This window comes from Anomaloglossus baeobatrachus, chromosome 5 (genome assembly GCF_048569485.1).
Source record: "Anomaloglossus baeobatrachus isolate aAnoBae1 chromosome 5, aAnoBae1.hap1, whole genome shotgun sequence".
NCBI classification, from domain to species: domain Eukaryota; kingdom Metazoa; phylum Chordata; class Amphibia; order Anura; family Aromobatidae; genus Anomaloglossus; species Anomaloglossus baeobatrachus.
The window spans coordinates 262,432,835-262,577,013 of NC_134357.1; the positions used below are offsets into that span (position 1 = coordinate 262,432,835).

The 144,179-nt window shown below is 51.3% G+C and overlaps 1 protein-coding gene across 1 annotated transcript; it reads left to right on the top strand.

Annotated features, from left to right (window-relative positions):
* Window positions 1-390: 390 nt before the first annotated feature.
* LOC142309946 (struthiocalcin-2-like) lies at window positions 391-75,938 on the top strand. The gene is made up of 6 exons (XM_075347419.1): window positions 391-420; window positions 4,257-4,325; window positions 4,412-4,650; window positions 64,021-64,158; window positions 73,154-73,262; window positions 75,720-75,938. The coding sequence occupies exons 2-6, from the start codon at window positions 4,265-4,267 to the stop codon at window positions 75,800-75,802; spliced, it is 630 nt and encodes a 209-aa protein (XP_075203534.1). The 5' UTR covers window positions 391-420; window positions 4,257-4,264; the 3' UTR covers window positions 75,803-75,938.
* Window positions 75,939-144,179: the final 68,241 nt, after the last annotated feature.

Here is a 144,179-nt window from a genome sequence, read left to right on the forward strand (position 1 = left end):
TCTCATTGATACTTTTTCAAGTGTTTTACAAAGTAGATCTGCCTTAAACAGATGTCGTGTGCGAAAACTCAGTTTTACGTTGTCACTAAGGGGCGCGACCACTTAAAGTGCCTAGGGCAGCACGAAGGCAAAATACAGCCCTGGATGTCTCACATTTTTTTATTTGCACGGCAGGTAAGGCGGAAAATCACAGTAATCCCATCACCTTTTTTTATATTTGTGACAACTTGGTGAAGGGTGATATCTCACAGTGTTGTTTGCAGTATGGGTGTGTAAACCTGCTGCTATTCTCGTTTTCACCATAACAAAGCAAATAAAATGAATGCCATTGCTAACATTTTATTGGACTTAGACATATTTACAGCAATATATAAAGTATCTGCACACTCCTAAGGGAAATTAGAAGAGCAGGACATCCAGGTTGGTATCTTCTCTTTGAGCTGTGTCCTCATATTGCTGTTGATTTGTTTGTCTTTAGACTTTCCACTGTGGATAATACATTTTTATTACAAGGATCTCCTGATAAGAATTTCATCACAAGACATTGCAGTGCACTTTGGTGGCATTGGTCAACTGTCTTATGTATTAGTGGGACTTCCGACTCAACTATTTTGGATCTTAACATGCCTGATCCTTTGTTCCTGGATAGATAATCCTGAGGAGTTTGCTAGAAAAAGGGACAAGTTCCCGATTGCTGGTGGTCCAACGAATCCCAATAACCTGGAGCTCTGAAGGGTTGAACAATACCATTCCATTCATTTTTGCAGGAGTGACCAGCCAAACGCTGAGCTCAGCTCAGCTCTCTCCAGTGGTCCCATTGAGAATGAATTAGCAGTAGTGCACATGATTGACCACCACTCTATTTACATGAGGCTTTTCAGAGCCCTGGATCTTGGGATTGGCGGGTGTCCCAGTACCCTAACCCCAGCAATTTGGAAGTTATCCACTATGGATAAAGAGATTATTTCCAAACCAGTAAGTCATAATAGAATTGTTAGCAAAGTTTAGTGATTTCCAACGATAAATACATTGTATACAGTCGGATAGTCTGGCTTTGAAATAATGGAGAAGCAATAGACTTATGTGCCGCCCCGGCGCAGACCGGGGTGCTCGGATCCGGGGTGGTCGTGGCTCAAGGGGTCCGGACCCGGGCTCGGCACTCACTCCGATCCTTGAAAGGGGATTATTTACAGGGGAGAAGTTCGTGATGCCACCTGCGGGTTGCGGTAATGGGAGTACCGCCGCTGCTGAAAGCAGTACTGGGGCAGATGGTGGGGGACAGCAAGGTGTCAGTCCCTCTGCAGGTAGGGAAGGCCCCGGCCTCAGGGGTTTTTGGTGAGATGTATGGGAGCGCAGGGTGCATGGGACCAGGTTACTCACTGCAGGTAGTCGTGGTGCAGGATGAGGATTATAAAGCAGACACTCACACTGAAGATAAACCGAAGACTCTGTGCATCACAGTCTCTACGGAGGAGCCCGTCCAGGTGTCTGCTTCCACCGGTGTCACTGGGTAATCCGGAGCCGCCTCCATGCACAAGTTAGTTCTCTGCGTGGCCCCTCAGCTTGAAGCTGTTGAGGCCCCGCTTACTATGTTTTTAGTGTAGCTCTTGAGGGCTGGCACTTGGGATTTTAGTGGGCCGTGTTACTGGAAAGTCCTATTCCCTGCGGGGTGCTGACGCCTTCAATATCTGAGCGCCTAGGGAAGTTCATAAAGAGACTCTTCCTCCCAGGTTAATTATCAGGACGATGAACTGCTCCTGACCTAGGGTCCTGTACCCCGTCGTGCTCGGTACCGGTCAGTTCTTTTGGATTTCTGATGCCGACAGTCCTCCTAGACTATGTCCGTTGTACCCTTCCAATGTCGCTGCCACCGGTCCCCGACTCCTCTGATCCCGGACCACCGTCTGCGACCCGATTTCGGTCTAGCTCCCCGGGAGCTACTACTCCCCAGCTCCTCACTCTTTGAGGGCTCTCACTCGACTCCCTCTTCCTCCCTCCCAGCCATATACCTGACCACTACGTGGGTGGCCTTATTCCGCTTAACCAACCCACTGGTGTGTCTGACAGGTCATGATGTGTGGTGTGATTGGGATTTGTGCTGATGTTAGTGACACCGGTTTCTTAGGAACCTGGAACCATGGGGGGTAGATAATGCACCCTTGGTAAGGATTGCAGTACCCTGTGGCACCCTGATATACTCAGGGGCGCCACACTTAGACAACAAAATATCAAAATGGTCAAATTATTTTTTTTGTCAAATGCAAATGTTGGTGGGGCCTATAACTTGCGTTCCTCTACTAAGAATACATTTTAGGTAGGTTATACTAGTGTTGGATGAGGGCTTGGTTTATTAAAGTAATTTGCTTTCGAGACCCAGCCTCAAACTAAATTGGCCACCACAAAGCTATAAAGATCAACTGGATGTCAAGATGTAATAATTTACATAGAGTTTTGCACACATGATTTTTATTTTTTTATGTACAGCTTATCCAAAAATTACAAACACTCAACATTTTTTATGGGCACATTGTAAAATCATAATAACTAATTAAGATTTTAAGCGATATATGTCTACAGCCCATAATACTGATTGACAGCATCACTAAAATAGAGTGATAATTACAATCTTAGTAATCTCTTTAAGTGGCTGTACAGTGGGTTTTTTTATGTTTTTTCTTCATATTTTTGTCACAAAATCTGAAGGGCTTCCTGATAACAGCAAAGTGAATGAGAATGCAGAAGGCTCTTGTATATGCTTATTTTGGATTTGCAGATTCGATACAGATTTAATTCTGCAGCGTGTCTATTCTTTCAGTGTTTTTTCTGCAGAATTCACCCATATTAGACCTCTTTCACATGTCAGTGATTGTGATACGTATATTGTTTTTTCACATACCAGAATAACAGACATACACAGACCCATTAAAATCAATGGGTCTGCGCACACATCAGTGATTTTTCACTGACCATGTTTCCGTGCAACATACATGCGTGTACGTATGCTCTGCATGGAGACACATCCATTTTTTTCTGGCATCACTGATGACCCATGGACTACACTATGGTGTAATCTGTGAAACACGTGCCAGCAAAGTCACAGACGTACATTTAAAATAAAAAGCTTTTTAAAATCACCTTCTCCAGTACTGCTATCTCCGGCCGCTGCTGTCTCCTGCTTCCAAGCTGGCTCATTATTCTCATGAATATGCAGTTATGCACTGCACAGCTGAGTAGCTGCAGGAGAGCAGGAGATATCAGCATATCAGTGTATTATCGCAGATAGCACGCAGAGATCACACATGGGCCATAATCACAGCACATGGAGGGACATACGTACCTTTAACATGTCAGTGAAAAACGTGTGTGTTTTTCACTGTCGTGTGAAGAGGGCTTAAATAAGTGGAGAAAAATCTGCACAAAAAACGGATGTGTCAAAAATGGGTGTATTTTACTCTGTATTTTTCCTGCCAAGAGTTGCAGAAATGTCTTTACATACCCTAAAGGGCCATTTACATGCTGTGACATCGCTAACAATATATCGTCGGGGTCACGTCGTTAGTGACACACATCCGGCACCATTAGCGACATTGCAGCGTGTGACACCAAGGAGCAATGTTCAACGATTGCAAAAACGTCAAAAATCGGCGATCGTTGACACGTCGCTCCTTTACCAAATATCGTTGCTGCTGCAGGTACGATGTTGGATGTGGAATGGAGGCGGTTCGCCGGTCACAGCGACGTCGCTAGGCAGGTAAGTGTGACGGGTCCGGGCGATGTTGTGCGACACGGGCAGCGATTTGCCCGTGTCGCACAACCGATGGGGGCGGGAACGCACACGCTAGGGATATCGGTACCGATATCGCAGCGTGTAAAGCGGCCTTAACTCCAAAATTAGTTTACATCACAAAATTGGTCAACGTCACACTGGAACATATTGGGCCACCGAGAGGAAATTATTGTTTTCACTCAAATTTACATAGAACATGTAAATTAGATTACCATAAACATGATCTAATAGGCTATTTGTGAATAAACCCATTACAAATAGATCCTAGTGACAAGCGATTGGCTTCAGAGCTGTCTTTTCCTGCACTTTTGGGGCTTGTGGTGTCAGACCTCAAATCTCTAAAACCCTGGTGGGCCAGTCTGGCCTTACATCGGGTACATATATATTTTTTAAATAGTTTGACTATATATGTTTGTATATATTTTTACTACATGCATCAATCAAATGTAACTGCATTACATTTCTACAGGACTAACAATGTCCAGAATGCTGTCGCTATCACTGTTACTGCCATTGCTGTTTCTTCAAGGTTCTCTAGGTAAGTCTTCTACTTTGTAGTCAATAGCTTAACAAAGAAGAAATAGGATTAAGAAGCCTAATAACCTAGCATACCTTTCTATATAGGTTTTTTATTTGGGAAACCGGACAACTCAAGATCATCTGGAATCAATCTTCCATTCCTCAACATTGGGTTTGGCTCACATGAGCACCATAAACACAGTGGTGAACAAAGTGATTCATCAGTATCAGATGACCTTAACCCAATGTATTTCTGCCAAGGTCCTTGTAAAGATGGCTGGATCTCCTATCAGGGTTATTGTCATTTGTATGTGGCTTGGGAACTTAGCTGGAAGGATGCAGAGGTAAGACGAAATCATTGTCAAGAATATGAATAATTTACTACTGTTATAAAGGCTACCTAACTGGTTATACATGATGAACATTGATATAACATGACCCCGGCTAAGTTATTCCCTTAAATTTTAAAGCCAAAGGCAATAAACTTCTAGATGTTTATGAATTTCCTCTAGTCAGTAGTTTCAGAGTCTCTAAGCTTACGCATAGTAAATAGTGATGAGTGAATAGTAACTATTGTGTTCGGATTATTTGTAACGAATGCCAAAGTGCTACTCCGGTATTCGTCACGAATAACGAACCTAATGCAAGTCAGTGGGGAACCCAAGCATTTTTCTTGCCGTGATGATTACTGAAATATTCGGTAAGCATTAACCAAACACGAATAGTTATAATTCGCCTATCACTAGTAGTAAAGTGATTTAGTAGAATACTGTATTTTTCGTTTTATAAGACACTTTGGATTATAAGACAAATCCAAAATTTAGAGATAAAAAGGTAAAAAAAAGGGTGTGGGGCCGTCTTATACTCCGGTAGTGTTTTACCAGAGGGAGGGGCAGCAGCAGTGGTAGTGCAGCGTCACAGGAGGCAGGGGCGGTGCTGGAGTAGGGCGATGCTGCAGGCGCTGCGGTGGAGGCTGTGCTAGCTGCGGTGGGGGCTGTGGTGGCTGCTGTGCTGACTGTGGGCACCATGCTGTCTGTGTAGAGCAGGGTGGTGTGGCAGGTGTCACAGATGCTCTGTGAGAGGTGTGGGCTTCAAAGACATGGCACCCGGAGTCGGCGCGTGCACCGATTGAGCTGTTGGCTCAATGACAAGCCGAAATCTCATCTGCGCACGCACCACCTCCGGGTGCCATTTTCTTTAGGTCTGCTGCTGGGAGATCAATAGGCTGGAGGCAGCGCATGCGCAGATGGGATCTTGAGCCGAAAGCTCCATCGGTGTATGCACCGACTTCGGGAGCCATTACTTGACGCCCACACTGCCGACAGAGCTCTCACCTGCCGCACCGCCATGCTCCACGCAGTCCCCACCACAGCCAGCACAGCCCATTCTCCACCATCCTCGGTAAGCTACATTCGCATTATAAGATGCACCCCTTTTTTTCCTCCCAGTTTTTGAGAGGAAAAGTGCATTTTATAATCTGAAAATTACGGCGGTATAGCTTAGGAAAGTATACTATTACTCTTCTGTATGATCTACCCATTTATATGAAACACTCTGCCACTTGTACTTTTTCAACAGTCAACTTTTGATCCTTTTTATTATACTTTTTGAAACGCTGAATGGAGAAAATTTACAGTAATTCTGGATTTTGTTTTTTTACTGCTACGTTATTTGGTATAATTGAAATTACAAGTTTATTCTGAGAATAGATGTGATCATGACCATACCAACTTAAATATGGATTTCATCAATACTATTTTTCATTCTTACAACTTTTTTTTCACTTTTTCTTCAATTTTTTGGGCAACAGAAGACATGGAAAATTAATAAAATAATTTATGGCTCACCATGTAGTAAGATTAACATCTTAACTTAATTCTATGCAGATTGATAAGATTGTTTTATAATATTACACACACAAAAATTCCTTTATTTTTTTGGTTGTCATATTCTGAGATCTATCATTTTTTACATAGTTTAGTCAATGTCTGATGGCATGTTTTTATTTTTTCAGTACAATTTATAGTTTTTATTGGCATCAATTGGGATATATATGACTTTTGATCACTTTTAAATAATAAAATGTATATTGTTTTTCTTCCTAAAATGAACTGCTTTTTTTCTTACTTTTTTAGACTTAAAACATTTTTTACAACATTAATTAGCCCTACAAAAGACTTGAACATGCAATCCTTAGATTCTGTAGATAGTACATTGCATTACTTATAGTACAGTGTAGTGTATATTCCGTGTCTGTCAGTGTAAGGCTATGTGCGCACGTGTGCGCTCTGCACCGCACCGAAAATGTGCGCTTCAGAGCGCAGCTGAAAAGCTGCGTTCTGAAGCGCATGGTGCCGGCAGATTCGTGCGCTCTGCCTGCTGCCTCTCCCTATAGACAACATGCAGAACGCACGAAAGAAGTGACATGTCACTTCTTAGAACGCAGCGATTCGGCAAGCAGCCGAATCGCTGCATTCTAACATGCCACGTGCGCACGGCTCCTGCACAATCTCCATAGATTGTGCAGGGGACGCAGGACGTATGCAGTTACGCTGCGGTGCAGAACGCAGCGTAACTGCATGTAATACGCACACGTGTGCACATACCCTAAGGCTACAGTCATATGTAGCACTCACAGGGCAAGGGGTTAACTGTTACTCGTCGCCGGGCTGGTGATGTCGGGTCTGGGGATGTCACGGGTGGCCCTGCCCGGCTTCGTGGCCCCGAGGCGTACAATAAAAGGTAGAATGATGGTGGATGTAATGATGGGGATAGTTTGTCTCATGACGCCACCTGTGGTACGCGGCCAGGGCTTAGCCGCCGCTGCTGGTGATGTCCTCCGGGGCTGATGGTGTCATAGCAAAGATGGTTCTACTCCCCACAGGCGGAGCAGTCCCTGGGGAGGATGATGAGAGTTGTAGTCATGGCTGGCGACAAAGTGCAGGGTGCTGGCAATAAGAGGCAGAGTCAGCTGCTGCGGTTCCAGGTCATTTTACTCACAGTTCCAATGTAGCCTCAGGGTACCGGTCTCTGCCGTGATGGCCCCAGACGATCCCAGGTAGTTCGGAAGTAACTCCCGGTGTTCCCACTGTGTGTCCTTTCTGGTCAGAGTCCCTCCAATCCCGTGGATGTAATGTGGAATGAGCTGCGGGTGTTTCCTGCACTTGCTGCAGACCCTAGAATCCCTGGTAGCTGTAGAGAACCTGGGCTGAGCAGCCTGCTCCAAGCCACGGGTCTTGCAGTGCTCCCAGAAGTGTGAAGGTAGAGAGAATATGCCTGGACTGAAGTCCCGACTGTGCTCCTCACCCCAAGCTGTGCCCGGGGCTAACTAACTATATGTGGGGATGCTCCTTCCTTTTCCCCAAGTGGTGCCCGCCCCCCAGATGGTTGTTCTAGTAACCAGGAAAGTTCCATTCTTCGTGATGGCCACCCCACTATCTACCCCAAGTCAGCCCCTGGTGGGAAGGCACCTAACTGTGTGTGGTTTGTGAATGTGAGAAACACCAGCAATTAACCTCTTCCTTAAGGCCCAGTCACACTAAACAACTTACCAGCGATCCCAACAACGATACAGCCTGATAGGGATCGCTGGTAAGTTGCTAGGAGGTCGCTGGTGAGATGTCACACTAAGCGACGCTCCAGCGATCCCACCAGCAACCTGACCTGGCAGGGATCGCTGGAGCGTCGCTACACGTGGAAGCATGCTGCGCTTGGTAACTAAGGTAAATATCGGGTAACCAACCCGATATTTACCTTGGTTACCAGCGCACACAGCTTAGCGCTGGCTCCCTGCACACCTAGCCACAGTACACATGGGGTTAATTACACGATGTGTACTGCAGCTACATGTGCAGAGAGCAGGGAGCCGCGCACACTGCTTAGCGCTGGCTCCCTGCTCTCCTAGCTACAGTACACATGGGGTTAATTACCCGATGTGTACTTGTTACGCCCGGGTGGTGGATCCTCTGGGCCGTGCACCAGACTCCCCCAGTGAAGCAACACAGAGCTAACCCCTATACAGGGACTGTCCGGTCACCCCACCAGAGGGCCTAGGTGCACGGTTGCCGGAGCACTAAGCGGGATAAGGTCAGAGTCCTTTCCGGAAGCTGGAATGAGGAAGTCCCTGGGGACAAAGAGTTCCTGGTGCCAGGTGTGATGACGGTGCCCGGGTACCGGTGGCAGGTAGAAACGTCAGACGTGAGCAGAGTCCAACCGGTAGAGGAGGCTGAGGTCACCAGGTGAAGCCGAGAGTAGAAGGCAGGTTCAGACTGGAGAAGATGGTGGCGTCTCAGCTGACAGTCCTCGTAGGACCACTCGGACAGGTTATGGTCAGGACCAGGTTTGCTTGGTAGAACTGGTTCTGTGGAAGACATAAAGTGAGAACGAGACACAGCAAAGGGGACCTGAACTCCTAGCTACAGAACTCGTAGAACAGGCGATGCCCTAGAGGCAGGAAGCTCCTAATATACCTGACCCTGACTGATGCAATATCCTGTTTAGGAGTGCTGGGTCTTTAAGAGGAGGTCAGTGACCGCGCCCGCGCCCTAATGCGCATGCGCGATGCCCGGGTGCCGGAGGCCAGAGCAGGGATCGGAGCCGAGGATGCAGGGGAGACAGACAGGGTGTCCTGGGTCGCAGAGGAGCGCCGGGAACGGGAGCCCGGGTGCCTGGAGGGTGCCGAGGAGGACGTGTGGCTGGAGGCAGGGGACCCGGGGACCGGAGCGGTGAGTGGGGAACGGCGTCGGGGCCCGGGGAGCGTGACAGTACCCCCCCCCACGCCCCTCTCCCCGCAACCGGGACAAGAAGGCACGAATCAGAGGAGTACCCACGTTCTCCCGGGGTTCCCAGGACCTATCTTCGGGACCGTAACCCTCCCAGTCGACCAGGAAGTACTGCCTACCCCTGACGGTCTTCATGGCCACGATATCTCTTACCGCATAGATGTCATCCTCAGCAATGGGTGCAGGATGAATACCGGTGTCAGCGGAGAAAGGACCAAGGACCACAGGTTTCAGCAAGGAAACGTGGAAGGAGTTGGGTATCCGCATAGTGGTTGGAAGCTGCAGCTTATAGGACACCTCATTAATCTTCCTGATGACCTTGAAGGGACCGATGTACCGCGGACCCAGCTTGTACGATGGTATCTTGAGTCGGACATACTTGGAGGCAAGCCAGACCAGGTCCCCGGGAGAGAAGCGAGGAGGGTCAAGGCGTCTTTTGTCAGCGTGCATTTTCATCTGTGCAGCAGCGTGTCCCAGGGAGGTCTTGACAGAGGACCATATAGCGGAGAAGTCTCTGGCTAGGATGTCTGCAGCAGGTACATCGGAAGCAGGAGATACAGGCAACGGCACGGAAGGCTGGAGACCATAGACAACATGGAAGGGGGAGCTGGAGGTGGACTCGCTGACCCGGTGGTTATGTGAGAACTCAGCCCAAGGAAGAAGTGTAGACCAGTTGTCCTGATGTACATTGACGTAGTGGCGTAGGAAGGAGGTCATGATCTGGTTGACGCGTTCCACTTGGCCGTTTGACTGAGGGAGGTAGGCAGAGGAGAAGTCCAGAGACACCCCCAGATGTTCGCAGAGGGCTCTCCAGAAGCGTGATGTGAACTGGGTTCCTCTGTCGGACACGATATGTGCAGGAAAGCCGTGCAAGCGGAAGATGTGCTGTATGTAGGCGTCAGCGAGCTCTTGAGCAGAGGGAAATCCGGCCATAGGAACGAAATGAGCCATTTTTGAAAATCGATCCACCACGACCCAGATGACCGTATGGCCGGAGGACAAGGGCAAGTCCGTGACGAAGTCCATGGCAATGTGTTGCCACGGAACTGAAGGGATCGGTAGAGGCAGAAGACGACCATAGGGCAGGTGCTTAGGCGTCTTGTTCCGGGCACAGGAGGAACAGGCAGAAACAAAGGCGGTGATAGCCTTACGAAGGGATGGCCACCAATAGTGGCGGACGATAGCGTCCCAGGTTTTCTTCTGACCGGCGTGTCCGGCCACTTTCGAGGAATGTCCCCATTGGAGGACCTTGAGTCTGTCTGTCTCCATGACGTAGGTCTTCCCGGGGGGGGATAGAGAGGCCAGAGAGACGGGAGCCACCGGGAGGAACTTACTCAGGTAGACAATGGGCTGGGTAGGTTCTTCCTCTTGCTCCACCGGGACGAAGGATCGGGATAGGGCATCCGCCCGCACATTCTTGTCCGCGGACCGGAAGTGGAGCTAGAAGTCAAACCGGGCAAAGAACAGAGACCACCGGGCTTGTCGTGGGTTCAGTCTTTGAGCAGACCGCAGGTATTCCAAGTTCTTGTGATCAGTGTAAATGATCACCGGGTAAACTGCTCCCTCTAAGAGATAGCGCCATTCCTCCAACACCATTTTGACGGCCAGGAGCTCTCGATCAAATATGGTGTAATTACGTTCAGGCGCCGAGAAGGTCTTGGAAAAGAATCCACAGGTGAACAACTTCCCGGTGGATGACTTCTGCAGAAGCACGGCCCCGGCCCCAGCGGAGGAGGCATCCACCTCCAGGGTGAATTGACGGTTCAACTCTGGTCGATGAAGAACGGGAGAGAAGGCAAAGGACCGCTTCAGGGAGCAGAAGGCGGCATCGGTCTCCGGTGACCAGACCTTTGGGTTGGCCCCCTTCTTGGTCAAGGCGGAGAGAGGCGCTGTTAGAGCCGAGAAGTGAGGGATGAACTGCCGGTAGTAGTTAGCAAAGCCGAGGAAGCGTTGAATGGCTTTCAGTCCAGAAGGAGGAGGCCAGTCGAGGATAGCAGAGACCTTCTTAGGGTCCATCTGTAGATCAGTGTCGGATATCACGTAGCCCAGAAAGGGAAGAGATGATTGGTCGAACACACACTTCTCGTATTTGGCGTATAGGCGGTTCTCCCTCAGCCTCTGTAACACAAGTTGCACGTTTTCTCTGTGGGTCTGGAGATCCGGTGAATAGACTAAGATGTCGTCCAGGTATACGACTACACAGATGTAGAGAAGGTCCCTGAACACGTCGTTCACCAGCTCCTGGAAGACAGCCGGAGCGTTGCAAAGTCCAAAGGGCATCACACAATACTCATAGTGCCCATCCCGGGTGTTGAAGGCGGTCTGTAACTCGTCCCCGAAGCGAATGCGGACCAGGTTGTAGGCTCCACGGAGATCTAATTTGGTGAAGATACGGGCCCCTCTGAGTCGATCAAAGAGTTCAGGTATCAGAGGCAGGGGATATTTGTTCTTCACGGTGATCTGGTTCAGGCCCCGGTAGTCGATGCAGGGCCGTAAGTCGCCTTCCTTTTTCTTGACGAAGAAGAAGCCAGCTCCAGCCGGGGAGGAGGATCTCCGAATAAATCCCCGTGCCAGGTTCTTGGTGATGTAGTCAGACATGGCCCGTGTCTCCGCAAGGGACAAAGGGTATATCCGTCCCCGAGGGGGAGTGGTTCCTGGCAGGAGGTCGATGGCACAGTCGTAGGGTCGATGTGGAGGTAAGACCTCCGACTCCTTTTTGTCGAACACATCCGCGAAGGACCAGTAGGCGGGCGGTAGGCCAGGTAGGGATTCCGGGGCCGGAGGATGACGGACGGGCTGGACTGACTGGAGGTAGTTCTCATGACAAGATGAGCCCCAGCGGATGATTTCTCCAGTACGCCAGCTGACCGTGGGTTAATGTATCCGTAACCAGGGTAATCCCAGCAAAAGCGGATGAGACATGCGCGGAAGAACATAGAAGGCAATGTCTTCGGTGTGTAGCACACCGATACGCAGTTTCACAGGTTTGGTGACAAATAGGACGGTGTCAGAAAGGGGTTCCCCATCCACAGAGGCTATCACAAGGGGTGTCTTCAGCGGGGTGACAGGTACCTGGTACTGGTCTACCGTGGCCTGGTGGATGAAGTTGCCTGCTGCCCCGGAATCGAGATATGCCTCTGCCGTGAAGCGAGTCTCCTCTGTTGTCACCTGAACAGTCCATGTAACGGGGTCTGAGAGCTTCCCGGTACCTAGGGTGGCCTCTCCTACCAACCCTAGGCTTTGGGGTTTCCCGGTTTCTCTGGACAGACACGCACCAAGTGTGCGCCGTCTCCGCAGTAGAAGCAGAGGCCCTTGGTGAGTCGTTCCGCTCAGCGTTGCTCGGATGACCGCAGCCGGTCAACTTGCATGGGCTCATGAGTGGAGGAGCCAGAGAGTGCAGGCGAAGAAGCGGTAGACTTCAGAGAAGGAGCAGGATACCGTACTGGGCGTTTCTCACGGGACATCTCTTTGGAGCGTTCCTGAAAGCGGAGGTCTATCCGGGTTGCGAGGGTGATCAGAGCATCCAAGGCGGGAAGGACATCGCGACCAGCCAGCTCATCCTTAATATGACCGGTAAGCCCCTCCCAGAAGGCTGCGGTCAGGGCTTCGTTGTTCCACCCTAGTTCAGAGGCTAGGGTGTGAAACCGGATGGCATACTGTCCCACTGTCGAAGTCCCTTGGCGTAGCCTGAGTAGCGAGGCAGCCGACGCGGAGGCGCGTCCTGGTTCATCAAAGGTGGCCCGGAAGGCATGCAGGAAGTCACGGATGTTGTTGGTTACGAGATCTTCCTTCTCCCACAAGGGATTCATCCACGCCAATGCCTCGCCCTCCAGGTGGGACATTATGAAGGCTACCTTGGCCTGGTCAGAAGCGAAGAGGCGCGGCAGCAGTTTGAAGTGGAGAGAGCACTGGTTCAAGAAACCCCTGCAGGTCTTGGGATCCCCGGCGTACTGGGGCGGAGAAGCCAGTCGGAGTCTTGAGGTCTCGGTGGCGGCTCCTGCGGAGGTCATGGACGTGGCTGGGGTTGATAGGGACGTGGCGGTTGCTTGCAGCGTGTTCAGGCGGGTGTCTACTGACGTCATGAAGGCCAGCATGCGGGATTGGGTTTCGCGTTGACGGACCAGCTCCTGCTGCAATCCGGCCAACTGAGCCGCTAAAGCTTCGGCGGGATCCATGGCCTGTTCTATCTGTTACGCCCGGGTGGTGGATCCTCTGGGCCGTTCACCGGACTCCCCCAGTGAAGCAACACAGAGCTAACCCCTATACAGGGACTGTCCGGTCACCCCACCAGAGGGCCTAGGTGCACGGTTGCCGGAGCACTAAGCGGGATAAGGTCAGAGTCCTTTCCGGAAGCTGGAATGAGGAAGTCCCTGGGGACAAAGAGTTCCTGGTGCCAGGTGTGATGACGGTGCCCGGGTACCGGTGGCAGGTAGAGACGTCAGACGTGAGCAGAGTCCAACCGGTAGAGGAGGCTGAGGTCACCAGGTGAAGCCGAGGGTAGAAGGCAGGTTCAGACTGGAGAAGATGGTGTCATCTCAGCTGACAGTCCCCGTAGGACCACTCGGACAGGTTATGGTCAGGACCAGGTTTGCTTGGTAGAACTGGTTCTGTGGATGACATAAAGTGAGAACGAGACACAGCAAATGGGACCTGAACTCCTAGCTACAGAACTCGTAGAACAGGCGACGCCCTAGAGGCAGGAAACTCCTAATATACCTGACCCTGACTGATGCAATATCCTGTTTAGGAGTGCTGGGTCTTTAAGAGGAGGTTAGTGACCGCGCGCGCGCCCTAATGCGCATGCGCGATGCCCGGGTGCCAGAGGCCAGAGCAGGGAGCGGTGCCGAGGATGCAGGGGAGACAGACAGGGTGTCCTGGGTCGCAGAGGAGCGCTGGGAACGGGAGCCCGGGAGCCTGGAGGGTGCCGAGGAGGACGTGTGGCTGGAGGCAGGGGACCCGGGGACCGGAGCGGTGAGTGGGGAACGGCGTCGGGGCCCGGGGAGCGTGACAGTACTGCAGCTACATATGCAGAGAGCAGGAGCCGGCACTGACAGCTGAGAGCGTCGGACTCTGGTAACGAAGGTAAATATCGGGTAACCAAGGTAAGGGCCTCTTGGTTACCCGATGTTTACTGTGGTTACCAGCGTCCGCAGAAGCCGGCTCCTGCTGCCTGCACATTTAGTTGTTGCTCTGTCGCTGTCACACACAGCGATGTGTGCTTCACAGCGGGAGAGCAACAACTAAAAAATGGCCCAGGACATTCAGGAACAACCAGCGACCTCACAGCAGGGGCCAGGTTGTTGCTGGATGTCACACTAAGTAACATCGCTAGCAAGTTGTGCATCAGCAGCGATGTTGCTAGCGATGTTGCTTAGTGTGACGGTACCTTTACCCGGGATGACTACTGCACCTTAAGTGAGGTGCAGTACCCTTTGGCGACTGAAGCCTCAGGGGTGCCACATTCCCCCACGGCAAATGACAGCACTCCCGGGCTGCAACCAAACAAAATTAGTACACCAAAAGTTTGTTATGCATATATGCATATAAAGAAACATATAACAATTTTGCCTTTATGGGAGGCACCGGTATTTCAAACATATCAGATCAGCAGAATAATCAATTGCAACATGCAAACAACAATTCTTGGCATAGAAAAACTCCTTCTTGGCTGCTGGTGGTGTTGGGGTTACCCGGGGCACAGCTGTGCACTCGGGTGAAGTCTCAGAGCTCTCAGCTGAGTTTGTGCCTGCACGTCTGTGTGAGCAGACCTGTCTGTCTTCTCGCACAGATGTAGCAGAGCTGAAGATGCTCGCCCGCCTTTGGACTATGTCAGAGTTTTTTTTTGGGTAATAAAGATGGAGTCCTTAATGTCTTCTGTTTTATTTCTAATAAAATAATTTTTTCTCTGTGTTGTTGTTTTATTTTACTGTTAAAATAACAGACAATCACAGATGCTGTCACAGAGTGGGCGTTTGTGATTGGATGTTGGAGTAAACTGAAGCCAGCCCATACATTCTAGTATCTAGAATGTATTGGCAGATTCCAGGTTACTCCAACAGCCAATCACAAATGGCCATTCTGCGTGACAGCGTCCGTGATTGGCTGTTAAGTCCCTCACACATATAGTAGTGTAAAAATAAACAATTTTAAAAAATTACATTGCACTCTATGATATTTTTGATTCTCAGCACAGATAAAGAGGATGCTATGAGCCGCCATCCCCATCTGCTTGGCTTTACCTTGGCTAGCAATCAAAATACAAGGAAGCCTATTAATTTTTTTTTAATTATTTAAAAAAATAATTTAAAAAAAATGCATGGGCTCCCACCATATTTTGATCTCCAGTCAGGTAAAGCCAGGCAGCTGGGGTTTGGATTCTCAATGTGGTAAGGCCCAAGCCTCCCGAGCTGAAAACCACAGCCCGCAGTCACCCCTGGAAATGGCACATTGTTTCTTAGAGCCATTTCCAGGCGCTTTAACCGGCTCATCCAGCATACCTAATGGTGGTGGCATGCTGGGTAATAAAGGGGTTAATACCAGTTTTGTATTCTCAGCTGGTACTATGCCCAAAATTCATGGTGTCACGCCAAATTAGACATGATCACCATGAATTTTTAGTAAATAGTAAAAAGAAAAACACAACACATAGAATTTTTTTTTTATTAGAGATAAAAAACCCACCCCAAACATTTAGAGACTCCATCTTTATTTAAAAAAAAAATCCTTAGACCAACGTAGTGAACAGGGAGAGCAATGTCAGCTCTGCTTCATTGCTCTGTACAGACAAGCGTCTATACAGAGTCAGATATGATTTCTTTTCCTGAGGAAGGAGACGGATGTCTCTGAAACATGTAGGAACTGTCCAATAAAAAGGAAATCTTTTAATTTACACGCATCAGTGGTTTTTAGCGCGGCATAAACCCGGTCTTCTCTTCTACCTGTGTTATACAGAGTGAGAAGCAGGGAGAGCAATGTCAGCTCTGCTTCATCGCTCTGTACAGACAAGATTCTATAGAGAGCGAGAAACAAGGAGAGCAATGTCAGCTCTGCTTCATCGCTCTGTACAGACAAGCGTCTATAGAGAGCGAGAAACAGGGAGAGCAATGTCAGCTCTGCTTCATCGCTCATCGCTCTGTACAAACAAGCGTCTATACAGAGCGAGACGCAGTGAGAGCAATGTCAGCTCTGCTTCATCGCTCTGTACAGACAAGCGTCTACACATAGTGAGAAGCAGGCAGAGCAATGTCAGTGCTGCTTCACTGTTCTGTGAATACCACCGGAAGTTAATGATCGGACCTGGAAGCAGTAGCGGCCGGGAGACAGCGGCTGAGCGGGTCTGGGGGACGCGTCACGAGACTGGTAAGTGTAATGACAATGTTTGTTATTAATTATATTCTTTATTTTACAGCCCCCCGCCCCATCCCATAACTGTAAAGTCCAAGCTCGGGGTTCAGACGCAAGTTGTCATTATCTTCGGCCCCGAACTGGAACTTTATAAAACGTTCGGCGAGGCTCCTGATCCCAAACATTGGGGGAGTTTGCCCATCACTAGTCTCTTGTGTTTAATATCAAATGTTAAGGCTCAGCTGGTGTGGTGGGTTCATGAAGCCACAAATCTGGGGCATACACAGAATGAGGGAAAATGGCATAGCTGGCTGGGTTTACCGGATGACAAGTGGCACAGAGAGGACCTGGACAACAAGCTATGGTGGAAGGCAGGCAGACGAGTGAAGTAGGTTACAATGAAAGTCACAGGGCCATGACAGCCGAGGATATGAAAGCAACAGTAAAAACTGGAAGGTGCATACTCAAAAACAAATGGCAACTGAACAAAACCATTGACTGGTTATGTTACTCAGGCACAGATGTGTAGCACCCATGGGGCAGGGGTTGAATGTACTCATCGCCGAGCCGGTGATGTCGGGTTTGGGATGTCACAGGTGGCCCTGCCTGGCTTCGTGGCCCCGAGGTGTACGATAAAAGGGAGGAGGATGGAGGATGGGATGATGGTGGGATAATAGAGGTTGAGGAGGTTGGGAGTTGTAATTGTCTTGTGATGCCACCTGTGGTATGCGGCCAGGGATTAGCCGCTGCTGCAGGTGATGTCCTCCGGAGCTGGTGGTGTTGCAGCAAGGATAGTTCTGCACCCCATAGGTGGAGTGGGACCCCGGGGAGGATGATGAGGGACTGTAATGGCCATTAGCGCCGAAGTGCAAGACGCCGGCATCGGCAATAAGAGGCTGAGTCAGCTGCTGCGGTTCCAGGTCTTTTTACTCACAGTTCAAGTGCTGCCCTCAGGATACCGGTCTCTGCCGTCATTGGGCCCCAGCTGATCCAGGATCCTTTGGAGGTCAGAACTGGTACAATAGTCTGTGGGCCCTTCCTTCTAGTGCTTTTAAGGATGGATCCCTGTGGCCTGAAGCTACTTGGGGACCCCGGTTCTTGTAGTGTTAGCTCCCGTCCCGGGTGCAGGTGACGCGGGTCCATGGTGGGGCCTGACCTTGATCACGACTCTGGACCCTATGTGCCACTGTGCTCCGGGATCTTGTGGTGGCCAGAGGGACATACAATACCCCTGTCCTGCAGATTCTGGTTATATAACGTAAAGTATGTTCCACCCTAGGGCTCTGCACCCTGAACTGAGCCGGTCCCGAGAGAGCAATGAAGCTCTCTCCTCGTCGACCGTATTGTCTCCTATGTCCCACAGGAGCTACCAAAAAACCCATCCGCTCCTCTCCTCTCTTGCTGGAGAACTCCCACTGCTGTGTCAACTCCTAACTCCCCCTGGTGGCCACTCCTCCCACGGTTCCCTGTCACTAGTGAGTGGCAGCCCCCCATGTTTGGTGACTATCTTAAGACCTGACCCTGACTGTATGTATGAGTTTGTGTGTTGTGGAACCGGTACCGACCTCCACTGGACCCAGGATAAGTACCGCACCTTAAGTGAGGTGCAGTACCCTGTGGCGACTGAAGCCTCAAGGGCGCCACAGATGTATGTCTAAGTGGGCTGTAAAACACTGTTGGAGATAATGTCACAGAGGAACTATGGGTTACCTTATCAACCCCCCATGGAATATAGCAAAGCATGGTGAGCACATGGGAAGGGAGCAAAGTGCGATACAGAACATGAGACAGATGCAGAAAAGTAGTTTTAGTATATGTTACTTTTGGGTTCAGAAGTAAAAGAATCACTTGATTTCTGTTGGTCCAATTGTATATATGTGATTAATTGGAAAGTTGAGCATATACCACTGTGAATCATGATGTCTCTATAGTATTAAGCAGTAAGAAGTCTCAAGCGCTATGAAGATGAAGTTGACTATAATACAAGGCTATGTACCCAATTTGTATCACCTAAGATGATCCCTCATCATGTAGATACCTGATAGATTTTCCTTTCAATGCCCATTCAATTCTTGTATGATTTTTTTTCTAACCACTAATCATTTACCATGTGTAAAGACTTACACATAAGATATATTGTACACTGTGTGCAGAATTATTAGGCAAATGAGTATTTTGATCACATGATACTTGTAATACATGTTGTCCTACTCCAAGCTGTATAGGGTTGAGAGCCAACTACCAATTAAATAAATGAGGTGATGTGCATCTCTGTAATGAGGAGGGGTGTGATGTAATGACATCAGCACCCTATATAAGGTGTGCTTAATTATTAGGCAACTTCCTTTCCTTTGGCAAAATGGGTCAAAAGAGAGATTTGACGGGCTCTGAAAAGTCCAAAATTGTGAGATGTCTTGCAGAGGGATGCAGCAGTCTTGAAATTGACAAACATTTGAAGCGTGATCACCAAACAATCAAGCGTTTCATAGCAAATAGCCAACAGAGTCGCAAGAAGGGTGTTGGACAAAAAAGGCGCAAAATAACTGCCCATGAATTGAGGAAAATCAAGCGTGAAGCTGCCAAGATTCCATTTGCCACCAGTTTGGTCATATTTCAGAGCTGCAACGTTACTGGAGTATCAAAAAGGATAACATGTGCCTTACTCAGGGACATGGCCAAGGTAAGGAAGGCTGAAAAACGACCACCTTTGAACAAGAAACATAAGATAAAACGTCAAGACTGGGCCAAGAAATATCTTAAGACTGATTTTTCAAAGGTTTTATGGACTGATGAAATGAGAGTGACTCTTGATGGGCCAGATGGATGGGCCAGAGGCTGGATCAGTAAAGGGCAGAGAGCTCCACTTCGAATCAGACGCCAGCAAGGTGGAGGTTGGGTACTGGTATGGGCTGGTACCATCAAAGATGAACTTGTGGGACCTTTTTGGATTGAGGATGGAGTGCAACTCAACTCCCAGACCTACTGCCAGTTTCTGGAAGACAACTTCTTCAAGCAGTGGTACAGGAAGAAGTCGGTATCGTTCAAGAAAAACATGATTTTCATGCAGGACAATGCTCGCTCACATGCATCCAACTACTCCACAGCGTGGCTGGCCAGTAAAGGTCTAAAAGATGAAAAAATAATGACATGGCCCCCTTGTTCTCCTGATCTGAACCCCATAGAGAACCTGTGGTCCCTCATAAAATATGAGATTTACAGGGAGGGAAACAGTACACCTCTCGGAACAGTGTCTGGGAGGCTGTGGTGGCTGCTGCACGCAATGTTGATCGTAAACAGATCACGCAACTGACAGAATCTATGGATGGTAGGCTGTTGAGTGTCATCATAAAGAAAGGTGGCTATATTGGTCACTAATTTTTTGGGTTTTGTTTTTGCATGTCAGAAATGTTTATTTCTAAATTTTGTGCAGTTATATTGGTTTACCTGGTGAAAATAAACAAGTGAGATGGAAATATGTTTGTTTTTTATTAAGTTGCCTAATAATTCTGCAGAGTAATAGTTACCTGCACAAACATATATCCTCCTAAGATAGCCAAATCTAAAAAAAAACACTTCAACTTCCAAAATTATGAAGCTTTGATATTTATGAGTCTTTTGGGTTGATTGAGAACATAGTTGTTGATCAATAATAATAAAATCCTCTAAAATACAACTTGCCTAAGAATTCTGCACACTGTGTATGTGTAGCACCCCACGGGGCAGGCGGTCATCTTACTCGTTGCCGAGTCGTTTCGGGTCGGGTCAGGCATTGTCACGGGGTGGCCTTGCCTGGTTCCGTTGCCCCGAGTAAATGGTGGGGGAAGGAAAAGTTTGTCGTGACGCTACCTGTGGTATGTGGCCAGTGGTAGCCGCCGCTGCTGGATTCTTTTCCGGGGCAGGTGTTAAGGCAGCTGGGATGGTATCGCTCCCCACAGGCGGAGTGGGCACCAGGTGGATGATGAGGGTAGTAATGGCCGTTGGCGCCTAAGTGCTGGGCGCCGGCGCCGGTAAGGACGAACCAACACAGTCTCGGCGGGTTCAGGGTATAGTTTACTCACAACTTCAGCTGCCAGCCCGCTCGTACTGGTCACTGCCGTGATGGGCTCTGATCAATGCCAGATCCGGTAAGAGGGCCACCACTGGTGTTTTGAGAGAGAGGAGTTAGAGTCCTATTTCTAGGGTGTCGTCCTCCACAGTTAGGTACCCTGGCTGAGATCCCGCTCCAAGCCCCAGGGCCCAGTAAGGTCCAAGTTTTGCCAGAACTATGGTCCTAAGGGGTCTGTTTATAATAATAATAATAATATAATAAGTTTTATTTCTATAGCGCCAACATATTCCGCAGCGCTTTACAATTAAGAGGGGACATGTACAGACAATATGACACAATACAAAATAACAAAATTAAGATACCAGGAGGAGTGAGGGCCCTGCTCGTAAGCTTACAGTCTATGAGGAAATAGGGGAGACACAAAAGGTGAATGGGGGGGAGTGATGTGCGTGTGTTGTGCCTATTTCTCCTCCAAGTGGAACCCGCCCCCCAGGTGGCTGGCTTCAGTGACCGGGAAGTCCATGTTCGTATGGCCACCCCCCTGCCTACCCTGAGCCAACCCACTCTGTGTGAAGGCTCCTGAGCTGTGTGTAGTGTATGTGAATGTGGAACACCGGTGATTAACCCCCCCTCCAACCCACCCCCCTTACTTGAGATAGATACCGCACCCTAATTGGGGTGCAGTACCCTGTGGCGACCAGAGTCTCAGGGGCGCCACATATGCTTGTCAAACATTTTTGGCCACCAACTGCCTTCCCTGTCACCTTTTGTCAGGGTAGGCACCTGGGGGTCACAAGGTTCTTCAAAGGGCCTATTTAAATTAGATTACTGGCAAATGTGGCAAATGCCACCTAAACCTGCAGAGTCCACAACTATTATTCCAAAATATATGGGCTTTTGAAGTCCATATGCGAACAACGAAGCCTCTCCTAAAGACCACAACATTATCAATACCAGATTTTCTGTTCTATTTTATTTATTAATTTTATGCATGTTGTTAGGTTGACCTTACGGTCACAGCTGTTGCCAGCGATGTCCGAATGCAGAGAGGGTACCGGTGACCCCCCCTCTGCTACTCCGTCTCAATGAAAACAAGCGGACGCCGTTATACACATAAGACTGGAGATGTGCGGCTCCGAATAGAAAGTGTATTGGTATTGTTTACATTACAAAGTTATACAAAGTTGATTAGGGCGTAACTATGCAACATACATATTCATTAAAGGCGTGAATTACATATTCCCAGCAAGAGAAATTAATATGATGACTTATACTCCAATAACAAGATGTTTTTCAGTCGTCTCTAAGTCAAAACATTCTGCGTCCTTGAGGTTGGTCTCACAGTTTATTACGCAAATAAGTCTGGTTCGGTCTTGCCAGGGAGAATGAATTTCTATTATTTTCAGGTCAGTGAAAAAGGTTAACTCTTTCCTCACAATCCCCCCTATTGGCGTGATTGATGGACAGGGGGCCATCGAGAAGCTGTGGACTATAGAGAGAGCAGGCTAGCCTACAGATACTTTCTGAGCCGCGGGTTTGCTCAGGGAGTGTCGTCTCACATCCGTCATCCAGGACTGCCTGCATGCCTCTCGATAGGAGTCTCATCATGATACGCCAAGGTGATTTCTAGAGGAAAGAGTAGAGAAGAGAAAAAAGGCATATTAGTGATTTCATATGGGTGCTGAATAATCATTGTATCTACATTGTTTCAAGCAGCAGGAAAACAAAGCCATTAGCAACTTGAACACTACATAAGCAACTAGTAAACAGAGTAACACTTGGAACACTGATAGTCTGTTGTAACAGCCTCCCCATTGAAACACTTTATTTCTTGGGACTGGTATGGCTAAGTATGGCATGGAAGAGGCTGTCACAGGTGCGTGTGTACATATCCAGCAGTCTGTGATCTCAAGTTTTTCAGCTAACACTTCATGATGGGTCTCAAATGAATTCTGCCGTGGTGTAGAAGGCCCCAAAAAGGTAGTACACATAGAAACACTTATCAGCAGTATTAGGCCTTCTTGCAGTGGCTGGCATGGACCCATGTCGATCTCCCCTCAAGTTTGAGGGAGGTTGGAGTGGTCAGCTGGACAGTCAAAGGCCCTTCGAATCGTGGCTCAAGGGTCTTTCTCACGTGCTTCTTTAGGTAGACCCGGTCACCAGGCTTTAGAGAGTGGGTTCCTGGAATGGCATCAGGATCAGGTAGAGAAGAGTAGACCCTTTGGTGGGTTTCAGTTAGTCTCTTCTGCAGGGAAACAACATAAGACGTTAGGCTATCACATTGCAGGTGTAACTCCTGTGGGAAGTAGCATCCTAATCTGGGTGCACTACCAAAGAGTATTTCAAAGGGTGAGAGCCTGTGCTTTCCCTGCGGGGTGGTCCTTACAGAGTAAAGAGCTATGGGGAGACATTCTGTCCATGGTCTACCAGTCTCCTCCACTGCCTTGGCTAGTTTGAGCTTTAGAGTTCCATTTAACCTTTCCACTTTCCCTGATGACTGTGGGTGGTAAGGCGTGTGTAAGGCTGACTGAATGCCTAACAGGGCACAGGTGTTCTGGAAAACTTGTCCAGTGAAATGAGTACCTCGGTCTGACTCTGACTTCAGGGAGTCCAAACCGAGGCACCAGCTCACAGGCCAATTTATTTGCTGTAATTCGGGCCATGGCTGAGCTTACAGGATAGGCTTCTGGCCATCCTGAGAAGAGGTCTACACAGACAAGTACAAACTCGTAGATGCCATGTTTTGGCAACTGTATATAGTCTATTTGTACTCTTTGAAATGGGGCAAACGTCTTTGGCATGTGTCTTTGCGGGGTTTTAGTTAGCTGGCCTGGATTGTGTTGTTGACAGATGTGACAAGCTTTTATTCTCTGGGAGGCGTATTGTCTGAAGCCGGGGGCTACCCAATATGGTTGCATCTGGTTCATGATTGAGTTTGTGCTACCGTGTGTGGGGTAGTGGAGTACTTGGAAAATGGCAGGGAACCAACTGCGTGGCAGGACGGGAAGTCCGTTTAGGCGCCAAATCCCCTCCACCTTTTCTGCCCCCTTGGCCCGCCATCCGGCCTTTTCTTCCTCAGAGGCGTTTTCTTGTGTCTCAAAGAGGTTCTGCATTTCTTCCTCCGTCGTTGACACTGTTTACGTCTCCTTCAAAGGGAGTAAGGCGGCTTGTTTTGCTGTTTGATCGGCCAAGCGATTTCTCCTTGCCTCGGGTGTTTGAGCCTTGGTGTGGGCAGCAACCTTTATGATTGCTAGCTGTTTTGGTATCAAGGCTACTTCCATTAGTTTCTTCACTGAGGCTCCATGCCTGATGGGATTTCCTGTTGCTGTGAGGAATCCTCTTGTATGCCAGATAGTGCCAAAATCGTGCACAATGCCGTGTGCATAAGCTGAGTCCATGTAGATGTTCGCTGTTCGTTCTTCCAGAAACTCAATTGCCCAGATGAGGGCAAGAAGTTCTGCTTCTTGAGCAGATATGCGTGGAGGTAGCGGTTGTTTGGCTAAGACTGCATATAGAGTCACTACTGCAAATCCGGTGTGGAACTTGCCTGCTTCATCAGCGTATCTGCTACCATCCACAAAAAGTTCAAAGTCTGGATTTGTAAGCGGTGTTGCCTGTATATTGTGCAGGGGCTTTGCCTCATGTTCAATGAGTTCCTGACAATCATGATCAAATGGTGCGCTGGTACGTTTGTCACTCTCTTCTGTCCTCTCTTCTGTCCTCTCTTCTGTCACCCTGTTAGGGCCAGGTGGACGGGCAGACCCAGGAGGTGGATCCACTGGGCCGTACACCTTAATGAAGGCAAGGAGTCCGGTAGCCGAGCACTACGGGTAGCAGGACAGTCCGTGCAAAAGCGTGGAATGGAGAAGTCCCTGGGACCACGGAGTCACTGATGGTAGTCCGTGTGACGGAGCTCAGGTTCGGAGGCCAAGATGTTGTCAGGCAGAGTCCGGAACCGATGGAGCAAGAGGACGGGTCACCACAGGGATCAGAGATGGTACGGACTGACGAGATGGCAGATAGTCAGCGTTCGGGGATCGGCAGGACCGGATGGCGAGGCAGGAGCGGCTCTAGAAGAGAGAGAGGTGAGTATATCACAGAGACAAGGAGACCTGACTCCTAGCTTAGGAAACACGAAGAACAGGCCCCGCCCACTTGGACATTAAACCCCTTTATACCCTGTACCTGCGTGTTCAATTTCCTGTCAGTGGACGCTGGCCCTTTAAGAAAGGGTCAATGACCGCGCGCCCTAGTGCGCATGCGCGCGGCCCGGGTGCCAGAAGCCAGAGGAGGGAGTGGTGAGGAGGAAGCAGGAGAGCCAGGCTGGGGCTGGGTTGCCATCGGACGCCGGGAGCGGGGACCGGGCTGCCTGGGGACCGCAGGCGACGGGGCAGGAAGGCCGTGGAGCAGGGGACCAGGAAGCCTGGCACGGGAGCGGCGGAGCGCGGCAGGGGAGCCGGTAAGCAAGGCAGGGGAGCCAGTAAGCAAGGCAGGGGAGCCGGGGAGCATGGAAGAGGAGCCGGGGAGCGTGACAGGGGACCCGGGGAGCGTGACAGGGGACCCGGGGAGCGTGACAGTACCCCCTCTCCCACGCCCCCCTCCCCGCAACCGGGACAGGAAGGCACGTATCAGGGGAGTACCCACATTCTCCCGGGGTTCCCAGGACCTATCCTCAGGACCATACCCTGCCCAGTCCACCAGGAAGAACTGTCGGCCCCGTACGGTTTTCATGGCCACGATATCCCTTACCGCATAAATGTCATCATCTGCAATAGGAGGAGGAGCAGAACTGGCAGCAGCGGAGAAGGGACCAAGGACAACCGGCTTGAGCAGGGAGACGTGGAAGGAGTTGGGTATCCTCATCGTGGCCGGGAGCTGCAGCTTGTAGGAGACCTCATTTATCTTGCTGATGACCTTAAACGGCCCGATGTAGCGAGGACCCAGCTTGTAGGATGGCAGCTTCAATCGGACGTACTTGGAAGCAAGCGAGACCAGATCTCCTGGAGAGAAACACGGAGGATCCAGACGCCTCTTGTCTGCGTGTCTCTTCATCCGCAGGGAAGCACGTCCAAGGGACGCCTTGACAGAGTCCCAAATAGTTGCAAAGTCACGGACTACAGCATCAGCAGCAGGGACATCCAAGGAAGAGGATACAGGCAATGGGACGGAAGGCTGAAGTCCGTAAACAACATGGAAGGGAGAGCTGGAGGAGGACTCACTGACGTGGTGGTTATGGGAGAATTCAGCCCAAGGAAGAAGCGTGGACCAGTCGTCATGATGGGCGTTGACGTAGTGACGTAAGAAGGAGGTCAAGATCTGATTGACTCGTTCCACTTGGCCATTCGACTGAGGATGGTAGGCTGAAGAAAAGTCCAGAGTCACTCCTAGATGTTTGCAGAGAGCCCTCCAGAAGCGGGAGGTGAACTGAGTCCCTCTGTCGGACACAATGTGTGATGGAAAGCCATGCAACCGGAAGATGTGTTGTATGTAGGCGTCAGCGAGTTCCTGGGCTGAGGGCAGTCCGGCCATAGGGACGAAATGAGCCATTTTGGAGAACCGATCCACCACGACCCAAATGACTGTGTGTCCGGAGGACAGAGGCAAGTCCGTAATGAAGTCCATTGCTATGTGTTGCCACGGAACTGAGGGTATAGGCAGAGGCAGAAGACGGCCATAAGGCAGATGTTTGGGCGTCTTGTTCCTGGCACAAGAGGAGCAGGCTGAAACAAAAGAAGTGACGTCCGTACGAAGGGATGGCCACCAGTAATGACGTACAATCGTACTCCATGTTTTCTTCTGACCAGCATGGCCGGCTGTTTTCGAGGCGTGGCCCCAGTGCAACACTTTTTGCCTGTCAGTCTCAGAGACATAGGTCTTCCCAGGCGGTATCTGGGCCAGGGTGACAGGAGCCACCGGAATGATTTTACTTGGGCAGATGATGGGCTGGGATGTCTCCTCCTCCTGCTCCAAGGGCATGAATGACCTGGACAAGGCATCTGCACGTACGTTTTTGTCCGCAGGTCGGAAATGGAGCTGGAAATCGAACCTGGCAAAGAACAAGGACCACCTGGCTTGCCGTGGGTTCAGTCGCTGAGCGGACCGCAGGTATTCCAGGTTCTTGTGGTCCGTGTAGATGATCACGGGGTACACTGCTCCCTCCAGAAGGTAGCGCCATTCCTCCAGAGCCAATTTGACTGCCAATAGTTCTCGGTCACCAATGGTGTAGTTGCGTTCAGGCGCTGAGAAGCTCTTGGAGAAGAAACCGCAAGTCACCATCTTCCCGGAGGAGGATTTCTGCATGAGCACTGCTCCGGCTCCCGAGGAGGAGGCATCCACCTCCAAGGTGAACGGTCGGTTTAACTCCGGACGGTGGAGCACAGGGGAAGAAGCAAATGCCTGTTTCAGGGAGCCAAACGCGGCGTCGGCCGCAGGTGACCAGTCCTTTGGATTAGCCCCCTTCTTGGTCAAGGCGGAGAGAGGTGCAGTCAGAGCAGAGAAGTGAGGGATGAACTGACGGTAATAGTTTGCGAATCTCAGAAAGCGTTGGATTGCCTTCAGTCCAGAAGGAGGGGGCCAGTTGAGAATGGAAGAGACCTTCTCCGGATCCATCTGCAGTCCGGTATCGGAGATTACGTAACCCAGGAAGGGAAGAGAAGACTGCTCAAAGACACACTTCTCGTACTTGGCGTACAGACGATTTTCCCTCAGTCTTTGTAGAACCAGCTGCACGTTCTCTCTGTGGGTCTGGAGGTCCGGAGAAAAGACCAGGATGTCATCAAGATACACCACCACACAGATGTAGAGAAGGTCCCGGAACACGTCGTTCACCAATTCCTGAAAGACTGCTGGTGCGTTACACAGGCCGAAGGGCATCACACAGTATTCATAGTGCCCATCGCGAGTATTGAACGCGGTCTTCCATTCGTCCCCAGAGCGGATGCGGACCAGGTTGTAGGCACCCCGAAGATCCAACTTGGTAAACACACGAGCTCCTCTAAGCCGATCAAACAATTCGGGGATGAGCGGCAGGGGGTATTTGTTTTTCACGGTGATTTGGTTTAATCCCCGGTAGTCAATGCATGGGCGTAGATCGCCCTCTTTCTTCTTAACGAAGAAGAAGCCTGCTCCAGCAGGAGAGGAGGATCTCCGAATGAATCCCCTTGCCAGGTTCTCTGTGATGTAGGTAGACATGGCTCTGGTTTCGGCAGGAGACAGCGGATATATCCGTCCTCGAGGTGGTGTAGTTCCCGGGAGCAGGTCGATGGCACAATCGTAAGGACGATGTGGCGGCAGTATCTCTGACTCCTTTTTGTCAAAGACGTCCGCGAAGGACCAATAGGCCGAGGGCAGTCCCGGTAGGGACTCTGGAACCGGAGGTCGTCGGATGGGTTGTATGGTCTTCAGACAGTTCTCGTGGCAAGAGGAGCCCCATCGGGTGATTTCACCAGTACCCCAGCTGACTGAGGGTTCGTGTGTCCGCAACCAGGGGAGTCCCAGCAAGATTTGATGAGACATGTGTGGGAGGACATAGAGAGCGATGTTCTCGGTGTGCAGGGCACCGATACGCAGTTCCACCGGCTTGGTGATCCACGAGATGGTGTCAGAGAGGGGTCTCCCATCCACAGAGGCAATCACGAGGGGTTTGTCGAGTGGAGTAACAGGCACCTGGTACTTGTCCACGGTGGCCTGCTGGATGAAATTGCCTGCTGCCCCGGAATCGAGGTACGCCTCGGCCGTGAACCGCGTCTCTCCCGTTGTCACTTGAACAGTCCACGTAACCAGGTCTGAGAGAATCCCAGCACCTAGGGTGGCCTCTCCTACCAACCCTAGGCTTTGGAGTTTCCCGGCCTCTCTGGACAGGAGCGTAGAAGGTGTGTGCCCTCTCCGCAGTAGAAGCAGAGACCCTTGGCGAGTCGTTCTGCTCGGCGTTGTTCAGACTGCCGCAAACGGTCGATCTGCATGGGCTCGTGGACGGAGACACCAGATGACGTTGACTGAAGTACGGCGGGCTTCTGCGGAGGAGAGGAATGCCTTATCGAACGTCTCTCACGGGACACCTCTTTGGATCGTTCCTGAAAACGAAGATCCACCCGAGTCGCTAGGGCAATCAGGGCATCCAAGGTGGACGGCACGTCACGACCAGCCAGCTCATCCTTGATACGACCCGAGAGACCTTCCCAGAAGGCGGCGGTTAGAGCCTCATTATTCCACCCGAGTTCCGAAGCCAAGGTGCGAAAACAGATAGCATACTGCCCCACCGTCATGGTGCCCTGACGTAGCCTGAGGAGAGATGAGGCAGACGCAGAGGCGCGTCCGGGCTCGTCAAAGGTGCCACGAAATGCCTGCAGGAACTCCTGGATGTTGGTGGTCACCGGATCCTCCTTCTCCCACAAGGGGTTCATCCAGGCCAGCGCCTCACCCTCTAGATGGGACATCATGAACGCGACCTTGGCTTGGTCAGAGGCAAAAAGGTGCGGCAGCAGCTTGAAATGGAGAGAGCATTGGTTGATGAAACCTCTGCAGGTCTTGGGATCTCCGGCGTACCGAGGTGGTGAGGCCAAACGAAGTCTGGAAGCATCCGAGGAGGCTGCCACGGGAGCTGGGGCCGTGGATTGTACAGTGGAAGCTCGAGATGCCGAAGATGTGACCGACGCTTGCAGCGTGTTCAGGCGGGCGTCCACAGAAGTCATGAAGTTCAGCATGCGGGTCTGGGTCTCACGCTGGCATGTGAGTTCCTCCTGCAAGGCCGCTAGTGCTTCGGCGGGATCCATGGCCTGTTCTTACTGTTAGGGCCAGGTGGACGGGCAGACCCAGGAGGTGGATCCACTGGGCCGAACACCTTAATGAAGGCAAGGAGTCCGGTAGCCGAGCACTACGGGTAGCAGGACAGTCAGTGCAAAAGCGTGGAATGGAGAAGTCCCTGGGACCACGGAGTCACTGATGGTAGTCCGTGTGACGGAGCTCAGGTTCGGAGGCCAAGATGTTGTCAGGCAGAGTCCGGAACCGATGGAGCGAGAGGACGGGTCACCACAGGGATCAGAGATGGTACGGACTGACGAGATGGCAGATAGTCAGCGTTCGGGGATCGGCAGGACCGGATGGCGAGGCAGGAGCGGCTCTAGAAGAGAGAGAGGTGAGTATATCACAGAGACAAGGAGACCTGACTCCTAGCTTAGGAAACACGAAGAACAGGCCCCGCCCACTTGGACATTAAACCCCTTTATACCCTGTACCTGCGTGTTCAATTTCCTGTCAGTGGACGCTGGCCCTTTAAGAAAGGGTCAATGACCGCGCGCGCGCGCCCTAATGCGCATGCGCGCGGCCCGGGTGCCAGAAGCCAGAGGAGGGAGCGGTGAGGAGGAAGCAGGAGAGCCGGGCTGGGGCTGGGTTGCCATCGGACGCCGGGAGCGGGGACCGGGCTGCCTGGGGACCGAAGGCGACGGGGCAGGAAGGCCGTGGAGCAGGGGACCAGGAAGCCTGGCACGGGAGCGGCGGAGCGCGGCAGGGGAGCCGGTAAGCAAGGCAGGGGAGCCGGTAAGCAAGGCAGGGGAGCCGGGGAGCATGGAAGAGGAGCCGGGGAGCGTGACAGGGGACCCGGGGAGCGTGACAGGGGACCCGGGGAGCGTGACACCCCCCTTCTAAACTTGTAAAGATCAGCAGATCAGCAAGGTTTAGACTTGTAACTCGAGCAAATGAGATGTTTGGGGGTAGCAACAGCGTGCACTGGAGTCTGACTTGTCTTGCCATGGAGAGGTGTTTCAACTGCACTTGATTGAGAACAGCATAGATGTAATGGCTGGTAAGGATGGTAGTCGGGAAATCGAGTCAGATTTCAGATGCTTTCTTCAGTATGTTTGAAACTGCTGTAACAGCACGGACACAGGTTGGTGCTGCTTTTGTGACATTGTCACGTTGAGAGGAGTAGTACCCGATTATGTGATGTTTGTCCGTCTTCTGGGTGAGTACTCCTACGGAAAATCCTTGAAGCTCTGCTACAAACAGATTAAAGGTGAGATCATAGTTTGGTAGTGCCAGAGCAGGTGCATCAATCACTAGTTCCTTGAGCTTTTGAAAGTTTTGTCGAGCTTCTTCTGTAAGGGAGAAAGGAACATTCTTTGTGCAATCATACAGCGGTTGCATGAGTAGTGACGCATTGGGAATCCACCGTCTGCATTTATCTCTGCTTGCTTTGCATCTTACTTCTGCCAGAAAGGTAAGCATTCCTCTTCACTAGGGCAGCACAGTAGTAAATCATCCACGTACTGGTAGATGTACTGCGAGAGGTAGCGGGAGGTGGGATTGTCTCAGCTGCGGTGGCGTAATTCCAGGCTTGACTGAAACTTTTACTGTGGGCACGGGTAGTTTGCCGAGGTCAGTTTTTGATGTGGACCAGAGTTTTGCAGGAACTTGTAGAAGTATTGGATCCGTGTTTACTTCATGTGTAACTTCAGATTCTGGTTGAATTTCTATCATCTGGAGGGTGCACAGGACTTCTTCTGGGATATCTTCTGGAATTTGCAGGATAGCAGATCCATCTTCATTGTAGACAATCTGAGCTTGTAGTCTTGATAGTAGATCTTCTCCCACTAGGGCATCTCCACCCAGGGGGGAAACTAAGAATTTAGACACGAACATGTGTGGTCCCAGTTTCACCTTCAGTGGATGTGTTATTGGGATTATCTGGGCTTGTCCATCAAATCCAGATACTACAGTAGCTTCAGATGAGATGGATCCTTCAGGCACTAGGTTCCTGGGGTTCAGGAGCGTGAGGCTCCTGAGTCCACCAAAGCTCTTATTTCCTTGTTGCCAATGTGAAGGGGGACGTGTATAAATGGACCTCTGGCATCCCTATCCCGTGCTGCCGCAAGTCAGGCAGTCTTCTCCTCCTGACTCTCGGGTTGGTTTTGAGTGTCCCTCTTCTTCTTTCTACAGTCTCTGGTCACATGTCCTCTGACTCCCACAATAGTAGCAGGTCGGTGCCTTCCTTCTTGTACCTTCTGGCTGACCGTCCACTGCTGCTATGACAACTTTCTTGTTGCTCCTTTTATCCTTTGCGTCGGTTTCTAAGCCACTTGCTTTGTTGACTAGAAGATCTATGTCTTCCATGTTTCTCCATTCTGGGCAGCACGCTTTCAATCTTTCTGCCAGAGGTGCATGTATTCCATCCATGAAGGATCTTACCATCAGGCGACGTATTGCACCCGCTTGTAAGTCCAGCCCTTCATCTGCGAATGACTGCATCAATCTGTAGTAAAATGAGCTGACATTCTCCACAGGACCTTGATGCACTGGTCCCATTGTGCCCTTAGTTCTTTGCTCCTGGGCGCAGAAGAGATTGAGTCTTATCATGAAATCTTGGCCCGATTCCACATTACGGGTATTGTCCGGAACATGTCCTGTCAGGTGGGCAGTGAGTTTGGCATACAGTTCGGGAGACATTTTAACTCTACACAAACCTTCCATGTCCAACCAAGTGCTTCTGTAGGAGACCTGTATTTGGTTCAGGTAACGTGAAAAACTGACTGGGTTTCTAGTCGGGTCTGGAGCATTTTGCAGGAAAGCCATCTGCTCGGCTGGAGTCCAGGGTACGTAGTCATCATACGTACGAGGAACTGCATCTCTAGGAGCATCTGGGTTTTGTGGATTAACAGGTGGTCTTATCAGGACTCTTCTTTCCACTACGGGATAAAGAGGCACTGGTGCTGTGGCTTGTAGCTTGTGCTGTGGGGCTCCACAGGCTAGGCATGTTTCACTCCAGTCCGGATTTTGTTGGCCACAGTTTGTGCAGGTCCATTCCGGGGATCCTGCTATTTTTGGAGTTGTTCCAGGAGTAGCTGACAGGTACGGAGGAGGCTGCTGTTGATCCTTATTAGCCTTCTTCCCCGCTTCTTCCCATGTGTCTGATTCTTCATGATATATCCAACCTTGATCGTGGGCTGTTTTTGCCATGTCAGAAAGAGTTCTGACTAGTTCAGTCCATGATTTATCTGCTATCACTCCTGCTCTAGTAGCTCTTATTGTGTCCCATTTGTTGGGGTCCAATTGATCCTTCCCCTTCAATCCAAATGTCTTAAAAACTTCCTTGGACTGACTGGCTGTTCTTTTGCCATGATAACACGTAATGAGATGTTGCAGGGTGCATCCAGCTCTTCTGTCTTTTGATATTCCTTGCCCCATTCTTCTTCCTCTCTCTTCTTCAGCTTTTAGACCCTTGAACGTCCTTTGGACTAAACCTACCTATCCTGGAGATACTCAGAGACTAACTCCTTTTGTATTCCTACCTAAGGTAAGGTCTAGAACCACCTTTCCTGGAGATACTCAGAGACTAACTCCTTTTTTATTCCTACTGAAAGGTGGTGTCCTAACTTCAGAGGGGGCTGAGAATGTTGAATGGCGCTGGGTTACCGTTCTTGTACCAAAGGTACACTCTATATCAGATGGCAATGGCAAACAGGGCTATTCCCACTAACACTAGGGCAGTGAATATCACATCCATTGGACAGAGCAGGTACACTATTCCCTTTCAGCACTCACTGATGTATGGGATCTATGACAACCAGCAAAGACAACAGCACAGAAGCAAAGCACAGGAGAGCAGACACGCGACACACGGAGAGGCAGAGAAACACAGAGAAACAAACAACCAAACAAAGCACAGAAAACATCAGCTGGCAAGGCTCTCTCAGAGTTCAGTAGAAACCCGCCAATAACCCAGTATCTACTCACAGTGTACCATTTTGCGCGTTGAGGAGAGGGGAGATCAGATGTGGGGAGCATAAAGAGAAGAATAAGGTTCAACTCTTACCTGGCCAGGTGTTTCTGGTCCCCACGTCTGGTCACCTCCTCCTCGGCTTGGCAAGACAATCCACTGCGTCCTGGGATTACAAACACGGGTCCCTGCTTTTCGGGCGCCAGATAATGTTAGGTTGACCTAACGGTCACAGCTGTTGCCAGCGATGTCCGAATGCAGAGAGGGTACCGGTAACCCCCCCTCTGCTACTCCGTCTCAATGAAAACAAGCGGACGCTGTTATACACATAAGACTGGAGATGTGCGGCTCCGAATATAAAGTGTATTGGTATTGTTTACATTACAAAGTTATACAAAGTTGATTAGGGCGTAACTATGCAACATACATATTCATTAAAGGCGTGAATTACATATTCCCAGCAAGAGAAATTAATATGATGACTTATACTCCAATAACAAGATGTTTTTCAGTCGTCTCTAAGTCAAAACATTCTGCGTCCTTGAGGTTGGTCTCACAGTTTATTACGCAAATAAGTCTGGTTCGGTCTTGCCAGGGAGAATGAATTTCTATTATTTTCAGGTCAGTGAAAAAGGTTAACTCTTTCCTCACAATGTTGTCGTTTTCTTTGAGAAGACCATCCATCTAGAAGATGTAATTTTGGGAGGTCACCTCAGAGACACTTGACTGCTGTTATTCAGAGCTGAACAAGACCTAGGGTCTAGGTTTATAAAAATGTATATCTTATGTCCTTCATATTTCTAGGCCTATATTAGTCAGCCTTGGAAATGTTATCTTCATAAAAAGTAAACATGGATTATCTGGTTTATTTATTACTGGTTTCTAAACCAAACAGTTGTATTTGCAATCTAGGTGGTAAGAAAAGCTCTTTGCAAAGGCTTATCTGTACTTCATCTTTGATCATTCTCTGCTATCACAAGAAGGGTATTCCTTGTAGATATAGCAGAACTTTTGATGTATTTATGGATAAACACATTGATGACAAAAGTCTCATATTCCCATAATAGTCTTTACAATATTTAAAAGGTGAATCTGAATGCAACAAATGGTACTCTGTACGTACCTTAATCCATGTACACTTCTTTTCCTATGGATTACGGTGTCTATATTTGAAGATTTAAATGAGGCTACAGTGGAACCTCGCTTAACGAGTAACCCACTTAACGGGAATTTCGCTTAACAAGCAAAGCTTTCTGTAAATTTGTAACTCGGTTTACGAGAAAGCTTTGCTATACGAGCAAAATCCTCACCGCACAGACTTCTGGTTCCGTACATCCACCGCGCTCTGACCCGCTCTTGCAGTCCACACAAACACGCACAAAACACACACAAATACACACAAACACACACGCACGCACGCACACACATACAGTATTATGCTCACCTTACCTTCCATTCCATCGCCGGTCTCATGGTTCTTGTAGTTCCTTGGTACATTGCGACGAGGGAGGAATCCTCACGGCGAACTACAGGACCAAGGAGGCCGGCGATAGAACTGAAGGTAAGGTGAGCATAATATGTGTACCTTCAGTTCCATCGCCGGTCTCCTGGGTCCTGTAGTTCGCCGCTCCAGGCTGTGTATCGGCAGGCTGCGCGGCAAGCCAGGAAGTTCCCCTGTTACCGCTACTCAAAGGCAGCGCGCTGACCAATCAGAGTCAAGCGCCTCCTGCCTTTGACGTCAGCGCTCTGGGTGCGGAAGTTCCTCCCTCGTCGTCATGGTTACCTGATGCACAGCCCGTACTGGTGAACAGCAAGTCCCAGGAGACCGGCGATGGAACGGAAGGTAAGGTGAGCATAATACCGTATGTGCGTGTGTGCTTGTGAGTTTGTGTGAGTTTGTGTGTGATTGTACGTGTTTGTGCATGTGTGGAATGGCACAATAGGGGACCAGGATGTCCATTTAACAAGTTGTGGAACGAATTGTCTGCATTACAATGATTTCCTATGGGAAATCTTGCTTTGCTGAACGAGTAAAGGTGGCTTTACACACTGCAACATCGCAAACGACATCGCTGTAACGTCACCGGTTTTGTGACGTAATAGCGACCTCCCCAGCGACATTGCAGTGTGTGAAACACATCAGCGACCTGGCCCCTGCTGTGAAGTTGCTGATCGCTACAAATCGTTCAGGACCATTCTTTGGTCCTTTGTTTCCCGCTGTGCAGCATGATCGCTAGAAAGTTTCAGTGTGTAAAGGGGACTTAAATGTGCAGGCAGCAGGAGCCGACTTCTGCGGACACTGGTAACCACGGTAAACATCGGGTAACCAAGAAGCCCTGTCCTTGGTTACCCGATATTTACCTTCGTTACCAGCCTCCACTGCTCTCACTGTCAGTGCCGGCTCCTGCTCCTTGCACGTGTAGCAGAGTACACATCAGGTAATTAACCCCATGTGTGCTGTAACTAGGAGAGCAGGGAGCCAGCGCTAAGCAGTTTGCGCTGCTCCCTGCTCTCTGCACGTGTAGCTACATCACACATCGGGTAATTAACCCGATGTGTACTGTAGCTAGGAGAGCAGGGAGCTAGCGCTAAGCGGTGTGCGCTGCTCCCTGCTCTCTGCACGTGTAGCTACAGCACACATCGGGTAATTAACCCGATGTGTACTGTAGCTAGGAGAGCAGGGAGCCAGTGCTAAGCAGTGTGCGCTGCTCCCTGCTCTCTGCACGTGTAGCTGCGTGCGCTGGTAACCAAGGTAAATATCGGGTTGGTTACCCGATATTTACCTTAGTTACCAAACGCAGCATCGCTTCAGTGCGTCGCTGCTGGCTGGGGGCTGGTCACTGGTTGCTGGTGACAGCTCACCAGCAACCCGTGTAGCGATGCTCCAGCGATCCCTGCCAGGTCAGGTTGCTGGTGGGATCGCTGGAGCGTCTGACTGTGTGACCTCTCACCAGCAACCTCCTAGCAACTTACCAGCGATCCCTATCAGGTTGTATCGTTGTTGGGATCGCTGGTAAGTTGTTTAGTGTAAAGGGGCCTTAACTTGGTTAACAAGCACAGTCCCAGAATGAATTGTTCTCGTTAACCAAGGTTCCACTGTATATTGATTGGTGACTCCCTTCTGTTCACAGTGTAATACATGGGGAATCCACAATGCACGCTACCATAATAAACAAAGATACATCAGTAATCAATTATACAACCATGAAAAAATGTAAAGACACACTATGTGTTTCTTAGAATTGTCAAGAAATCTCTGGCATCAACTGAGAGAAGACTCTTCTTAGGCTATGTTCACACAGGACTTTTTGGTAAGTTTTTTTCCTGACCAAAACCTGATCTTGTGGCAGGAAATCTCCTTTGAGTTATCTGCGTTTTTGGTACGTTTTTCATGCATTTTTAGTGCCATTTTTGCTGCAGATTTGGTGCGGATTTGCTGCTTTTTTTCTACAAAATGGGTTGTATCAATGAAAAAACGCAGCAAATCTGCAGCAAAGAATTGACATTCTCATTCTTTAAAAACCTGACCAAAAACGCAGGAATTTGACAAAACAGTCAGAAAAAAAACCTGATGTGTTCGTGTAAGGGTGCAAGAGATTTCAGAAATCTCATAGACTTTGCTGGGACTGTAAAAAGCAGTGTTTTATTAGCATGGATTTGCATAAAACCAAGGCATATCTGCAGCTAAAAAACGCAGAAAAAAATTACCAAAAAAAGCCCTGTGTGAACATAGCCTTACTCCTCCTCGTGGAATGCTTTCATCAGTACAACATATGCGGGGGCGTCTTGCTTAAATTGTTTATCATAACCTCCACCACTAACATCTTAATGGGATATAAGGTGGCCATTTGCATTACACTAACGCAACCCACCATTATTGACAGGACAGTCCCACCATCTAATGTATGATTGGCAAAAAACATAATTAGGCATGTTAAATTTGCTATGACTTAGCGGGGCGTTGGTGTCTCTCCCTGAATCATTTAAAGATACTCTTGTGTCCTGTTTTATTTTTTGGATTTTATAGAATTGAAATAGTGAGCTGATTTTTAATTATTGATGCTAGACTGTCTCTTTGTGAACTGTTGAATTTCACATTTGCATAATACTGTGGCATAAATCTTGGTGGTTACACAATAATGGGACAACAATATTGTGACAGGGAATTTGGCTAAATTTGTTGAGCTTGGTAGTTACACTGTTTGACAGTGGCACAGAGCTTGGTAGTTACAGTACTTGACAGTGGCACAGAGCTTGGTAGTTACAGTACTTGACAGTGGCACAGAGCTTGGTAGTTACAGTACTTGACAGTGAGTACATAATACCAAAAGACACGACCAATCCCGTGCCATTTTTTGAATATGGATAGAGCCATATACAGATTAATAGTTAAACAAAGAAAGAAAAATGCTGTACAACGACTCAATTGCAAAAACACTTGAATTTTATTCATATAGAAAAATTAATAACAAATAGAAAATACGATAAAAAGTAGAGACAGATGGTTAATGCCAACAGGTGGCGCTCACACCACAACATACGGTAGGCAAAAGCACATGTGCGAAGATTAATGTCTAAGTGTACACAACCTAAGGCACACCTATAGAAAAGGTGGCCCAAGGTGGGACACAATGCAAGAAGATAGAGGTGCTAAATGCAGCTAATTCAAGACACCAAGGAATCCAAATACATAGTGACTAAAATATATCCCTAAATCAGCTGCAGTACTATTACCATACCTGGAGATGTGGTGGGAACCCTAAGCCCCGACCTATAGGTTTCGTTAGTGATTCTTCTTCCGGGGAATTATTGATGCTAGACTGTCTCTTTGTGAACTGTTGAATTTCACATTTGCATAATACTGTGGCATAAATCTTGGTGGTTACACAATAATGGGACAACAATATTGTGACAGGGAATTTGGCTAAATTTGTTGAGCTTGGTAGTTACACTGTTTGACAGTGGCACAGAGCTTGGTAGTTACAGTACTTGACAGTGGCACAGAGCTTGGTAGTTACAGTACTTGACAGTGGCACAGAGCTTGGTAGTTACAGTACTTGACAGTGGCACAGAGCTTGGTAGTTACAGTACTTGACAGTGAGTACATAATACCAAAAGACACGACCAATCCCGTGCCATTTTTTGAATATGGATAGAGCCATATACAGATTAATAGTTAAACAAAGAAAGAAAAATGCTGTACAACGACTCAATTGCAAAAACACTTGAATTTTATTCATATAGAAAAATTAATAACAAATAGAAAATACGATAAAAAGTAGAGACAGATGGTTAATGCCAACAGGTGGCGCTCACACCACAACATACGGTAGGCAAAAGCACATGTGCGAAGATTAATGTCTAAGTGTACACAACCTAAGGCACACCTATAGAAAAGGTGGCCCAAGGTGGGACACAATGCAAGAAGATAGAGGTGCTAAATGCAGCTAATTCAAGACACCAAGGAATCCAAATACATAGTGACTAAAATATATCCCTAAATCAGCTGCAGTACTATTACCATACCTGGAGATGTGGTGGGAACCCTAAGCCCCGACCTATAGGTTTCGTTAGTGATTCTTCTTCCGGGGAATTATTGATGCTAGACTGTCTCTTTGTGAACTGTTGAATTTCACATTTGCATAATACTGTGGCATAAATCTTGGTGGTTACACAATAATGGGACAACAATATTGTGACAGGGAATTTGGCTAAATTTGTTGAGCTTGGTAGTTACACTGTTTGACAGTGGCACAGAGCTTGGTAGTTACAGTACTTGACAGTGGCACAGAGCTTGGTAGTTACAGTACTTGACAGTGGCACAGAGCTTGGTAGTTACAGTACTTGACAGTGGCACAGAGCTTGGTAGTTACAGTACTTGACAGTGGCACAGAGCTTGGTAGTTACAGTACTTGACAGTGAGTACATAATACCAAAAGACACGACCAATCCCGTGCCATTTTTTGAATATGGATAGAGCCATATACAGATTAATAGTTAAACAAAGAAAGAAAAATGCTGTACAACGACTCAATTGCAAAAACACTTGAATTTTATTCATATAGAAAAATTAATAACAAATAGAAAATACGATAAAAAGTAGAGACAGATGGTTAATGCCAACAGGTGGCGCTCACACCACAACATACGGTAGGCAAAAGCACATGTGCGAAGATTAATGTCTAAGTGTACACAACCTAAGGCACACCTATAGAAAAGGTGGCCCAAGGTGGGACACAATGCAAGAAGATAGAGGTGCTAAATGCAGCTAATTCAAGACACCAAGGAATCCAAATACATAGTGACTAAAATATATCCCTAAATCAGCTGCAGTACTATTACCATACCTGGAGATGTGGTGGGAACCCTAAGCCCCGACCTATAGGTTTCGTTAGTGATTCTTCTTCCGGGGAATTATTGATGCTAGACTGTCTCTTTGTGAACTGTTGAATTTCACATTTGCATAATACTGTGGCATAAATCTTGGTGGTTACACAATAATGGGACAACAATATTGTGACAGGGAATTTGGCTAAATTTGTTGAGCTTGGTAGTTACACTGTTTGACAGTGGCACAGAGCTTGGTAGTTACAGTACTTGACAGTGGCACAGAGCTTGGTAGTTACAGTACTTGACAGTGGCACAGAGCTTGGTAGTTACAGTACTTGACAGTGGCACAGAGCTTGGTAGTTACAGTACTTGACAGTGGCACAGAGCTTGGTAGTTACAGTACTTGACAGTGAGTACATAATACCAAAAGACACGACCAATCCCGTGCCATTTTTTGAATATGGATAGAGCCATATACAGATTAATAGTTAAACAAAGAAAGAAAAATGCTGTACAACGACTCAATTGCAAAAACACTTGAATTTTATTCATATAGAAAAATTAATAACAAATAGAAAATACGATAAAAAGTAGAGACAGATGGTTAATGCCAACAGGTGGCGCTCACACCACAACATACGGTAGGCAAAAGCACATGTGCGAAGATTAATGTCTAAGTGTACACAACCTAAGGCACACCTATAGAAAAGGTGGCCCAAGGTGGGACACAATGCAAGAAGATAGAGGTGCTAAATGCAGCTAATTCAAGACACCAAGGAATCCAAATACATAGTGACTAAAATATATCCCTAAATCAGCTGCAGTACTATTACCATACCTGGAGATGTGGTGGGAACCCTAAGCCCCGACCTATAGGTTTCGTTAGTGATTCTTCTTCCGGGGAATTATTGATGCTAGACTGTCTCTTTGTGAACTGTTGAATTTCACATTTGCATAATACTGTGGCATAAATCTTGGTGGTTACACAATAATGGGACAACAATATTGTGACAGGGAATTTGGCTAAATTTGTTGAGCTTGGTAGTTACACTGTTTGACAGTGGCACAGAGCTTGGTAGTTACAGTACTTGACAGTGGCACAGAGCTTGGTAGTTACAGTACTTGACAGTGGCACAGAGCTTGGTAGTTACAGTACTTGACAGTGGCACAGAGCTTGGTAGTTACAGTACTTGACAGTGGCACAGAGCTTGGTAGTTACAGTACTTGACAGTGGCACAGAGCCAGTGGCACAGAGTTTGATAGTTACCCTACTTGACTGTGGCACAGAGGTTGCTAGTTTCAACGTTAACAAGAACAGTCTATTGTTATTCATAAAGTCGGCAGTGGTCACTGGCAGCAAACACAGCTCAGCAACTTTGGGTTGTAAGGCTATGTGCCCACGCTAGAATGTCCCTGCGGATTTTTTTGCCTGAAAATCCGCGACTTTCGCGGCAAATCCGCACCCGCGGATTTGCCGCGGATTTACCGCGGATTTGCCGCGGATTTTGATGCGGATTTTTTTTTTTTTTCCCCATTCAAAGCCAAAAATCCGCACCAAATCTGCACCAAACAATTGACATGCTGCAGATTTTTCCGGATCAAAATCCGCGGCAAATCCGCCGCGGAAAAATCCACAGCATGGGCACAGCATTTCCAAAATGCCATTGAAATGGCTTGGAAGTGCTGCTGCTGCAGATTTTCGGCAAATCCGCGGTAAATCCGCGGCAAAATCCGCGGTAAATCCGCGGTAAATCCTGTAGCGTGGGCACATAGCCTTAATATGGAACACCATGTGGAAGATTGCACCCATACAGGGCACAACTGAACTTGGAGACACGGTGTCAGATAGGCTGATGAAGTCATAGAAATTAATAATTCTTTTCTAAAGAGGTTAAAACAAATAAAAAGTAAAAGGTAACTTGTAAAAGAATGAATCAGTACTCAACCTCTGTAAGGCTATGTGCGCACGTTGCGTATTTTCATGCAGTTACGCTGCGATGTGCACCGCAGCGTAACTGCATGCGTCCTGCGTCCCCAGCACAATCTATGTAGATTGTGCATGAGACGCGCGCACGTGGCGTATTAGAGCGCAGCGCTCCGGCTGCCGCCCAAAGCTCTGCGTTCTAAGAAGTGACATGTCATTTCTTTCATGTGCTTTGCATGCTGTCTATAGGGAGAGGCAGCATTCAGAGCGCAGGAATTCTAACACTGAAAATCACTTCCAATCTTAAGTGGAACAAACAAAGATATATTTTACTTGAATCTTAAGTGGAAAACTAGTGCTTAGCTTGTCTGAGCAGTCCAACGCTATGACTAACAAAGGTAGCACTTGCACTCCGTTCTTCTGCTTTTGTTAGTTCCAGGCTCCTAGTACCTTTAACTGTGGATCAGTAGACATGGGCAAAAAACAAAACAAATAAAGGAGCGCACATAGGGTAAGTAATTACTGCTAACCAAGGAGAGCCACATAAATTAGGAGTACTCATCTTGAGAGATTGTGCCAAATGAGTGGGTCGCCGATGGGTAGCTATGACAGCAGAGGTCTGCTGAAGACGTCTGTTCTCATTACAGCACTAATTTGTCCCCCCGTCACCAGGTTTAAAAGGAGACTGTGATTTTTACTAAATGTATCTTTGGCATTGCTGTATATGGCACAAGTGGTTAAACGATTGCAGCTTCAATTTCCCTAAGGAGACCATTAAGAACAGTAAAAAGTAAAAAATAAGTTTGAAAAAAGTAAATAAAAATGTAACAGTTCAAATCACCCCATCTTTTGCCCCATTAACAATAAAGATAATAATAATAATAATAATAATAATAATAATAATATACACATACAGCAGCAACCAAAAGTTTTGAATTTTTTTTTTAAAGTGTGATTACTGCTGTCTGGTTGTTGTGATACCATTTTCCTGGTGATGAATTGAAAGTGCATGAAGTTGTCATCATGCAAGACCTCAATTTTAACTAAAATACTTTTGAATATAGGAATGGCCATTTAATTATAGAAAACTGACTGCCAAAAGTTTTGCATCTACTATTTATTGATCACAACAAAGAGTAATTCATTGTTTACAGTGCCATAACTACCGTATTTATGTATTTTGTAGCATAACCTCTTACTTTAATTACTGCACCACACTGATGGGACATTGAAGCCACTGGAGTATTTAAGACATTTTGAGGGATCTTGCTCCATTCCATTTACAAATCTGCAAACAATTAATCTTTATTGCTATGGGTACAGGCCCCATCTCATTGACCTAACTAATCCCAAAGGTATTCTAAACTGGACTAAATTGGAGGTGTGCTTAGGATCATTGTCTTGCTGGAAGTTCCAGCCCCTGCCTACTTTGCTTTAAGCATGTGGCAGAATTACATTCTCCAGAATATCCTTGTTCATGATAGCATTCATATTTCCATCAATTCTTTGCAAAGGGCCAATGGCAGATGCAGGAAGAAGCCCCAAACCATGACATTGCCACCACCATGTTTCACTGTAGGTGTTTGGTACATTACATCATTACGTTATCCAATTAGGTGGTGTATATAGTGCTTGCCATCACTACCAAACAGATTGAACTTGGATTCATCTGACAACAACACCTTCGACTAATCTGTATGGGAGCTAATGATCGGACACAGACGCTGTATTCCACTATGGTGAAGGTCCTGCTTTATTCCTTATTTTCTTTCTTTTGCAGCCCTTTCTAACATCATTTTATAACAAATAAGTTTGAGTCTTTAGACTTATATGAGGTTTGGTGTCCGGGGTTAAATTCGAGATCAGAGTTTTGCTGCCAAAACCGATTTTTGTTTGTGCTGGTTTAGCGAACATGGCTACCCACAGGTTCGCTCATCACTAGTATTCACCCCTTTTGCTATGAAGCCCAGGGGCGTAACTACCGCGGTCGCAGGGGTCGCAATTGCGACCGGGCCCGCAGGTTAGGGGCCCGCGCTGCAGATCAGCAGCAGCTCCTGTCAGTGAGAGGAGCTGGGCTGTTCCTGCATTTTCAGTAGAAGCGGCCGGGCAGCGTGAGCTCTGCCCCCTCCAGTCTCTGCATGGGATTACACTGTGGTGCCGACCTCTGCAGGAGACATATCAGGTGAGGGCAGCAGTGCGGTCTGACCGGCATGTTTGTGAGGCAGCACTCCGTACTTCTCAGTCCCAGCAGCTCAGGCATGGCAGTATAATATATACTCTGCCTCCCTTCCATCGCTCTGAGCAGTCACTGACAGCGTCCGATCGTTTATTTACTGATGTGCGACCATGTGGAGAGGGGTGAGCTGTATATATGGCAGGAAAGTTTATCTGACCTTCTTTACATTCTGTTATCTTACTGTAAACCGTTCAGGTGCTGCTTTGGACACTTTGAGATTTGGTGGTGGCGGGAGGGAGGTGGGATGAGGCTGATCAGGTGATTGGGGCCATCGCACAGAATCAGTCACACTGTGAGCAGTGGGGAAGTGCTTGCAGCAGTTTGATGAAAGCAGCACAGCCAGGTCCTGTATCTAAATCCAGCTAAATTACTGTGCACTGCTCTGCTACATACACAGATGACCTTGTGCACACGTCGCTTTTTTCATGCGTTTTTCCTTGCTTTTTTAATTGATAAAAGCAAGGAAAAATGATCTCAGCAAAGTCTGAGAATCCTGACTTGCTGTGCCCACGCTGTTTCTTGCAGTTTTTGTTGCTGAAAATAGAAGCAGCGTGTCAGTTGTTTCTGCATTTTTCCTGCTTTTTCACCAATTGACTTCAATGGAGTCAGTGAAAAATGCAGGAAAAAACGCATGTGTAATGCCCACATTGAATTTGCGTGTGTTGACGTCACTGGGGCTCCCTGCAGCCATTTCCTTATCTCAGTCTTTACTGCAGGACATTGCTTCTGGGAAGTCCGGTGATATCACAAGGTGAATCGAGTTCATGCCTGCGGATCACCGGGGTGTCCTGCAGATCCGCCGCCATGAACTCAGTTCACCTTGTGATGTCACCAGGGTTTCCTGCACCTAGGCCTTGTGGTCTTTACCACGGGACCTTGTTGCAGGGAACTCTGGTGACGTAGGTGCCCTGGTTTGGGGGCGATCCATGCCTCAGTAAACCGGGGTCATCATGGTGATGACCCAGGGTTGCCATGGCAGTGATCAGGTCCCTGTGATTGCACTACAGGGACCTGATCGCCAGGGAGGGTAAGCGATGCCTCTCCCTGCCTTCTGAATGCAGCAATTGCATTGATTGCAGCATTTAGAGGGTTCAACTGCCGAGAGCGGCACGGGTACTCCTCCTGGCAGCGAGAGCCAGGTCCTGGCGACCACGGGGGTACAGCGCTTGAACCCCCATGATCGCCATGACTAAAAAACGCTCAAAAAGAGGTAGGTGAAAAAACACGCAAACGCAATAAAAAATGCTTGTTTTTTTTCAGTTGCTTTTTTCGTTCCAAACATGCGTTTTTATGTGCAGATTTTCTGCACATAAAAACGCAAAGTGGGCACATAGCCTGAAGTAGATTTGATGCAGTATGTCCTGGGAGGGTGCTTTATCTTTACAATACGTGAGCTGACTTCAGCAATCAATAGTTGGTGGATGGAGTGAGGAAAGCAGGTAGGGGAGTAACAATCACAAACGTAGAGATTGTTACCAGGCCCAAAGGTACAGGGCACACAGTGGCTGGCAGCTGACGTTCATACCATAACTGGGGGCAGCGCATGGTAGTACGGTCATGCTCTATAGCACGCACTCTGATGTCAGCTGCAAGCCACTCCGCACTCGCTACAGAGGACACTTGGTGATGTGGGAGCAGAGGCAAGATGAGTAGAATTTTTTTTAAATTATTTATATTTTTTTAATTATTCATTAGAGACAGTCCCAGACCATATATACCAGGATGGGGGACATATATACCAGGATGAGGAACATATACTATATATCAGGATGGGAGACATATTAGGATGGGCCCAGGATGTGCAACATTTTTACTAGGATCGGCCCAGGATTGGATAAATATATACCAGCATGGGGACGTTATGTACCATGTATACCAGGATGGGGAACATGTATACCAGGATGGGGACATATATACCAGTATGGGGGACATATGTACCAGGATTGGGAACATTACTGCATAGTGAAGGGGGGGAAGGGGCAATTAATATGCCTTTATAGGATTTAGAACGCTACAGGTGCCCATTCATCTGACCAACGTCCGGAGGGGGGCCCAGGTCCAACTTTCGCACCGGGGCCCATCGCACTCTAGTTACGCCACTGATGAAGCCCCTAAAAATTTCTGGTGCAAGCAACTACCTTCATTAATCACATGATTAGTGAAAAGAAGTCAACCTGTCTGTAATCTTACGGTCGAACACATGATCTGTCAGTATATACTCACCTTTTCTTAAAGGCCACAAAGCCTGCAACACCATTAGGCACCACTAACCAAACAACACTGTGAAGACCAAGGAGATTTCCAAACAAGTCAGAGACAAAGCTGTTTACAAGTACAAGTCAAGGTTGGGTTCTAAAAAATATCCAAATCTCTGCTGATCCTTCGGAGCACCATGAAATACATTATCGTCAAATGGAAAGAACATAGTACCTCAACAAACCTGCCAATAGAGGGTGGCCCATCAAAACTCTCAGCCTGTGCAAGGGGGACATTAATTAGAGAGGCAGCATAGAGATCAAAGGTAACCCTGAAAGAGCTGCAGAGTTCCTAAGCAGAGACTGGAGTATCTGTCCATACCACCATAATAAGCCATACACACCTTAGAGTTGACCTTTATGGAAGAATGATCAGAAAAAATGCTTTACTTACAGCCAAAAATTGGAAGGCATGTTTTTATTCTGTTAAAAGACATGTGGAAAACTCCCTAAATGTATTAAGGAAGGTGCTGTGGTCTGATTAGACCAAATTGAACTTTATGGCCACCAAGGTAAACACTATTTCTGGCGTCCAACCAACATAGTTCATCACCTCAAGAAACCCATCCCCACAGTCAAACATGATGGTGGTAGCATCATGCATAGTAATGTTTTTTTGCAGCAGGGACAGGGAAAATTGTCTGAGTTGAGGGGAAGATGGATGGTGCTAGACTACAGGGATATTCTTGAGTAAAACCTTTTTCAGTCTGTAAGTGATTTGAGCCTGGGAGAGAAGCTCACCTTACAACAAAACAATGACCCAACTGCTTAAGCAACACTTAATAATAAATAATAATTAAAGTTTATTTATATAGCGCCAACATATTCCGCAGTACTTTACAATCCGGTGGGGGGGTTGTATAGACAAAAACAAAACAAAATAGTACATAATTCAACAGCTACAGTAGGAATGAGGGCCCTGCTCGAAAGCTTACAATCGATGGGGAAAAAGGGGGACACAAAAGGTGAAGCACACTTGTAGATCTGGCCGGCCATCATTATGCTAGTTTATTGGTTACATATAAAGATGAATGATCTGGTCTTTAGACAGTAACCTTTTGGGTGCCCTTCCGTGCTATTGGTTGTATGTAGGATGTGAGGACAGAAATAGGAGAGAGAAGGTTACGAGTAGCATTTAGAAGGTGGGACAGGGGAGAGTTAAGGTACTGTCACACTAAGCAACATCGCTAGCAACATCGCTGCTGATGCACAACTTGCTAGCGATATTGCTTAGTGTGACATCCAGTGACAACCTGGCCCCTGCTGTGAGGTCGTTGGTTGTTGCTGAATGTCCTGGGCCATTTTTTAGTTGTTGCTCCCCCGCTGTGAAGCACACATCGCTGTGTGTGACAGCGACAGAGCAACAACTGAATGTGCAGGCAGCAGGAGCCGGCTTCTGCGGATGCTGGTAACCACAGTAAACATCGGGTAACCAAGAAGCCCTTACCTTGGTTACCCGATAATTACCTTCGTTACCAGCGTCCGCCGCTCTCAGCTGTCAGTGCCAGCTCCTGCTCCCTCCTCTCTGCACATGTAGCTGCAGTACACATCGGGTAATTAACCCCATGTGTACTGTAGCTAGGAGAGCAGAGAGCCAGCGCTAAGCAGTGTGCGCGGATCCCTGCTCTCTGCACATGTAGCTGCAGTACATATCGGGTAATTAACCCGATGTGTACTGTAGCTAGGTGTGCAGGGAGCCAGCGCTAAGCGGTGTGCGCTGGTAACCAAGGTAAATATCGGGTTGGTTACCCGATATTTACCTTAGTTACCAAGCGCAGCATGATTCCACGTGTAGCGACGCTCCAGCGATCCCTGCCAGGTCAGGTTGCTGGTGGGATCGCTGGAGCGTCGCTTAGTGTGATATCTCACCAGCGACCTCCTAGCAACTTACCAGCGATCCCTATCAGGTTGTATCATTGTTGGGATCGCTGGTAAGTTGTTTAGTGTGACTGGGCCTTTAGGTTAGTAAGTTATTATGATAAGCTTGTCTGAAGAGATGTGTTTTTAACCCCTTAGTGACGGAGCTAATTTTCACCTTAATGACCAGACCAAATTTTGCAATTCTGACCAGTGTCACTTCATGAGGTTATAACTCTGGAACGCTTCAACGTATCCCGGTGATTCTGAGATTGTTTTTCGTCACATATTGGACTTCATGTTAGTACCAAATTTAGGACAATAATTTTTGCGTTTATTTATGAAAAAAATTGAATTTTGGCAAAAATTTTGAAAATTTAGCAATTTTCAACTTTTGAATTTTTATACCGTTCAACCAGAGATTTCTGTGACACAAAATAGTTAATAAATAACATTTCCCACTTGTCTACTTTACATCAGCACAATTTTGGAAACAACATTTTTTTTTGTTAGGAAGTTAGAAGAGTTCAAAGTTTATCAGCAATTTCTCATTTTTACATCAAAATTTACAAAACCATTTTTTTAGGTACCACATCACATTTCAAGTGACTTCGATAGGCCTAGATGAAAGAAAATACCCAAAAGTGACACCATTCTAAAAACTGCACCCCCCAAAGTACAAAAAAACACATTCAAGAAGTTTATTAACCCTTCAGGTGCTTCACATGAACAAAAGCAATGTGGAATGAAAAAAAGCAAAAATTAAATTTTACATAAAAATGTTGCTCCAACCCAAATTTATTCACTTTTAGAAGAAATAACACAACAAAATGGACCCCAAAACTTGTTCCCCACTTTCTTATGAGCGCGCCGATACCCCACATGTTGTCAGAAACCTCTGTTTGGACAAGTGGGAGGGCTCGGAACAGAAGGAGCAATATTTGAATTTTGGAAAGCAAATTTGGCTGAAATAGATTGCGGGCACCATGTTGCATTTACAGGTTCGCTAAGGTACCTAAACAGAAGAAACCCCTCACAAGTGATGCCATTTTGGAAACTAGACCCCTCAAGGCTTCTATCTAGGGGTATAGTGAGCATTTTGGATCCACAGGTACTTCACAGATTTTGTTAACGTTACGTTGTCATATTGAAAATTTTAATAATTTTCTCAAAAATGTTGCTTTAGCATCAATTTTCTCACTTTTTCAAGAGGTAATTCCAAAAATTTGACCTCAAGGTTTGTTACCCACTTTTTTATGAGTGCGGTGATACCTCACATGTGGTCTGAAACCTTTGTTTGGACAAATGGGAGGGCTTGGAACGAAAGGAGCAATATTTGAATTTTGGAAAGGAAATTTGGCTGAAAAAAATTGCGGGCACCATGTCGCATTTGGAGGTCCCCTAAGGTACCTAAACAGCAGAAACCCCGCACAAGTGACCCCATTTTGGAAACTAGGCCCCTCAAGGAATTTATCTAGATGTTTGGTGAGTACCCTGAACCCCCAGGTGCTTCACAGAATTTTATAACGTTGAGCCATGAAAATAAAATTTTACCACAAAATTGTTATTTTAACCAGGTAGCTTTTTTTTCTCACAAGGGTAACAGGAAAAAAATCACCATGAAATTTATTGTGCAATTTTTCCTGAGTTTGGCGATACCTTATATGTGGTGGAAAGCAACTGTTTGGGTGCACAGCAGGGCTCGGAAGGGAAGGAGCGCCATTTGACTGCACAATTGGCTGGAATCATTAGCGGACGCTATGTTGCATTTGGAAAGCCCCTAAGGTGCCTAAACAGTGGAGGTCCCCCACAAGTGACCCCATTCTGGAAACGAGACACCTCAAGGCTTTTATCTAGGTGTATAGTGAGCAGTTTGAATCCAAGAGTACTTCACAGAATTTGATAAGCTTAGGTTGCCATATTGAAAATTTTCATTTTTTTCACAAAAATGTTGCTTTAGCATCATATTTCTTACTTTTTCAAGAGGCAACAACAAACCGTGGACCCAACAGGTTGTTATCCAATGTCTTATGAGCACAGGGATACCCCACATGTGGCCAAAAACCTCTGTTTGGATAAATGGGAGGGCTTGGAATGGAAGGAGTACCATTTGAATTCTGGAAAAGTTGAAATAAATTGCGGGTACCATGTCACATTTGCAGGGCCCCTTGGGTACCTATACAGCAGAAACCCCCCACAAGTGACCCCATTTTGGAAACTGGATTTCATTCAGGAGTATAGTAAGCATTTTGAATCCACAGGTACTTCACAAAAATGTTGCTGTAGCAACAAATTTCTCACTTTTAGGCTATGTGGCCATGATCCAGCGACACGGCGTCTTGTACACAGTGTCAGCCTTCCTGCAGAGATGTGAGTGTTGTCCACCGGAGAACGCAGCTGCCCATGACCACGATTTGGGTTCAGGCTGCTGTGGAGCTCTATGCTATCTGCAGAGAACACTCTTGTCTCCGCAGCATAAATTGACATGCTGAGGCTCGGGAAGCTGCACCACAGGTCAGTGTATGCTGCGGAGAAAAGAAGCACATTGGGCACGGGATTTCTAAAAATCCTTCCACTGTGCTTCTAGTGCACAACGCAGCGTTATGGACGCAGGGAAAACACTGTGCCCAAAACGCTGCAAACCCTGATCGTGGGCACACAGCCTAAAATGCTACAATGGATGAATGGATAGATGTCAAACATATATAACATGCCACCCCCCTGCATATTCTAAGCTGGCGCCCTTTAGTGCCTTTCATGTGGCACTAAAGGGTGCCTAGCCTTGTATTTAGCCACCCAAAAAATTAATAATTAAAATAAACGACGTGGGGTCCCCCCTATTTTTGATAGCCAGCTAGGGTAAAGCAGACAGCTGTAGCCTGCAAACCACAGCTGACAGCTTCACCTTGTCTGGTGATCAATTTGGAGGGCTCCCCAGGCGTTTTTTTTTTTTTTTAAAAAACAAACAAACGTGGGGTCCCCCCCAAATTAGATCACCAGCCAAGGTGAAGCGGACAGCTGGGGTCTGGTACTCTGAAGGTGGGAAGAGCCATGGTTATTGGACTCTTCCCAGCCTAAAAATAGCAGGCCGCAGCCGCCCCAGAAGTGGCGCATCCATTAGATGCGCCAATCCTGCGCTTCGCCCCAGCTCATCTCGCGCCCTGGTGCGGTGGCAAACGGGGTAATATACGGGGTTGATACCAGCTCTAATGTCACCTGGCATCAAGCCCTGGGGTTAGTGATGTCACGGCATCTAAACAGATACCCGACATCACTAACCCAGTCAGTAATAGAAAAAAATAAAGACAAAAAAAAAAATGTATTTGAAAAAAAACTCCCCGAAACATTCCTCTTTCACCAATTTATTGAAAATGAACAAATTCCGGTCACTGTAATCCATTTTGGAGGTCCCTTGACGACTCTGGACCTTCTAGAATATGGGGGTCACGTTCAGAGAACGTATCCCACATTTTCTGGAAGAGCAAGCTCTCCATGAGCAGTGTGGGTGCAGTAATCTGAGAATACTGCACTCACACTGCCCCGGTCCAACCTAGGGCAGAGTGACCTGCAGTAACCTCATTCCAGAATATGAGGGTCATGCTCACAGAACGTACCCCCCATTTTCTAGAACAGCAGGCTCTCCATGTGAAGAAAAAACAAAAAGCCAGCACCAAATGTGCACTACAGCACTAACCATTCCAAACTGTACTTATTATAAAAAATTTTTTGAGATTTTTGGCAAAAAATTGCAATTTCTTGAGCTGCTTCGCCACGTCACGGCAAATCTCATTTGAAGCAGTCCTACACTAAAATATTTTTATAAAATGTGCCATACGGCCTCACATATGAATAGTAGAACTGCTCTTAGCAGCACTCACCTGGTCTATTTCAATCCCGTACCCATGACTGAGTCATGGCTGTGGGAGGGACAGGTCCAAGCAAATGCTGCATGAAGTAAATAGCCCGTGGACAAAGCCTGATGACTTAATGTGAACAGTCACCAACCGCCAAAATCCAGACAGATGGAATACATCCCAAATTGGGGTGCATAGCAAGGTGGAGGTCAACCACCGACCAATTCAATGAAGAAAAAACAAAAAGCCAGCACCAAATGTGCACTACAGCACTAACCATTCCAAACTGTACTTATTATAAAAAAATTTTTGAGATTTTTGGCAAAAAATTGCAATTTCTTGAGCTGCTTCGCCACGTCACGGCAAATCTCATTTGAAGCAGTCCTACACTAAAATATTTTTATAAAATGTGCCATACGGCCTCACATATGAATAGTAGAACTGCTCTTAGCAGCACTCACCTGGTCTATTTCAATCCCGTACCCATGACTGAGTCATGGCTGTGGGCGGGACAGGTCCAAGCAAATGCTGCATGAAGTAAATAGCCCGTGGACAAAGCCTGATGACTTAATGTGAACAGCCATGTGAAGAGTGTGGCTAAAGATTACTGCACTCACTCTCCCCCGGTCCACAGTGCAGCAGCGAGGTCAGCGTCCCTGCTTGCAAGGATCCAGCTGACAGCCGTTGTCTGCACATGCGCCACCAGCTTTCTAGAAGGAGGCGGAGTGATCGCGGGCACGGAGCAGAAACCAGGTAACGGGGCTGACCGGGGGCTGACGGGGGGCTGACGGGGGGTGACGGCGGGAGACCTGGCGACAACTTTTCTGTCGCATGTGACGTGTCACATGCGGCAGAAAGAGCAGGATGAATGCGGCCGCGCGCTACTGTGCGCTGCGCGCCGCCATCTTGCATGCTCCGGCGGGGGGAACGGGGGGCTCTTTTGAGAACCGGAGGGGCTCTGAGGGACCAGAGGACTCCGGTGTACCGGAGGAGGGGTCAGGGGGAGGACATTTCCCTCCGATCTGAAATGTTTGATCATTTCAGATCGGAGGGAAATGAATGCAGAGCCGCCGCCGGCGGCGGTTTTCTGTGCGCTTCGGCGCCATTTTGACTTCCGGAGGGGGGTAGGGGTGTGTGGGGGGGACTCTCCGGTACCGGGGGCTTTGGGGGTACTAGGGGTTTATATTTCTTTCTCATCTGACATGTTTGATCACGTCAGATGAAAAAGAAATCAGTTTTACCGGTCATTTCTTTTTTTTTCATGTGTTTGTCGGTATACGGTGTATACCGGCGATCACATTATCGGGGTCTAAAAAAACCACCCCGATTCATAATCTGGGGGGTCTCAGCTAAACCCCCGAGATTTTCAGTCGCTGGGGGGCGCTACAGGCTTTTTTCGGCCCGCCGCTTTAAAGTGGCGGAACAGAATAAGTACCCTGTTTTGCCGCCGCTTTAAGTCGTACGGCCGTCGTTATGAGGTTAATGTACGCTTAAAAACTTGGGGGCTGGATATTAGTCGCATTCTTTGGGGTAGTGCATTCCAGAAAACTGGCGCGACACAAGGAAAGTCTTGGAGACGGAGGTGTGAGGTTCGTATTATGGAGGATGTTAGTCTAAGATCATTTGTGTAACGAAGGGGGCGGGTAGGATGATAGACAGAGATGAGGGATGAGATATATGGTGGTGCAGAGCTGTGGAGAGCTTTGTGGGTGAGGAATATGAGTTTGTATTGTATTCTGTAGCTGATAGGTAGCCAGTGTAGTGACTGGCACAAGGTGGAGGCATCGGTGAAGCGGCTGGACAGGAATATGACCCTGGCTACTGCATTCAAGATGGATTGGAGAGGGGAGAGTTTGGTGCGAGGGAGACCAATCAATAAAGAGTTGCAGTAATCCAGGCGGGAATGAATAAGAGCGACAGACTTGAGTGCTTTAGGTTATGTTCACATGCGGCATCTTTTTTCTGAGTGCATTTAAAGTGCATCTTTTTTCTGTTGTCTTAGAAAATGCAGCTTGTGGCCCAAAAAACGCATAACGTTTTGCCACGTTTTTGTTAATGCATTTTTTAAAGGAGAAACAAAACATGATAGGATAGGTTAATTGATAGATAGCTAGAATAGATAGAGAATAGATAGCTAATAGATAATAGGTAGATAGATAATCGATAACAGATAATAGATAGACAATAGATAGATAACAGATAAATAATAGATAGATAACATATAGATAGATAACAGATAGATAACAGATAATAGATAGATAATATGAAGAACATATAGAGTAGATAGAAAGAAATAAAAGAATAGCTTGATAGAGGGATAGCTAGCTTGGACAGCTGTTTGACATGGGGTCCCCCCAATTTTTCAGATCCAGCATAGGAACAGCAGCAGCTGCAGGCTGCAACCTTCAGCTGTGTGCTGAACCTTGGCTGGCTATGAAAACTTGAGGTGATCCCACGCTTTTCTTTTAATTATTTGATTTAAAAACAAAAAAAAATGACATGGGGTCCCCTTATTTTTTTAAAAACAGCCACGGTACAGCAGACAACTGGGGGTTGATATTATTAGGGTGGGAAGGGCCATAGTTATTTGGCCCTTTCCAGCCTAACAGTAGCAGCCCACAGCCGCCCCAAAAGTAGCGCATCCATAAGATACACCAATTATGGTGCTGGGCCTGGCTCTTCCCGTTGCCCTGGTGCCCCCATCCTGAGTGACAGCTGTCTGACGGCAACCTATCACAGCCACCGGTGGGCAGGGGATGCAGTACATATTCAATTAAGGTAATGAGTGGCTCGGGAAGGGAATGACTGTCCGGTGATTCCGTAAGTATGAAGCGCTTGCTCCTGCTCCTTACTGACTTTAGGGGGGAGAATAGCTATACACACTAAAGATTCACTTATTCTGTCCCATTTGTTGTTTGCTTCACAAATAAAATAACAATCAAATGTTCACAGTTGTATTCATGTTCTTTACATGAACTGATGCAAACCCTCAAAGAAAACCCAGTGAAATTCCAGGTTGTGAGGTAGAAAAACACAAAAAATGCCAAAGTGAGTGAATACTTTTGCAAGTGGTCCTTGACTTTTGGACAAGTCTTCTGATAATTCTTTTCACTCCTCTGTTTGACATTTTGCAGGGAACACCTGATCATGGCCGGTCTATGGTGAAATGGTGTTCTTTCCACTTCTGAATTATGGTCCCAACAATGCTCACTGGAGCCTTCAGTAGTTCAGAAATTCTTCTGTAACCAATGCCATCAGTATGTTTTGCAACAATAAGGTTGTGAAGGCTGCTCACTGGTTTTACCCATCTTGAGATGTTTTTTGTGTAGCTCTGTGGTAATGGCACACCTTTTTATAGGCGATCAGTTGAACTTGCTGATATTATATTTCACTAAGGCCCGTTTGACACGTCAGTAAAAAACACTGACATTCTTCACTGACGTGTAAAACACGCACATGTCCCTCCGTGTTCCGTGATTCATGGCACACATGGGTTGTCCATGTGCAATCCGTGATCCGTGATTGCAAATTGACATTACTCACCTGCCTTCACTACTGCTGTCCATGGTGCTGAACTCCTCGGCTCTGCAGCGTCCGCCCACCACTCTCTGCAGCTACTACCGGGTCGGCTGTTCCTGCTTTCATGATTATTCCTGAGCCGGGCAGGAGCTGCAGAGAGCGGAGGCTGCACAGCGCGTCGCTGGAAAGGTGAGTTGAAAATGTTTATTATTTGATATGTCAATGTTGTTCTGGTACGTGTTTCACGGATCACACACGGATCACACCATAGTGTGGTCCGTGGGTCATCAGTGATGCCAGAAAAAAACTGAGTTGTCCCGTGCAGAATCACGGAAACGGGTGTACGCTGCACGGAGACACGTTCAGTGAAAAATCACTGATGTGTGAGCAGACCCATTGATTATAATGTTTCTGCGTATGTCAGTGATTCTGGTACGTATAAAAAAAAGCACATACGTATCAGAATCACTGACATGTGAAGGGGGCCTAAGAGGCAATATTACTTTCTAATTATTGATAGATTTCAGCTGGTGTCATGACTTTTCATGGCTTTTTGCACCTCTCTTTCTTCATGTGTTCAATACTTTTTCCTTTTGTCATTCCTCATTATCAGGCTACATTCACATGACCATTCCATTTTTGCGGTCCGCAAACTGTTTTTTCACGGATGCGTCCGTGTGTCATCCGTGTGCCTTCCGCTTTTTTTGCGGACCGCAAAAAACGGAAGCTGCAAGAAAGATAAATAGATGAGTAGATATAGAGATGGATAGATATAGAGACAGAGAGATAGAGGGATGAATGAATGAATGAATAAATGAATAGAGGGCTAGATAGATAGATAGATAGATAATGGATAAACAGATAGATAATGGATAGATGAATAGATAGATAGATGAGAAAGACGTATATAATGTCCTACCCCCCTGCATATTCTAAGCTGGTACCCTTTAGTGACTTTCATGTGGCACTAAAAAGTGCTTAGCCTTGTAGTTAGCCAAAAAGTAAAATAATTAAAAAAAAAAAACGACGTGGGGTCCCCCCTATCTTTTGTAGCCAGCTAGGGTAAAGCAGATGGCTGCAGCCTGCAAACCACAGCTGACAGCTTCACGTTGGCTGGTAATCCAAAACAGAGGGCACCCCACGCTGTTGTTATTTTAAATGAAATAATTTAAAACAAAAAACACGGGTTCCCCCTAAATTGGATCATCAGCCAAGGTAAAGCAGACAGCTGTGGTCTGGTATTCTCAGACTAGGGAGGTCCACTGTTATTGGACACTCCCCAGCCTAAAAATAGCAGGCTGCAGCCGCGCCAGAAGTGGCGCATCCATTAGATGCGCCAATCCTGGCGCTTTGCCCCAACTCATCCCATTGCCCTGGTGCGGTGGCAAACGGGGTAATATATAGGGTTGCTGCCAGATGTGTAATGTCACCTGGCATCAAGCCCTTGTGTTAGTGATGTCACGCATCTATCAGATACCTGACATCACGAACACAGTCAGTAATAAAAAAAATAGACAACAAAAAAAGTTTTATTTGAAAAAACACTCCCCAAAACATTCCCTCTTTCACCAATTTATTGACAAGAACAATCAAATCCGGGTCCGGCGTAATCCAATAAGGGGGTCCCACGACGATCTGTACCATAGTCACTGTCCCAGTCAATGAAGAACAGAATGTTCCCCATTGGCTGGTAGAGTAATGCAGTGACCTGAGCTAACATCAATAGGTCAGCCCAGGTCACTGCAGGGGATGACGAGCGCTGCTGTCAGGAGGTTAGATGAGATCATTACCTGCTGTGATGATCTCCTGCTCTCCTGACATCAGCGCTGTCACTGACTTCTATGCCCGCTGCATTCATAGTGAAGAATCGCGAGAGCCCGTGATGTCACCGCTAATGACAGTCTCTGCCCGCCCGCGAGATGTGACGTGAGAACGCGGCGGGCATAGAAGGCAGTGACAGCGCTGACGTCAGGAGAGCAGGAGATCGTCACAGCAGGTAATGATCTCATCTAACCTCCTGACAGCAGCCCTCGTCTCCCGCAGCTGCCCGCACTGCAGTGTGAGAAGCTGGTGAGCCTGCAGTGCGGGCAGACACTGACACGCTGCAGTGCGAGCAGCCGCGGGGCTGGCAGGGAGCGGGACACAGACTGCAAGGGCACCCAACGGAGGTCACACAGAAGTGCTTCCGTGCGGCTTCCGGGGATTTTGCAGGCCCATTGACTTGTATAGAGTCACGGTCCGTTATTACGGAACAGAATAGAACATGTTCCATAATAACGGAACGGACATACGGCATCTGATGTGTTTTTTTGTAGGATCGGATGCATACGGAAGTATTTCCGTGTGTCATCCGATCCTACACAAAAGACATTGAAAAGATGGTCCTGTCCGTGGGTCCGCAAAAAAACAGGAACTGACCAGGACAAACGGAACGGTCACGTGAATGAGCCCTTAAACATAACTTAATTTATGGCTATGGTTTGATTTCTCTGTCTGAGTGGAATGGATGGGTTGTTACCAACAGCTGGTGAGAAATTCATGTCGATTTCACCATAGAATCAATATATATTTATGAAAGTTGTAATAGCGACACCAAGAAGGAAGAGTCATGGAATTATGGAAATCACAGGATTGGTAGATACATTATATTAATTATGTGCAAATGATGAAAAAATTGAAAATATTTTTTTCAAAGCATCTTGATTTATTCAGTAATGAGCATGAGCGCTACATCCAGGAACACACAATTACATGCCTTGGTTGCTATCAATACATGGTATAGAATATACAGTATAGTATAGTTTTTACATACCGTATATAAAATAAGAACAAATAAAGTAAAGCAGTCTTTGCAGACAGCTGAGTAGTCATTTTACCAAATGGGGGGAAGCATTTTTACCTCACTTACAACTGCAATCTTCGGAGTCTTCTAGTTCTGTTATACACAACTACTCTATGGTGCAATGAGCTTTATGCTACGAATAAAATGCACCGAAAAGTAGAAATCGGGAGCAAGATGCAAATGCAGTATTGACAAGAAAAAAAGAAGTAAAACTTCTGGTGCAGAAGACCTACAAGTTGGACACCTGGTGCACTCCCTTTTTTCCTCACTAGAAGTTTTTACCCCTACACTTTTTGAAAGATTTTTCAGAGTCGGGGTTTCTACTAAGGGCCTTATCTCAGATATATATCGTATTCTAGTTACCCCCTATCCAGACGAACAGCCAAATCACGCATATATGGGTAAATGGGAGGATTTACTGGGTGAGACCATTTCCTTATGTATGTGGAGATGGATTTGGGATAGTGCCTCAAAAACATCTACGTGCTATGTCTACTAGGAGAATCAGTATAAACTACTCATGTATTGATACACCACCCCATCGTTATTACACAAACTAAATCCGGCTATACCTGATAACTGTTGGAGGTATGGAGTTGCAGGGGGGGAGACGTCCCACATCTATTCTGGTTATGTCCCAACATCCAGTGCTTTTGGAAGTCGGTACAATCCCTTATTTATAAAATAACTGATATCAAGATACCTCTGGACCCTAAGTTTTACCTGTTAAATATTCCACCTTTTCAGTTGGGCAGGAAAGATAAACGGTTACTGCTACACATAACCACAGCGGCCAGGTGTTTAATTTCTCGTCGCTGGAGGTTGGCTCATCCACCCTCACTCAACGACCTCCATTCTCGGATCCAAGAAGTGAGGAGAATGGAGTATCTATCAGCTATTTCAAATAACATGATAGATCACTTTGAGAGTATTTGGTCCCTTTGGGATACTTACTAGGCTAATAGAGAATAGTGGGTCTCTGTGGTCTTCACGGAAATTCTATATACTCACCTGCACTCTCTGTACCTCTGTGCCGCCCCTGTAGTGGTCCAACCGCTCAGATCCGGGATTTGCTGTGGCTCGAGGGTCTCCGGACCCGGGGGCTCGCGGCAACTGAAATGTAAAGACTACTATTTACAGGGGATAAGAGTTCGTGACGCCACCCGTGGTTCGCGGTAAGGGGAGTACCGCCGTTGCCAATGGGAGTACCTGGGGGAGATGGAGTGGGGCAGCCAGATGACGTTCCCTTCACGGGTAGGGGAGGCCCCGGGACTCTGGATCGTGGGAATGCTGGTGAAGGGGAGCACAGGGCTGGTTGGAAGCAGGGGAGGCCCATGTACTCACTCAGGCAGTGTTGGTGATGATGCGACCGCAAAGCAGACTCTAACAACAAGGTAAACCAAGTCTCTGGATGCCGCTGCCCTCTTGGGGGAGCCCGTCCAGGTATCTGTCCCCTATAGTACTGCTGTGTGGTCCTGAGCCTGCCTCCGTGCACAAATTAGAAGTGTTCTGATGGACCGTTGGCGTAAAGCTGTCCGGGCCCCGCTCCCTACTTGTTGGTATTGGAGCTGCGCTCTCAAGGGCTCTCGCTTGGGATTTCTGTGGGCTGCGTGGGTTGGAAAGCCCTATCCCCCTCGTTGTGCTAGTGCCCCTGATCTCTGAGCTTCTTGGGGACAGTCCGTAAAGTTACTATCCTCCGCAGGTTAATTGCCGGTTTGCCTGAAGCTACTCCCCGACCTAGGGTCCTGTACCCCGCCGTCCTTTTGGTCCCGTACCGGCTATTAGAATCGAGCTGCTGACTGTCCTCCAATACCAGGTTTAGGCACCCAGCCTCAATACCCTGCAACCGGGTCTCCGACTCCACCGGGCCCAGACCACCGTCTGTGACCCAACCTCTAACGCCCAGGGAGCCACACACTCACCCAGCTCCTCACTTCTCGAGGGCTAATGTGTAGCCCCAGGTGTGTGCGTTACCTTCAGGGACTTGACGTGGAGGGGCAATTTGGTCACAGGTAGGTTGTCTTCCTTAGGATTTTGTGACGCTACTCTCAGTATTGCGGTCAGGGGGACCGCCACTGCAGGTTAGGGGACGCCTGGGGCTGATGTTGCTTGCAGTTAGATGTAGTGGCCTCCCGAGAGTGAGGCTGACCCCAGGGCCCAGTGTGGGTGTAGTGCAGCAGGTCGCGGAGTAATCCACACACAGTCCAGTAATGTCTTTCAGGGTTTTTACTCACTGTTAGGTGGGAGCTGTGAGTCAACCCGGACGATACTTTGGTGGACCAGGAGGAACCAGGTATCCCTTTTGGCTGATGTAGAGGTGACTACCAGCTCGCCTTCCTAGCCCTTTATTGTTTGTGGTGACCCCGACTTGAAGTCCTGCTGGGGTCACCCAGGGAAGCCGCCTACGCCGATCTCCCCTTGCTGGCCCTTTTGCGGGCAGCGTGGAGCTGGTGATTCTGGCTGCTTGCCGTCAGTCACATATGGGCCCCTCGTTGCTGCTGTAGCTCCGGACTCTGTGTGTGGTTGGTGGAGAGCATGCAGTGCCCTCACAGACAGGTTTAGCAGGCCTAATAAATAGGTTCCTGCTCTGGGTACTTGCAACCCGTACAGGCAGAGTCTACTAGGCAGTCCCCTTACTCCACCACCTCTCAGCCCTCCTGGCCCTAGGTGGTTTTTCAGGTGGCACTACCAGGTAGCCCTTTCTCCCCCGCGAGTAGCCACGAACGGTGCAATGTCTGGGAGGCTCTACTCAGTGCTCTGCCCTCCAGACGCGACTCTTCTCCTTCACTTCCACTGACTAACTGCCTCTGCACACTTCTCTGTTCCCAGTGACACCACCCACCACTAGCTGGGAGGCGAGGGCCACACCCCCTCCCTGAGTCTGCTCAGGGGTCCCCTCTAGCTATGTGTGTGTTCTGGTTACTAAGTGTTCCGTGTGTCCACACCCTAATCAGCCTCTGGGATTACCTGTATTGTACTGACCCAGCATGGGTGCAGTACTCAGTGGTGCCTGACCAGGTCAGGGGCGCCACACTAACACTCTACTTTCTCTACTTCCCTCCCACCAGTCTGCCTGACCTCTAGGTGGCGGACCTATTCCAGCTCAGCAGCCCAATGGTGTGTCTTACAGGGTGTGGTGTGAGGTGTGGTTGGCATTTGGATGCCGATGGAGGCAGTACCATAGGTGGGGAACCCAGAACTAGGGGGGTTTGAGCCCTGCACGGAAGAATAGAAAGGGCAGTACCCTGTGACGCCCTGACTAGTCCAGTGGCGTCACACCTCCTTTCCCCTTGTCTTTTTATCTAGTATTGTAATGTTTGTCTTGTTATAGTCCTTATCTTTCTTATAGTAATGGATAATAAAGGCCACTTCACACATAACGAGATCGCTAACGACATCGTTGCTACGTCCTCAGTTTCTGTGACGAAACAACGACTTCACCAGCGATCTCGTTATGTTTGACACGTACCAACGATCCGCCTCCCCTGCTGGGAGATCGTTGGTCGTTGCTGAATGTCCTGGGTCATTTTTGGCTCGTTGGAGTCCTGCTGGGCAGGATGGATCTGTATGTTTCACACCTACCAACGATCTCGTTAACGACCTAGATGAGAACTTAAAATTGTGACACGTAGGCGTGTAGTTGCGTCACCTTTTCTGCGCCCCCTCTTCACCAATTGGTTGGCGCTGAGAACAGTACTGCGTTCTGATTGGGTATCGCTTCATGCTTTGTTCCTTTTTGAGCCTTGCTTTGTGGTCTATCAGTGAAGAACAGGTAATCCTGGTGGAATCGCAGCTTCGATCCTCAAAGCAAACACTCGGGAACGAAGGAGGGATGAATCCGGGTGCAGATGCAGCTTCGATCTGAAAAGCAAGCAAGCAACCGGGAACAAAGTACGAATGAATCCGGGTGGAGTCGCAGGTTCTATCCTCAAAGCAAGGCTCAAAAAGGGACAAAGGATGAAGCGATACAAAGTTGCCTTCTAGGCCGGCCACCTAATCAGAACGTAGTATTGGCCACCAATCGGAGCGGAGGGGTGTGGAAAAGGCGACGTATATGCACGCCTACGTGGCTCACAGCGTCAAACACTATGCCCCTATTCGAGGTCAGAACCGTTACATAGCTGCTGTGTGACAGGGTCCCAACGACCAACGAGATCGTTATACAGGTCGCTGCATCGTTACTAAAGTCGTTGGGAAAATGACTGTGTGACATCTCACCAACGATCTCACCAACGATTTAACAACGATCCGGAAACTGTGACGTAGTAACGATCTCGTTAACGATATCGTTATGTGTGAAGGGACCTTAAGATGTGTATCCTGATACATGGTCTTCTGCTAATTGCTCACATGCTTGTGGAGCATATCCATGTTATTTTCTCTGTATGCTTTGAAAAATGTAATAAAAATTTCAGTTATAAAATAAAAAATCTGCTGGAGCAGAATATTTGTGTGAGATATGTACAGATTGTTTATTTTTTTCATTCATTGTTTTTTTTATTTTTCTTAATTTTTATAAATGTTTTGCTTAAAATCGAAGTGTCTGGTATAATGAAATTAAATTTTTGATTACCGCAAGATATTAATTTTTGGTGATGACTTGATATCCAATGTCACTGGGATTTAACATAACATATTATTGTAACTAATTAGTGATATCAAAAAATGGCGGATTTGCAAGTGGTTTTACATAATAAGCTGGCATTTAGCTAGTATGTTACGGCTAAAGATGAAGGTCGAAACGTATTAGCAGAATCTGCCATTATCCATCATGCTTATTCTTTAATGAAATTTTGAATAATGAACACTACATTATAATCATAAGCTTCAGCTTTTATTCTTATGGATATGTAGAGATTGTGGCTCTGTAGTGGTGAATGTTGTTACATGGATGTAGTCTGGTTTTATTTAGTGTGTGAAATCATATTGGCACAAACAGTACAGACCAAATGTTTGGACACACCTCCTCATTCAAAGAGTTTTCTTTATTTTCATGACTGTAAACATTGTAGATTCACATTGAAGGCATCAAAACTATGAATTAAAACATGTGGAATTAAATACTTAAAAAAGTGTGAAACAACTGAAAATATGTCTTATATTCTAGGTTCTTCAAAGTAGCCACCTTTTGCTTTCATTACTACTTTGCACACTCTTGGCATTCTCTTGATGAGCTTCAAGAGGTAGTCACTGGAAATGGTTTTCCAACAGTCTTGAAGGAGTTCTCAGAGATGCTTAGCACTTGTTGGCCTTTTTGCCTTCACTCTGTGGTCCAGCTCACCCCAAACCATCTCGATTGGGTTCAGGTCTGGTGACTCTGGAGACCAGGTCATCTGGTGTAGCACCCCATCACTATCCTACTTAGTCAAATATCCCTTACACAGCCTGGAGGTGTGTTTGGGGTCAATATCCTGTTGAAAAATAAATTATGGTCCAACTAAACGCAAACTGGATGGAATAGCACACCACTGCAAGATGCTGTGGTAGGCATGCTGGTTCTGTATGCCTTCAATTTTGAATAAATCCCCAACAGTGACAGCAGCAAAGCCCCCCCACACCATCACACCTCCTCCATGCTTCATGGTGGGAACCAGGCATGTAGAGTCCATCCGTTCACCTTTTGTACAAAGACACGGTGGTTGGATCCAAAGTTCTCAAATTTGGACTCATCAGACCAAAGCACAGATTTCCACTGGTCTAATGTCCATTCCTTGTGTTCTTTAGCCCAAACAAGTCTCTTCTGCTTGTTGTCTGTCCTTAGCAGTGCTTTCTTAGCAGCTATTTTACCATGAAGGCCTGCTGCACAAAGTCTCCTCTTAACAGTTGTTCTAGAGATGAGAAGGTGTGTCCAAACTTTTGGTCTGTACTGTATATCTTGTATGATGGCATGTTATTGGCTGAACACTGTGTAGAACACAACACTATATCATTATAATAATAATAATAATGCTTTAAGATAATACAATATCATCGGTTTATTTTTCTACGATAATTTCTTACTTTCTTGCTATACAGAAACACTGCCAATCCCTCTTTAGTCGTGCCCATCTTACAAGTATAATAAGTGAGGAGCACAATCAATTCCTGATGGCTCTGGCCCGTTCACAAGGATATCGTGGTGAACAGCTCTGGACTGGTGGCAGCACGGAAAGGGTGAGAGACAGTCATCTGTAGAAAACAAGTAGCACATATTATGGTGATAAAATTATAGTAGTATATTCTGGTGGCATATCAATTATTTACTGGTTCCTTTGGCGAGGTAGACGTAATCTTATGATGATCTCAAGAAACTGTCTATGTTTGAAGAGGTTGTTTCTCATTATAAAATAATTTTCTTTCTCCCAATCTTTCTCTCACCATGCTCTATTATTATTAAAGGAAGTTTCTCACCCCAAAATTACACTTCAAGCTAACCAACATAGCCTTAGCCTTGTAGGATATGGAGGAACAGGAAAAATAGTTATTTTGATTTTTAAATATGTTCCTCCATTGCCCCAAAACAACTTTATTGTAATATGCAAATGAGGGTGCTCAATGCACCTTTGATGTGATTAAATGCTTCATTGTTCCATTATACCCACTAACTTGGATTACTGCCACTTCTTTTAGATTGATTGACACTGATGGTGTGCTCTCTCCTGCACTGAAGTGATAGCAGAATAGATGAGCAATGTCAGAAGCGAGGGGAGAGTGTTTTGTGTGGATTCTCCTGCACTCAAGTTATAAAACAGGAGATGAGCAATGTCAGAAGTGAGAAATTAGGGATTTAGAGATAGCAGAAGAGACACGCATTGTCAGAAAAGGAGAGAGAGCAATTTGTTTTTTCTCTCCTGCACTGAAGCGATAGTAGGGTAGGGCTGATGAGCAATGTCAGAAGAGAGGAGAAAGTGATTTCTGTGTTCTCTCTTGCACTGAAATGATAAAAAAGAGACAATGTCAGAATATATTATTATATTTATAAGTACAGTTGGAAAGAAATTGCAATTTTTTGCCAAAAATCTCATATTTATAATAAGTACAGTTTGGAATGTTTAGTGCTGAAGTGCACATTTGGTGCTGGCTTTTTGTTTTTTCTTCATTGAATTGGTTGGTGGCTGACCCCACCTTTCTATGCCCCCCAATTTGGGATGTATTCCACCTGTCTAGATTTTGGCGATTGGTGACTGTTCACATTCAGTCATCAGGCCCTGTCCACAGGCTATTTACTTCATGCAGCATTTGCTTGGACCTGTCCTGCCCACAGCCATGACTCAGTCATGGGTACGGGATTGAAATAGACCAGGTGAGTGCTGCTAAGAGCAGTTCTACTATTCATATGTGAGGCCGTTTGGCACATTTTATAAAAATATTTTAGTGTCAGGACTGCCCCAACAGAGATTTGCCGTGAAGTGACGGGGTGGCTCAAGAAATTGCAATTTTTTGCCAAAAATCTCATATTTATAATAAGTACAGTTGGAATTTTTAGTGCTGTAGTGCGCATTTAGTGCTAGCTTTTTTGATTTTTCTTCAATGTCAGAAGTGAATAGAGTGATTTGTGTGTTCTTTCCTGCACTGAAGAAATAGAAGAGACAAGCAATGTCAGAAGAGAGGAGAGAGTGATGTGTGTGTTCTTCTGCGCTGAAGTGATAGCAGAAGAGACGAGCAATGTCAGAAGAGAGGAGAGAGTGATGTGTGTTCTCTCCTGCACTGAAGTGATAGCAGAAGAGACGAGCAATGTCAGAAGAGAGGAGAGAGTGATGTGTGTGTTCTTCTGCGCTGAAGTGATAGCAGAAGAGACGAGCAATGTCAGAAGAGAGGAGAGAGTGATTTGTGTTCTCTCCTGCACTGAAGTGATAGCAGAGTAGACAAGCAATGTCAGAAGAGAGGAGAGAGTGATGTGTGTTCTGTCCTGCACTGAAGTGATAGCAGAAGAGACGAGCAATGTCAGAAGAGAGGAGAGAGTGATGTGTGTTCTCTCCTGCACTGAAGTGATAGCAGAAGAGACGAGCAATGTCAGAAGAGAGGAGAGAGTGATGTGTGTTCTGTCCTGCACTGAAGTGATAGCAGAAGAGACGAACAATGTTATAAGTGAATAGATAATGATTTGTGTACTCTTTCCTGCACAGAGACTGTGTGCACACATAACAGAAGATTATTTATTTTATTTAATCTTCATACACCACTTAAAAAGTACCTGGTTACCCAGGTAACTAGTCTGGAATAAAGTTACACTCCCCAATAGATGAGCAAGTTAAAACCTCATGTGGCTTTTTCAATCACACTAAAACTGGCTGATCACTGCTGAGACGTACGTAGGGGTTCAGTACCGGGTGTGGGGGAATATATTTTAGGGGGTCAGTCACAAATTTAACCACATTTACAATGTGGTGCATCCTAATTATAGTGTGCAAAGGGGAACCTCAGCAGATAACCATGCTGTTGCTGAAAAAAAAGAGTATTCAATGACCAAGACTAATACTACCATAATAATAATAATAATAATAATTTATTCATTTATATATCACTATTAATTCCACAGCGCTTTACATACATCAGCAATACTGTCCCCACTGGGGCTCACAATCTAAGGTCCCTATCAGTATATTTTTGAATTGTGGGAGAAAAACAGAGGAAACCCACACAAACACGGGGAAAACATACAAACTCCTTGCAGATAGTGTCCTTGGAGGGATTTGTACCATCTTACAGTTCTGCAGAATATAAGAGATTGCAATGCAGTTAAAGATCAAGTCTTAAGCCTGCTTTACACGTTGCAATCTCGCATACGATATCGTATGCGATTTGCAACGCCCCTATCGTATGTGCGGCACGTTCAATTTGTTGAACATGCCGCACATACGATTAACCCCCGTCACACATACTTACCTTCCATACGACCTCGATGTGGGCGGTGAACGTCCACTTCCTGGAGTGTGAGGGACGTTCGGCGTCACAGCGACATCACACGGCAGCCGGCCAATAGAAGCGGAGGGGCGGAGCTGAGCGGGACGTAAACATCCCGCCCACCTCCTTCCTTCCGCATTGCTGGCCGGAAGCCGCAGGACGCAGGTAAGATCTGTTCATTGTTCCCGGGGTGTCACACACTGCGATGAGTGCTACCCTGGGTACGATGAACAATTTAACGTTCAATTCTAGAGAAATGAACGATGTGCGTGCGATGAACGTTTTAACGTTCAATCGCAATCGCACGTACCTGTCACACACTGCAATGTACCTTACGATGCCAGATATGCGTCACTTACGACATGACCCCGCCGACACATCGTAAGATACATTGCAGCTTGTAAAGCGGGCTTTACAGCTGAAGTTCTCTCTAATGGGGTCATTCATTTTCCGGTCTTTTCCATCTTGCCCAAACCATCATGACAACTTCTTCCAGCTACAACCCTTCTGTTGAGTTAACACAACGACACATTTGACTTCTCACGTTACCCACCTCATTTCCCTTCTATTACCAACAAGCACAAATTCCCCATCCTGATGATTGCTCAATGCTGAGCCGCTGATAAAGTATTTGGCCCTATAACTGTACCTGATGCCTGGAATGCTAGCAGTGCTTTTCTTAGTGCCCCACATACTACTAATGCTGTGCCCTTACATAGTAAAACACACCCTTTGTGACCTCTTGATTGTAACATTTCCCCCTAGAATATATTAATGCTCTTTGTAAATGTCAACATTTTGCCCCCTATCTATATATATAATTGCCTTATTCTGTCTGTCTGTCTGTCTGTCTGTCATGCTCCAAAATTGTGTCCTTACGGTGACACAAAGCTGATTGGCCGCTGGGCTCGCCATGGCCCTGCCCCCCCCACGGATTGGCCTCTCACCCCGGCTCTCTGCAGGCCCCACCCCCCTCACGCAATGCACGCTTGCTCTGGCCCCGCCCCCGCACGCATTCCCCCAACTGACACGGAGCCCCAGGTGAGTACACACACACACACATCAGATCACACTCACTCTCACACACACCTCACACACACATCACATCCACACACTCACAACATCCTGGGATATCGCTTGCTTCTCGGCGGCGGTACTGTGCTGTGAGCTTTCAGGACCTGCCGGAGGATCACATGGCCGGAAGCATGTGGTATCTCCGGATGTTGTGAGTATGAGCGCCTATGTGTAATATCGTCAATGTGTGTGTGCGTGAGTGTATGCGATCGGGTGGGTGTGAGTGTATGCGATCGGGTGGGTGTGAGTGTATGCGATCGGGTGGGTGTGAGTGTGAGTGTATACGATCGGATCTGTGAGTGGCGGCAGAGGAGCACGGCGTGCTGGAGGAGGCTGGAAGGAGAGAGGCTGATCCTGGGGAAGGCTGGGAGGGGGGAGGCTGAGAGAAGAGAGGCTGATGTTGGGGGAGGCTGAGGCTGGGGTAGGCTGTGAGGAGAGAGGCTGTTGCTGCGGGCACAGAGGCTGATGCTGCGGGCACAGAGGCTGATGCTGCGGGCAGAGAGGCTGATGCTGCGGGCAGAGAGGCTGATGCTGCGGGCAGAGAGGCTGATGTTGCGGGCACAGAGGCTGATGCTGCGGGCACAGAGGCTGATGCTGCGGGCAGAGAGGCTGATGCTGCGGGCAGAGAGGCTGATGCTGCGGGCACAGAGGCTGATGCTGCGGGCACAGAGGCTGATGCTGCGGGCACAGAGGCTGATCCTGCGGGCACAGAGGCTGATGCTGCGGGCACAGAGGCTGATGCTGCGGCCAGCATGGGGGATGGAGCACTATGGGGGGTGCGCAGCATGGGGGATGGAGCACGATAGGGAGTGCGCAGCATGGCGGATGGAGCACGTTTGGGAGTGCGCAGCATGGCGGATGGAGCACGTTTGGGAGTGCGCAGCATGGGAGATGGGGCACGATGGGGAATGCGCAGCATGGGGGATGGAGCACGATGGGGAATGCGCAGCATGGAGGATGGAGCACGATGGGAGGTGCGCAGCTTGGGGGATGGAGCACGATGGGGGGTGCGCAGCTTGGGGGATGGAGCACGATGGGGGGTGCGCAGCATGGAGGATGGAGCACGATGGGAGGTGCACACCTCCCCCCAACACACACACACACGCGCACTGCACAACACACACACACTGGGAAACACAAACACCGCCCTACACAGACACCCACACACAGACAACGCTGCACACACACAACACCCAACACACAAACACTGCGGCATACATAAATATACGCACATACCGCGCAACACACACACTGCACAAAACATACCTCCCCCCAAAACACACTCAAACCACGCAACACACACACAATGCTACAGACACACAGCGCTCCACAAACAACGCAACACATGCAACACACACAACGCAACACACAAACAACACCGCTCTCACCCCCCGCCATACCCAGACAACACCAAGAACATGTACAGCGCCCTACACAAACACTTGGCAACTACACACAACAAAATCTATATATATAACAAAAATCATACATGAACTACACAATACGTAAATTCTAGAATACCCGATGCGTAGAATCGGGCCACCTTCTAGTAGAGTAATAAGGCCTACTGGGTGCCCCTTTAACAGTTAAAAAAAACTTTAGTACCCCTATAATGTAATAATATCTCTTAAGCCTCTTAGTCTTCCCACATACAGTAATAATAACCTGTGAGTCTCCCCCACATACTGTAAACTAATAATTCTGGGTACCAACACAAATAGGTATAGTGCCCTATGTATATCTAATATATAAAGCTCAGTGTATGTATCTGTGTATGTATGTATGTGTGTGTGTGTGTGTGTGTGTGTGTGTGTGTGTGTGTGTGTGTGTGTGTGTGTGTGTGTGTGTGTGTGTCCGCTAAAGGAATCTGCACCGTCGCCTTTACAATCACGAAATTTTGCACAGACACCACATGTGACCCAGGGAACATCGTAGACTATGTTTTGACAGGAAAATTTAACCCCGCGCTTTACAGTTACTCTCCAAAAAACATGCCTCCATTAAAGTAAATGGAGCCTGGAACTACAGGTTATTAGTAGGATCTGTGATTGGTTGCTATAGGAACAAAAGACATTCATAGTATAAGAAGCTTATATGTGAGGTAATAAGATGTCGGTGGGGAGACGGATAGCGAGAGACAGAAAAAGACAGACAGACAGAGACAGACAGGGAAAGAGACAGAGAGATAGAGACAGACAGGGAAAGAGACAGACAGAGACAGACGGGGAAAGAGACAGACAGAGACAGACCTGAAAAGAGACAGATGGGGAAAGAGACAGATGGGGAAAGAGACATACAGACATGCAGACATGCACAGAGACAGACAGACAGGGAAGGAGGAGACAGCCAGAGAGACAGACAAAGATAGATGGGGAAAAACACAGACGTTGATAGAGACGACGGGGAAAGAGACAAAGAAATAGAGACAGACAAGGAAAGAGACAGACAGAGACAGGCAGACAGGGAACGAGACAGGCAGGAAAATACACAGACGAAGAGACGGGGAGACAGACAGGGAAAGAGACAGACCTGGGAAAGAGACAGACCTGGAAAGAGAGAGAAATAGAGACAGACAAAGAAATAGACAGACAGAGACAGGCAGACGGGGAAAGAGACAGACGGGGAAAGAGAGAGATAGACAGACACAGAGATAGAGACAGATAAACTGATACAAAGACAGACAGAGAGATAGAAACAGACAAAGACATAGATACAGACAGACAAGGAAAGCGACAGACAGAGACAGACAGATGTGATGCCCTGGACTATCCAGGTAGTCACAGGTAGGCCCTTGCATAACACCCGTCCCCTAAAAAGGTGTCACCAGCCAACCATAAAACCCTAGTCACCTCCCTCAGGGTTTGATGGACACACCAGGCGGCGTGCCCAGGCGGTTGGACACGCCCATCGAGGCGTTCACAGGTCCTGAGGCAGGAAAAACAAGAGAGATCAGTTTAGAGTTCGAGTCGAGAGGCAGGCCTGTGAGTCAGGTCTGCAGCACACTAACCGGTGCCAGGGTAGGAGCCCTGGTACCTTTGGCTAGGAGGCAGACGGTGGCCTCAGCCTGCAGGAGCCGGGAAGACGGCTCGGTGGAACCGTAAGATACAGGGACAGGGTAGTGGCCCGCCGGTACCGAACCGGGGAACCGACTGGAAACCGGAGCACAGAAGGGGGATACTCAGAACCTGAAACGAGGTCCCGAAACTACCGAACCCCGTTAATTAACTGATTGAGGTCTGGACTTTAGGTCCTTTCCCACCCAAGTCCCGACTGAAGACAACAGCCCACTGAGGGGGATAGAAAGCCACCGCACAGGCAGAGAGATCCCATGGGCCAGCGTCTGCGGGCAAACAGGCTCTCCCGACATACACAACGCCGGGGAGCGGGCTCCCGTTGCTGAAGCACGGGCAGCCCAAAGTACAGTACAAGGTGCAGGAGAAAGGCGGAGACCACCAACCCGAGTGGGGGACCAGACGCAGCCGGCTGCGGGCACCGACCACCATCATCTTGGTTTACCAGAGACTCTTGTGCATCAATCATAGTGAGTACAACTGGGCCCTCGGGCCGCGCACCACCCTGCACCACCAAGCACCGACATATCATCCTGAACAGGTCCCGGGGCCATCACCCCTGCCCACGGAGGGGTTAACACCTTTGCTGCGCAACAACGCCCCCGGGTGTCCACACTCACCACAACCTGTGGGTGGTGTCACGAACGTAACCAAAACTACGGCTCCGGCCATACACCTACCCCCTTCAAAGCGCCAGCCCCTTTCAGAGCGAAGTGACCCTGGGTCTGGAGGCGCTCGAGCCACCCACCCGGATCCAAGCAGATCGGCTGCAGCCGAGCGTGGGGCGGTACACAGACAGCGACTGGGAGAGAGACAGAGAGACAGTTACTATCCCGGGCAGTGCCCGGGTACTACAGCTAGTATCTAATATATAAAGATGAGTGTATGTATGTATGTATGTATGTGTGTATGTCCGCTAAAGGAATCCGCGCCGTCATATTTACAATCACAAAATTTTGCAAAGACACCCCATGTGATTCAGGGAACGTCATAGACTATGTTTTGATGGGAAAATTTAACCCCACGCTTTACAGTTACTCTCCAAAAAACATGCCTCCATTAAAGTCAATGAAGTCGCGAGCTATAGGTTATTAATAGCAGCTGTGAGTGGTTGCTATAGGAATAAAATAAATTGTTAGTATAAGAAGCTTATGTGTGAGGTAATAAAATGTCGGTGGAGAGACTGATAGAGACAGACAGAAAGAGACAGACAGAAATAGACACAGACAGAGTAAGAGGCAGACAGGGAAAGAGACAGACAGAGACAGACAGGGAAAGAGAGAGACAGACAGGGACAGACAGGAAAAGAGACAGACAGAGAGAGAGACAGTCAAAGAGGCAGACAGACAAGTAAAGCGACAGAGAGAGAAAGTCAAAGAGACAGAGGCAAACAGACACAGACAGGGAAAGAGACAGACAGACAGGGAAAGAGACAGAAACAGGGAAAGAGACAGAAACAGGGAAAGAGACAAAAACAGGGAAAGAGACAGAGACAAGGAAAAAGACACGGAAAGAGAGACAGGGAAAGAGGCAGACAGACGAGGAAAGAGACAGGCGAGGAACGAGACAGACGAGGAAAGAGACAGACCTGGAAAGAGACAGACGGGGAAAGAGACAGAGGGGGAAAGAGACAGATGGGGAAAGAGACAGACGGGGACCGAGACAGATCTGGAACGAGACAGACATGGAACAAGACAGACCTGGAATGAGACAGACTGGGAAAGCGACAGACAGGGAAAGAGACAGATGGGGAAAGAGACAGAGGGGGAAAGAGACAGACGGGGAAAGAGACAGATGAGGAAAGAGACAGACGGGGACCGAGACAGATCTGGAACAAGACAGACATGGAACAAGACAGACATGGAACAAGACAGACCTGGAATGATACAGACTGGGAAAGCGACAGACAGGGAAAGAGACAGATGGGGAAAGAGACAGATAGTGAAAGAGAGACAGGGAAAGAGAGAGACAGATACACAGAGACAAACACAGAAAGAAGCAGTCCAGTCCCATAGAAACAGATCCCTGGAAACGTCCAATTAAACTTTTTATTTTAATTTTGATTTTAAAGCAACATTATATATTTGTCATCTTTGATCATGTGTATTAATGCTCCATAGGGAACAAATGCTTGGGCTGATGGATCTCCATTCAACTTTCTGAAGTTTCCCGGAGGCAATATCATGAAATTTTTTGGTGTCAATAAGTGCTTGAGCCTGAGCTTTGGAGGTAACAAAGTCATATAGAAAACCAGTGGCAATAGAACTATATGAAACAAAGTGCAAATTAAAACATTTCTCTTACCCACAGTTAGGGTTGCCAGCTGATACCATGATGCCACTGCAGGTACTATGCTGATATCTGCTCCTGCTCAGAAAGCTCTACTTAGGTCGGCTTTACACGTCCAACATTCATGGCCTGAAAATGGATAATGATGTACATACTGGCTACCGGGTCTCCTGTCCCCAACCACGATATCTTTTAATATGCCTAAGAGACTTTTGAGTATGGGTAAGAAGCTCATCTGCCAGTCCATGCTTCATGGTCTCTACTCTGACAGTCAATGTTGAAAGTGTAAAGTTGGCCTTACTCAGTGCGTGATTAACCCTTTCATTATTGTAGACCACAGAGGATGCTTTAAATAATGTAGGGTGTTGCTATTAAACTTTTAATTACCTTAAAACCTTAGGATATTAGGTAATAAGAAGTCTTGATATAAAAGCACACCCTTCTTTTTATAAAGCCGGAATATAGGGTTAGAAAAGTTGGCAACTCTACCTATAGTCATAACTTAAATTCAAAATGTCTCTGTTTGGGGGCCTGAGGTCTTGTTAGTTGAATATTGTGCAAATACAATTTACCATCAGCATTAGGCTTAGGCTACACAGCAACATTGACTGCAACATAAGTCACATGACCAAACATTGCTAAATGTCAATACTACATCGTAGCACAGTACAAGTCAATTGAGTCACGTAGTCTCCCCGAGGGGACTGTGATCAGCATGTCGCACAAAAGTCCAAAGGCATCAGATTTTTTGCAATTTGCAAGTGATTTAGAAGTAACACTTAACAATCTTTGGCCCTGCATCTTGTGTCATTGCCAAAGTCATCGTGTAGCTGTACCGTGGCTTGGGGCGGTAGACGTGGGTGAGTGACTCATTTTCCATGTCCCGGCATGCTACAGAAAGATGAGGGTCCAGGGTGTGTATGTGTGGTGCTACTATTACTACTGTGGACACCGTCAGGTTCAGCCCAGTCGTGCTGTGAGTGGAGCCAGACCCCTTTATCCCCAAGATGAGGAAGTCAGACAAATTTGTAAAACAGAGTCCTTTTTACTGAAGAATAAAATTATGTACAAAGCGAAGCAGGTATCCCACTTGTGTTCTTCTGAACAATAAAGAGGCAGATGCATAGTGGTTCTGGACTATGGCACAATACTTGTGAACGTTTCATATGAACAGCATAGCAATAGGAGTGACTCTATTCTTTAATGAAAGGAATGTAGGGAACTCTTGCTAGCAACCACCCTAAAGGCACCCCTGGTTTGAACAAATCCAATTTCTATTTAAGTCTGCTACCCAGAGTTCAGTACACTACTGCTACATTTCAAGCTGTTTCAGTCCCAGAGTACCCTACTTTCATGAGTTAGAGAACTACCACCACTGTAGGTTACTGGCTGACGCTTGCTCCCTTTTCCTTGTCACACACACACCCAAAGTTATTCTCCTTCCTCTTAGGGTGTCCTCACTTCTTCTTTGCTCACCAACAACAACCCTGAACCAGGAATTCACTTACATTGGTCTCTATCACTTCTTCCTCCCCTTGGTTGACTAGGTATTAACCCTGATGAGAGAGATACAATCTTGGTACTATAGATAGGGGAAAATGTAACTGACTCACCACTCTTTATAGTGTCCAGTGTGGTTATGCAGTAGTGCTCTGCTGAGCGATCCTAGGACAAGGGAAAAACTGTAAATCCAAACATGAAGACAATCAGTGGCACTTGCTCCGAAAAATAAAAAGCATCCACTTTACTGAATTCTTCTTAAAACATGTCTTCCCATGGAGAAAACAGCTGAAGACTTGAGGAAGTGCACATTGGTGCAAAATGGCTGTCATCTGAACTCCTGCACTTGTAGCCTTCTCCCCCTCCCTCTTAGAGGCGTGTTTTAAGAAGAATTCAATAAAGGGGATGTTTTTATCTTTCAGAGCGTTTGGATAGGTATTAACCCAGTCCTTTCCAAACAAGAGTCTATATAAGAGTAAAAAGAAAGATAGTGACCTCTTGTGGCCAGTAGTTAGTACTGCAGCCCACAGGGAAATTAACACTTGGTAGCACAGGAAAACATTGCAGAATCCAAACGATACCCATATATGATTGGTGTTCTTAGGGGTACATTACAGGCTACCCTCCTCCTTACATAGCCCCAGCCACCTAAATGTGCATATATATATTTATTTTTATATATATATATATATATATATATATATATATATATATATATATATATATATATATATATGCCAATTACAGCTCTGGTTGGGCCAAGGCATATGTGGTCATTAATATTTATAATAATTTAGATGTTCACATATAAGACATCTGGCAGAATGTATTATGATAGAGAAAAAAGCAAAGACATTCGGGAAATCCTTTTTTATATACCTTAACATTTCTCTCTAGGTGGAAACTTTTGGGATCAACTAAACTGTGTCCAGAGGCTCCATTTTATCTGCATCTACAAGCCAAGTCAGCTGGGAGTCTGAAAAGCATATCCAAAGCAAGACTCTTACTCTGATATTACAAATGTGGCACCAGCAGAAGCAGCCAATCAGTTACCAGATTTAGAGATGACATTTATAATTGGTCTCTTTCTTTTAATAAATGTATTCTTCTTTTAAAGTAGTATTCCAGATAAGTATACTTGTCTATATGCAGTGGCCAAACCTGGACAAGATCAGTGAAACAGACGGTTGTGCTCCACTGCTTCTGTAACTCCCATAAATATGAGTGGCGGTTACAGAAACTTCTTACCACATGAAGCCACTAAATTATGAAACCACTTCATGCCTTGACCGATGCATCTACACATGAATGGCTGATACAGGAATATGTATTTAAAGGGGGTTTCCCCCCAACAAAGTTTATTTTAATCAATAGATCCTGGAATAATAATAAGTTCCACAATTGGATGTGATTAAAAAAATGTTCATGTGCTGAGATCTGATGTGTGCTCCCCTGCCCTGGAGATGTGGTATGATCAGACCATGTCCCTGTACAGTCAGACACAGCCATTACACAGTACATAGCAGGGGGACATATATAAGATTATCTCAGCACAGGGAACATTGTTTTCTTTAATCACATCCAATTGTGGAGATAAAGTGTTCTCCAAATATTAGAAAAAAATGATTGTATAATAATATGCTGATTGATTTAATATTTTAAGGACTTATGATCCTTTGCCAACTACAGACTTTTCTAACATTTGCATCGTGAACTTTTGGAATAGTTCATGAGGTATGAATACTTTTTCAAGGCACTGTAGGTACAGAATGTTTCTAGGGATGTGCTTTGTTATACTTTATTTTGATATATTACCAATCCTCAGAACATTCCACCCAAGTAGCCTGCATCTTAAAAAAGACCTGTCAACTTCTGGAAAACGTCCTGACATAGAGGGCAAAAAATAAATCCATTCATAAATAAATATTTAGAAAATAAAAAAAATCTTGTCTAATTTAATGATAAAAGCATTGACCTTTTAAAAAAGGGAGAGTAACGTCAGCTAAGGTCCTATTCTTAAAGAACTACTGGACTCGTGACACAGAGAAGAAATACATAGTGCGAAGTAGTCAAAATGACTACCTCAGTAGTTCTAGTGTTAAGGAGGCTTTTCACTGAATACTGTTTTACCATATGGCACCGCATCACACCACATTGAAGTCTCGTAATCTACAGTGCTGAGACAGTGTGAGAAAGCTTCTGAGGATGGAAACATCACTTAGGGTCACAACCAAGGCATACTTTCCAAATTTCTACCAATGTATCATTTGTCTAAATAAAATCTACACATTTTGCTGGATAAACTGAGTGTGCAGTAAAAATGTTATGTACTCTTGGACACCACTCATGTCTTATAGCACCTCCAGAATAATACGTGAGTACACCCCGGTTTGTGCTATATTCCATTTCTTCTCTGTCTCACTATTTTGATAGCTGTATGAGACTTCCTACTTCTGAGCGAGAACCATGTGAAGGAAGACCGAGTCAGCAGCATGAACACACAAACACAGGCGGATCTGTGCTGCTGTCTTTATGCTGGAAGTATTTATAAGGCCTAAAACACACTTCCGCATAAAAAACGTACATGTGACACGTTCCGTTTTTCGGGTCCGTGTTCCGTCTTTCAGGGGCATTTCTCCCGTATGTATGACATCTGTGTGATGGCGTATGCTCTCCGTGTGCGAGTGTGGAATGTCCATATTGGCATAAAATACGTACGTATGCAATCCGTGTGCGTCCGTTTTTAGAGAGCCGCATTCTTACCCAAATAACATTGTTAATCCTTCATCATGAGATCCTGGTGTTGTTAATTGGTCAATTTCCGTCCCTCATTGGTAAATAAGGTTTAAAAACATTTCTAATCATTGTTTTTAGGCTCTTCCACTCATTAGGCTGACTCCAAAATATCTCTCTCCAATGAAGCAACCATGTATTTGCTATGGTTGATATCTAGGAGATTTGGGGTTAGGAGACATATGCTTGATTATGAACCACCTGTAGAAAAGAGGATGTGGATCCACCCCCTTGTCAAACTAAGGAAGACACATGGCCATTTTAATATTCTTTATGGAGAAATGCGCAATTTTCCACCTAAATTTGAAGCCTACTGCAATATCACCATCACATCCTTTGACAACATCCTTGGCCTAGTGCATCACCAATTGAAGCATCAAGACACCTGTATACGTCTCAGCATCTCCCCTGAGGACCGCTTGTTGGTTACTTTACGGTAAGGGGGGCTTTGCACACTACGACATTGCAGCTGCGATGTCGGTGGGGTCAATTTGAAAGTGACGCACATCCGGCATCGCATGCGATATCGTAGTGTGTAAAGCCTAGATGATACGATTAACGAGCGCAAAAGCGTCGTAATCGAATCATCGGTGCAGCGTCGGCGTAATCCATAATTACGCTGACGCGATGGTCCGATGTTGTTCCTCGCTCCTGCGGCAGCACATATCGCTGTGTGTGAAGTCGCAGGAGCGAGGAACATCTCCTACCGGCGTCACCGCGGCTTCCGTAGAATATGCGGAAGGAAGGAGGTGGGCGGGATGTTTACATCCCACTCATCTCCGCCCCTCCGTTCCGATTGGCCGCCTGCCGTGTGACGTCGCAGTGACGCCGCACGACCCACCCACTTAACAAGGAGGCGGGTCGCCGGCCAGAGCGACGGTCGCAGGGCAGGTGAGTGCATGTGAAGCTGGCGTAGCGATCATTTTCGCTACGCCAGCTTTCACAAGATATTGTACCTGCAACGGGGGCGGGGACTATCGCATGCGACATCGCAGCATCGGCTTGCGATGTCGCAACGTGCAAAGCCCGCCTAAGTGTTAAAATCTATACTCAGACGTTAATTTGTTGGTTTGAAATGTGAATCAATTTTAACCCATGCTGTAAATACCCATATGTAAACACATATCTCTATGTATGCTTGTTTAAACCTTTAATATCCAATAATAGCACTTTATAGTCACATAACATGGTCAGAGTGCTTAAACATCCCATTCTACCATGTAATAGAAAAATGAAACGATATTCAAAACTCAATCTTGTTTATTAAACAGAAATATAATTAAATTTCCAATATGGAAATAAACGTCTTTTCTTTCTGAGTTACCAAAAATACATACAAAATTTGTGACGCATGGTATGTATCCAGCCATTGTATGAAACATTACTTACAAAAACATATACCACTATAATAAATATACATAGTAATGTCATGTCCTTCATATTTTTAGTTACCTTGCAACTGGGCAATCCATCAGCAGTCTACATTTTGAATTTTTATTGGGAAGATCGACCATTGGCATGATAATACTGCATACCTGCACTGTGCTATGGGAAACCTTAAACATCATGTCATGAAGCAGCCTACATCACAGGATTGGATGCGCATTTCTGAAGAGTATTTTGAGAAGACATAATTTCCGAACTGTATTGGCACCATAGACGGAAAGCACATTAGAGTGAAGAAACCACCTAACTCTGGTTCTAGATATTTTAATTTCCATAAGTTTTTTTCTGTAGTTATTTTGGCTTTGGTAGACACTAACTACTGTTTTCTTTTTGCTGATATTGGGGCCTATAGCAGTGCCTCTGATGCTAGAATTTTCAGAAGCTCACGTTTAGCAAGACGATTAATGTCTGACAACCTACATTTACCTGCACCCAGACCTTTACCTGGTACTAATGGCCCTAATGCACCATTTGTCATGGTTGCAGATCAGGGGTTTGCCTTGTCGAGGCATCTGATGCATCCATATCCAAGACGTGGACTGTACAGATCAAAAGCCCAATTTAATAGCACATTGGCCAGAGCACGTTGCTATGTGGAATGAGCCTTTGGAATTTTAGCATCAAAATGGCGCATTTATCAAACTACCATCCAGCTCCAACCAACCACCATCAAGGCTGTAATGAAAGCTACAGTAATATTACATAATTACTGTAGATTATATGAAAGCAATGACGATGACATTGACGATATGCCTCCTCTAAATGCCTCATTAGTAGGTAGTGGTAGTGGAATGACCAATTTGGTCACTTCTGGTCTACAAGTGAGGAATCAGTTTAAAGATTATTTTAGTTTAAATCTGCCTAATACTGTCTAATTAGGACATTGTCCTTCAGTTATATCACTCTTTTACATAATTACAAACACATATGTTTCACAAAAGAGAAAATGCCCATGCATAGGTATATTTTGTTTTGTTTTTTTGGATTTCTTGTATTTTTGCTTTTTAATAAATAATTTGGAATTATTGTATTCCCAAATTTTACCAAATTATGTTTTTTTGTGTTTGCCAAATTAGTAATGATAAAGAATTAAATGTTTTGTCCAAATATTGTCATAAAACAAAAATTACTGTTTTTTTTTATTAAACTATGTATGGCTGTTATCTTTTGCAAGACACCTTGTATCTTTTTATTTTATACAAAATTTGTGCTGAGACATTATCCCAGACAAACCACCATACTGTATTATGCAATAATGTCACGCAAACATAATTTGTTTCACAATATTGGAATACAAGTATGGGACCAGACCATATGCACATACTGCATATTGGCAGGATTTTACAATATAGATAAAGGTGTTTGAATGTAAATGTAGTAGGGTAAGTGCGTGCATATTTTCCCAGAACAAAGTTGTTATAAATGGATGGTCATAACCTCATGTCCACAGAAAGGCAACATTACAACATGCAGGTACTGTTTTGAAAGTGATAGAGTAAGGGCGGCTTTGCACGTTGCAACATCGCACGTGCAATGTCGGTGGGGTCAAATCGAAAGTGACGCATATCCGGCGTCACTTTCGACATCGTTGTGTGTAAATTCTAGATGATACAATGAACGAACGCAAAAGCGTCGTTATCGTATCATCAGTGTAGGCTACGTCTTTTCCATAATTATGCTGCCGCGACAGGTACGATGCTGTTCCTCGTTCCTGCGGCAGCACACATCGCTGTGTGTTACGCCGCAGGAGCGAGGAACTTCACCTTACCTGTCGCCGGCGGCTCTACGGAAGGAAGGAGGTGGGCGGGATGTTTACATCCTGCTCATTTCCGCCCCTCCGCCGCTATTGGCCGCCTGCCGTGTGCCGTCGCTATGACGCCGCACGACCCGCCCCCTTATGAAGGAGGCGGGTCGCCGGCCAGAGCGACGGTCGCAGGGCAGGTGAGTGCATGTGAAGCTGGCGTAGCGATAATTTTCGCTACGCCAGCTATCACAAGATATCGTATCTGCGACAGGGGCGGGAACTATCGTGTGCGACATCGCAGCATCGGCTTGCGATGTCGCAACGTGCAAAGCCCGCCTAACGGTCTTTAGCATTTTGACCCATTATGAACTTAAGAAAACCTACACATATGGGATATGTAATATGTAACATTTTGGAATGTTTTGAGAACAGCCCTAACCAAAAAAACATTCCAAAATGTTATTCTTACAATAACTATAACAAATTATGTGTCAACTAAATCATCTAGGCTAGTGATGCTTTCCTGAGTAGTCTCCATGGCATTGTCACCTACTGAATACGTTGGCTGCACAACACTAGATGTTGTAGTGCCTGAACAGTGTTTACACTAATGACATTTGTTGTGCTTGGAACAAACATTGCTGTAGTTGTTTGACCAGATGGAAGACCAAGTGTAGGTGGAACATATTGTTGTGAGGGAAGAGGCTGAGTATGTGGGTATGTGAAGTTGGAAGGGTAAGGCTGACTTTGAAAGTACTGTTGCTGTGGATTAGGTTGCATAAGGTAGGAGGCTGGTTGATGTACCATTTGTGGTAGTCTATGAACATTACTTAAATTACTTGGATAGTTAATATAGGGTTGCATAGGTGTCTGTTGGGGGCCTTGTTGGTAAAAAGATGGTTGTTGTGATGGCATTTTTGTAAATAATGGACCTGTTTGGTGTGGGATAGTTGTTGGTCTATTTTGTGAATCACTACCCAAAGAAGTAGAGGGCCACTGTATATGTGTTTGTTGAACTACAGTATTTAGTTGAGAATTAGATGTCTGTTCATCAGTTTGGGTTTCAAAAGTTAGTTGTGTCGTGTGTGTGTGTGGGCCACGTGGATTTGCTCTCCATTGCGCTATCGCTTCGAAAACATATATGGGCTCAGGCTGACGTTGGGTAGCAGAAATCAGTGTGATTATGGACGCCCTTAACCTGTCCTGCCAATCAGGTGCAACCAATGCAAGAGAGGGAGAGAGGGAGCGACAAAATCTCTCTCCATCATTCTCTGGTATCAGTGAATTCATCATGTGTATTATTCTGGTATCAATGATATCTGTCAGGGTGCATAAATCCTCATAACCCCTATGTCTGTGTCCACGGATAGCTTGAGGTATTGTGCGCAGGGTATTTGTTGCTGGTCTTGGCTGTGTGCCTACATTTTGTTGTGTTCTACTTTCTGCAAGAACTGGTGATGGACCACTTTGTTGCCCTGTAGACTGGCCTGTGATTGGAATATTGGATTGACTTGTTCCCAAACCCAAATCAGATGACACTTCGTCTGCTTCTGGCTGGATGGAGTTCTGGGTTGTGGGTTGTTGATAGGAGGTTGGCTCCATCTCGGATGCTGATGTTGCTGTTGCAGTTACGACTGTGGACTGGGCCTCCTCACTGTCTTCTAGATTATCCTCGGTACTATGTGATGAAATGACAATATTAATGTGGGTATAAATTAAAACAATAAATCCATGTGATCACAAACTATAAACTTACTTTGTCACCTCCATAATTGGCATAAGGTAGCTGAGTCTGTCATAATGGACATATTTTTTCTTCTTTGAACCTGCAGCTGTGGTAGCCACTGGGTTAAATTTGCGGCGAAATTGGTCGCATGCAGACCGCCAACGCCGTTTAACCATATTCACTGAAACAAATCAACAACAAAATATTTGTTAGCAAAATAAACATAAGAAATCTATGCCGCTAAGTTCTTGTAATGCTCATAGAAAAGATTTGTCGTTTACAAACCCAGATGCAAACTAAACCATCATCCATGTCTAGCATATAGTGTCATTATAGACACATAAGCAAGCCATAATAACCCAGTTACCATGCCAATACAAATGTAATATGTAAAAACCCAGCTTTTATTTTGTATCTCTAAATCAACTGTTAAGGCATGAAAAAACCTTGCCAAAAAGCCATGGCCAAAAAGCAAACATTGCCATATGTGTCATATTTATGTACACAAAGAAAAAAAAATTAACATTTATATAAACGGCTTGCAATAAAAATAAGAAAAAAATATAACAAATGCTAATCAGTCCTATGCAGGTGAAGCAATGAGTATAGGGATGTTGAACACCAACAATATACTATCTAGGTTTGTCATTTTTAAAACATGTAAGCCTGTTGCTTTACCAACATGCTATGTATTTGGCAAATGCATGAAATGCTTAACAGGCCAAATATCCATTTGTCCAATCTTACAAAAGCAAAGAATCCATCAAAAACAACAAGATGCATACTTTCCTGTATGCGTGTCACTAGTGTAGCTCAAAATGAGTCAGGCCCATTAATAAAAGCCTAATATATTATGCAAATATGGATATAATCTGGCTACAGAATGAGCACATGTAGGTAATGACAGAAGCCATGGAAATATCTGTACTCACCATATCTATTTTTCCTTCCAGGGGTGCAGGGCTGTATTTTGCCTTCGTGCTGCCCTAGGCACTTTAAGTGGTCGCGCCCCTTAGTGACAACGTAACACTGAATTTTCGCACTCGACATCTGTTTAAGGCAGATCTACTCTGTAAAACACTTTAAAAAGTATCAATGAGAAACAAAGGGCACTAACCCCCCCCAATGGGGATCACCACAGGCACATCAAAATATAGCATGAGTATAAAATATTCCCACCACACCATCCCCACTTATATACTGTGACTGTCACACTGCCCCTAATAAACTACACACTGCCCTCCCTTATAAATTATACCCACCACACCTTCCTCAATTATGAAATATGATCTGCACATTGACCTCACATCATGCTGCCCCCTCCTCACAGTGTCCCATGCATGCTGCCCCCTCCTCATAGTGTCCCATGCATGCTGCTCCCTCCTCAATGTCCCATGCATGCTGCCCCCTCCTCACAATGTCCCATGCATGCTGCTCCCTCCTCACAATGTCCCATGCATGCTACCCCCTCCTCACAGTGTCCCATGCATGCTGCCCCCTCCTCACAATGTCCCATGCATGCTGCCCCCTCCTCACAATGTCCCATGCATGCTGCCCCCTCCTCACAATGTCCCATGCATGCTGCCCCCTCCTCACAATGTCCCATGCATGCTGCCCCCTCCTCACAATGTCCCATGCATGATGTCCCATGCATGCTGCCCCCTCCTCACAATGTCCCATGCATGCTGCCCCCTCCTCACAATGTCCCATGCATGCTGCTCCCTCCTCACAATGTCCCATGCATGCTGCCCCCTCCTCACAGTGTCCCATGCATGCTGCCCCCTCCTCACAGTGTCCCATGCATGCTGCCCCCTCCTCACAGTGTCCCATGCATGCTGCTCCCTCCTCACAATGTCCCATGCATGCTGCTCCCTCCTCACAATGTCCCATGCATGCTGCCCCCTCCTCACAATGTCCCATGCATGCTGCCCCCTCCTCACAGTGTCCCATGCATGCTGCCCCCTCCTCACAATGTCCCATGCATGCTGATCCCTCCTCACAATGTCCCATGCATGCTGATCCCTCCTCACAGTGTCCCATGCATGCTGCCCCCTCCTCACAATGTCCCATGCATGCTGCTCCCTCCTCACAGGGTCCCATGCATGCTGCCCCCTCCTCACAGGGTCCCATGCATGCTGCCCCCTCCTCACAGGGTCCCATGCATGCTGCTCTCTCCTCACAGTGTGCCATGCATGCTGCTCCCTCCTCACAGGGTCCCATGCATGCTGCTCCCTCCTCACAGGGTCCCATGCATGCTGCCCCCTCCTCACAGGGTCCCATGCATGCTGCCCCCTCCTCACAGGGTCCCATGCATGCTGCCCCCTCCTCACAGGGTCCCATGCATGCTGCCCCCTCCTCACAGTGTGCCATGCATGCTGCCCCCTCCTCACAGTGTGCCATGCATGCTGCCCCCTCCTCACAATGTCCCATGCATGCTGCCCCCTCCTCACAATGTCCCATGCATGCTGCCCCCTCCTCACAGTGTCCCATGCATGCTGCCCCCTCCTCACAGGGTCCCATGCATGCTGCCCCCTCCTCACAGGGTCCCATGCATGCTGCCCCCTCCTCACAGTGTGCCATGCATGCTGCCCCCTCCTCACAGTGTGCCATGCATGCTGCCCCCTCCTCACAGTGTGCCATGCATGCTGCCCCCTCCTCACAGTGTGCCATGCATGCTGCCCCCTCCTCACAATGTCCCATGCATGCTGCCCCCTCCTCACAGTGTCCCATGCATGCTGCCCCCTCCTCACAATGTCCCATGCATGCTGCCCCCTCCTCACAATGTCCCATGCATGCTGATCCCTCCTCACAGTGTCCCATGCATGCTGCTCCCTCCTCACAATGTCCCATGCATGCTGCTCCCTCCTCACAATGTCCCATGCATGCTTCCCCCTCCTCACAATGTCCCATGCATGCTGCCCCCTCCTCACAATGTCCCATGCATGCTGCTCCCTCCTCACAGTGTCCCATGCATGCTGCCCCCTCCTCACAGGGTCCCATGCATGCTGCCCCCTCCTCACAGGGTCCCATGCATGCTGCCCCCTCCTCACAGGGTCCCATGCATGCTGCCCCCTCCTCACAGGGTCCCATGCATGCTGCCCCCTCCTCACAGGGTCCCATGCATGCTGCCCCCTCCTCACAGGGTCCCATGCATGCTGCCCCCTCCTCACAGGGTCCCATGCATGCTGCCCCCTCCTCACAGGGTCCCATGCATGCTGCTCCCTCCTCACAATGTCCCATGCATGCTGCCCCCTCCTCACAATGTCCCATGCATGCTGCTCCCTCCTCACAATGTCCCATGCATGCTGCCCCCTCCTCACAATGTCCCATGCATGCTGCCCCCTCCTCACAATGTCCCATGCATGCTGCTCCCTCCTCACAGGGTCCCATGCATGCTGCCCCCTCCTCACAGGGTCCCATGCATGCTGCCCCCCTCCTCACAGGGTCCCATGCATGCTGCCCCCTCCTCACAGGGTCCCATGCATGCTGCCCCCTCCTCACAGGGTCCCATGCATGCTGCCCCCTCCTCACAGGGTCCCATGCATGCTGCCCCCTCCTCACAGGGTCCCATGCATGCTGCCCCCTCCTCACAGGGTCCCATGCATGCTGCCCCCTCCTCACAGGGTCCCATGCATGCTGCCCCCTCCTCACAGGGTCCCATGCATGCTGCCCCCTCCTCACAGTGTCCCATGCATGCTGCTCCCTCCTCACAGGGTCCCATGCATGCTGCTCCATCCTCACAGGGTCCCATGCATGCTGCTCCATCCTCACAGTGTCCCATGCATGCTGCTCCATCCTCACAGTGTCCCATGCATGCTGCTCCATCCTCACAGTGTCCCATGCATGCTGCCCCCTCCTCACAATGTCCCATGCATGCTGGCCCCCTCCTCACAATGTCCCATGCATGCTGATCCCTCCTCACAGTGTCCCATGCATGCTGCTCCCTCCTCACAATGTCCCATGCATGCTGCTCCCTCCTCACAATGTCCCATGCATGCTTCCCCCTCCTCACAATGTCCCATGCATGCTGCCCCCTCCTCACAATGTCCCATGCATGCTGCTCCCTCCTCACAGTGTCCCATGCATGCTGCCCCCTCCTCACAGGGTCCCATGCATGCTGCCCCCTCCTCACAGGGTCCCATGCATGCTGCCCCCTCCTCACAGGGTCCCATGCATGCTGCCCCCTCCTCACAGGGTCCCATGCATGCTGCCCCCTCCTCACAGGGTCCCATGCATGCTGCCCCCTCCTCACAGGGTCCCATGCATGCTGCCACCTCCTCACAGGGTCCCATGCATGCTGCCCCCTCCTCACAGGGTCCCATGCATGCTGCTCCCTCCTCACAATGTCCCATGCATGCTGCCCCCTCCTCACAATGTCCCATGCATGCTGCTCCCTCCTCACAATGTCCCATGCATGCTGCCCCCTCCTCACAATGTCCCATGCATGCTGCCCCCTCCTCACAATGTCCCATGCATGCTGCTCCCTCCTCACAGGGTCCCATGCATGCTGCCCCCTCCTCACAGGGTCCCATGCATGCTGCCCCCTCCTCACAGGGTCCCATGCATGCTGCCCCCTCCTCACAGGGTCCCATGCATGCTGCCCCCTCCTCACAGGGTCCCATGCATGCTGCCCCCTCCTCACAGGGTCCCATGCATGCTGCCCCCTCCTCACAGGGTCCCATGCATGCTGCCCCCTCCTCACAGGGTCCCATGCATGCTGCCCCCTCCTCACAGGGTCCCATGCATGCTGCCCCCTCCTCACAGGGTCCCATGCATGCTGCCCCCTCCTCACAGTGTCCCATGCATGCTGCTCCCTCCTCACAGGGTCCCATGCATGCTGCTCCATCCTCACAGGGTCCCATGCATGCTGCTCCATCCTCACAGTGTCCCATGCATGCTGCTCCATCCTCACAGTGTCCCATGCATGCTGCTCCATCCTCACAGTGTCCCATGCATGCTGCTCCCTCCTCACAATGTCCCATGCATGCTGCTCCCTCCTCACAGTGTCCCATGCATGCTGCTCCATCCTCACAGTGTCCCATGCATGCTGCCCCCTCCTCACAGTGTCCCATGCATGCTGCCCCCTCCTCACAGTGTGCCATGCATGCTGCCCCCTCCTCAGTGTCCCATGCATGCTGCCCCCTCCTCAGTGTCCCATGCATGCTGCTCCATCCTCTCAGTGTCCCATGCATGCTGCTCAATCCTCACAGTGTCCCATGCATGCTGCTCCCTCCTCACAGGGTCCTATGCATGCTGCTCCCTCCTCACAGGGTCCCATGCATGCTGCTCCCTCCTCACAGGGTCCCATGCATGCTGCCCCCTCCTCACAGGGTCCCATGCATGCTTCCCCCTCCTCACAGGGTCCCATGCATGCTGCCCCCTCCTCACAGTGTGCCATGCATGCTGCCCCCCTCCTCACAGTGTGCCATGCATGCTGCCCCCTCCTCACAATGTCCCATGCATGCTGCCCCTCTCCATGAGCTCCTAATGCTGCCTTACTCTTTTCCATAATGACACCTCCATGCTGCCCCACTCATCATACTAAGACCACCACACTAACGCTTATGCTGAGACCCCCCCCCCCCCCCCCACACACACACACACACACACACACACTACCCCACTCTTGATATTGACTCCCCTACATTGCTCCACTCCATACTGAGCTCCCAATGCTGCCCCCCTCTCATTCTGAGTCCTTACACTCCCCCCATCGATTTTGTCATTGCACTATCCCTCAACCCTTGTCCTCTGTCTCTAGCATTAGCCCCTCCCCCCAGCCTCCCCCCCCCAGCCTCAGCCTCTCTCTCCCCCCAGCCTCCCCCCCCAGCCTCAGCCTCTCTCTCCCCCCAGCCTCCCCCCCAGCCTCTCTCTCCCCCCAGCCTCCCCCCCAGCCTCTCTCTCCCCCCAGCCTCCCCCCCAGCCTCTCTCTCCCCCAGCCTCCCCCCAGCCTCTCTCTCCCCCAGCCTCCCCCCCAGCCTCTCTCTCCCCCCAGCCTCCCCCCAGCCTCTCTCTCCCCCCAGCCTCCTCCCCCCAGCCTCTCTCTCCCCCCAGCCTCCCTCTCCCCCCCAGCCTCCCCCCAGCCTCTCTCTCCCCCAGCCTCCCCCCAGCCTCTCTCTCCCCCAGCCTCCCCCCCGAGCCTCTCTCTCCCCCCAGCCTCCCTCTCCCCCCAGCCTCCCCCCAGGCCTCCCCCCCCAGCCTCTCTCTCCCCCCCAGCCTCCCCCCCAGCCTCTCTTCCCCCAGCCTCCCTCTCCCCCCAGCCTCCCCCCCAGCCTCTCTCTCCCCCCAGCCTCCCCCCCAGCCTCTCTCTCCCCCCAGCCTCCCCCCAGCCTCTCTCTCCCCCCAGCCTCCTCTCCCCCCAGCCTCCCCCCCAGCCTCTCTCTCCCCCCAGCCTCCCCCCCAGCCTCCCCCCCAGCCTCTCTCTCCCCCCAGCCTCCCCCCCAGCCTCTCTCTCCCCCCCAGCCTCCCTCTCCCCCAGCCTCCCCCCAGCCTCTCTCTCCCCCCAGCCTCCCCCCCAGCCTCTCTCTCCCCCCAGCCTCCCCCCCAGCCTCTCTCTCCCCCCAGCCTCCCCCCAGCCTCTCTCTCCCCCCAGCCTCCCCCCCCAGCCTCAGCCTCTCTCTCCCCCCAGCCTCCCCCCCAGCCTCAGCCTCTCTCTCCCCCCCAGCCTCCCCCCTCAGCCTCTCTCTCCCCCCAGCCCTCCCCCCCAGCCTCAGCCTCTCTCTCCCCCAGCCTCCCCCTCAGCCTCTCTCTCCCCCAGCCTCCCCCCCAGCCTCAGCCTCTCTCTCCCCCCCAGCCTCTCTCTCCCCCCAGCCTCCCCCCAGCCTCAGCCTCTCTCTCCCCCCCACCTCCCCCCCAGCTCAGCCTCTCTCTCCCCCCAGCCTCCCCCCCAGCCTCTCTCTCCCCCCCAGCCTCCCCCCCAGCCTCAGCCTCACTCTCCCCCCAGCCTCTCTCTCCCCCCAGCCTCCCCCAGCCTCAGCCTCTCTCTCCCCCCCCCAGCCTCCCCCCCAGCCTCCCCCCCAGCCTCTCACTCCCCCCCAGCCTCCCCCCAGCCTCAGCCTCTCTCTCCCCCAGCCTCCCCCCCAGCCTCTCTCTCCCCCCAGCCTCCCCCCAGCCTCTCTCTCCCCCCAGCCTCCCCCCCAGCCTCTCTCTCCCCCCCAGCCTCCCCCCCAGCCTCTCTCTCCCCCCAGCCTCCCCCCCAGCCTCTCTCTCCCCCCAGCCTCCCCCCCAGCCTCTTCTCTCCCCCCAGCCTCCCCCCAGCCTCTCTCTCCCCCCAGCCTCCCCCCAGCCTCTCTCTCCCCCCAGCCTCCCCCCCAGCCTCTCTCTCCCCCCAGCCTCCCCCCAGCCTCAGCCTCTCTCTCCCCCCCAGCCTCCCCCCCAGCCTCTCTCTCCCCCCAGCCTCCCCCCCAGCCTCAGCCTCTCTCTCCCCCCAGCCTCCCCCCCAGCCTTTCTCTCCCCCCAGCCTCCCCCCCAGCCTCAGCCTCTCTCTCCCCCCCAGCCTCCCCCCCAGCCTCTCTCTCCCCCCCAGCCTCCCCCCCAGCCTCAGCCTCTCTCTCCCCCAGCCCTCCTCTCTCTCCCCCCAGCCTCCCCCCCAGCCTCAGCCTCTCTCCTCCCCCCCCAGCCTCTCTCTCCCCCAGCCTCCCCCCCAGCCTCAGCCTCCCTCTCCCCCCAGCCTCCCCCCAGCCTCTCTCTCCCCCCAGCCTCCCCCCCAGCCTCAGCCTCTCTCTCCCCCCAGCCTCCCCCCCAGCCTCTCTCTCCCCCCAGCCTCCCCCCCAGCCTCAGCCTCTCTCTCCCCCCAGCCTCCCCCCCAGCCTCTCTCTCCCCCCAGCCTCCCCCCCAGCCCCTCAGCCTCTCTCTCCCCCAGCCTCCCCCCCAGCCTCTCTCTCCCCCCAGCCTCCCCCCCCAGCCTCAGCCTCTCTCTCCCCCCAGCCTCCCCCCCAGCCTCCCCCCCAGCCTCAGCCTCTCTCTCCCCCCAGCCTCCCCCCCAGCCTCTCTCTCCCCCCAGCCCCTCTCTCTCCCCCCAGCCTCCCCCCAGCCTCAGCCTCTCTCTCCCCCCAGCCTCTCTCTCCCCCCAGCCTCCCCCCCAGCCTCAGCCTCTCTCTCCCCCCAGCCTCTCTCTCCCCCCAGCCTCCCCCCCAGCCTCAGCCCTCTCTCTCCCCCAGCCTCCCCCCAGCCTCTCTCTCCCCCCAGCCTCCCCCCCAGCCTCAGCCTCTCTCTCCCCCCAGCCTCCCCCCCAGCCTCTCTCTCCCCCAGGCCTCCCCCCCAGCCTCAGCCTCTCTCTCCCCCCCAGCCGCCCCCCCCAGCCTCTCTCTCCCCCTAGCCCCTCAGCCTCTCACTCCCCCCCAGCCTCAGCCTCTCTCTCCCCCACAGCCTCCCCCCCAGCCTCTCTCTCCCCCCAGCCTCCCCCCCAGCCTCAGCCTCTCTCTCCCCCCAGCCTCCCCCCCAGCCTCAGCCTCTCTCTTCCCAGCCTCAGCCTCTCTCTTTTCCCAGCCTCCCCCCAGCTTCTTTTCCCAGCCTCCCCCAAGCCTCTCTTTTCCCAGCCTCCCCCCCAGCCTCTCTTTTCCCAGCCTCCCCCCCAGCCTCCCTTTTCCCAGCCTCCCCCCAGCCTCTCTTTTCCCAGCCTCCCCCCCAGCCTCTCTTTTCCCAGCCTCCCCCCCAGCCTCTCTTTTCCCAGCCTCCCCCCCAGCCTCTCTTTTCCCAGCTTCCCCCCCAGCCTCTCTTTTCCCAGCCTCCCCCCAGCCTCTCTTTTCCTAGCCTCCCCCCAGCCTCTCTTTTCCCAGCCTCCCCCCAGCCTCTCTTTTCCTAGCCTCCCCCCCCCAGCCTCTCTTTTCCCAGCCTCCCCCCCAGCCTCTCTTTTCCCAGCCTCCCCCCCAGCCTCTCTTTTCCCAGCCTCCCCCCCCAGCCTCTCTTTTCCCAGCCTCTCTCTTTTCCCAGCCTCCCCCCCCCAGCCTCTCTCTTTTCCCAGCCTCCCCCCAGCCAAAAAGAGGCATCGCAACGATCATCAACTAACCTGTAAGGTGCCCATACATTCTAGGCTCTGCCTTACGCATACCTGCTCCGGTGCCTGCTGCCCTGCTCTGCTATTATCCTCTTCTCCTGGCTGGCTCCAGCTCCAGTCGCGTCCTCCTCCGCGGCGTGTGTTGTCTGCAGAATTGGACGCTGCAGCACGGGGCAGTGAGCTGATTGGCGCGCCCCGCGCGCCTCTGACCCGGAAGTGCAGGTGCTGGAACTTCCGGGGTTAATCAGCTCACTATGCCTGGTGCCCTCCGTGTATTTAAAGAGACAGAAGTGCGCCTTTCCTCTCCCTCTCAACCCCCCCTCCCCCCGAGAACACAGCGAAGTGCAACGGAGGGAGGGGCGGGGGGCGGGGATGTAAAAAAAAAATAAAAAAATTTTACATATATTTTTTTTTTTTTTTTTTTTTTGCTGCCAGAAAGTGCCGCCCCCCCTCAACGTGCCGCCCTAGGCACGGGACCACAGGTGCCTAGTGGCAAATACGGCCCTGCAGGGGTGCTTTGAGACCATCCATTTCTGGGGTAGACTTGTTCAGCAACAGCCATCCATGCTCTCTCCACCATCAACCTGTCATGGTATCCATCAACACGTGTGTCCCACAGCTCTGGATGCCTCTCTACTTCTCCAATCAGCCTCTCTGTATCGATCCTTGGCGCCATTATGAGTACCTGTGGTGTTGTCTTAGCTCAGTGTTCCCCTGCAGTGAGAGGACAGGTGCCCAGCTGCAGTGTGGCTTGCAAATGAGACAGGATATGAGTGTTTGGTGCCAGAATTAATGGCCTTCAATTGACCTGATAGATTGGAAACAAGTGTTGCTGATGTTTGGATGAAAAACACACACGGACGATACATGCTGAACACGGACATGCTCCGTGTGCCGTCCATGCAGGCACGGACCCATTGACTTTAGCGGGTCCGTGCCTGCGAGCTGACCGCCAAAAACGGACATGTAGTCCGTGCGGGAAAACGCACACACGTACTTAGCACACGGACACTCGTTCCGTGAGATTTTACGCGTGTGTGCCATCACCCATAGGCTAACATTGGTCACCGTGTCTCCGGTACGTGCAAAAACGTACCAAGCACGTACCGGAGGCACGGATGTGTGTTGCAGGCCTAAAATATGATAAAGCATCTTTAGGCTATGTGCCCACGTGTGCGTATTGCATGCAGTTACGCTGCGATCTGCACCGCAACGTAACTGCATGCGTCCTGCGTCCCCTGCACAATCTATGGAGATTGTGCAGGGGCCGTGCCCACGTGGCGTATTAGAGCGCAGCGCTTCGGCTTCTGCTCGAAGCGCGCGTTCTAAGAAGTGACATGTCACTTCTTCCGTGCGGTTTTCATGCTGTCTATAGGGAGAGGCAGCATGGAGAACGCACGTTCTCTGCAGGCACCATGCGCTTCAGAATGGAGCTTTTCAGCTGCGCTCTGAAGCGCACCTTTTAGCTGCGGTGCAGAGCGCACACGTGGGCACATAGCCTTAGAAATACTTTTTCTAAAGATCCTTTTATCTATGCTGCCAGATGCAGGGATGGTTAGGCAGGGATTAGCACCATGCACCTAGAACTGCTCGTGGTTCTGGCTGCATATTGGACCTTACAGGTTCCCTTTAACAATGGAAAGGTGATACTGGGATTAATCAGTCATCATCAGACTGCGGACCATACAGGAACCACAGTGCTGATGACAATTAGTCGGTATCTATCTATATATATAATTGCCTTATTCTGTCTGTCTGTCTGTCTGTCTGTCTGTCATGCTCCAAAGTTGTGTCCTTACGGTGACACAAAGCTGATTGGCCGCTGGGCTCGCCATGGCCCCGCCCCCCCACACAGATTGGCCGCTCGCCCAGGCTGCGCCCCCACACGGATTGGCCAGCCGCTCGCCCAGGCTCCGCCCCCCCCCACAGATTGGCCTCTCGCCCCGGCACCCTGCAGGCATTGGCAATTCGGCCACGCACGCCCCGCCCCCCCTCACGCAATGCACGCTAGCTCTGGCCCCGCCCCCCTCCCCCCCGCGCATTCCCCGAACTGACACGGCTGTCACGGAGGTGAGTACTGTACTCCCCCCCCCCCCCCCGCGCATTCCCCGAACTGACACGGCTGTCACGGAGGTGAGTACTGTACTCCCCCCCCCTCCCCCCCCCCCGCGCATTCCCCGAACTGACACGGCTGTCACGGAGGTGAGTACTGTACAACACCCCCCCCCCCCCCCGTCCCTCGCTCGCACGGGAGTGGTGTGGATACGTTAGTAACCAAAAGAAGAAAAGTGCACCGCATATACATAAGGGGCACACCAACCACAGTATAAATATTAATGTACAAAAAGCTTTATTCAACACGTGAAATTTTAAAAGCACTAAAAAGACATGAAGAGCAACACACTCGGAGCCGGGCTGAGCCCAAATATAACCATGGCCATGGTGAACAATAAACAAGATCACAGTGATCCTATTAAACATGCATAATGATATATACAACACAAAGAGGTAGTGAAAGACCCTGTGGGAAACCACAGTGGGTGGCTAGAGGTTGCAAAAGATGTAAACAATGCAGTAAAGTACAGCAATGACTAATACATATAAAATTAATATATAGTAGCTACACACTGCAGATAAAGAGCAACATTAAATGGGGGGCGGCGTCTGTAAAGAAGATATAATAATACATATACAATGGTACAGGTATATCGATGTGGTCTAGGCAGAGCTGGGGGAAAGCAAGAGCATCTATCCGCAAATATAGAGAAATGCCCTGCCTGTGAAGCAAATATGTACTGAACTGTACACCATACAGGTAACCAGGCCGGGTACTGGACCCCAGCAATGCCAAAGGATAATATAAAATTTATACGAATATATTAGTTCCTATAGATAGAAAGGACACAAAGGGCCAAATAACAAATTGGCAAGTGCCCACATACCACACAGAGACACAAATACCAATGGTTAACTGCTTAAATAGCCATAAAGAGCAGCAGCCCCACACGTGGATGATGACACACAGGGTACAGAGACACCATAGACCAAGGGGGTGGCGAGCCCTGACTCAGAGTCAGGGCTCGCCACCCCCTTGGTCTATGGTGTCTCTGTACTCTGTGTGTTGGGGTTCAGTACCTTTATCTGCAGTGTGTAGCTACTATATATTAATTTTATATGTATTAGTCATTGCTGTACTTTACTGCATTGAATACATCTTTTGCAACCTCTAGCCACCCACTGTGGTTTCCCACAGGGTCTTTCACTACCTCTTTGTGTTGTATATATCATTATGCATGTTTAATAGGATCACTGTGATCTTGTTTATTGTTCACCATGGCCATGGTTATATTTGGGCTCAGCCCGGCTCCGAGTGTGTTGTTCTTCATGTCTTTTTAGTGCTTTTAAAATTTCACGTGTTGAATAAGGGTATGTGCGCACGTTGCTTTTTACCTGCTTTTTACCTGCTTTTTTGCTGCTTTTTCTTCTGCGCTGTTTAATGCCAAAATGGATGTGTTCTTCTATTCAAGCAAAGTCTATGGGAATTTGGGTTTCTTGTTCACACTATGTTGTTCAAAATGCTGCCTTTTTGTGGCAGAACTTTGGTCAAAAACTCAGCTTTTCAAAGAAGCAACATGTCAATTGTTTTTGCCATTTGGGTTTTGCACTGCAAAGCTGAGTTTTTGACCAAAGTTCTGCCACAAAAAGGCAGCATTTTGAACAACATAGTGTGAACAAGAAACCCAAATTCCCATAGACTTTGCTTGAATAGAAGAACACATCCATTTTGGCATTAAACAGCGCAGAAGAAAAAGCAGCAAAAAAGCAGGTAAAAAGCAGGTAAAAAGCAACGTGCGCACATACCCTAAAGCTTTTTGTACATTAATATTTATACTGTGGTTGGTGTGCCCCTTATGTATATGCGGTGCTCTTTTCTTCTTTTGGTCATTTACTTCATACACCGCATCAGGGTGCACCCACTCGTACGTTTATCGGTGGTGCGCTCCTAAAAGTCTACTACTATTGATACGTTAGTAACCATGCTAGCATGGTTACAAGCGCATCAAGGTCCTGCAGCGGCGGAAGATCCACACGCACACACACACACATACACACACATCAGATCACACTCACTCTCACACACACCTCACATACACATCACATCGCATCCACACACTCACAGCATCCGGCGATATCCCTTGCTTCTCGGCCTCGATACTGTGCTGTTGTGACCTTCCAGGACCTGACGGAGGATCACATGGCCAGAAGCATGTGGTATCTCCGGATGTTGTGAATGTCAGCGCGTATGTGCGATATCGTCAGTGTCTGTGTGTGTGAGTGTATGCGATCGGGTGTGTGTGAGTGTATGCGATCGGGTGTGTGTGAGTGTATGCGATCGGGTGTGTGTAAGTGTATGCGATCGGGTGTGTGTGAGTGTATGCGATCGGGTGTGTGAGTGTCGGCAGAGGAGCACGGCGTGCTGGAGGAGGCTGGGAGCAGAGAGGCTGATCTTGGGGAAGGCTGGGAGGGGGAGGCTGATGCTGGGGGAGACTGGGAGGGGAAGGCTGATGCTGAAGGAGGCTGGGAGGGGGAGGCTGGGAGGAAGGAGGCTGGGAGGAGAGAGGCTGATCCTGGGGAAGGCTGGGAAGGGGAGGCTGATGCTGAGGGAGGCTGGAAGGAGAGAGGCTGATGCTGCGGGAGGCTGGAAGGAGAGAGGCTGAGGCTGGGAGGAGAGAGGCTGATGCTGGGGAAGGCTGATGCTGAGGGAGTCTGGGAGGGGAAAGCTGATGCTGGGGAAGGCTGATGCTGAGGGAGGCTGGGAGGGGAAAGCTGATGCTGGGGAAGGCTGGGAGGACGGAGGCTGGGAGGAGAGAGGCTGATCCTGGGGAAGGCTGGGAGAGGGAGGCTGATGCTGGGGGAGGCTGGAAGGAGAGAGGCTGATGCTGGGGGAGGCTGGAAGAAGAGAGGCTGATGCTGGGGGAGGCTGATGCTGGGGGAGGCTGGGAGGAGAGAGGCTGATGCTGGGGAAGGCTGGGAGGAGAGAGGCTGATGCTGGGGACAGAGAGGAGAGGCTGATGCTGGGAGGAGAGAGGCTGATGCTGGGATGAGAGAGGCTGATGCTGGGAGGAGAGAGGCTGATGCTGGGGGAGGCTGGGAGGGGGAGGCTGATGCTGGGGGACGCTGATGCTGGGGGAGGCTGGGACGAGGGAGGCTGATGCTTGGGGAGGCTGATGCTGGGGGAGGCTGGAAGGAGAGAGGCTGATGCTGGTGGAGGCTGATGCTTGGGGAGGCTGATGCTGGGGGAGACTGGGAGGGGAAGGCTGATGCTGAGGGAGGCTGGGAGGGGGAGGCTGGGAGGAAGGAGGCTGGGAGGAGAGAGGCTGATCCTGGGGAAGGCTGGGAAAGGGAAGCTGATGCTGAGGGAGGCTGGAAGGAGAGAGGCTGATGCTGGGGGAGGCTGGAAGGAGAGAGGCTGAGGCTGGGAGGAGAGAGGCTGATGCTGGGGAAGGCTGATGCTGAGGGAGGCTGGGACAGGAGAGCTGATGCTGGGGAAGGCTGGGAGGACGGAGGCTGGGAGGAGAGAGGCTGATCCTGGGGAAGGCTGGGAGAGGGAGGCTGATGCTGGGGGAGGCTGAGGCTGGGAGGAGAGAGGCTGATGCTCGGGACAGAGAGGCTGATGCTGGGAGGAGAGAGGCTGATGCTGGGAGGAGAGAGGCTGATGCTGGGAGGAGAGAGGCTGATGCTGGGGGCAGAGAGGCTGATGCTGGTGCAGCATGGGGGATGGTGCACGTTGGGGGGTGCGCAGCATGGGGGATGGAGCACGATGAGGAGTGCGCAGCATGGGGGATGGAGCACGTTTGGGAGTGCGCAGCATGGCGGATGGAGCACGTTTGGGAGTGCGCAGCATAGCGGATGGAGCACGTTTGGGAGTGCGCAGCATGGCGGATGGAGCACGTTTGGGAGTGCGCAGCATGGCATATGAAGCACGTTTGGGAGTGCGCAGCATGGCGGATGGAGCACGTTTGGGAGTGCGCAGCATGGCGGATGGACCACGTTTGGGAGTGCGCAGCATGGCGGATGGAGCATGTTTGGGAGTGCGCAGCATGGCGGATGGAGCACGTTTGAGAGTGCGCAGCATGGCGGATGGAGCACGTTTGGGAGTGCGCAGCATGGCGGATGGAGCACGTTTGGGAGTGCGCAGCATGGCGGATGGAGCACGTTTGGGAGTGCGCAGCATGACGGATGGAGCACGTTTGGGAGTGCGCAGCATGGCGGATGGAGCACGATGGGGGGTGCGCAGCATGGCAGATGGAATACGATGGGAGGTGCACACCTCCCCCAACACACACAACACACCACACACACACTGGGAACCACAAACACCGCCCTACACAGACACCCACACACACAGACAACGCTGCACACACACAACACCCAACACACAAACACCGCGCCATACATAAATATACGCACATATCATGCAACACACACATTGCACAAAACATACCTCCCCCCAAAACACACCACACCCACACAAACCGCGCAACACATACACACACAACGCTACAGACACACAGCGCTCCACAAACAACGCAACACATGCAACACACACACAACACCGCTCTCACCCCCCGCCACACCCAGACAACACCCAGAACATGTACAGCTCCTACACAAACACTTGGTAACTACACACAACAACATCTATATATATATATAGATATATATAACAAAAATCATACATTAACTACACAATACGTAAATTCTAGAATACCCGATGCGTAGAATCGGGCCACCTTCTAGTATATATATAATTGCCCTATTCTGTCTCTCTCTGTCTGTCTGTCCAAGAAATGACGTCATACGCTGAAACCGCCTAAACCACGCCCACACAGCTCCAACAGGCCGAACGCCCCCCCCACACACCCACCCCTCACTCCACCCTCACCCAATCAGCAACGGCCCTGCATCACACCCCCCACACACCCACACCTTACTCTACCCACACCCAATCAGCAGCGACGACCGCTCAATTAGGACACGCCCACTCGCCAAAACCCTGACAACGCCATGATGCAGCCGGCGGACAGATACAAGGGACATCGCCATGGAAGCTCCCTACACCTGACGCGATGGAGCACAGTACCCACCGCACACACGCAGGCACTACGGCATTCATCATCACCGTACACACCGGCACTACCGCACTCATCATCATCGCCCACACGCAGGCACTACTGCACTCATCATAACCGTATACACACCGGCATTACCCACCCATCATCGCACACACGTTGGCACTATCTCAGTGACGTCCCCGCTGACAGCGCAATTCACTTCAGTTGCTATGTGGAGGTGACAGGAGCAGCGGTGTTCTACTGCCGCTCCTGTCAGCTTCATGCAGCAGAGCTGAAAGCGTCGTAGGACCTCTGTGGATTACGTCGGACCTGAAGGGGTATTTGGGGGTTTAATAAAGTGGTGAAAGAGGGTATTTTTTGTCTTTTATTCCAAATAAAGGATTTTTTTGGGTGTATGTGTTTATTTACTTTCACTCACTTACAGGTTAATCATGGAAGGTATCTCGGGGAGACACCTGCCATGATTAACCTAGGACATTGTGGCAGCTATGGGCTGCCATGAACTCCTTATTACCCCTAATGCCAGCGCACCAGGGCAATTCGGGATGAGCCGGGTAGAGTCCTGGGACTGTCGCATCTAATGGATGCGGCAATTCCGGGCGGCTGCTGGCTGATATTTTTAGGCTGGGGGGCTCCCCATAACGTGGGGCTCCCCATCCTGAGAATACCAGCCTTCAGCCGTGTGACTTTATCTTGGCTGGTATCGAAATTGGGGGGGAACGCACGTCGTTTTGTTTTTTAATTATTTATTTATTTATTGTACTGCATGATATAGACCCGCCCACCAGCGGCTGTAATTGGTTGCAGTGAGACAGCTGCCACTCAGCGTGGGGGCGCATCTGACTGCAACCAATCATAGGCGCCGGTGGGCGGGTGAAGCAGGGAATACGAGATAGAATAATGTGCGGCCGGCATTATCAAAAGCAGGACAAGCCGCCAGAGCAGTGTGACAGCTGTGCAGTGCCGCGCCCGTGATCGGTGTGTATGAGAGAGGGGGAGAGAAGGAGAGACAGACCGACAGAGAGAGAGAGACAGACATTGACAGAGAGAGATAGACCGACACAGAGAGATAGAGACTGAGAGAGACCTACCGACAGAGAGAGAGAGAGAGACCAGGAGTGCTTTTAAACAATCTAGAACGTTCTGCTGGACATGCTGAGCATGCTCAGTAGAACGTGACAGAACCCTGCACTGGAATCCGTCGCCAAATGCATGTCGACGGAATCCAGCACCATAGACATTCATTATGCCTCTTAACGGATCCCGACGGAATCCTGCGGAGTGCGTTTTTTTACAGCAACAAAAACCGCTACATTCAGCGTTCCTTCCACCCGACGGGCACTGACGGGCACAGTCAAAACAACTGATGTGCCACAGGACGGATGCAATGCAAGACCATCCATTGCAATCCGCCCTTAATAGAAGCCTATGAGGAATAAACGGATTCCTGCAATGGTTACCGTAATTCCTCAAGGCGGCGGATTGCAACGGATGGTGTTCAACGCAAGTGTGAAAGTGTCCTAAGCCCCGACCCACAGGAGGCGCCAAAGCGCAGGTCAGTGACCCAACTACGCCACAGAGACACAGAGGGACGGGGACCAGAGGAAACGCAGCTGCGGCATCTCAGGGCTTCCCCGCGCCACAGAGACACAGAGGATGGACGGGGACGGGAGGAGATGCAACTGCGACATTGCAGGGCTTCCCCGCGCCACAGAGACACAGAGGATGGGCGAGGACCGGAGGAGATGCAGCTGCGGCATCGCAGGGCTTCCCCTCGCCACAGAGACACACAGAGGGACGGGGACCGAAGGAGACGCAGCTGCGGCATCGCAGGGCTTCCCCACGCCACAGAGACACATAGAGGGACGGGGACAGGAGGAGACGCAGTTGCGGTGCACAAGGAACCCAGCACTCCGTGACGCAGCTCTCCCACTAACCAACGATAAATGCAGGGGAAGCACATGGCTACTTAAATATTAACACTGCTGTGGATGTTAAGGAGCCGCTCATTACTATTCATGAGCGGCTACTTAACATTCACTGCAGTGTTAATATTTAAATAGCCATGTGCTTCCCATGCATTCATCCATGGTTAGTGGGAGAGCTGCATCCCAGAGAGCTAATGAGCCAATCATTACTATTCATGGCCAGCGGGAAATGAAGCCACACACACACACACCACGACTCCCACACAGCTCAACATAAAGACACACACACCGGCACACGCACACACAACGCCACACACACACAAACCCCGCTCATATCAAACGCGTCCCCCACACACACACAACCACCTACACACGGGTGCACACACACACAACTGCACACAAACACCCCTGCACACACACATCACCCCACAATCACATGCCCCCAATCACACACCGCGGCACACAGACAAATACACACACACACCGCACAAAACAAACACCCCCACAACACACACACATCACTCCACATACGCACCGCAACACACACAGAACGCAATACACACACACCGTGCAACACAAACACCGCCCTACACAGACATCCACATACCAGGATGGGGGCCATACAAGGATGGAGACTATACCAGGATGGGACACAGACCAGGATGTTGCATACACAAGGATCCTGCCTATACCACGATGGGGTCACATTCCAAGATGGGGCCACATACCAGCATCAATCCACATACCAGGATGGGAGCCATACAAGGATGGAGAGTATACCCGGATGGGACACAGACCAGGATTCTGCATACACAAGGATCCTACCTATACCACGATGGGGGCACATACCAGGATGACGGCAATCACAGGATGTAGCCACATACCAGGATGGGGCCACATCACAGCATCAGCCCACATACCAGGATGGGGGCCATACCAGGATAGAGACTATACCAGGATGGGACACAGACCAGGATGCTGCCTGCCTACACCAGATTGCGCACACAGACCAGGATGGGCGCACATGTCAGGATGGTGGCTACACCACGATGTGGGTGCATACCAGCATGGGGCCACATCACATCATCAGCCCACATACCAGGCCAACCCACACCTCCCAACGCCACAGCCTGCAACTCATCGCCGGCCACAGTGGAAAAGCGGAGCGGATGCCGCACAGGAGCGAGCAGCCGGTGGACAGGTACAAGGGACACCTTAGGAAACATTCTGGATGGTGACTATACTGGGAGGCTGCCTACACCAGATTGCGCACACAGACCAGTATGGGGGCACATGTCAGGATGGTGGCTGCACCACGATGGGGGCACATACCTGCATGGGGCCACATCAAAGCATCAGCCCACATACCAGGATGAGAGTCATACCAGGATGGGACACAGACCAGGATGCTGCATACACAAGGATCCTGCCTATGAATTTTTAAATAGTCTAACGCCATCAGGAATGCCATCACACAGACTTCAATTGAAAGTTGGAACAATTATCATGTTGCTGCGCAATCTCAATACAAAAAAGGGTCTCTGTAATGGAACTCGCCTTAAGAGTGCCTTACACGCTGCAACATCGCTAGCGATAGCTAGCAATGTTGTGCACGATTGCACCCGCCCATGTCGCTCGTGCGACATGTGGTGATCGCTGCCGTAGCGAACATTATCGCTACGACAGCGTCACACGCACATACCTGCTTAGCGACGTCACTGGAGACACCGAACAAGCTCTCCTTTAAGGGGGAGGTGCGTTCGGCATCACAGCGACGTCACACGGCAGCCGTCCAATAGCAGAGGAGGGGCCGAGATGAGCGGCCAGAACATCCCGCCCACCTCCTTCCTTCCTCATTGCCGATGGACGCAGGTAAGGAGATGTTCGTCGTTCCTGCGGTGTCGCACATAGTGATGTGTGGTGCCATATGACCGAGGAACAACCAGCGGCATACAACAGCAACGACATTTGGTAAAGGAGCGACGTGTCAACGATCACCGATTTTTGCCGTTTTTTCGATCATTGAACGTCGCTCCTAGCTGTCACATGCTGCGATGTCGCTAACGGCACCGGATGTGCGTCACTAACGACGTGACCCCGACGATATATCGTTAGCGATGTCGCAGCATGTAAAGCACCCTTTATTACACCCTTTATTTATTTTGTTACTGGAATGCATTCCCACATAATTCAAGCCAGAGTGATCACTGGATCTGCACAAGGAGACGAAGTCTTCATTCCACGCATTGATTTATGTCCTTCCGACACCTGTCTTCTATTTAGGCTTCGCTTCCACCCGCGGCCATTAACCCCTTAAATCTTGCTGCCAAAGTCTGGCAGCAAGATCTAAATGCGCGCGGCCATGTTTTTTACTTACCGCCGCCCCCACCGGAAGTCACGTGCGTGATCACGTGACTATCGGTGGTTGCCATCATAGCACAGTGACTGTATCTGCTGTTTACAGCTGTATAGCTGTGATCAGCAGATAGATAATAGCGATCGGATTGCTGATCGCTATAGCCCCCTAAGGGGACTAGTAAAATAAAAAAAAAAAGTAAAGAAAAAGTTTTAAAAAATTAAAAAAAAACAAAAAACCTAAAAGTTCAAATCATCCCCCTTTCCCCCATTGAAAATTAAAGGGTTAAAAAATAAATAAATATACACATATTTGGTATCGCCGCGTTCAGAAATGCCCGATCTATCAAAATATAAAATCAATTAATCTGATTGGTAAACGGCGTAGTGGCAAAAAAATTCCAAACGCCAAAATTACGTTTTTTGGTCGCCACAAGTTTTACGCAAAATGCAATAACAGGCGATCAAAACGTAGCATCTGCGCAAACATGGTACCATTAGAAACGTCAGCTCGAGATGCAAAAAATAAGCTGTCACTGAGCCATAGATCCCAAAAAATAAGAACGCTACATGTTTCAGAAAATGGCGCAAAACGTGCGCCACTTTTATTGGACACACTTGTGAATTTTTTTTAACCCCTTAGATACAAGTAAACCTATACATGTTTGGTGTCTACAAACTGGCACCGACCTCAGGCATCCTAACCACACATCAGTTTTACCATATAGTGAACACCGTGAATAAAACATCCCAAAAACTATTGTGCCATCACACTTTTTTTGCAATTTTTCCGCATTTGGAATTTTTTTGCTGTTTTCCAGTACACCATATGGTAAAACTTATGGTTTCATTTAAAAGTACAACTTGTCTCGCAAAAAACAAGCCCTCATATGGCAAGATTGATGGAAAAATAAAAAAGTTACGGCTCTCGGAAGAAGGGGAGCAAAAAACAAAAACGGAAAGTGTCCCGGGGCTGAAGGGGTTAATTCCCAACAATATTTAGTTACATACAGTTACATCTTCATGTTAAACATTCACAATTTTTAAACAAAATTTATCTTTCACAAAAAATATACTGTGTCTTCCTTTCCATTATTGGTCAAAAATCATACATTAACTACACAATAAATTCTAGAATACCTGATGCGTTAGAATCGGGCCACCATCTAGTCACAAATAAACATTTATCTGAAAGATGCCTGGCTGTCAGAAAGAATAGCTGGCTCCTAATACGGAGGGCGACAAAACACAGCTGCCTGGGAGAATCACGGACCATTGCATCAGGCGGCCCGACGGCAGCCCCTGACATGCGGTAGAAACAGCCTGATTATAGCGGTGTGTCACTACAAGGCCTGTTTCACATGTCCGTGAAAAACACAGACGTGTTAAAAACGCATATGTCCCTCCATGTGCTGTGATTCACAGCACATGTGTGTTCTCCATGTGCTATCCATGATCAATGATAGCATATGCAGATCAGGTATTCCAAACTCAGCTGTCTCTGCACCTGCTCTCCGTGGTGCTGAATCTCTGGCTCTGTTATGTCCGTACTCTGTTGTGTCACTGCTGCTGCTACTTCTGGGTCAATGCATATTCATGAGAGTAATTAGCCGGCTAGGAAGCAGAGGCAGCAGCGGCCAAACACAGCATTGCTGGAGGTGAGTATGAAAAGCTTTTTATTGCAAAGATTCGTTTATTTCTAGTTCATGTTTCACAGACCACACCATAGCGTGGTCTGCGGGACATCAGTGATGCCAGAAAAAAACGGACTTGTCGCCTTGCGGAAATACGGACACACGTGCATGCCGCACGGAGACACGGTCAGTGAAAAATCACTGATGTGTGTGCAGACCCATTGATTTTAATGTCTGCGTATGTCCGTGATTCTGGTATGTATAAAAACTGTCACATACGTACCAGAATCACTGGTGTGAAAGAGGCCTGAGCTGTGTGCTGTTGTTTCAATACAGTCAGTGTTTTATCAGAAAGAGATTCACTGGATAACTAGGTCTCATGTGCCTGCAAGTCTGTGTAATCACATCCTCACCACTGGTGCTTGCAGACCCATGTACACTACAGAACACAGGAAGCTGCCAAGCAGGGGTCTGGGCCGGGTTACACAGGGCTCAACACTTTGATGACGGCTACACCTACAACAGAGAAACATGGATTTTTTCAAAACTAGACCAAGCAGTCCAGTAAGTGACACATCCCAGAAATCAGGCTCTCTACCCCTAGATCATGCTTCTCTCATATTACATAGCAAAAACCTGTTGACAGATTCACTATAGTAACATAATGGCCTTGATATAGAGCAGAAAATGCCACTGACATTACAAAACTATGGCCAAGCACCGAGTATAGTTTTGACGTCATATTTTCAATAGTCAATTGTCTCCTACTGATGTGGGTTAAAAAGGACTTTCTGATAAGCGGTTTTGGGCAATGAAGAACAAAAAGCCTTGGAGGTGTGTGGACTATTTGACTGAAAGAAACATTTGCAAAATAAATAAATAAAACAGTGACGCAGATTTACAATGTGATCTAACTTTTAGGCAGTGCCATTTCAGGCAGTCGTTCGTTGGGCGCCATTACAAGCAGGCGCTGGCCGCCATTACAGTGTGGCTGACTGTTCCAGTAAGTTCACTCATCGGCTCATATATAAGGCTAAGTTCACATTTCCGTTGTTTTGTATCAGTCACATGCGTCGCTTGACGCTTGTGACTGATGCGCTGTACAACGCTGTACAACGGATGACAAAGAACAGAATTCTTTGTCGGATTCCGTTGTGTGCGGGGGGCGGAGTTCGGGAAGGGGGGGAGAGCCGAGCGGGGCCGTGGCACTGAGGACGTCAGTGCCGCAGGGACTGCAGGACAGGTGAGTGTGTGTGTGAGTGTGTGAGAGTGTGTGAGTGTGTGTGTGTGTATACACATGTTGAATGCGGGAGGGGGCGGAGCCAAGCGGGGGGCGGGGCCAGGCGCTGAGGATGTCAGTGGCAGTGCTGCAGTCTGCATGGCTGGGGACAGGTGAGTGTATGTGTGAGTGAGTGAGTGTGTGTGTGTGTGCACACATGCGGAGTGCGGGAGGGGGCGGAGCCGAGCGGGGGCGGGGCCAGACGAGGGTGTCAGTGGCAGTGCTTGTCTGCATGGCTGGGGACAGGTGTGTGTGTGTACACACATGTGCGGAGTGCGGGAGGGGGCGGGGCCGAGCGGGGAAGTGTCGGCCTCCCTGCACACGTAACCAGACTAAATATCGGGTAGCAAAGCACCCGATGTTTACCTTGGTTACCCGATATTTACCTTAGTTACGGGCCTACACCGCTTACCGCTGGCCTCTTGCACCGTAACCAGGGTAAATATCGGGTAACCAACCAAAGCTGGTGACGTGTGCAGGGAGCCAGAGAGCATGCGCAGGGAAATCCGACGGATCGCGCTGCTCAAAAAACGTTACATACTGCGTTCCTCCCGCCCGGCGGTCAGTCGTTCCACGACTGATCAGTCGGGCGGAGAGTGCAACACAGCATCATCAGTCACAATCCGCTGCTCATACAAGTCTATGGGAGCAACGGAATCCGCTAAACAGATTCTGTTGTTTACAAGAGCAGCGGATTGTGACTGATAGATTTTAGCGGAAATGTGAACTTAGCCTAAAGCTCTACTGTTGCCAGTCGGAACCAGGTCACCAGCGCTCAGGATATGTCATAACAATTTTGGTGTGGCCTGTGGAGGAAGGAAGACATGATAATGACTGCAAGGGGGAGGGGCAGAGAAAGAGGAGATAATCATCTCCCAGCAGTCATGATCTAATATAGTGAGTGCAGGGGGGAGATAATGAGTGCAGGGGGGAGATAATGAGTGCTAGAGGGGAGTGAAGATAATAAGTGCTGGGAGGAGGGAAGATAATGATTATCTGCACTCCCCCTCAGCAGTCATGATCTGATAATAACTGATGGGGGGAAGAGGAGATAATCATTATCTGCTCTCAGCCTCCAAACCCCCTCTCTCCCCGTGGGGGCCGCACAAGCAGCTGTAATGAAATCACCGGCGGCCGCGGCCTGCGCTATACATCGGGATACAGCCATTGGTAATTTGTGAGCTGTGCCTTTAATTAGGGTCCTGAGTGAGGCGTGCTTACGTAGCACGTAACTCGCCTCTCTAACCGTCCGGAGCGGAGCGGGAAAACACAGGCGTTGGTCGCCATTTCAGGCAGGCGCTGGCCGCCATTACAGTGTGGCTGACTTGCAGTAAGTTCACCCATCAGCTCATATATAAAGCGCTGCTGTTGCCAGTCGGAACCTGGGTCACCAGCGCTCAGGATCTGTAAGAAAATTGTTGGTGGGGACTGGGGAGGAAGGAAGACGTGATAATGACTGCATGGGGGAGGGGCAGGGAAAGAGGAGCTAATCATGTCTTCTCCCCCAAGCAGTCATGATCTGATATAGTGACTGCTGGGGGGAGATAATGAGTGCTGGAGGGGGAACGATAATGATTATCTGCCCTCCACCCCCAGTAGTCATGATCTGATAATGACTGTTCGGGGGTGGAGGAGATAATAATTATCTAACCCTTCCCCCAGCACTCACTATCACCTCTTCCCCCAGCACTCACTATCACCTCTTCCCCCAGCACTCACTATCACCTCTTCCCCCAGCACTCACTATCACCTCTTCCCCCAGCACTCACTATCACCTCTTCCCCCAGCACTCACTATCACCTCTTCCCCCAGCACTCACTATCACCTCTTCCCCCAGCACTCACTATCACCTCTTCCCCCAGCACTCACTATCACCTCTTCCCCCAGCACTCACTATCACCTCTTCCCCCAGCACTCACTATCACCTCTTCCCCCAGCACTCACTATCACCTCTTCCCCCAGCAGTCACTATCACCTCTTCCCCCAGCAGTCAGTATCAGAAAACGACTGGTGGGGGAGATAATCATTATCTGCGCCCCCCCCCCCCAGCAGTCATCTCCCCAGACACTCATTGGTGGTGTGTCACTGACGGACAGGGGGAGAGAAGATAGTCATGTCCCCCACCCCCAAGCAGTCATTATGTCCCCCACCCCCAAGCAGTCATTATGTCCCCCACCCCCAAGCAGTCATTATGTCCCCCACCCCCAAGTAGTCATTATGTCCCCCACCCCCAAGTAGTCATTATGTCCCCCACCCCCAAGCAGTCATTATCTCCTCTCCCCCCTCAGCAGTCATTATCTCCTCTTTCCCCCGCAGTCATTATCTCCTCTCCCCTCCTTCCAGCAGTCATCTCCTCTCCCCCCTCAGCAGTCATTATCTCCTCTTCCCCCCTCAGTCATTATCTCCTCCCCCCAGCAGTCATTATCTCCTCTTCCCCCCACAGTCATTATCTCCTCTTCCCCCCACAGCCATTATCTCCTCTCCCCCCCCAGCAGTCATTATCTCCTCTCCCCTCCCCCCAGCAGTCATTATCTCTTTCCTCTCCCCCATCAGTCATTATGTCCTCTCCCCTTCCCCATCAGTCATTATCTCCTCTCCCCTTCCCCATCAGTCATTATCTCCTCTCCCCTTCCCCATCAGTCATTATCTCCTCTCCCCTTCCCCATCAGTCATTATCTCCTCTCCCCTTCCCCATCAGTCATTATCTCCTCTCCCCTCCCCCCAGCAGTCATTATGTCCTCTCCCCTTCCCCCATCAGTCATTATCTCCTCTCCCCTTCCCCATCAGTCATTATCTCCTCTTCCCCCTGCAGTCATTATCTCCTCTTCCCCCTGCAGTCATTATCTCCTCTCCCCCCAGCAGTCATTATCTCCTCTCCCCTTCCCCATCAGTCATTATCTCCTCTTCCCCCTGCAGTCATTATCTCCCCTCCCCCAGCAGTCATTATCTCCTCTCCCCTTCCCCATCAGTCATTATCTCCTCTTCCCCCTGCAGTCATTATCTCCTCTTCCCCCTGCAGTCATTATCTCCCCTCCCCCCAGCAGTCATTATCTCCCCTCCCCCCAGCAGTCATTATGTCCTCTCCCCTTCCCCCATCAGTCATTATCTCCTCTCCCCTCCCCCCAGCAGTCATTATCTCCTCTCCCCTCCCCCCAGCAGTCATTATGTCCTCTCCCCTTCCCCCATCAGTCATTATCTCCTCTCCCCTCCCCCCAGCAGTCATTATCTCCTCTCCCCTTCCCCCATCAGTCATTATCTCTTCTCCCCTCCCCCCAGCAGTCATTATGTCCTCTCCCCTTCCCCCATCAGTCATTATCTCCTCTCCCCTTCCCCCATCAGTCATTATCTCCTCTCCCCTTCCCCATCAGTCATTATCTCCTCTTCCCCCTGCAGTCATTATCTCCTCTCCCCCCCAGCATTCATTATCTCCCCTCCCCCAGCAGTCATTATGTCCTCTCCCCTCCCCCCATCAGTCATTATCTCCTCTCCCCTTCCCCATCAGTCATTATCTCCTCTTCCCCCTGCAGTCATTATCTCCTCTCCCCCCCAGCAGTCATTATCTCCCCTCCCCCAGCAGTCATTATGTCCTCTCCCCTCCCCCCAGCAGTCATTATGTCCTCTCCCCTCCCCCAGCAGTCATTATGTCCTCTCCCCTCCCCCCAGCAGTCATTATCTCCCCTCCCCCCAGCAGTCATTATGTCCTCTCCCCTTCCCCCATCAGTCATTATCTCCTCTCCCCTTCCCCCATCAGTCATTATCTCCTCTCCCCTCCCCCCAGCAGTCATTATCTCCTCTCCCCTCCCCCCAGCAGTCATTATGTCCTCTCCCCTTCCCCCATCAGTCATTATCTCCTCTCCCCTCCCCCCAGCAGTCATTATCTCCTCTCCCCTTCACCCATCAGTCATTATCTCTTCTCCCCTCCCCCTAGCAGTCATTATGTCCTCTCCCCTTCCCCCATCAGTCATTATCTCCTCTCCCCTTCCCCATCAGTCATTATCTCCTCTCCCCTCCCCCATCAGTCATTATCTCCTCTCCCCTTCCCCATCAGTCATTATCTCCTCTCCCCTTCCCCATCAGTCATTATCTCCTCTCCCCTCCCCCCAGCAGTCATTATCTCCTCTCCCCTTCCCCCATCAGTCATTATGTCCTATCCCCTTCCTCCATCAGTCATTATTTCCTCTCCCCTTCCCCATCAGTCATTATCTCCTCTTCCCCCCCCCGCAGTCATTATCTCCTCTCCCCTCCCCCCAGCAGTCATTATCTCCTCTCCCCTTCCCCCACCAGTCATTATCTCCTCTCCCCTTCCCCATCAGTCATTCTCTCCCCTCCCCCCAGCAGTCATTATGTCCTCTCCCCTTCCTCCATCAGTCATTATCTCCTCTCCCCTTCCCCCACCAGTCATTATCTCCTCTCCCCTTCCCCATCAGTCATTATCTCCTCTCCCCCCCCCACAGTCATTATCTCCTCTCCCCTCCCCCCAGCAGTCATTATCTCCTCTCCCCTTCCCCCACCAGTCATTATCTCCTCTCCCCTTCCCCATCAGTCATTATCTCCTCTCCCCTTCCCCATCAGTCATTATCTCCTCTCCCCTTCCCCATCAGTCATTATCTCCTCTCCCCTTCCCCATCAGTCATTATCTCCTCTCCCCTCCCCCATCAGTCATTATCTCCTCTCCCCTTCCCCATCAGTCATTATCTCCTCTCCCCTCCCCCCAGCAGTCATTATCTCCTCTCCCCTTCCCCCATCAGTCATTATGTCCTATCCCCTTCCTCCATCAGTCATTATTTCCTCTCCCCTTCCCCATCAGTCATTATCTCCTCTCCCCCCCCCCCCGCAGTCATTATCTCCTCTCCCCTCCCCCCAGCAGTCATTATCTCCTCTCCCCTTCCCCCACCAGTCATTATCTCCTCTCCCCTTCCCCATCAGTCATTATCTCCTCTCCCCTTCCCCATCAGTCATTATCTCCTCTCCCCTTCCCCATCAGTCATTATCTCCTCTCCCCTTCCCCATCAGTCATTATCTCCTCTCCCCTCCCCCATCAGTCATTATCTCCTCTCCCCTTCCCCATCAGTCATTATCTCCTCTCCCCTCCCCCCAGCAGTCATTATCTCCTCTCCCCTTCCCCCATCAGTCATTATGTCCTATCCCCTTCCTCCATCAGTCATTATTTCCTCTCCCCTTCCCCAGCAGTCATTATCTCCTCTCCCCTCCCCCCAGCAGTCATTATCTCCTCTCCCCTTCCCCCACCAGTCATTATCTCCTCTCCCCTTCCCCATCAGTCATTATCTCCTCTCCCCTCCCCCAGCAGTCATTATCTCCTCTCCCCTTCCCCCATCAGTCATTATGTCCTCTCCCCTTCCTCCATCAGTCATTATCTCCTCTCCCCTTCCCCCACCAGTCATTATCTCCTCTCCCCTTCCCCATCAGTCATTATCTCCTCTCCCCCCCCCCCCGCAGTCATTATCTCCTCTCCCCTCCCCCCAGCAGTCATTATCTCCTCTCCCCTTCCCCCACCAGTCATTATCTCCTCTCCCCTTCCCCATCAGTCATTATCTCCTCTCCCCTTCCCCCATCAGTCATTATCTCCTCTCCCCTCCCCCCATCAGTCATTATCTCCTCTCCCCTTCCCCATCAGTCATTATCTCCTCTTCCCCCTGCAGTCATTATCTCCTCTCCCCCCCAGCATTCATTATCTCCCCTCCCCCAGCAGTCATTATCTCCTCTCCCCTTCCCCATCAGTCATTATCTCCTCTCCCCTCCCCCCATCAGTCATTATCTCCTCACCCCTTCCCCATCAGTCATTATCTCCTCTCCCCTTCCCCATCAGTCATTATCTCCTCTCCCCTTCCCCATCAGTCATTATCTCCTCTTCCCCCTGCAGTCATTATCTCCTCTTCCCCCTGCAGTCATTATCTCCTCTCCCCCCCAGCAGTCATTATCTCCCCTCCCCCCAGCAGTCATTATGTCCTCTCCCCTTCCCCCATCAGTCATTATCTCCTCTCCCCTCCCCCCAGCAGTCATTATCTCCTCTCCCCTCCCCCCAGCAGTCATTATGTCCTCTCCCCTTCCCCCATCAGTCATTATCTCCTCTCCCCTCCCCCCAGCAGTCATTATCTCCTCTCCCCTTCCCCCATCAGTCATTATCTCTTCTCCCCTCCCCCCAGCAGTCATTATGTCCTCTCCCCTTCCCCCATCAGTCATTATCTCCTCTCCCCTTCCCCCATCAGTCATTATCTCCTCTCCCCTTCCCCATCAGTCATTATCTCCTCTTCCCCCTGCAGTCATTATCTCCTCTCCCCCCCAGCATTCATTATCTCCCCTCCCCCAGCAGTCATTATGTCCTCTCCCCTCCCCCCATCAGTCATTATCTCCTCTCCCCTTCCCCATCAGTCATTATCTCCTCTTCCCCCTGCAGTCATTATCTCCTCTCCCCCCCAGCAGTCATTATCTCCCCTCCCCCAGCAGTCATTATGTCCTCTCCCCTCCCCCCAGCAGTCATTATGTCCTCTCCCCTCCCCCAGCAGTCATTATGTCCTCTCCCCTCCCCCCAGCAGTCATCTCCCCCTCCCCCCAGCAGTCATTATGTCCTCTCCCCTTCCCCCATCAGTCATTATCTCCTCTCCCCTTCCCCCATCAGTCATTATCTCCTCTCCCCTTCCCCCATCAGTCATTATCTCCTCTCCCCTCCCCCCAGCAGTCATTATCTCCTCTCCCCTCCCCCCAGCAGTCATTATGTCCTCTCCCCTTCCCCCATCAGTCATTATCTCCTCTCCCCTCCCCCCAGCAGTCATTATCTCCTCTCCCCTTCACCCATCAGTCATTATCTCTTCTCCCCTCCCCCTAGCAGTCATTATGTCCTCTCCCCTTCCCCCATCAGTCATTATCTCCTCTCCCCTTCCCCATCAGTCATTATCTCCTCTCCCCTCCCCCATCAGTCATTATCTCCTCTCCCCTTCCCCATCAGTCATTATCTCCTCTCCCCTCCCCCCAGCAGTCATTATCTCCTCTCCCCTTCCCCCATCAGTCATTATGTCCTATCCCCTTCCTCCATCAGTCATTATTTCCTCTCCCCTTCCCCATCAGTCATTATCTCCTCTTCCCCCCCCCGCAGTCATTATCTCCTCTCCCCTCCCCCCAGCAGTCATTATCTCCTCTCCCCTTCCCCCACCAGTCATTATCTCCTCTCCCCTTCCCCATCAGTCATTATCTCCTCTCCCCTCCCCCCAGCAGTCATTATCTCCTCTCCCCTTCCCCCATCAGTCATTATGTCCTCTCCCCTTCCTCCATCAGTCATTATCTCCTCTCCGCTTCCCCCACCAGTCATTATCTCCTCTCCCCTTCCCCATCAGTCATTATCTCCTCTACCCCCCCCCGCAGTCATTATCTCCTCTCCCCTCCCCCCAGCAGTCATTATCTCCTCTCCCCTTCCCCCACCAGTCATTATCTCCTCTCCCCTTCCCCATCAGTCATTATCTCCTCTCCCCTTCCCCATCAGTCATTATCTCCTCTCCCCTTCCCCATCAGTCATTATCTCCTCTCCCCTTCCCCATCAGTCATTATCTCCTCTCCCCTCCCCCATCAGTCATTATCTCCTCTCCCCTTCCCCATCAGTCATTATCTCCTCTCCCCTCCCCCCAGCAGTCATTATCTCCTCTCCCCTTCCCCCATCAGTCATTATGTCCTATCCCCTTCCTCCATCAGTCATTATTTCCTCTCCCCTTCCCCATCAGTCATTATCTCCTCTTCCCCCCCCCCGCAGTCATTATCTCCTCTCCCCTCCCCCCAGCAGTCATTATCTCCTCTCCCCTTCCCCCACCAGTCATTATCTCCTCTCCCCTTCCCCATCAGTCATTATCTCCTCTCCCCTCCCCCCAGCAGTCATTATCTCCTCTCCCCTTCCCCCATCAGTCATTATGTCCTCTCCCCTTCCTCCATCAGTCATTATCTCCTCTCCCCTTCCCCCACCAGTCATTATCTCCTCTCCCCTTCCCCATCAGTCATTATCTCCTCTCCCCCCCCCCCCCCCGCAGTCATTATCTCCTCTCCCCTCCCCCCAGCAGTCATTATCTCCTCTCCCCTTCCCCCACCAGTCATTATCTCCTCTCCCCTTCCCCATCAGTCATTATCTCCTCTCCCCTTCCCCATCAGTCATTATCTCCTCTCCCCTCCCCCCATCAGTCATTATCTCCTCTCCCCTTCCCCATCAGTCATTATCTCCTCTTCCCCCTGCAGTCATTATCTCCTCTCCCCCCCAGCATTCATTATCTCCCCTCCCCCAGCAGTCATTATCTCCTCTCCCCTTCCCCATCAGTCATTATCTCCTCTCCCCTCCCCCCATCAGTCATTATCTCCTCTCCCCTTCCCCATCAGTCATTATCTCCTCTCCCCTTCCCCATCAGTCATTATCTCCTCTCCCCTTCCCCATCAGTCATTATCTCCTCTCCCCTTCCCCATCAGTCATTATCTCCTCTCCCCTTCCCCATCAGTCATTATCTCCTCTCCCCTTCCCCATCAGTCATTATCTCCTCTTCCCCCCCCCCGCAGTCATTATGTCCTCTCCCCTCCCCCCAGCAGTCATTATGTCCTCTCCCCTCCCCCCAGCAGTCATTATGTCCTCTCCCCTTCCCCATCAGTCATTATCTCCTCCCCCTCTCCCCAGTAAGGTAAATAATTATTTGTTTTAGCTTTACATATAAATACAGCACATATATTAAAATTAGAACTTCTTGTTATTAGAGCTACAAGTATCAGAAAGCTATGGATTTTTTGAGAAGTGACACACCACCTGAGTTATGTTTTTGTTTTTTTTTCCTTTTTACACATTTTGACACCAAGCTGAAAATGTTGGCCATCATTGGACTAGAGCCTCGATTCAGCAAAGCTATACTGCCAGAATTCTGGTGTAAAAAGCTTTGAAAAGTAGCATAGAATGGTGAAAAATGTTGTAAGTTTTGGCATTTGCTAGTTTTGAAAGCTTTTTTCATCAGAATTCTGGCGCTATAGCTTTGATAAATCAGGGCTGTAGTCTATGCAGCTTAAAGTGTGTCAGGAGTGTCTGGTGCTGGTTGTCTAACATTCTCATTTACACCACTCATTTGTTGTTTTACTTTAGTCCACAAAGTTACGTTCATTTTTATGTATCTTCTGGTACAAGTGGATGCAAATTAGGCTATGCTCTTATTCTTTCCTTCTCCCTACGGGCCACATTACCTGCCCCCCTTCCTGAAAAAATAATAAATAAATATATTAATGTTCATCTGGGTCACAATAGACCAAATCTCGCAACTTTGCTGCCTTACAAGATAATATTCCAAGCATTGAAGCCCCTAGATTCCCTTTTTCACTGCACCCATCAAATATGATACCAACCAAAGTGCCCCGCAAACACTATATAATACCCCCACAGTGAATTCCTCCACGCGCATAATATTATGACCTTACTGTAACTACCCTGGCAAAGTATGGAGACCTCCATGCAGTATGATTTCCAACTGTGACCCACTGTGATCTTCATGCAGTATAATGGAATTACATACAGTATAATGGCCACCACGCCTTGTCACACAGTATAATGACCCCCACACAGCCCTCCCCACAGTATGATAAACCACACATAAGCCTTCACACTGTATAATTCCTTGCAATACAGTGTAATGGCCTTCAAATAGGCCTCCATAAAGTATAAAGGCTCCGTAACAGCACTCCAAATATTATAATACCCTCCACATAGCCCTCCAAATAGTATAATTGACACCATATAGTCCTCGATGTAATATTATTCATCCCCCTATAGTCCTCCATATATTATAATCCACCCCATGCTTTTCCACCCCATAGTCCTGCATATATTATAATATACCCTCATAATCCTCCAAATATAATGCACCCCCATAGTCCTCCATATATTCTAATGCACCCCCATAGTCCTCCATATTTTATAATGCACCCCCATAGTCCTCCATATTTTATAATGCACCCCATAGTCCTCCATATAGTATAAAGTCCCCCCATAGTCCTCCATATACTATAATGCACTTCCATAGTCCTCCATATATTATAATGCACCCCATAGTCCTCCATATTTTATAACACACCCCCATCGCTCTCCATACATTTATAATGCACCCCCATGGTCCTCCATATTTTATAATGCACCTCCATAGTCCTCCATATTTTATAATGCACCCCATAGTCCTCCATATAGTATAATGTCCCCCCATAGTCCTCCATATTTTATAATGCACTCCCATAGCCCTCCATATACTATAATGCACCCCCATAGTCCTCCATATATTATAATGCACCCCCATAGTCTTCCATATTTTATAATGCACCCCCCATAGTCCTCCATATTTTCTAATGCACCCCCATCGCTCTCCATACATTTATAATGCACCCCCATAGTCCTCCATATTTTATAATGCACTCCCATAGTTTTCCATATAATATAATTCACCGCTGTAGTCATCAGTATAGCATTATGGCCATTGACCACCAGTGTGCTCACTGATTTATAAGAAAAAAAACAAACATACCCCTCCTCTTCCCCCCACTGCAGTCTTTGCAGTGGAGTGTGTTTTGCAGTTCTTCACATCTCGGCACAGCAGGCATGCATCATACCTGCAGCAGCAACGACATTATGGAAAGGAGCGACGTGTCACCGATCAACAATTTTTGACGTTTTTGCGATCGGTGATCGTTGCTCCTAGGGTTTACACGCTGCGATGTCGGTAACGGCGCCGGATGTGCGCCACTAACGACGTGACCCCGACAATATAGAGTTACTGATGCTGCAATGTGTAAAGCCCGCTTAAGAATAGGGAGTGTGTGTTGTGGAGAAAAGCCCTGCCAACCGTGTATAGAGAAGACAGTGGCAATTGGGGTAATAATGAATTACAGTGCTGGCCAAAAGTATTGGCACCCCTGCAATCAGATAATACTCAGTTTCTTCTTGAAAATGATTGCAATCACAAATTCTTTGGTATTATTATCTTCATTTATTTTGCTTGCAATGAAAAAACACAAAAGAGATTGAAACAAAAAGCAAATCATTGATCATTTCACACAAAACTCCAAAAATGGGCCAGACAAAAGTATTGGCACCCTTAGGGGCCCTTTTCTCGTTGCGACATCGCAGGTGCGATGTCGGTGGGGTCAAATCGAAAGTGACACACATCCGGCGTCGCTCTCGACATCGCAGTATGTGAACCCTTTAACATACGATTAACGAGCACAAAAGCGTCGTTATCGTATGATCGGTGTAGGGTCCGACATTTCCATAATGCCGCTGCAGCGACAGGTACGATGTTGTTCCTCATTCCTGCGGCAGCACACATCGCTGTGTATGAAGCCGCAGGAGCGAGGAACATCTCCTACCTGCGTCCCGGCTGCAATGCAGAAGGACGGAGGTGGGCGGTATGTTTACGTCCCGCTCATCTCCGCCCCTCCGCTTCTATTGGCCGCCTGCCGTGTGACGTCGCTATGACACCGCACAACCCGCCCCCTAAGGAAGAAGGCGGGTTGCCGGCCAGAGCGACGTCGCAGGGCAGGTGAGTGCATGTGAAGCTGCCGTAGCGATAATGTTCGCTACGGCAGCTATCACTAGATATCGCATCTGCAACGGGGGCGGGGACTATCGTTGCAGCGTCGGTAACACATTGTTACCGATGTCGCAGCTTGCAAAGGCAAAGTGCCCCGTAGCCTAATACTTGGTTGCGCAAACCTTTAGCCAAAATAACTGCGAACAACCGCTTCCGGTAACCATCAATGAGTTTCTTACAATGCTCTACTGGAATTTTAGACCATTCTTCTTTGGCAAACTGCTCCAGGTCCCTGAGATTTGAAGGGTGCCTTCTACAAACTGCCATTTTGAGAACTCTCCACAGGTGTTCTATGGGATTCAGGTCTGGACTCATTGCTGGCCACTTTAGTAGTCTCCACTCCAGTGCTTTCTCTCAGGCCTCCAACACACATCTGTGAAAAACACGCACGTGTCATACGGTCCGTTTTCAGGTCCGTGATCCATTTTTAGGTCCGTTTTTATGGTACGTGTGGCATCCGTGTGAATGGCGTATGCTAGCCGTATATGCGTGTGGAATGTCCGTGTGTGCGTGTGAAACGTAACTGACGTGTGTGTTGTCCATTTGAAATGGTACGTGGGTGATGCACAATGTCGTTGATACATGTCGGCTGACAGCAGAGTCGTGCGTTGACAGTGAACTCGGGTGTACTTCACCCGACTTCATTTTCATACTGCGGCTCTGTCTGGGTGTCGCCTACTGATTAATGGTCACACGTGAATGATCACTGGTGACCGCTAATCCCCTGAGTGACTGAAGTGAGCAGCGCGATTAGCGCTGCCGTCACTCAGGTTACCCGCGGCCAGCTGGATCCTCCACCCATGACCGCAACTCACCTGTGACTTTATCGCTGTCACTCGGGCGACTTACTGTCACAGCTGGAGGATTCAGCGGTGGCCGCGAGTACCCTGAGTGACGTTATCGCTGATCGCGCTACTCACCTCAGTTGCTGCGTGGAGCTGACAGGAGCGGCGTTGTTCTTCTGCAGCTCCTGTCACCTTCATGTAGCAGAGCTGGAAGCTACGCGGGACCTCCGTGGATTACGCCGAACATGGATGGGTTTTGGGGGCTTAATAAAGTGGTGAACGAGGGTATTTGTTAGTGTTTATTATTGCAAATAAAGTATTTTTTCGGGTGTATGTGTTTTTTTACTGTAACTTACAGATTACTCATGGAAGGTATCTCGGGGAGACGCCTGCCATGATTAATCTTGGACTTAGTGACAGCTATGGGTTGCTGCCATTAACTCCTTATTACCCCGATTGCCAACGCCCTACGGCAATTCGGGAAGGGCCGGGTAGAGTCCCAGAACTGTCGCATCTAATGGATGCGGCAATTCTGGGCGGCTGCTGGCTGATATTGTTAGGCTGGGGGGCTCCCCATAACGTGGAGCTCCCCATCCTGAGAATACCAGCCTTCAGCCGTGTGGCTTTACCCTGGCTGGTATCAAATATGGGGGGAACCGCACGTCGTTATTTTTAATTTTTTTTTTTTTTACTGCTCGATATTGACACGCCCACCGGCGGCTGTGATTGATTGCAGTGAGACAGCTGTCAGCGTGGGGGCGTGTCTCACTGCAACCAATCATAGGCGTCGGTGGGCAGGGAAAGCAGGGAATACGAGATTGATTAATGAGCGGCCGGCTTTTTCAAACTAGAAAAAGCCGCCGGATTTTTTTTTAACAGCCGTGCAGCGCCGCGCCGGTGATCGGGGAATGGTAAGTATGAGAGAGGGGGGAGACTGATCGACAGACTGTGAGAGAGGGACAGACAGACAGAGACCGACCAACAGACAGACCGACCGACGGACTGAGGGAGATTGACCGACAGAGACAGAAAAAAAAACAAAAGACCGACATCGCTTCAAAAAAGAACAAAACGTACACGGAGCATACGGAGATGCATCCGTGTCAGGTATGTGTGCGCACAGACCCATTGACTATCATAGGGTCTGTGTGTGCGTGTTCCGTGCAGAAAACGGACATGCTTCCATGAAACACGGAAACACATACGGATCACGTACACAGACATTATGGAATAACGCACGTGTGACCTCAAACATAGCCTAACATTGGTGCACGTTTGTCCGTGTCTCCGGTATATACGGAAACGGACCAAACACGCACGTGTTTTACGGATGTGTGTTGGAGGCCTCAAACGATTTTCTAGTGCTTTTTGAAGTGTGTTTTGGGTCATTGTCCTGCTAGAAGACCCATGACCTCTGAGGGAGACCCAGTTTTCTCACACTGGGCCCTACATTATGCTGCAAAATTTGTTGGTAGTCTTCAGACTTCATAATGTCATGCACACGGTCAAGCAGTCCAGTGCCAGAGACAGCAAAGCAACCCCAAAACATCAGGGAACCTCCGCCATGTTTGACTGTAGGGACCATGTTCTTTTCTTTGAATGCCTCTTTTTTTTTTTCCTGAAGGCAAGAGAAACTGTGGAAAGACAAGGCGCATATAGGGTCTTACCCAGTATAACACGTGGGGGTGAATGTTAACAGGAACACTCACCTGGTAGGGTTGTGCCAGTCACAACCCCTTTGAGAGCATGTAAATAACGTGGGAGGCAGCGGTCCCGCAGCGAGGAGTAAATTCAGAAGGCAGGAGAAAATCAGGTTTAAATACTGCGCCAAACCACAGGAGTCCAGATGAAGTTAGTAAATCCCTTTTCTTTATTTTTACAGGTTACGCGTTTCAGGGACATGTCCGTCCCCTTCCTCAGGACAAAGTACAGAGAATACGTTTTAGGCTTTCTCAGGTAAGTTTTGGCAAACTCCAGCCTGGCGTTTTTATGTCTCGGGGTAAGAAGTGGGGTCTTCCTGGGTATCCTACCATACAGGCCCTTTTCATTCAGACGCCGACGGATAGTACAAGTTGACACTGTTGTACCCTCGGACTGCAGGGCAGCTTGAACTTGTTTGGATGTTAGTCGAGGTTCTTTATCCACCATCCGCACAATCTTCCGTTGAAATCTCTCGTCAATTTTTCTTTTCCTTCCACATCTAGGGAGGTTAGCCACAGTGCCATGGGCTTTAAAGAAGTTGTCCAGTTACCAAAACTGATTTTTTTTTCTGATAAATCTTGCTATTATGTGCCTCTCCACACATCTATTATGTTTTTTCAGCAATATTACCTTTTATCGTGCTCTAGCAGCACATCCTCATTGCTGGCTCCAGCTCTGATGGGGTTAATCTCTCTTCTGACTTCCTGGGTTCAGTTCCTACAACTCCCATAATTCTTTGTGGCTCTAGGGCTGTATCTAACTTACCTAACACACCCACTGTGTCTAAGGCCGTAGTCACACTTGCGAGAGACTCGCACGACTCTTGTATCACATCACATCACTCGGCATGGCCGCACACTCTCCTGACAGGAGCTGGTCGGCTGTATGTATTTCTATGCAGCTGAGAGTGTGCGGCCATGCCGGGTGGTGCGCTGCAAGACTCGCGCGAGTCTCTCGCAAGTGTGCTCCGGCCTAACACACCCACTCTACTCTCCACCCAAAGTCTCCTCCCTGCCTCTTCCCAGTGTGGATGCACTGAGAGCAATCACACAGAGACAGCCGAAGCTGCCAGCTCTGCACAACCCGGGGAAGAAAGTGTGTGTGTACAGAAATTAAGATTATTAGCCGGCGCAACATGTGAAAAAAATAATTGGGAAAAAAAAATGAAGGGGTCATGAGATTACTTTTTTTCCCTCTTGCCTAGTCTGTGTGTCGTCCGTATCATTCGTGTGTAATGCATTTTGCAGGCTACTTTCACATCAGCGTTTTTTTTGCCTGTAGGCAAACAACCGCAAACCGCATATGACCGGATCCTGTGGATTAAATGTGCAGCGCATGCAACCGTTATTTTACTGGATCCTTCTGCAGCGGGACACAGAATTTATCGACCGGCACTGCAGTCAGCTGACTCCTGATCTCACAGCCCGCACACGCTGCAATGGCTGCAGGTGGGCTCATTCACATGACCGTTCCATTTGTCCTGGTCATTTCCTGTTTTTTTGCGGACCCACAGACAGGACCATCTTTTCAATATGTTTTGTGTAGGATCTGATGGCACACGGTAGCACTTCCATGTGCATCCGATACTACAAAAAAAAACACATCAGATGATGCCGTATGTCCGCTCCGTTATTATGGAACATGTCCTATTCTGTTCCGTAATAACGAACCGTGACTCAATACAAGTCAATGGGTCCGTAAAATTCCCGGAAGCAACACGAAAGCACTTCCGTGTGACTTCCGTCGGGTGCCCGTGAAGTCTGTGTCCCGCTCCAGCCCCAGCCCCGCGGGATGACAAGCGCTACCGTCAGGAAGTTAGTAAGTTCATTACCTACGGTGATGAAGTCCTGCCCTCCTGACGTCAGCGGTCATCACTGCCTTCTATGCCCGCCGCTTGTCACATCACCTCTCGCTGTCGACCCAAGACTGTGACTAGTGGTGACGTCACGGGCCGCTCGCGATACTTGGTTTGTGAAGGAGGCGGTCATTGAACTCAGTGACAGTGCTGCTGTCAGGAGTTCAGCGATCATCGCAGGTAATATACCTTGCTAACCTCCTGACAGCAGCAATCGTCATGCCTTGCAGTGACCTGGGCTGACCTATTGATGTTAGCTCAGATCACTGCACGGCTCTCCCAGCCAATAGAAAACATTCTGTTCTTCATTGACTGGGACATTGACTATGGGGTATGGATCGTCGTGGTACCCCCTTGGATTACACCAGATCTGGATTTGTTTTTCTTTCTAATAAATTGCTGAAAGAGGGAATGTGTTGGGGAGTGTTTTTCAAATAAAAATGTGTTTGTTGTCTATTTTTTTTTTATTACTGACTGGGTTGTGATGTCGGGTATCTGATACACACCTGACATCACTAACCCCAGGGCTTGATGCCAGGTGACATTACACATCTGGTATCAACCCCATATATTACCCCGTTTGCCACCGCACCAGGGCAACGGGATGAGCTGGGGCGAAGCACCAGGATTGGCGCATCTAATGGATGCGCCACTTGTGGGGCGGCTGCAGCCTGCTATTTTTAGGCTGGGGAGTGTCCAATAACGGTGGACCTCCCTATAGTCTGAGAATACCAGACCACAGCTGTCCGCTTTACCTTAGCTGGTGATCCAATTTAGGGGGACCCCGTGTTTTTTGTTTTAAATTATTTATTTAATTTAAAATAACAGTGTGGGGTGACCTCTGTTTTGGATTACCAGCCAAGGTGAAGCTGTCAGCTGTGGTCTGCAGGCTGCAGCCGTCTGCTTTACCCTAGCTGGCTACAAAAGATAGGGTAACCGCATGTCATTTTTTTTTATTTATTTATTTTTTTGGCTAACTACAAGGCTAAGCACCTTAGTGCCATATGAAAGTCACAAAAGGGTGCCAGCTTAGAATATGTGGGGGGTGGGACATTATATATATCTTTCTCATCTATCTATCTATCTATCTATCTATCTATCTATCTATCTATCCATCCATCCCTCCATTCATTCCTCTATCTCTCTGTCTCTATATCTATCTATCCATCTCTATATCTACTCATCTATTTATCTTTCTTGCTGCTTCCGTTTTTTGCGGTCCGCAAAAAAAACGGAAGGCACACGGATGCCACATGGATGCATCCGTGAAAAAAAGGACCATTTTTTGCGGCCCGCAAAAACGGAACAGTCATGTGAATGTAGCCTTAAGAGCAGTCACTGTCTGCTGCCGATCACATGTGACCGTGTGCGGGCTGTGTGTACAGGAGTTCAGCTGAGTTCAGATCAGCTGACTCAAGTGTCGGCCGATTAGGCTGGGGCCACACGTGGATTACTGTGATCCCCTCGCATTACACTCGGCTCATGCTCAGTACAGCAGAGCTGAGTGTCATGAGTGTGTCCCTGCGACTGAGGTCCGACTGTGCGAGCAGACCTCAGCTGCGGGGGTGGTCTGGCACTCAAGAGGGGTGGGCCAGCACTGAGGAGGGGTGGGAGGGATTTCTCTCCTCCGTACTCGGCTATTGCGATTCTTGCTCTGCACTCGCGGTACACTGGTGTACCGCAAGTGCAGTGCGATTTTCTTTATCGTTCCTATGGGAGTCCCAGACATTTGGTGTATAGCTTCTGCCTCCGGAGGACACACAAAGTACTACACTCAAAAGTGTAGCTCCTCCCTCTGAGCTTATACACCCCCTGGAGAACCAGATCTAGCCAGTTTATCGCTTTGTGTTCAGGAGGCATACATCCACACATGCATTCTCATCTGATTTTTGATTTTTGGAAGGAGTTTGAAGAAAAGCGGGTCCAAGCCTGGACCCCCGGCATGTCTCTTCTCACCCCACTGTGTCGGCGGTGCTGTTAAGGTTGATTCCAAGGCTGGAGCCTTACATGCCGTGCTCCTTCACCATCCCTCCTGGGCTCTGGCTTAAAGAGGGAGCCAGCACGGTTCTCCATGCTTGGCAGGAGACCGGTCTCCATCCGCAGCACTTCAGGATCCTGCTGGACCGGAGCACTCATCCCCAGGGACTTGGAACCCTGCGTCTCAGCAAGCTAAGTACCTGAGACGTTTATATATTGGGGTCCCTGTACTTTATTACTGTGGGAGAGTGTGCTGAGTGATTTTTATGACATTTCCGGCGGGTTCTCTGGCTTTCGCCTGAGAACCGCGCCGATGGTGCCTGCGCGCCGGCCGCACAGCTCAAATTTAGGCCCCGGCTTCGCCGGAGGCCTACTTTCGGTTTCACTGCCCTCGCATGTCATTCATGCAGAGGGACAGCGCGGCTCCGCCCAGCGGCCGTTCTGCACAGGGGAGGGACACTCCTCTCTGGGTACATGTCTCCTCCCCTGTAAGTCTCTTTGGCCCTCCAGATCCCGCTCTCAGAGTGAGTCCCGCCACCTCTCTCCACTCCGGCGCCATTTTCTCAGCGTTTTTCCCTGCGATCAGCACTGGTCTGCAGCATCCCTGCTGAGGTGCTTGGGGGTCCGGGCTTCAGGATCTGGAGGGCACACAACACCGCTCCAGCGGTCTGGTAAGCCACAACCTCTGGTTGTGGACCTCTGTATATACTCTCTGGGGGTCATTCTCTGGCAGAGCCCCCACTCCAGCAGCATGTCTCACACGAGGAGCAAGGCTCCAAAGCTATATTCAGTATGCGCTGCATGTAAGCTCCTACTGCCTGAACCGAGCACCTATCCACATTGTGATGCCTGCTCTAACCTGACGATGCCTCAGCCTGGAATCGCACCCCCAGTGGTCTCTCCGGCTGCTCCGGCTACTGTGGCTAAACCCCCTGCTTGGGTAGAATCCTTATCTAGGTCTATCTCCCAGTCTTTTGCCGACTCCATGGGACAGCTGTCCAGGACTTTGCTGAACATGCATCAGCCCCCTTCACAGGGTGCTTCTGCTGCTAGAGTCTTCTCAGGACCAGAGCTCACAGAGGATTCATCATCTGGTCCCAGACCCCGTCCTCCTAAGAGGAGACGCAGGGCTCCCTCTCCTTCCTCGTCCCGCGGCTCTGTTTCAGAAGCTGACTCGCGGGACGAGGTGGATGCCTTTACAGGGGGCTCCAGTGAACAGTGAACAGCTGGATGAAATTATTAAGGAAGCTACTGGTGGGAAGAGTACTTCCATGCCACAAACCAAACCCCGGAAACCTGTCCAGGGCAGGAATCAGTCGAGGTTTCGTTCCTTTCGTTCCTCCAACTGGTCGTCCTCTAAGCCCTCGGCCTCGTCCACTAACTCAGCCAAGGACCAAAAATCCAACTGGCGCAAAAAAGCGCGTCCACAGAAGACCGCAGGAGCTGCTGCCACTAAGGCAGCCTCCTCTTGACTATCTGTCCGCTTCCGCTAATTCCCTCGCTATCCGCAGGATCTTGTGGCTGCGAGAGTGGAAGGCAGATGCTTCTTCAAAGAAGTACCTTGCTGGACTCCCTTTTGCTGGGTCCAGGCTGTTCGGTGAACAGCTGGATGAAATTATTAAGGAAGCTACTGGCGGGAAGAGTACTTCCATGCCACAAACCAAACCCCGGAAACCTGTCCAGGGCAGGAATCAGTCGAGGTTTCGTTCCTTTCGTTCCTCCAACTGGTCGTCCTCTAAGCCCTCGGCCTCGTCCACTAACTCAGCCAAGGACCAAAAATCCAACTGGCGCACAAAAGCGCGTCCACAGAAGACCGCAGGAGCTGCTGCCACTAAGGCAGCCTCCTCTTGACTATCTGTCCGCGCCAGCAACGTCCTTAGTCGGTGGCAGGCTCTCCCACTTTGGCGACGTGTGGTTTCAACACGTCTCCGATCAGTGGGTGCGGGATATCATCTCCCACGGCTACAGGATAGAATTCTCTAAGGCCGCCGCCTTCTCTCAGGCCGTGGCATCCTTGCAGGCCAACGGAGTAATTGTACCGGTTCCCGCCCGGGAACGGTTCAGAGGTTTCTACTCAAATCTCTTCCTAGTCCCCAAAAAGGACGGTTCCTTCCGGCCCATCCTGGATCTCAAGCTTCTCAACAAGCATGTTCAGGTGCGGCATTTTCGCATGGAGTCTCTGCGGTCAGTCATTGCCTCAATGACCCAAGGGGATTTCCTGGCATCCATCGACATCAGAGATGCCTATCTGCATGTGCCAATTGCAGTTTCACACCAGCGTTGGCTACGTTTTGCAATCGGAGAGGAACATTTCCAATTCGTGGCTCTCCCCTTCGGGTTAGCCACGGCCCCTCGGGTATTCACCAAGGTCATGGCAGCAGTGGTTGCGGTTCTGCACCTCCACGGGTTGGCAGTGATTCCTTCCCTGGACGACCTTCTAGTCAAGGCTTCATCCAGCGCAGACTGTCAGCGGAGTGTCTCGCTCACTCTCGCCACTCTAGCCCAATTCGGGTGGCTTGTCAATCTGCCCAAATCCACTCTGATTCCGACCCAGAGGCTCACGTACCTAGGGATGCAGTTCGAGACTCTGCCGGCACTTGTGAGGTTGCCTTTAATCAAACAGCAGTCCCTCCAACTGGCGGTGCGCTCTCTGCTGAGGCCCCGCCGTTATTCCATCAGGCACCTGATGCAGGTGCTGGGTCAGATGGTGGCGTCAATGGAGGCTGTTCCCTTTGCCCAGTTCCATCTGCGTCCACTGCAGCTGGACATTCTCCGCTGTTGGGACAAGCGGCCTTCCTCCTTGCAGAGGTTAGTGGCTCTGTCGCCACAGACCAGGAGCTCTCTTCAGTGGTGGCTTCGGCCCCTCTCTCTGTCTCAGGGGCGCTCCTTTCTGGCCCCGTCCTGGGTGATCCTCACCACGGATGCCAGTCTATCCGGCTGGGGAGCGGTATGTCTCCACCACCGAGCACAGGGCACTTGGACTCCGTCCGAGTCAGCCCTCTCGATCAATGTGCTGGAAACCAGAGCCGTGCTTCTGGCTCTCCTAGCTTTTCACCACCTATTGGCGGGCAAGCACATCCGAGTCCAGTCAGACAACGCGACAACGGTTGCCTACATCAATCACCAAGGCGGGACACGCAGCCGCCTGGCAATGTTGGAGGTGCAACGCATCCTTCAATGGACGGAGGACTCCAAGTCCACCATATCCGCAGTCCACATCCCAGGCGTGGAAAACTGAGAGGCAGATTATCTCAGCCGTCAAACCGTGGACAGTGGCGAGTGGTCCCTTCATCCGGCAGTGTTTCAGTCAATCTGCCGCAAGTGGGGCACTCCGGACGTGGACCTAATGGCATCCCGTCACAACAACAAGGTTCCGGTTTACGTGGCTCGCTCCCACGATCCTCAGGCATTCGCCGCGGACGCTCTGGTTCAAGACTGGTCCCAGTTTCGTCTGTCCTACGAATTCCCAATACTTGTAGTATTCTGTATATATACATACGGGGTCACGCCAATGGAAAGAGGCGTGCTTCAGGGGCACGCAAACGGAAAGAGGTGTGCTTCGGTAGCACGCCAACGGGAAAAGGTGTGCTTCGGGGGTGCACGCCAACGGGAAGGGGCGTGCTTCGGGGGCACGCCAACGGGAAAAGGCGTGCTTCAGGGGCACGCCAACAGGAAGGGGCGTGCTTCAGAGGCACGCCAATGGGAAGACGCGTGTTTCGGGGGCACGTCAGTGGAAAAAAGCGTGTTTTGGGGACACGCCAATGGAAAGAGGCATGCTTCGGGGGCACGCCAACGGAAAGAAGCGTGTTTCGGGGGCACGCCAACGGAAAGAGGCGTGCTTCGGCGGCACTCCAACGGAAAGAGGCGTGCTTTGGAAGCACTCTAACGGGAAGGGGCATGCTTCGGGGGCACGCCAACGGGAAAAGGTGTGCTTCGGGGGCACGCCAACGGGAAGAGGCGTGTTTCATGGGCACGCCAACGGAAAGAGGCGTATTTCGAAGGCACGCCAACGGAAAGAGGCGTGTTTCGGAAGCACGCCAACGAGAAAAGGTGTGCTTCGGGGGCACGCCAACGGGAAGAGGCGTGCTTCGGGGGCACGCCAACGGAGAGAGGTGTGTTTCGGGGGCACACCAACGGGAAAAGCTGTGTTTCGGGTCCACGCCAACGGGAAGAGGCGTGTTTCAGAAACACGTCAACGAGAAGAGGCGTGCTTCGGGGGCACGCCAATTGGAAGAGGCGTGCTTCGGGGGCACGCCAACGAGAAGCAGTGATTGACCCGAGGGTGCAGCCCGGCGATTGGCCCAAGAGAGGCCCAAGAGTGCAGCACGGCGGTCGGCCCAAAAGAGGCCCGAGAGTGCAGCCCGGTGGTCGGTCCAAGAGAGGCCCGAGCGTGTAGCCCGGTGGTCGGCCCAAGAGAGGCCCGAGGGTGCAGCCCGGTGGTCGGCCCAAGAGAGGTCTGAGGGTGAAGCCAGGTGGTCGGCCCAAAGAGACCCGAGAGTGCAGCCCGGTGGTCGGTCCAAGAGAGGCCCGAGGGTGTAGCCCGGTGAGAGGCCCGAGGGTGCAGCCCGGTGGTCGGCTCAAGAGAGGAAAACAGGCGGCATGCCAACGGGAAGAGGCGTGTTTCGGGGACACGCCAACGGAAAGAGGTGTGTTTCGGGGGCACGCCAACGGGAAAAGGTGTGCTTCGGATGCACGCCAACGGGAAGAGGCGTGTTTAGGAAGCACGCCAACGAGAAAAGGTGTGCTTCGGGGGCACGCCAACGGGAAGAGGCGTGCTTCGGGAGCACGCCAACGGAGAGAGGTGTGTTTCGGGGGCACACCAACGGGAAAAGGTGTGTTTCGGGTCCACGCCAACGGGAAGAGGCGTGTTTCAGAAGCACGCCAACGAGAAGAGGCGTGCTTCGGGGGCACGCCAACGGGAAGAGGCGTGCTTCGGGGCACGCCAACGGGAAGCGGTAATTGACCCGAGGGTGCAGCCCGGCGATTGGCCCAAGAGAGGCCCAAGAGTGCAGCACGGCGGTCGGCCCTAAAGAGGCCCGAGAGTGCAGCCCGGTGGTCGGTCCAAGAGAGGCCCGAGGGTGAAGCCCGGTGGTCGGCCCAAGAGAGGCCCGAGGGTGCAGCTCGGTAGTCGGCCCAAGAGAGGCCTGAGGGTGCAGCCAGGTGGTCGGCCCAAAGAGACCCGAGAGTGCAGCCCGGTGGTCGGTCCAAGAGAGGCCCGAGGGTGTAGCCCGGTGAGAGGCCCGAGGGTGCAGTCCGCTGGTCGGCTCAAGAGAGTAAAACAGGCGGCATGCCAACGGGAAGAGGCGTGTTTCGGGGACACGCCAACGGAAAGAGGTGTGTTTCGGGGGCACGCCAACGGGAAAAGGTGTGCTTCGGGTGCACGCCAACGGGAAGAGGCGTGTTTCGGGGGCACGCCAACGGAGAGAGGTGATTGACCCGAGGGTGCAGCCCGGCGATTGGCCCAAGAGAGGCCCAAGAGTGCAGCACGGCGGTCGGCCCAAAAGAGGCCCGAGGGTGCAGCCCGGTTGTCGGCTTAAGAGAGGAAAACAGGCGGCATGCCAACGGGAAGAGGTGTGTTTCGGGGACACGCCAACGGAAAGAGGCGTGCTTCGGGTGCACGCCAACGGGAAGAGGCGTGTTTCGGAAGCACGCCAACGAGAAAAGGTGTGCTTCGGGGGCAAGCCAACGGGAAGAGACGTGCTTCGGGGGCACGCCAACGGAGAGAGGTGTGTTTCGGGGGCACACCAACGGGAAAAGGTGTGCTTCGGGTCCACGCCAACGGGAAGAGGCGTGTTTCGGAAGCACGCAAACGAGAAGAGGCGTGCTTCGGGGGCACGCCAACGGGAAGAGGCGTGCTTCGGGGGCACGCCAAAGGGAAGCGGTGATTGACCCGAGGGTGCAGCCCGGCGATTGGCCCAAGAGAGGCCCAAGAGTGCAGCACGGCGGTCGGCCCAAAAGAGGCCCGAGGGTGCAGCCCGGTGGTCGGCTCAAGAGAGGAAAACAGGCGGCATGCCAACAGGAAGAGGCGTGTTTCGGGGACACGCCAACGGAAAGAGGTGTGTTTCGGGGGCACGCCAACGGGAAAAGGTGTGCTTCGGGTGCACGCCAACGGGAAGAGGCGTGTTTCGGAAGCACGCCAACGAGAAAAGGTGTGCTTCGGGGGCACGCCAACGGGAAGAGGCGTGCTTCGGGGGCGGGAAGAGGCGTGCTTCGAGGGCACGCCAACGGAGAGAGGTGTGTTTCGGGGGCACACCAATGAGAAAAGGTGTGTTTTGGGTCCACACCAACGGGAAAAGGCGTGTTTCGGAAGCACGCCAACGGGAAGAGGCGTGCTTCGGGGACCCGCCAACGGGAAGCGGTGATTGACCCGAGGGTGCAGCCCGGCGATTGGCCCAAGAGAGGCCCAAGAGTGCAGCACGGCGGTCGGCCCAAAAGAGGCCCGAGGGTGCAGCCCGGTGGTCGGCTCAAGAGAGGAAAAGAGGCGGCATGCCAACGGGAAGAGGTGTGTTTCGGGGACACGCCAACGGGAAGAGGCGTGTTTCGGAAGCACGCCAACGAGAAAAGGTGTGCTTCGGGGGCACGCTAACGGGAAGAGGCGTGCTTCGGGGGCACGCCAACGGAGAGAGGCGTGCTTCGGGGGCACACCAACGGGAAGAGGCGTGCTTCGGGGGCACGCCAACGGGAAGCGGTGATTGACCCGAGGGTGCAGCCCGGCGATTGGCCCAAGAGAGGCCCAAGAGTGCAGCACGACGGTCGGCCCAAAAGAGGCCCGAGAGTGCAGCCCGGTGGTCGGTCCAAGAGAGGCCCGAGGGTGTAGCCCGGTGGTCGGCCCAAGAGAGGCCCGAGGGTGCAGCCCGGTGGTCGCCCCAAGAGAGGCCTAAGGGTGCAGCCAGGTGGTCGGCCCAAAGAGACCCGAGAGTGCAGCCCGGTGGTCGGTCCAAGAGAGGCCCGAGGGTGCAGGCCGGTGGTCGGCTCAAGAGAGGAAAACAGGCGGCATGCCAACGGGAAGAGGCGTGTTTCGGGGACACGCCAACGGAAAGAGGTGTTTTTTGGGGGGGCACGCCAACGGGAAAAGGTGTGCTTCGGGTGCACGCCAACGGGAAGAGGCGTGTTTCGGAAGCACGCTAACGAGAAAAGGTGTGCTTCGGGGGCACGCCAACGGGAAATGGCGTGCTTCGGGGGCACGCCAACGGAGAGAGGTGTGTTTTGGGGGCACACCAACGGGAAAAGGTGTGTTTCGGGTCCACGCCAACGGGAAGAGGCGTGTTTTGGAAGCACGCCAACGAGAAGAAGCGTGCTTCGGGGGCACACCAACGGGAAGAGGCGTGCTTCGGGGGCACGCCAACGGGAAGGGGTGATTGACCCGAGGGTGCAGCCCGGCGATTGGCCCAAGAGAGACCCAAGAGTGCAGCACGGCGGTCGGCCCAAAAGAGGCCCGAGAGTGCAGCCCGGTGGTCGGTCCAAGAGAGGCCCGAGGGTGTAGCCCGGTGGTCGGCCCAAGAGAGGCCCGAGGGTGCAGCCCGGTGGTCGCCCCAAGAGAGGCCTAAGGGTGCAACCAGGTGGTCGGCCCAAAGAGACCCGAGAGTGCAGCCCGGTGGTCGGCTCAAGAGAGGAAAACAGGCGGCATGCCAACGGGAAGAGGCGTGTTTCGGGGACACGCCAACAGAAAGAGGTGTGTTTCGGGGGCACGCCAACGGGAAGAGGCGTGTTTCGGGGACACTCCAACGGAAAGAGGTGCGTTTCGGGGGCACGCCAACGGGAAAAGGTGTGCTTCGGGTGCACGCCAACGGGAAGAGGCGTGTTTCGGAAACACGCCAACGAGAAAAGGTGTGCTTCGGGGGCACACCAACGGGAAGAGGCGTGCTTCGGGGGCACGCCAACGGAGAGAGGTGTGTTTCGGGGGCACACCAACGGGAAAAGGTGTGTTCGGGTCCACTCCAACGGGAAGAGGCGTGTTTCGGAAGCATGCCAACGAGAAAAGGCGTGCTTTGGGGGCACGCCAACGGGAAGAGGCGTGCTTCGGGGGCACGCCAACGGGAAGCGGTGATTGACCCGAGGGTGCAGCCCGGCGATTGGCCCAAGAGAGGCCCAAGAATTCAGCACGGCGGTCGGCCCAAAAGAGGCCCGAGGGTGCAGCCCGGTGGTCGGTTCAAGAGAGGAAAACAGGCGGCATGCCAACGGGAAGAGGCGTGTTTCGGAAGCACGCCAACGAGAAAAGGTGTGCTTCGGGTGCACGCCAACGGGAAGAGGCGTGTTTCGGAAGCACGCAAACGAGAAAAGGTGTGCTTCGGGGGCACGCCAACGGGAAGAGGCGTGCTTCGGGGGCACGCCACCGGAGAGAGGTGTGTTTCGGGGGCACAACAACGGGAAAAGGTGTGTTTCGGGTCCACGCCAACGGGAAGAGGCGTGTTTCGGAAGCACGCCAACGAGAAGAGGCGTGCTTCATGGGCACGCCAACGGGAAGAGGCGTGCTTCGGGGGCACGCCAACGGGAAGCGGTGATTGACCCGAGGGTGCAGCCCGGCGATTGGCCCAAGAGTGCAGCACGGCGGTCGGCCCAAAAGAGGCCCGAGGGTGCAGCCCAGTGGTCGGCTCAAGAGAGGAAAACAGGCGGCATGCCAACGGGAAGAGGCGTGTTTCGGGGACACGCCAACGGAAAGAGGTGTGTTTCGGGGGCACGCCAACGGGAAAAGGTGTGCTTCAGGTGCACGCCAACGGGAAGAGGCGTGTTTCGGAAGCACGCCAACGAGAAAAGGTGTGCTTCGGGGGCACGCCAGCGGGAAGAGGCGTGCTTCGGGGGCACGCCAACGGAGAGAGGTGTGTTTCGGGGGCACACCAACGGGAAAAGGTGTGTTTCGGGTCCACGCCAACGGGAAGAGGCGTGTTTCGGAAGCACGCCAACGAAAAGAGGCGTGCTTCAGGGGCACGCCAACGGGAAAAGGCGTGCTTCGGGGACACGCCAACGGGAAGCGGTGATTGACCCGAGGGTGCAGCCCGGCGATTGGCCCAAGAGTGCAGCACGGCGGTCGGCCCAAAAGAGGCCCGAGGGTGCAGCCCGGTGGTCGGCTCAAGAGAGGAAAACAGGCGGCATGCCAACGGGAAGAGGCGTGTTTCGGGGACACGCCAACGGAAAGAGGTGTGTTTCGGGGGCACGCCAACGGGAAAAGGTGTGCTTCGGGTGCACGCCAACGGGAAGAGGCGTGTTTCGGAAGCACGCCAATGAGAAAAGGTGTGCTTCGGGGGCACGTCAACGGGAAGAGGCGTGCTTCGGGGGCACGCCAACGGAGAGAGGTGTGTTTCGGGGGCACACCAACGGGAAAAGCTATGTTTCGGGTCCACGCCAACGGGAAGAGGCGTGTTTCAGAAGCACGCCAACGAGAAGAGGCATGCTTTCGGGGGCACGCCAACGGGAAGAGGCGTGCTTCGGGGGCACACCAACGGGAAGCGGTGATTGACCCGAGGGTGCAGCCCGGCGATTGGCCCAAGAGAGGCCCAAGAGTGCAGCACGGCGGTCGGCCCAAAAGAGGCCCGAGAGTGCAGCCCGGTGGTCGGTCCAAGAGAGGCCCGAGGGTGTAGCCCGGTGGTCGGCCCAAGAGAGGCCCGAGGGTGCAGCCCGGTGGTCGGCCCAAGAGAGGCCTGAGGGTGCAGCCAGGTGGTCGGCCCAAAGAGACCCGAGAGTGCAGCCCGGTGGTCGGTCTAAGAGAGGCCCGAGGGTGTAGCCCGGTGAGAGGCCCAAGGGTGCAGCCCGGTGGTCGGCTCAAGAGAGGAAAACAGGCGGCATGCCAACGTGAAGAGGCGTGTTTCGGAAGCACGCCAACGAGAAAAGGTGTGCTTCGGGGGCACGCCAACGGGAAGAGGCGTGCTTCGGGGGCACGCCAACGGAGAGAGGTGTGTTTCGGGGGCACACCAACGGGAAAAGGTGTGTTTCGGGTCCACGCCAACGGGAAGAGGCGTGTTTCGGAAGCACGCCAACGAAAAGAGGCGTGCTTCAGGGGCACGCCAACGGGAAGAGGCGTGCTTCGGGGACACGCCAACGGGAAGCGGTGATTGACCCGAGGGTGCAGCCCGGCGATTGGCCCAAGAGTGCAGCACGGCGGTCGGCCCAAAAGAGGCCCGAGGGTGCAGCCCGGTGGTCGGCTCAAGAGAGGAAAACAGGCGGCATGCCAACGGGAAGAGGCGTGTTTCGGGGACACGCCAACGGAAAGAGGTGTGTTTCGGGGGCACACCAACGGGAAAAAGTGTGTTTCGGGTCCACGCCAACGGGAAGAGGCGTGTTTGGGAAGCACGCCAACGAGAAGAGGCGTGCTTTGGGGGCACGCAAACGGGAAGAGGCGTGCTTCGGGGGCACGCCAACGGGAAGCGGTGATTGACCCGAGGGTGCAGCCCGGCGATTGGCCCAAGAGAGGCCCAAGAATGCAGCACGGCGGTCGGCCCAAAAGAGGCCCGAGGGTGCAGCCCGGTGGTCGGCTCAAGAGAGGAAAACAGGCGGCATGCCAACTGGAAGAGGCGTGTTTCGGGGACACGCCAACGGAAAGAGGTGTGTTTCGGGGGCACGCTAACGGGAAAAGGTGTGCTTCGGGTGCACGCCAACGGGAAGAGGCATGTTTCGGAAGCATGCCAACGAGAAAAGGTGTGCTTCGGGGGCACGCCAGCGGGAAGAGGCGTGCTTCGGGGGCACGCCAACGGAGAGAGGTGTGTTTCGGGGGCACACCAACGGGAAAAGATGTGTTTCGGGTCCACGCCAACGGGAAGAGACGTGTTTCGGAAGCACGCCAACGAGAAGAGGCGTGCTTCGGGGGCACGCCAATGGGAAGAGGTGTGCTTCGGGGACACGCCAACGGGAAGCGGTGATTGACCCGAGGGTGCAGCCCAGCGATTGGCCCAAGAGAGGCCCAAGAGTGCAGCACAGCGGGCGGCCCAAAAGAGGCCCGAGGGTGCAACCCGGTGGTCGGCTCAAGAGAGGAAAACAGGCGGCATGCCAACGGGAAGAGGCGTGTTTCGGGGAGACGCCAACGGAAAGAGGTGTGTTTCGGGGGCACACCAACGGGAAAAGCTGTGTTTCGGGTCCACGCCAACGGGAAGAGGCGTGTTTCAGAAGCACGCCAACGAGAAGAGGCGTGCTTCGGGGGCACACCAACGGGAAGCGGTGATTGACCCGAGGATGCAGCCCGGCGATTGGCCCAAGAGAGGCCCAAGAGTGCAGCACGGCGGTCGGCCCAAAAGAGGCCCGAGAGTGCAGCCCGGTGGTCGGTCCAAGAGAGGCCCGAGGGTGTAGCCCGGTGGTCGGCCCAAGAGAGGCCCGAGGGTGCAGCCCGGTGGTCGGCCCAAGAGAGGCCTGAGGGTGCAGCCAGGTGGTCGGCCCAAAGAGACCCGAGAGTGCAGCCCAGTGGTCGGTCTAAGAGAGGCCCGAGGGTGTAGCCCGGTGACAGGCCCAAGGGTGCAGCCCGGTGGTCGGCTCAAGAGAGGAAAACAGGCGGCATGCCAACGGGAAGAGGCGTGTTTCGGGGACACGCCAACGGAAAGAGGTGTGTTTCGAGGGCACGCCAACGGGAAAAGGTGTACTTCGGGTGCACGCCAACGGGAAGAGGCGTGTTTCGGAAGCACGCCAACGAGAAAAGGTGTGCTTCGGGGGCACGCCAATGGGAAAGAGGCGTGCTTCGGGGGCACGCCAACGGGAAAAGCTGTGTTTCGGGTCCACGCCAACGGGAAAAGCTGTGTTTCGGGTCCACGCCAACGAGACGAGGCGTGTTTCAGAAGCACGCCAACGAGAAGAGGCGTGCTTCGGGGGCACGCCAACGGGAAGAGGCGTGCTTCGGGGGCACACCAACGTGAAGCGGTGATTGACCCGAGGGTGCAGCCCGGCGATTGGCCCAAGAGAGGCCCTAGATTGCAGCACGGCGGTCGGCCCAAAAGAGGCCCGAGAGTGCAGCCCGGTGGTCGGTCCAAGAGAGGCCCGAGGGTGCAGCCCGGTGGTCGGCCCAAGAGAGGCTTGAGTGTGCAGCCAGGTGGTCGGCCCAAAGAGACCTGAGAGTGCAGCCTGGTGGTCGGTCCAAGAGAGGCCTGAGGGTGTAGCCCGGTGAGAGGCCCAAGGGTGCAGCCCGGTGGTCGGCTCAAGAGAGCAAAACAGGCGGCATGCCAACGGGAAGAGGCGTGTTTCGGGGACACGCCAACGGAAAGAGGTGTGTTTCGGGGGCACGCCAACGGGAAAAGGTGTGCTTCGGGTGCACGCCAACGGGAAGAGGCGTGTTTCGGAAGCACACCAACGAGAAAAGGTGTGCTTCGGGGGCACGCCAACGGGAAGAGGCGTGCTTCGGGGGCACGCCAACGGAGAGAGGTGTGTTTCGGGGGCACACCAACGGGAAAAGGTGTGTTTTGGGTCCATGCCAACGGGAAAATGCGTGTTTCGGAAGCACGCCAACGAGAAGAGGCGTGCTTCGGGGGCACGCCAACGGGAAGAGGCGTGCTTCGGGGGAACGCCAACGGAAAGCGGTGATTGACTCGAGGGTGCAGCCCGGCGATTGGACCAAGAGAGGCCCAAGAGTGCAGCACGGCGGTTGGCCCAAAAGAGGCCCGAGACTGCAGCCCGGTGGTCGGTCCAAGAGAGGCCCGAGGGTGTAGCCCGGTGGTCGGCCCAAGAGAGGCCTGAGGGTGCAGCCCGGTGGTCGGCTCAAGAGAGGAAAACAGGCGGCATGCCAACGGGAAGAGGCGTGTTTCGGGGACACGCCAACGAAAAGAGGTGATTGACCCGAGGGTGCAGCCCGGCGATTGGCCCAAGAGAGGCCCAAGAGTGCAGCACGGAGGTCGGCCCAAAAGAGGCCTGAGAGTGCAGCCCGGTGGTCGGCCCAAGAGAGGCCCGAGGATGCAGCCCAGTGGTCGGCCCAAGAGAGGCCCGAGGGTGCTGCCCGGTGGTCGGCCCAAGAGAGGCCCGAGAGTGCAGCCCGGTGGTCGGCCCAAGAGAGGCCCGAGGGTGCAGCCCGGTGGTTGGCCCAAGAGAGGCCCGAGGGTGCATCCCGTTGGTTGGCCCAAGAGAGGCCCGAGGGTGCAGCCCGGTTGTTGGCCTGAGGGTGCAGCACCGTGGTTGGCCCAAGAGAGGCCCGAGGGTGCAGCTCGGTGGTTGGCCCAAGAGAGGTCCGAGGGTGCAGCCCGGTGGTTGGCCCAAGAGAGGCCCGAGGGTGCAGCCCGGTGGTTGGCCCAAGAGAGGCCCGAGGGTGCATCCCGTTGGTTGGCCCAAGAGAGGCCCGAGGGTGCAGCCCGGTGGTTGGCCTGAGGGTGCAGCACCGTGGTTGGCCCAAGAGAGGCCCGAGGGTGCAGCTCGGTGGTTGGCCCAAGAGAGGTCCGAGGGTGCAGCCCGGTGGTTGGCCTAAAAAAGGCCCGAGGGTGCAGCCCGGTGGTTGTCTCAAGAGAGGCCCGAGGGTGCAGCCCGGTGGTTGGCCCAAGAAAGGCCCGAGGGTGCAGCTTGGTGGTTGGCCCAAGAGAGGCCCGAGGGTGCAGCCCGGTGGTTGGCCCAGGAGAGGCCCGAGAGTGCAGCCCGGTGGTCGGCCCAAGAGAGGCCCGAGGATGCAGCCCGTTGGTCGGCCCAAGAGAGGCCCGAGGGTGTAATCCCGGTGGTCGACCCAAGAGAGGCCCGAGGGTGCAGCCAGGTGGTTGGCCCAAGAGAGGCCCGAGGGTGCAGCCTGGTGGTTGGCCCAAGGGTGCAGCCCGATGTCTGGCCCAAGAGAGGCCCGAGGGTGCAGCCCTATGATTGGCCCAAGAGAGACCCGAGGGTGCAGCCCAGTGGTTGGCCCGAGGGTGCAGCTCGGTTGCTGGCCCAAGAGAGGCCTGAGGGTGCAGCCCGGTGGTTGGCCCAAGAGAAATGCCCGAGGGTGCAGGCCGGTGGTTGGCCCAAGAGAGGCCCGAGGGTGCAGCCCGGTGGTTGGCCCAAGAGTGGCCCAAGGGTGCAGCCCGGTTGCTGGCCCAAGATCGGCCTAAGGGTGCAGCCTTGTGGTTGGCCCAAGAGAGGCTCGAGGGTGCAGCCCGGTGGTTGGCCCAAGAGAGGCCCTAGGGTGGATCCTGGTGGTTGGCCCGAGGGTGCAGCCCGCTGTCTGGCCCAAGAGAGACTTGAGGGTGCACCTCGGTGGTTGGCCCAAGAGAGGCCTGAGGGTGCAGCCCGGTGGTTGGCCCAAGAGAGTCCTGAGGGTGCATCCCGGTGGTTTACCCAACAGAGGCCCGATGGTGCAGCCCGGTGGTTGGCCCAAGAGAGGCCCGAGGGTGCAGCCCGGTGGTTGGCCCAAGAGAGGCCTGAGGGTGCAGCCCGGTGGTTGGCCCAAGAGAGGCCCGAGGGTGCAGCCCGGTGGTTGGCCCAAGAGAAGCCCGAGGATGCAGCCCGGTGGTTGGCTCAAGAGAGGCCCGAGGGTGCAGCCCGGTGGTTGGCTCAAGAGAGGCCCGAGGGTGCAGCCTGGTGGTTGGCCCAAGAGAGGCCCGAGGGTGCAGCTTGGTGGTATTCCCGAGGGTGCAGCACGGTGTCTGGCCCAAGAGAGGCCCGAGGGTACAGCCCAGTGGTTGGCCCAAGAGAGGCCTGAGGGTGCAGCCGGGTGTTTGGCCCAAGAGAGGCCCAAAAGGTGCAGCCCGGGGGTTTGCCCAAGAGAGGATCGAGGGTGCAGCCCGGTGGTTGGCCCAGGAGAGGCCCAAGGGTGCAGCCGGGTGGTCGGCCCGAGGGTGCAGCCCGGTTGTTGGCCCAAGGGTGCAGCCCAGTGGTCGGCCCAAGAGAGGCCCGAGGGTGCAGCCCGGTGGTCGGCCCAAGAGAGGCTCGAGGGTGCTGCCCGGTAGTCGGCCCAAGAGAGGCCCGAGGGTGCAGCCCGGTGGTCGAACCAAGAGAGGCCCGAGGGTGCAGCCCGGTGGTTGGCCCAGGAGAGGCCCGAGGGTGCAGCCCGGTGGTCGGCCCAAGAGAGGCCCGAGGATGCAGCCCGTTGGTCGGCCCAAGAGAGGCCCGAGGGTGTAATCCCGGTGGTCGACCCAAGAGAGGCCCGAGGGTGCAGCCAGGTGGTTGGCCCAAGAGAGGCCCGAGGGTGCAGCCTGGTGGTTGGCCCAAGGGTGCAGCCCGATGTCTGGCCCAAGAGAGGCCCGAGGGTGCAGCCTGATGATTGGCCCAAGAGAGACCCGAGGGTGCAGCCCAGTGGTTGGCCCGAGGGTGCAGCCCGGTTGCTGGCCCAAGAGAGGCCTGAGGGTGCAGCCCGGTGGTTGGCCCAAGAGAAATGCCCGAGGGTGCAGGCCGGTGGTTGGCCCAAGAGAGGCCTGAGGGTGCAGCCCGGTGGTTGGCCCAAGAGTGGCCCAAGGGTGCAGCCCGGTTGCTGGCCCAAGATCGGCCTAAGGGTGCAGCCTTGTGGTTGGCCCAAGAGAGGCTCGAGGGTGCAGCCCGGTGGTTGGCCCAAGGGAGGCCCTAGGGTGGATCCTGGTGGTTGGCCCGAGGGTGCAGCCCGCTGTCTGGCCCAAGAGAGACTTGAGGGTGCACCTCGGTGGTTGGCCCAAGAGAGGCCTGAGGGTGCAGCCCGGTGGTTGGCCCAAGAGAGTCCTGAGGGTGCAGCCCGGTGGTTTACCCAAGAGAGGCCCGATGGTGCAGCCCGGTGGTTGGCCCAAGAGAGGCCCGAGGGTGCAGCCCGGTGGTTGGCCCAAGAGAGGCCTGTGGGTGCAGCCCGGTGGTTGGCCCAAGAGAGGCCTGAGGGTGAAGCCCGGTGGTTGGCCCAAGAGAAGCCCGAGGATGCAGCCCGGTGGTTGGCTCAAGAGAGGCCCGAGGGTGCAGCCTGGTGGTTGGCCCAAGAGAGGCCCGAGGGTGCAGCTTGGTGGTATTCCCGAGGGTGCAGCACGGTGTCTGGCCCAAGAGAGGCCCGAGGGTACAGCCCAGTGGTTGGCCCAAGAGAGGCCTGAGGGTGCAGCCGGGTGTTTGGCCCAAGAGAGGCCCAAAGGGTGCAGCCCGGGGGTTGGCCCAAGAGAGGATCGAGGGTGCAGCCCGGTGGTTGGCCCAGGAGAGGCCCGAGGGTGCAGCCCGGTGGTCGGCCCGAGGGTGCAGCCCGGTGGTTGGCCCAAGGGTGCAGCCCAGTGGTCGGCCCAAGAGAGGCCCGAGGGTGCAGCCTGGTGGTCGGCCCAAGAGAGGCTCGAGGGTGCTGCCCGGTAGTCGGCCCAAGAGAGGCCCGAGGGTGCAGCCCGGTGGTCGAACCAAGAGAGGCCTGAGGTTGCTGCCCGGTATTCGGCCCAAGGGAGGCCCGAGGGTGCAGCCCGGTGGTTGGCACAAGAGAGGCCCGAGGGTGCAGCCCGGTGGTTGGCCCGAGGGTGCAGACTGTTGGCTGGCCCAAGAGTGGCCCGAGGATGCAGCCCGTTGGCTGGCCCAAGAGAGGCCCAAGGGTGCAGCCCCGTGGTTGTCTCAAGAGAGGCCCGAGGGTGAAGCCCCGTTGTTGGCCCAAGAGAGGACCGAGGGTGCAGCCCGGTGGTATTCCCGAGGGTGCAGCCCAGTGGTTGGCCCAAGAGAGGCCCGAGGGATCAAGCCCGGTGGTCGGCCCGAGGTTGCAACCCGGTGGTCGGCCCAAGAGAGGCCCGAGGGTGTAGCCCGGTGGTTGGCCCAAGAGAAGCCCGAGGGTGCAGCCCGGTGGTTGGCCCAAGAGATCCCCGAGGGTGCAGCCCGGTGTCTGGCCCAAGAGAGGCCCGAGGGTGCAGCCCGGTGGTTGGCCCAAGAGAGGCCCGAGGGTGCAGCCCGGTGGTTATCCCAAGAGAGGCCCGAGGGTGCAGCCTGGTGGTTGGCCCAAGAAAGGCCCGAAGGTGCAGCCCGGTGGTTGGCCCAAGAGAGGTCCGAGGGTGCAGCCCGGTGGTTGGCCCAAGAGAGGCCCGAGGGTGCAGCCCGGTGGTTGGCCCAGGAGAGGTCCGAGGGTGCAGCCCGGTGGTTGGCCCAAGAGAGGCCCGAGGGTGCAGCCCGTTGGTCGGCCCAAGAGAGGCCCGAGGGTGTAATCCCGGTGGTCGACCCAAGAGAGGCCCGAGGGTGCAGCCAGGTGGTTGGCCCAAGAGAGGCCCGAGGGTGCAGCCCGGTGGTTGGCCCAAGGGTGCAGCCCGGTGTCTGGCCCAAGAAAGGCCCGAGGGTGCAGCCCGGTGATTGGCCCAAGAGAGACCCGAGGGTGCAGCCCAGTGGTTGGCCCAAAAGTGGCCCAAGGGTGCAGTCCGGTTGCTGGCCCAAGAGAGGCCTGAGGGTGCAGCCTGGTGGTTGGCCCAAGAGAAATGCCCGAGGGTGCAGCCCGGTGGTTGGCCCAAGAGAGGCCTGAGGGTGCAGCCCTGTGGTTGGCCCAAGAGTGGCCCGAGGGTGCAGCCCGGTGGTTGGCCCAAGAGTGGCCCAAGGGTGCAGCCCGGTTGCTGGCTCAAGATCGGCCTAAGGGTGCAGCCTTGTTGTTGGCCCAAGAGAGGCTCGAGGGTGCAGCCCGGTGGTTGGCCCAAGAGAGGCCCTAGGGTGGATCCTGGTGGTAGGCCCGAGGGTGCAGCCCGCTGTCTGGCCCAAGAGAGGCTTGAGGGTGCACCTCGGTGGTTGGCCCAAGAGAGGCCTGAGGGTGCAGCCCGGTGGTTGGCCCAAGAGAGTCCTGAGGGTGCAGCCCGGTGGTTTACCCAAGAGAGGCCCGATGGTGCAGCCCGGTGGTTGGCCCAAGAGAGGCCCGAGGGTGCAGCCCGGTGGTTGGCCCAAGAGAGGCCTGAGGGTGCAGCCCGGTGGTTGGCCCAAGAGAAGCCCGAGGATGCAGCCCGGTGGTTGGCTCAAGAGAGGCCCGAGGGTGCAGCCCGGTGGTTGGCTCAAGAGAGGCCCGAGGGTGCAGCCTGGTGGTTGGCCCAAGAGAGGCCCGAGGGTGCAGCTTGGTGGTATTCCCGAGGGTGCAGCACGGTGTCTGGCCCAAGAGAGGCCCAAGGGTACAGCCCAGTGGTTGGCCCAAGAGAGGCCTGAGGGTGCAGCCGGGTGTTTGGCCCAAGAGAGGCCCAAAGGGTGCAGCCCGGGGGTTGGCCCAAGAGAGGATCGAGGGTGCAGCCCGGTGGTTGGCCCAGGAGAGGCCCGAGGGTGCAGCCCGGTGGTCGGCCTGAGGGTGCAGCCCGGTGGTTGGCCCAAGGGTGCAGCCCAGTGGTCGGCCCAAGAGAGGCCCGAGGGTGCAGCCCGGTGGTCGGCCCAAGAGAGGCTCGAGGGTGCTGCCCGGTAGTCGGCCCAAGAGAGGCCCGAGGGTGCAGCCCGGTGGTCGAACCAAGAGAGGCCTGAGGTTGCTGCCCGGTATTCGGCCCAAGGGAGGCCCGAGGGTGCAGCCCGGTGGTTGGCACAAGAGAGGCCCGAGGGTGCAGCCCGGTGGTTGGCCCGAGGGTGCAGACTGTTGGCTGGCCCAAGAGTGGCCCGAGGATGCAGCCCGTTGGCTGGCCCAAGAGAGGCCCAAGGGTGCAGCCCCGTGGTTGTCTCAAGAGAGGCCCGAGGGTGAAGCCCCGTTGTTGGCCCAAGAGAGGACCGAGGGTGCAGCCCGGTGGTATTCCCGAGGGTGCAGCCCAGTGGTTGGCCCAAGAGAGACCCGAGGGATCAAGCCCGGTGGTCGGCCCGAGGTTGCAAACCGGTGGTCGGCCCAAGAGAGGCCCGAGGGTGTAGCCCGGTGGTTGGCCCAAGAGAGGCCCGAGGGTGCAGCCCGGTGGTTGGCCCAAGAGATCCCCGAGGGTGCAGCCCGGTGTCTGGCCCAAGAGAGGCCCGAGGGTGCAGCCCGGTGGTTGGCCCAAGAGAGGCCCGAGGGTGCAGCCCGGTGGTTATCCCAAGAGAGGCCCGAGGGTGCAGCCTGGTGGTTGGCCCAAGAAAGGCCCGAAGGTGCAGCCCGGTGGTTGGCCCAAGAGAGGTCCGAGGGTGCAGCCCGGTGGTTGGCCCAAGAGAGGCCCGAGGGTGCAGCCCGGTGGTTGGCCCAGGAGAGGTCCGAGGGTGCAGCCCGGTGGTTGGCCCAAGAGAGGCCCGAGGGTGCAGCCCGTTGGTCGGCCCAAGAGAGGCCCGAGGGTGTAATCCCGGTGGTCGACCCAAGAGAGGCCCGAGGGTGCAGCCAGGTGGTTGGCCCAAGAGAGGCCCGAGGGTGCAGCCCGGTGGTTGGCCCAAGGGTGCAGCCCGGTGTCTGGCCCAAGAGAGGCCCGAGGGTGCAGCCCGGTGATTGGCCCAAGAGAGACCCGAGGGTGCAGCCCAGTGGTTGGCCCAAGAGTGGCCCAAGGGTGCAGTCCGGTTGCTGGCCCAAGAGAGGCCTGAGGGTGCAGCCTGGTGGTTGGCCCAAGAGAAATGCCCGAGGGTGCAGCCCGGTGGTTGGCCCAAGAGAGGCCTGAGGGTGCAGCCCGGTGGTTGGCCCAAGAGTGGCCCGAGGGTGCAGCCCGGTGGTTGGCCCAAGAGTGGCCCAAGGGTGCAGCCCGGTTGCTGGCTCAAGATCGGCCTAAGGGTGCAGCCTTGTTGTTGGCCCAAGAGAGGCTCGAGGGTGCAGCCCGGTGGTTGGCCCAAGAGAGGCCCTAGGGTGGATCCTGGTGGTAGGCCCGAGGGTGCAGCCCGCTGTCTGGCCCAAGAGAGGCTTGAGGGTGCACCTCGGTGGTTGGCCCAAGAGAGGCCTGAGGGTGCAGCCCGGTGGTTGGCCCAAGAGAGTCCTGAGGGTGCAGCCCGGTGGTTTACCCAAGAGAGGCCCGATGGTGCAGCCCGGTGGTTGGCCCAAGAGAGGCCCGAGGGTGCAGCCCGGTGGTTGGCCCAAGAGAAGCCTGAGGGTGCAGCCCGGTGGTTGGCCCAAGAGAAGCCCGAGGATGCAGCCCGGTGGTTGGCTCAAGAGAGGCCCGAGGGTGCAGCCCGGTGGTTGGCTCAAGAGAGGCCCGAGGGTGCAGCCTGGTGGTTGGCCCAAGAGAGGCCCGAGGGTGCAGCTTGGTGGTATTCCCGAGGGTGCAGCACGGTGTCTGGCCCAAGAGAGGCCCGAGGGTACAGCCCAGTGGTTGGCCCAAGAGAGGCCTGAGGGTGCAGCCGGGTGTTTGGCCCAAGAGAGGCCCAAAGGGTGCAGCCCGGGGGTTGGCCCAAGAGAGGATCGAGGGTGCAGCCCGGTGGTTGGCCCAGGAGAGGCCCGAGGGTGCAGCCCGGTGGTCGGCCTGAGGGTGCAGCCCGGTGGTTGGCCCAAGGGTGCAGCCCAGTGGTCGGCCCAAGAGAGGCCCGAGGGTGCAGCCCGGTGGTCGGCCCAAGAGAGGCTCGAGGGTGCTGCCCGGTAGTCGGCCCAAGAGAGGCCCGAGGGTGCAGCCCGGTGGTCGAACCAAGAGAGGCCTGAGGTTGCTGCCCGGTATTCGGCCCAAGGGAGGCCCGAGGGTGCAGCCCGGTGGTTGGCACAAGAGAGCCCCGAGGGTGCAGCCCGGTGGTTGGCCCGAGGGTGCAGCCTGTTGGCTGGCC

What these genes read in the sequence shown, in the direction of transcription:
- LOC142309946 (XM_075347419.1), top strand. Translation starts at nt 4,265, where the DNA reads ATGTCCAGAATGCTGTCGCTATCACTGTTACTGCCATTGCTGTTTCTT. An exon ending in GTTTCTTCAAGGTTCTCTAG is followed by an intron (nt 4,326 to 4,411) that starts GTAAGTCTTCTA and finishes CTTTCTATATAG; the next exon opens with GTTTTTTATTTGGGAAACCG. An exon ending in TTAGCTGGAAGGATGCAGAG is followed by an intron (nt 4,651 to 64,020) that starts GTAAGACGAAAT and finishes CTTGCTATACAG; the next exon opens with AAACACTGCCAATCCCTCTT.